This window comes from Nyctibius grandis, chromosome 5, assembly GCF_013368605.1.
Source record: "Nyctibius grandis isolate bNycGra1 chromosome 5, bNycGra1.pri, whole genome shotgun sequence".
NCBI lineage: Eukaryota > Metazoa > Chordata > Aves > Nyctibiiformes > Nyctibiidae > Nyctibius > Nyctibius grandis.
Window position 1 is genome coordinate 51,307,654 of NC_090662.1, and position 144,179 is coordinate 51,451,832.

The following is a 144,179-nucleotide window of genomic DNA, read 5'->3' on the forward strand; positions in this document are numbered from 1 at the left end:
TCTACAGACAACTTACATCGCTGGATCCAAGGGTGGTGATCTCTCTTTTCCTCTCTCTCATAGTCTCTATCCTCTATCTCTTTTCCTTTTTCCTTTTCTCTCTTTTCTCAATGCCTTTAGAAACCCAAGACACTTACAACCATGCAACTTTCCCTGTATTAATAAATTGTTCTTAATTTCATACCAGTTATTTGGTGTCGTTTCACCTTAATTTACTCCAAGGGATTTATGAACTAGTTGCGACCAGGTCATAACAACATGGCAGGCAAAAAAATTCATATGGCAACCCTACTCAAACGCCAATACAATTCCTTTCTTTGCCTTGAACTTGCTGCGATAGCAGGTCATACCTGATTGATTTGCTGTGGTACATTTCTTGACCTTAATATATATTACATAAGTACTGCAAGTAAGCACTGGAAGGACATTTTCCTGTTAGTTATTTACTCGAATGAACAAATTGTTGAGAAAATATTTTTACTCACTGTTACTAGGTGGCAAAAAAAGTCCATTTATATAACGAGGTTTGCTGTGATGGAAGGTACAGCTGATCCTCCGACAGCCTAAGGGTTTTCTTTCCCAGAAACAGGGGATGTTGCTGCTCTTTTGCTGCAGGAGAAAACAGCTTTCAGATATTGTAAATACAACAATAAAAATCGACTAAACGGATTAGTACGCGGTGCACTGCTGTGAACATATGACTAAGATTTTGTGGGACCACGTTCTGATATTTTAGAACATTGAAAGTTGTCTTTAAAGTTATCTTAAGGCCCAGATAACTATAAAGTGATCTTGAGTTAGGTGAATGGAGCTTTCGGGATGTAAAACTGTTCCTAGATAAGGACAGGAGTAAAGCAGCCTACTAACTGTACTGCAGACTTCTCATGAGGTGCTGGGAAGAAAAAACATCTCTTAGTCTCTTAACTGACCTGTGGCTGAGTTTCCTTTCCTGAACAATGGCATAATCAGGTCAACCTGAAATGAAACCTGCTGTACAAGTACAAATCTTACCCTAGTACTCTCTGACTATTGCAGGACATGGCTCTATGGGAAAACAAGGTGTAAGAAACAAAACCCAGAAACATTACCAAAAAAACCCTGAAAGACTATAAGTTTGGGAACTTGTAATCCTTGTACAGACTTGTCAGACTTAGACTGCAAAACAAGGAACACAATCTTTTGTTCCAATTCCCATTGGAAACATCAATTCGGCAGAAGAAAGTCACCTTTGTGACTTTCAAGTCACATGACTAAAAATGTGCTTGAAGGGACTTGCTCCTTTCTACCTTTATTTCCCTGTCTCTAAACCTGCAAAGCAGATGTGAACATCTCCCCCGTCTCCATAATGAGCACACAGTGCCACAGCCAAGAGGTTTTTCACAGTGACAGAATCTGCACCTGAAACCCTCATAAGGAAAATGACTTTATGGGTAAGTCACACTAATTCCCATACCCTAGTGGTTGCCTTAAACGTCAGTCTCCTTTTTTAAAACTTTCTGGGCTTAATTAATGGGGGAGATGATACAGGACTCCATGTGTAACAGTATTACGGCCACAAATATAAACTCTGGTTGATATCCTGGACATGAGCTACATCCCAGCTGAGAGCTGTAAATGCCAGGTTGCCCATTGTTTCTTAATGGGTTTCTGTGTAATTTTTTAAAGGAAAACAAAGGCACACTTGAAAATATTTGACTATTCGAAGGCAAGTTTCACCCAGTTGCAGACTTTAACAGCTGGGTCTGGGAACAGCATCTCCAAAATATGCCACTTTTGGACTGCAATAAAAACATCTGGGCCATCCCCTGAGACACGCCGGGGTCTGGAGCCAAAGCCCATCTCCCAGGCATTAACGCCTAAATCCCCGGTGCAGGAATGGATGCAATAACGAAGAGCCCTACGCCCACCCCTAGTGACCTTCATGCGCGATTTTTAACTTGTGTGTTCCTTCAGTATTTGAGGCCAGTTCTCGGGAGAACTTGTCCATAGTTGAGATGATCATTAGCTCTTCTCACCACTTCCAAAAATCAGCTCTTTGATCTCCAAATGTGGCCATGACCCAGACAGAGTGATATATCAACTTCTAACTTTACATAACAAGCCTCCCTTTCCACACGGGTGTATCAAGAAAATCAAGGATACAAACCACTCTAAAATCTACGGCATTTACCTGTGCATAGGGGGAATATGAATGGAAACAGCCATCATTCCCAGCTGTGGCCATTTTCACCTCTTCTTCTTCTCCTCTGCTCTCTCTCTACTGGCAGAACATACATGCAAACATTACAGCTATCAACGTGCAGGCAAATGGTAATCTTGTCCTGAAAGCAGTAGCTTTCCTTCAAAAACTGTACCTTCAGGACCTTAGCTCTGCTGCTTTTTCGAAGCAAGACTCCAATAGACACCAAAGCACACTGGAGCAAAGGAGCTGGTACCTTCTCCAGGCTCATTGTTTCCGACGAAGGCAGTTGCTGGCTGGTTTAGAATGTTACGTGTCCATGGTTACCAAGCGCCCGTCCAGCTTGTGATGCTGTGTGACCTGTCCAGCTTGAAAATCTTCCTTTACCTCCATTGCTTCAGCACAAATACGGAAAAAACGGGCCGTTTCAAAGAGTCTCCCATTCTGGTGTTTCTTTAACGTAAAATGGAACGAACCCATTTGCCGGGGCCTAAATAATACCCAACCTCTTGCCGTAGGAACTGTGGGCTTGGAAACAAATCTTTGATACCACAAAGACAAACCTTATTCTTTGACTATTTTTAACCAAAATCCTTGTGCCCAATGTTGTCCTTACTGTACCTCTTTCTTTGGATGGAGAAACTGCTTCCCATTAGTACACTGTGAGCTGTTAACTGCTTACATGGTTGGCGTTAATTGCTTTTCCTTGCTGCCATGATGTCCACTGCCACAGCTAAAGCAGAGAGAACAGCGTATACTTGTGTCCCTGACTAACACCTCTGTTCCCATTCAGGTCCCAAACTGCCTCTGAACAAAAAAATACATGTAAGGGGGAAATGAAGTTTCAGTCCTGGAAAATGGGAAGGCATCCTGTTATTCCTAAGATGTGGGGTCAAATTTACTGTAGAGGGGTTTTTGGAGCAGAATGGTCATGTAATGAGCCAGAAGTATGAGAGTATGGAGTGAAGGCCTAGCTGTGTGAGAAGATTCATGTAGCTAGTGTCAACAAGCCGACCTTGGAGAGATGAGGAAAAACAGCAGCTGAGCAAACAAGAATTGAGGGAGTAGCTGGTGGGAACTGAACACGGAGGAGAAGAAACAAGAACTGATGGAGCCAATTAAGGAAGGACCAGTGGCAGAGCAGTGACCAATCAACACATCAAAGAAGAGTATGTTTAGTAATATTAACGAATAGCAATGCACATGCTTACAGCCAGGGAAAGTACAAAATGTATAAAAGGGACAGCTTATGCTTAATAAACGTCTTCACTTTGATTCACATTGGATTTTGTGGAGGCGTGTTCCTTCTCCTCAGATGGTGACCCTGATGAGACGCTGATCGACGGCAAGTTCGGGGAATAGCCCAGAAGGAGGTACACCGGGTGGAGTACGGCCCAGCGGGTCTGAAGACCGGGGCGAGACGGAGGACGACTCGCAAGAAAAGAAAAGAACGTTGCAACGGGACACTTAGTGAGGTGAGCAGCCGGGGGAAAAAGGAGATGGGCCAAAATATTTCTAAAGAAGAAAGTGCGATAGTAAGGCTTCTCCTACATATCCTCTCTAAGAGAGGAGTGAAATATGATGAGCATTTGCTCCAGAGACTGTTAGTTTGGTGTCGAGAGCATGGGTTCCCTTCGGACCCCCAGAGCGCTTTTAAGGTGGACACTTGGGAAGATATTGGAAAGGGTTTATGGGACGCGATAAGCAGTGGGGAAAAGGAGGCAATAGAACTGGCAACTGCATGGAGGGCTGTTCTTACTGCTCTTCAAGAAATGAAAGCAGAGAGGGCTGTTGCAGCAGGGGCTTTTACGGCTCTGCGTCCAACAGAGGTTAACCCTGGGGCAAGAGGTCTTTGTGTTTTTGGTCAGCCGCCAATACCGGTTTTTTCAACCCCCTCCGCACCACCAGAAGAGCAGGAGAAAATTGAAATACCCCCTAAACCAACAGGGGAGCCCCCTAAACCGGAGGAAATGGAGGTTGATGAGCATCAGCCCTAGCCCACCCCCCCACCCTTCAAGCCTCCGCGAGCCGCCAATCTCGCAAATCGCGCCGAATACGAATATCCCCCTCTGCCCCCGTCGTCTCCCCCATCGCCTGCCGGCGGTCCAGGGAAATTTAAGGATCCGGTGGCTTGGGCGGAAAAATTGTTAGCAAAATTACAAGACCTGGAAAGACAGACGACCTTAACTGAGCGACAACATAAGGAGGAGCAGAGGAGAGAAGAAGAAAGGGAACGCCTACATGATGGGGCCAGGGGGCCGGGGCGGGTGCTGAGGCGGCTGGGACTAGCTGCATGAGAAACATGGATGGGAATGTTGGTATGCACTCTGTCATGGGGGACGGGGGAGGAGACGATCCGCGATTACGGTGGCGAGGAGTTATACCGAATGCGCTAGTGGAGGGGGAGATTCTGCCCACAGCCTTCCCAGTTATTTTGGGAAATCAGAGAGAACCACCGCGCTAGGTAGGATTACAGTGGGAGATTGTTAAGGAGGCACGGAAAGCAGTACAACAAAATGGGTTGCATGCACCTTATACCCAAGCATTTATAAATAGTATCTTTATGTCTACGCTTTTAACACCTTTTGATTTTAAGCAATTGATGGCGATGATTTTAACCCCGATGCAGGAACTCTTGTGGTGGACGAGGTGGCATGACGCAGCACAGGCTGCAGCGGTGGAAAACCTGGGGAGGGGAGATAATGATCCACTTTTAGGGATAACATTTGACCAGCTGGTGGGAGAAGGGCAGTTTAGCGATCCACAACGACAGGCACGACTTAGACCAGAAGCCGTGGCACTTACTGCCACCTTAGCCCAAGAGGCTTTTAAAACCCTCCCAGAAGATGGGAAAGTAATTCCTGCCTATACAAAAATAAGGCAAGGTCCATCTGAGCCTTATATGACATTTTTAGAAAGATTGCATGAAGCATTGGAAAGGGCATCGCTGACCGATGTAGCTCGAGAGACGTTGCTAATGTCTTTGGCAGTCGACAATGCTAATCCTACTTGTAAGCGCATTTTACAGACATTACCCAAAAATTCTAGCCTGGCAGAAATGATGGATGCGTGTGAGCGCGTAGGAACAATGGAAGAAACAGCAGGATACATGGTGTCAGCCTTTGCGGCTGCGGTGAAACCTCTAGTACAATCAGGGAGAGGCGATCAGGGACCAAAATGTTACAACTGTGGCAAACCGGGACACCTTAAGGCTCAATGCCGAGTAAAAAGTCACGGGTTTGCAGGGACCTGCAGTCGCTGCTGGAAATACGGTCACCGTGCAGATGAATGCCGATCTAGATTCACTAAGCAGGGAACTCGGCTGGGAAACAGGGGGGCGAGCGCGAGGAGACCCAGGGCGATGACACAAAACAGGTCTTCCACCCGGGCTGCCTGGATGGCGTCGCCACCGCCACAAGAGGGAGTGCTGGGGTGGACATTGCCACAGCAGTAGAGGTGACTCTGATAGACCCGCAAGTACAATGTATACCCACCGATATGAAAGGCCCACTGGGTCACGGGTTGAGTGCCTTACTTAGCGGGCGATCCTCTACTACCCGAAAAGGTCTTTTCGTTTTACCCGGTATAATCGATGCCGATTTTACAGGGGTCATATCTATTATGGTATGGACCCCCCTGCCACCAATTCATATACCCAAAGGAGAAAAAATTGGACAACTGGTCCCCTTTAAATCAGCTGTGCCCACAGCTGGGAATCAGATAAGAGGGGTTGGGGGTTTTGGATCAACAGGCCAGGCTGACATTTATCTGGCAATGGATATCAGTAAGGCAAAACCAACAGAACGGGTAACACTAAAAGAACCTGGTGGGAAAACTTGCGTGGTCATTATGCTGATTGATACTTGAGCAGATGTTACAATAATCAGTCAAGCAGCTTGGCCTCATTCGTGGCCATTGAAGATCCCCCCTACGCCCATTTTGGGGGTCGGGGGAATACAGACCACTAAAATCAGTACAAATGTGATTTGTTGCAAATTGCAGGATGGGAGTACCTGTACAGTAAGACCATATGTGATGCCTGTCCCCATTTGTTTACTGGGGAGAGATGCATTAAGTCAATTAGGGGCACGTTTGGTAACTAACAGTGAGGGTTTTTAGAGGCAGCCATTGATGAAGGGCGACCAATCCTAAAACTAACCTGGAAAACAGAAACCCCAGTTTGGGTTGATCAATGGCCACTGTCTGCAGAAAAAATCGCCCACCTTGAAAGCTTGGTACAGGAGCAACTGGAAAAAGGTCATATTGAGCCCACAACAAGCCCGTGGAACACCCCAATATTTACTATTCCAAAAAAAAGTGGCAAATGGTGTTTGTTACATGACCTTCGAAAAATCAATGAGGTCATGGATGATATGGGAACCCTACAACCAGGGCTCCCATCCCCCAATATGATCCCTAAAGATTGGGACATTTTAATCATTGACTTAAAAGATTGTTTCTTCACCATCCCTTTGCACCCTGATGATTATCAGAAATTTGCTTTTTCGGTGCCATCAGTGAACAAAGCTGCACCTGTGAAACGCTATCATTGGGTTGTGTTACCACAGGGAATGAAAAATTCACCGACAATGTGTCAAATGTATGTGGCCTGGGCACTTGCTCCTGTGCGAAGGAATTTTCCAAATTTGATTATATACCATTATATGGATGACATTCTAATAGCAGGGAAACAATTGGATAAAAAACAACTGATTAATACACTGCAGACTGAACTAGCAAAAGGTGGATTGCAAATAGCCCCAGAAAAGGTACAACCGGAGGAAAATTGGAAGTACCTTGGGTGGGAAATTACCAAAACAACTGTTAGACCCCAAAAACTAGAAATTCGTGTGAATATCAGTACTTTAAATGATGTACAAAAACTGTTGGGAGACCTCAATTGGGTGCGAACCCTGTGTGGTCTCACCAATGCTGAACTGGCACCTTTGATGCAATTGCTAAAGGGAGGAGGCGGTGCAGATGCCCCCCGCACATTGACACAGGAAGCTGAGCAGGCATTGAAACACCTGAGTACCAAAATAGCTATGGCATACACTCACCGTTGGGACCCAGATTACAGTATTGGAGTATTGGTTATCAATCACGATCGCCACCCCCTGGCATTAATTATGCAGTGGGTGACTGACAAGGATCCTCTACATGTGCTGGAATGGATCTTTTTGCCTATGCAACCAAAACGTACCATCACTACGAAAGTAGAGGCCATAGCACAACTTGTAATGAAAGGAAGGCAGAGGGTTGTAGAGATAGCAGGCGTCGAACCTGCTTTTTTGGTTATTCCACTGGTTGCAGAGTATCTACAATGGGCATTACAAAATTCCATACCATTACAAGTTGCGTTATTGGATTATAGGGGCGAGTTGAAGGTACATCTACCCCCTCACAAATACTTCTCTGTGCTGCAATTGGGTCAATGGGAAGAATTACCAAAAAGGTCAGAACGTCCGGTCAGTGGTGTCACCGTTTTTACAGATGCTGGAGGCAAAGCTCAAAAAGCAGCACTAACATGGTTAGACAATGGGAAGTGGCATGATGTAATTTTATCTAACATTCAAGGATCTACACAACAATTAGAATTGCGAGCTGTGGTGGAGGTCTTCCGGCGATGGAACACAGCACCTGTTAATGTGGTATATGACTCTTTATATGTCGTAGGGATTGTCCAGAGGATGGAGCGTGCTCTGCTCAAAGAGATAGCTAATGAACAACTATACCAACTTTTTCATGAATTGTGGCTTTTGCTGACAGAGCGACTGCATCCATATTTCATCACACATATCCATAGTCACACAGGACTCCTGGAAGGCTTAGCTGAAGGCAATGCTCGGGCGGACAAACTTGTCGCACCTGCCTGGGCTGCGCCTTCAATTGATCGCTTCGCTCAAGCACAACGATCCCATGCCTTTTTCCATCAATCTGCTAAGGTACTGCGGCATCAGTTTGGGCTACGCAGTGCAGATGCACGTGGCATAGTCCAGTCCTGTCCAGACTGTCAACATCTTGGGGGTGGTTTAGCACCTGGTGTCAACCCCCGCGGTACTGGACCGTTGGAGATATGGCAAATGGATGTAACACACATCCCCGAATTTGGACGGCTGAAATATGTCCACGTGAGTGTTGACTGTTTCTCCCTTGCTACCTGGGCTACAGCACAAACAGGCGAATCCAGCAAACACGTTCAATGACACAGGCATTCTGCTATTGCAGCCCTGGGCATTCCACAGACGATTAAAACAGACAATGGCCCAGGCTATGTGGCACGTGCCACACAGGACTTTTTCCAACTGTGGGGTATAACGCATGTAACAGGTGTCCCACATGCACCAACGGGACAAGCTATTGTGGAGCGCATGAATCAAACTCTGAAACACCTTTTACAAAAACAAAAAGGGGGAGAGCCAGGGCTATATCCTCCTGACAGGTTGTGTAAAGTGCTTTATGTACTAAACTTTTTACGCTTGCCACAGGACTACTCTGTACCTCCAGCAGTAAAACATTGTGCAGGGTTAAAGGGAGGTATGGAGGCTTTTCAGAAAGAACAGGAACAAGCCAAAGTGATGGTAAAAAATGGGGTGACTGGTGTGTGGGAAGGTCCAATGAAATTAATAACGTTGGGTCGAGGGTATGCATGTGTCGTTACAGATACAGGAGACAAATGGGTACCAGCTAAGTGGGTGAAGCCGTGGCTACAAAAACAACCCAAACTACAGGAGCCAACTCAGGATCTGCCTCGGAACACTGACCTCTCGAGAGATCCAGTGCCCTGACTGCGGGAAGTGTGAAAAAAGGTTTGCGTGGGAGGTATAGAAAAGGGAGCAAAAGGCGCAGTCATGATGAAGCAAGGGGTTGTTTTTTCTGTGTTAAGCCTGCTTTGGATCCTGGACCTGACAAAAGGTCATCAACCGATAGTCCTTCCACCGACACCGTGGAAGGGGAGTCACAACGTTTGGGTGACTCTGATGCGGAGCTTGAACCAGATGCAGTTTTGTGCCTCCTTAGTTCAGCCTGAACAACCCTTTCATACATTTCTAGTGGGGGTCCCCTTAAACAGATCTGAAAGTAAGGAGATAGTGGCAGGGTTGAATGTGCTGAAACAGAGCCTCTGTGAGAATGCAATGAAATGTGGCGAACATTGGGATTTATGGGACGATAGCTTGCCTGTCAGTCCCTTAGCGCCCCAAGAACTTGACATCCTAGGAACTTTAGAGGCAGAATCCTGTGTGTTTTTCAATTACACAGAGGGATCAAACATTTATCAGAACAACATAAAGAGATTACAAAATGTCACACCCAGTAATCCATTGTGGCAAAATGAATCTATCTGGTGTGCAAATGTAGGGCGCAGTCGAACAGAGCCAGAACCGGATTTGGCCATGCCTAGAAAATTACCAGAAGGTTTATTCCTAATTTGTGGGGATAGGGCTTGGCCAGGGCTGCCCAGTAAAAAACTGGGAGGTCCGTGTACCATAGGTAAATTAAGCTTATTAATGCCTACACGAAAGGTCATATTAAACCACACTAACCTACACAAGATTAAAAGAAGTGTCACTACCTTAGGGAAAGAATGTAAAGATGAGGTAGAACTATGGTCTAGGACCAAAGTAGTTCTTTCTTCTATTTTTGCACCGGGTGTTGCTGCTGCACAAGGACTAACACAATTGCGAAATTTAGCTTGCTGGGTTGCAAAAAGAGCTGATCAAACTTCTAGAATTTTAGGAACTTTAGCCAATGATGTAGATAGTATCCGACATGCTACCTTACAAAATAGAGCTGCTATAGATTTTTTATTATTAGTGCACGGTCACGGATGTCAGGAGTTTGATGGGATGTGTTGCATGGATCTGAACGATCATTCCAGGTCAATTCATAAGCAGATCAAAGAGCTCATGGATGCCACACAGAAAATACGGGAACAGCATGGGTTCCTGGATGACTGGTTGGGTAATTTGGGAATTGGAGGGTGGCTGGTCGGATTGATTAAAATGCTATTGATGGGATTGTTTGTGATTTGTATTATCATCCTTGTATTACCATGTTTATTCTCCTGCTTGTAAAGGGCCCTGCAGCGGACAATAAACACGGCCTTTCTGGCTCAAGAAAAGAAAGGGGGAATTGTAGAGGGGTTTTTGGAGCAGAATGGTCATGTAATGAGCCAGAAGTATGAGAGTATGGAGTGAAGGCCTAGCTGTGTGAGAAGATTCATGTAGCTAGTGTCAACAAGCTGACCTTGGAGAGATGAGGAAAAACAGCAGCTGAGCAAACAAGAATTGAGGGAGTAGCTGGTGGGAACTGAACACGGAGGAGAAGAAACAAGAACTGATGGAGCCAATTAAGGAAGGACCAGTGGCAGAGCAGTGACCAATCAACACATCAAAGAAGAGTATGTTTAGTAATATTAACGAATAGCAATGCACATGCTTACAGCCAGGGAAAGTACAAAATGTATAAAAGGGACAGCTTATGCTTAATAAACGTCTTCACTTTGATTCACATTGGATTTTGTGGAGGCGTGTTCCTTCTCCTCAATTTACAACACTGAGTGACATCAGTGACTTGGAGATGAACACTTCAGAGTGCTGTTAGATGAAAACCTGGGAACATAGGAGTAAAACATAAAAAGAAGCGGAGAAAGCAAAAGAAGCCGTGACCTCAACTGAGAAGGATGCTGTTGCTTAAAGAGTAATAAGGATACAGATGAAGCCAAAGAGAAGGGAGGTAGATACAAGGCAGAATTCAAGAAAGAGGACTAGTGGTTCATAGCACCACCAGAAGTGCATGTGAGTGGTGGTTGCTTGGGAAAAAAAATGAAAAAAGCAGCACCACTGGAGTGGCCGGACTGATCACCAGAGCACACCTGTACTGTACGCCATTGGTCTGCCCGTGGGAAGGGTGACAGACGTGTACATGAAAAGCAGGGGCCAGCGACTCCATGGGCACAAACGATACAAGGCTGGCTCAGCGCTGGTTACACCCAGGCTGGGGGAGAAGTACGAAGACATTGAAACGACTGCAAGTCTCCGAGTCTCTCTAGGAACCTGTCAGCCTGTTTGTAACTCGGGTACGGGCAGATGGCCCAAAGACTGACTGCCAAGGAAAACACCACATGCCTGAGCACTGGGACTTTGGCACTGGCAGAAAGTGATTTCTACAGGAATGGCTTCACCGGATTACAGGATGAAACTGCTCACTGGGATCAAGGTGGGGAGTACTGGCAAGAGCTGTGAGCAGAGAAACTATGTGAAAAGGCTCCCACCGTTCCGTAAGGCCCACAACTGACTGGGGCACACAGGGGAAGGAAAATTCAGCAAGGGAGATGAGGGCCATGAATAAACGAGCTGTCAGTGGGCAGGAGCAGCCAGAGGAAGAAAGTGTCCACCCTGCCAAGAGCTATCCCAACAGGGGCTCTATGTAGCTATGGAGCTGTGCCTAAAAGAGGCACAGAAGGTACGGTCAGGAAGAATTCATTCTGTATTGGGTTTGCGTGGCCAGGTTTTGGTAGTGGGGGGGCTACAGGGGTGGATTCTGTGAGAAGCTGCTAGAAGCTTCCGCCATGTCCGACAGAGCCAATGCCAGCCGGCTCCAAGGCAGACCCGTCGCTGGCCAAGGCTGAGACCATCAGCAATGGTGGTAGTGCCTCTGTGATAACGTATTTAAGAAGGAGAAGGGAGAAAAGCTGCTGGGTAACAGCAGCCGGAGAGAGGAGTGAGAATATGTGAGAGAAAGAACTCTGCAGACACCACGGTCAGTGAAGGAGGAAGGGAAGGAGGTGCTCCAGGTGCCGGAGCAGAGATTCCCCTGCAGCCCTTCGTGAAGACCATGGCGAGGCAGGCTGTTCCCCTGCAGCACTTGGAGGTCCACGGTGGAGCAGATATCCATCTGCAGCCCGCGGAGGACCCCACGTTGGAGCAGGTGGATGGCCAAAGGTGGCTGTGACCCCAGGGAGAGCCCGCGCTGGAGCAGGCTCCTGGCAGGACTTGTGGCGCCATGGAGGGAGGAGCCCATGCTGGAGCAGGTTTGCTGGCAGGACTTGTGTCCCCCCGACGCTGGAGCAGTCTCTTCCTGAAGGACTGCACCCCATGGAACCGACCCATGCTGGAGCAGTTTGTGAAGAACTGCAGCCCATGCGAAGGACTCCCGTTGGAGCAGTTCGTGGAGGACTGTGTCTCGTGGGAGGGACCCCACGCAGAGAGAACGAGCGATGAACTGACCGCTACCCCCATTCCCCATCCCCCTCTGCTGCTCGAGGGGAGGAGGCAGATGGAAATCAGGAGTGAACTTGGGTCCAGGAAGAAGGGAGGTGTGTGAGGAAGGTGTTTTAGCATTTTAGGTTTTATTTCTCATTGCACTGTTCGGATTGGGTTGGCAATGAATTTGTTTCCCCGCGTCGAGTCTGTTTTGCCCGTGATGGCAATGGGTGAGCGGTCTCTCCCCGGCCTCATCTCGACCCACGAGCCTTTGGTCGCATTTCCTCTGCCCTGCACAGCTGAGGACGGCAGTGACAGAGCGGCTTCGTGGGCACCTGGCGTCCAGCCGGGGTCACCCCAGCACAGGCTCAAAGGCCGCACACCGAGGCCGAGAGCCCGGACAACACCAGGCGGCACAGAGGTGCCCACACCTTGGGGACGGGGCATCCGCGGCCCAGGGGCGCCCTGGAAAGCAGAACAGACCGCCCGAGGACAGGCCGCCCGGCACCGCCACCGGGCACCGTCGCGGCGCGGCAGCGGGCCACCACGCGGCCGCGTCAGCCCGGCGCTGAGCGTAGGGGGGGCGGGGCGGGGCGGCGCTGCCCCGGCGGGAGCCACCGCTGGGGAAAGCGGAGCCACCTCAGGCCCGCGGCCGGGCCGGGCCGGTCGGCCCAAAGCGGCGGAACCACCGCCTCGCTGAGGGCTGCTGCCGACCGGGGACCGCGCCCCGCCCCGCCCCGCCCCGCCCTGCCGTCCCCGGCTCATGGGCGCGCCGAGGGGCTCCTGGCGGGTGGGAGGTGCCGGACTCCATTTCCCGTCGCGCACCGCGGACGCGGGGCGGTGCAGACGCGGCTCTGGCTCTGGCGGGGGCGGGGCCCGGGCCCGGGCCGGGGCCGGCGGCGGGAGCGGGGGTTGGGGCCATGAGGCGGTGGGGCGCGGTGCAGCGGAAGGTGCCGTGTCTCTTCGTGACCGAGGTGAAGGAGGAGCCGTCGGCCAAGCGGGAGCGCCAGGTGTCCGGGGCGGCGCGGGCCAGGCGGGCGGGAGGCAGGCGGGGCCGCAGTCTCCGTGGCGGGGCCGGCGCCGGGGCCGCGCGCAGGGGCAGTCGTTGGGCCGCCGGTAGCGGCGCCGCACAGCGGGGCGGAACGGGGGGCACAGGCAGCAGCGTCGACCGTGTGAGAGCCGCCCGGCCCGGCCCGGGTGCGGGGACGGGGAGGGCCGAGTGGCGAGAGGCTTCGCTGCAGCTGTGGGGCGAAATGCACGGTAGCGGCGTGCATAGGGCTCCCCTGCAATGCGGGGAGGAAAGGTCGCTCGGAGCCGTTTCAGCTCTGGGCTACTCTTCTCCTGCCAGGCGCATCCAGGAGCTCACCCTGATGTCGTGTTTGCTTTTTCGAAGTGTGGGGAACAGTGATGGCACGGACTGAGGCCACTCCAACGTGACCGCCCTGGGAGCTCGTGTAAAGCCATCCTGCCGTCCCCGCCCGTGAGCCCTGTGGCGAACAACTAAGCTTGTCTCTCTTTTTGGGTGGTGTTTTTTTTTCTCTATTTTTTGTGCGTGTGATTGAAGGAGTATCCAGCTTACGACAGGAGAAGCCATTTGAGGCTGTAAGATGTGGAATACTTACCAAGGGGAAAGTAATGGAGCCCAACCAAAGTTATTTCTTCCCGAAATGTAAAAGGCAGTGTCGTGAGAGATTGGGGTGGCATTCACCTGCCCAGCTGTAGACCTGCAGCTTGTGTGTCCCGATTTTTGTAGCAGCACCTGCTGCTGTGTGTCAGCTGCATAGTGAGCTTGAGTCCATCGGAGTGACTTTGTCCCGTTGGTGTTTCACTTCTGGATGGAAGAGCTGAAATGATTGCCAAAACGTCAGTAACTTAATTGTTCAACTCTGAGTACCAACACCATCTAGATAATGGTGATGTAAGGGTACCTCCCTACATTGTTGTTCCTTCATATAGAAAAAGCCGACAGGGGATTAAGATTGGAAGGGGTGTACACTGGGTTTTTTCGTTTTTCAGAGTGCAAGCACGGATAATCCAGGGGGTTATGACTGTTGTGGAAGAAGCGGGGTAGTGGTGGGGAAACCAACAGGAATGTTGTCTCACTACCCTGAAAATTTTTCTTTTTCATGTAATCTTCATAAAATCTTCATCTCTGCTGTATGTTGTGGTTAGAAATCTGATTACTAAAATATGAAACAGCCATGGCATGTAACAAAACCATGTAGAAGGTTCTCATGTTAGGAATTCCGAATTTTGTTTCGAGAGTTTTGCAAGACAAGGACTCACTTTGTGTTTTGCAAGCAGAAAGAGAGAGTGAGCAGCTTCCAAGTCAAAACTGACTGAGGAGAGAGGAGAGAGGGGTGGTGATTCTACAGGGAAATGCTTGAATCCAAACACAACTGATGACAGGTTTGCAGTGAAACTGTTACAGAAGCCCTAGCTATAGAAGGCCTCCTAGAAACTTGGGACTAGTTGTGGCTGGATATTTGTTTCTGACTTTCGGACCACTGCTTTCTTTGCTTTTTTTAATCAGAAAAGTGTTTAGTTGACAGCACTGGTACTAAGTATTTAACACCAGGATGCTTTTGCCACCTTGCGTTCCACTGGTCTGTGCATTGCACTAAGGTGGTGCTATTGCCTTTCAGCTCCAAACTGCAAGCTTGGAGCAGCTAGTGCTGCTGAATTTCTGTTGCCATCATCATACAGGAAGGAACATCTCAAAATGTAGCAGCGTTGGACTGGAACCCTTCTAGTTTATATGGACTATGTAAAGTGGAAGGCAAAGTCATCTCTAAATACTAATCAGGAATGGAGAAGAGGGAGAGAGTTTGCAAAGAGATTGCCTTGTTCTTTTGTCGTAGAGCATCTTCCAAACATTCCTGTCTTGAAGAAACAAGTGCGCATTTCGATAGTATTAGAAATCAGCAGTATAGTGTGTAATACTGGACTTCTAGAGGCCAGCTGTAAGGAGCAAGAATCCATAAGAGAACAAGGCAGTACCAGAGGCATGATGAGGGTTTAAAATACCTGTCTTCTTTTCAGCCATTTAAAGTTTTGGCAACTGAAACGATCACTGGAAAGGCGTTAGAGGCAGATATATACAATGCAATTCCTACTGAAAAGGTGGACGGAACCTGCTGTTATGTAACTACCCACAAAGGTAATAAGGAAAATCCATGCGCAGATTTCTCATGCTGACCAGAAGCCTTGTTTTACTTGGTGTTCATTTTTATTGTATGATCTGTTGGACTACAGCCGTTGTGAAAATTTCTTATTAGTAAATCTTCCTTGTATACTAGAATTTATATAATAACAGGGTGTCTAAGTTCGTTGGGGAGGATTAAAAGAAGTGTGGAGGTTGGGAGGCAATGAGAAGAGTGTGGTTCATTGTGTCACTGGGGTTCTTGACTTTATCTAAATTGTAAGGAAACTGTGTATTAAACTAGGCAAGATTCTCCAAGGAGATTTTTAGATTCATCTACAGTAATTAATTTATGAATGTAAATGGTAGTTTTGGATATAAAATTTCTCTAGTGGCAAATGAGAATTCATATCTTGCCTTTTATGTAGTTGATGTCAGTACTCTGCAGGGTATGGTTATCTCAGTAAACTGCTGGTTTTATCCCTCTGGAAACTTTAGGGCAACCCTATCTATGGGCCAGACTGGATCGAAAACCCAACAAACAAGCCGAAAAAAGGTTTAAACAATTCTTGTATTCATTGGAAGATTACAAAGGTTAGTGAAGATTTCTTTCTTTCTTTTTGGCAATGTAGGTTATCCAGTTGGAAAAACACCTCTAGCCTAACACAGGAAATGTCAGTGATCCTGCTCCAGTTTTTTTATGTCACTCTTAACTTAAGGCACCAGCTGTATGAGCTGAATGTTCACAAGTCCATGGGGCCTGATGGGATTCATCCCGGAGTACTGAAGGAGCTAGCAGATGTTATGGCAGGACCCCTCTCGATCATCTGCCAAAGGCGTTGGGAGTCTGGGGAGGTGCCCACTCTCTGGAAGCTAGCCATTGTTATTGCAACCTACAAAAAGGGTGTGAGGGAAGATCCAGGAAACTATAGACCTCTTAGTCTAACCTCAGTTTCTGGAAAAATTATGAAGATTATACTGCGTACTGTTGAATGGCATTTCAAGAATAATGCAATCATCGGGCACAGTCAACATGGGTTCACAAAGGGAGAGACCTGTTTAACTAATTTGATTTCCTTCTGTGGTAAGGTCACCTGCCTACTGGATGAAGGGAAGGCAGTGGATGTAGTTTTTCTGGATACTGTCCCTCACAGCATCCTTCTGGACAAGTTGTTCAGCTGTGGGATGAGTGGGTTCGTGGTGTGCTGGCTGAAGAACTGGCTCAAGGGCAGAGCTCAAACGGTTGTAGTGAATGGGGCTACATCTGGCTGGCGACCAGTCACCAGCAGGGTTCCTCAGGGTTCAATTCTAGGGTCAGTTCTGTTCAATACATTTATCAATGATCTGGACGCAGGAGTTGAATGTACCATTAGCAAGTTTGCTGATGATACCAAACTGGGAGGTGCTGTTGACTCTCTTGAGGGACAAGAGGCCTTGCAGAGGGATCTAGATAGATTGCAGCATTGGGCAATGATTAATGGGATGAAATTTAACAAGTCCGAATGCTGGATTCTGCACCTGGGATGGAGTAACACCGGGCACAAGTATAAATCGGGAGAGGAGTGGCTGGAGAGCAGCCCTGCAGAAGGGGATCTGGGGGTGCTGCTCAACAGCAGGCTCTGTATAAGCCAGCTGTGTGCCCTGGCAGCCCAGAGGGCAAACCGCATCCTGGGGTGCATCGAACACATCACGACCAGCTGGTCAAAAGAGGTGACTATTCCACTGTATTCAGCATTGGTGCAGCCTCACTTGAGTACTGTGTCCAGTTCTGGGCCCCACAATTTAAGAAGGGTGGAAGGAATGTCCTCTGAGGAGTGGCTAAGGACTGTGGGTTTGTCTAGTTTGGAGAAAAGGAGGCTGAGGGGCGACCTCATGGCTCTCTACAGCTTCCTGAGGAGGGGAAGTGGAGAGGGAGGTGCTGATCTCTCCTCCTGGGTATCCAGTGATAGGATGCATAGGAATGGTTCAGAGCTGTGCCAGGGGAGGTTTAGACTGGAAGTGAGGAAGCATTTCTTTACCAAGAGAGTGGTCAAACACTGGAACAGGTTTCCTAGAGAGGTGGTCGATGCCCCAAACCAGTCAGTGTTTAAGAGGCATTTGAACAATGCCCTTAATAACATGCTTTAACTTTTGGTCAGCCCTGAAGTGGTCAGGCAGTTGGACTAGGTGATCGTTGTAGGTCCCTTTCAACTGAAATAATCTATTCTATTCTACTTCTCTTGCTCTAGTTTAAATATTGTGTTGGCTCTTTAGGTAGCTATTTTTTAACCTTAGTTAGTTTTGAACTGTTAAACTACTTAAAGGCTACTATGCTTCTTTAAACCCTCTTAATTGTAGACTGCTTGAGTGTGCCAGATGTTGGTGCTTGTACAAAGTAACTGGGACTACTGTCTGTAAAACAAGGTTTAGATCAATGGTATTTTAATACTTGCATTGAAAGACGATCAAAACATAAAATTGGCTAAGAGTTTGCCAAAAACTGTCACATTTATACATCTAGAATTTGTTTGGAATGTTGAAGAGGATTTCAAGCCTGTTCCAGATACCTGGATTCCAGCAAAGGACATAGAATTCTCTAACGGCAATCCTTTGCCTGATGAAAACGGACATATGCCAGGTACCTATGATGCAGCACAGGTAAAATGGGGGGGAGTGGATCCATTCTTGAAGTGAATTAGAATTAGTTCCAGAATTAAAAGTAGTAGTTAACATGTTCAGAAAACAACTGAAGCGTCATTCATTCGCTATCCAGAAAGGCTTTGGTCTTCTGACACACTGAAAATAATTGCAGTTTTCTGTACAGGCTTACAGGGCTTCAGCTGAAGGCATAGGTGTCACATTTGCATTCCTCTGACATTTCTCTGAGATACGACATCGTTTTTCTTGTTTCTCTTTCTGGTTTTAGTTAACTGTCGTTTTTTTTAAATGCATGTACAGTTCTAGTACACATATGATAACTTCAGATATTTACTTTAGTAAAATGCAATGTTTTCTCATAGGTTGGGTGCCTGTGGAGAAAAATAGTAAGCAGTATTGCTGGCATTCATCTGTTGTAAATTATGAGGCTGAAATAGCGCTGGTATTGAAACACCACGCTGACCCAGGGCTTCTGGAAGTCAGTCCGGTGCCATTATCAGAAATTTTAGAACAAACATTGGAGCTCATTGGGACTAATATTAATGCAAATCCATATGGTAAGTTGGTATGGTCTGTTCTTAAATACTTTTTTTATTTAGTGATGGTTTTGAGTGAAAGCTATATATGTAATTTAAGCTATATTTTGGTTGTGGCTTCTGCGTTTAAAAGCCTTATAACAAAAAACCAATTAGGTATGAGCACAAGTGAGTTCTAACCTCTGAGCTTTGCCGTTAGGATAACTTGCAAGGATGGATAGGAAAAATAGTAGTACCTGATCTAAGCATTTTCTCAGAATGTAAAGGAACTGCAACAAAAAAATTCTAATAGCTGTGTTCTTAGATGAAGATTTATGTTGAAGAGTCAGTGAAGAGGCAATGCATTTGTTAACGGCCTGGCTTAAGTATTAATCCATATTCATAAGAAAATAGGCCAGATTTTCAGGAACTAAGACGTTTGTGCTATAGATCATGATCTGAAGCATGAAGAATGTAGCTAGTAGCTTTATTGGTGGCCACAAGGACAAAGCAGACAACTGTATAAATCTCTATGTCATGTTTATTTTATCTAAATAAAAAGTTACATGAGAAGGAGACAGCTACATTTGATACTTAAAAGTATATTTAACTGTTCTCTCCAAGGTGGGACAATGTTGTAGTATCTAATAGAAGTCCACCTTTATAGAGTGCTTTTAAGATAGCCGTAATAACAAAAGTGAGGAGAATCTTAAGTTATCACACGTAACTAGCAGGAAGATTTTTGTTTCTTTTAACATAGGATTAGGAAGCAAGAAGCAGCCTGTTCATCTTCTTGTACCACATGGAGCATTTGAAATAACGAACCCACCTGCTTTGAAGCAAAATGACATCCTGTCTTGGTTTGAAGGCTGCAGTGAGGGTAAAGTTGAAGGAATTGTGTGGCACTGCCATGATGGGTCTTTAATCAAGGTAAATATATAGAAGGACATGTGGAAAGCACTATAATAATTCATAATATGTGAAGCATTGTGAGGTATTCACTTTTTGTCTTGTCTTCCAAATTCTTTAGTGGTAAATGTTCTCGTAGCAAACCAGGTGACGGTAGAATTAGTCAAGACAGTGAATTACTACAATGACCACATATGAAACTTTTTCATTATCTACATTATGCTAATAACTTAAAGTAATTGAGAACATAAAATTTTCTTGCCTCTATACAGGAATCACTCAACATTTTAAAGATTAATTCTTTTACTTAAAAAATTCTCTTGTTGACTTGTAGAACAAGTATTGTTAATAAGAATGTGATTTTTGATTAATTAGCAAGTTTATATTATTTCTGAAGCTGTGGAGGACACCTTGGTTCTGGTTTGCCTTTTGTGCTTCGTTGTTACTCGTGTTATTCAGATAACTGATTAATGGTTATAAGTGCCCTAATGCAGAGGATCTTAGAATTGAAGCACACACACCCACATTCCCAGGTTGGGAACTGTTGGGCTACTGTATCAAAATCTCTAAACTGATCTTATTTCTTTCCATTTTAGCTCCATCGCCATCATCTCGGTTTATGCTGGCCACTTGCAGAGACATACCTGAATTCTCAGCCTGTTGTAATTTCTTTCAATAGAACTAAATATGACCATGACTTTGAACCAGAGAGTTTGTTTCACCATTTTTCAAACTTGGATGGTCAAAGATTTGACAGACTCAAAGATATCAAGTTTGATCTTTGAAATGATTTCTCTTCTAATTGTCTTATGTGCTGCATTCCTCTATACTTGTGTCTACCACAGAACTCTCTACAAATAATCTAGTTTAGGCAGCAGCCTAGGTACTGTACGATTTTAAGTTTTTCCTAAATGACTAATTTTGTATAACGAGAGATCTGACATCCAGAGCAGAGACTTAGCTTTCAGCATGTTTATTTTCAGTTCTATAAAATCCTTAACTTTGAATCCATTTCTGGAAACTGTTATAAATTAAGTGTAAGAAGTATCTTGTCTTAACACTGTCTGGTCCTAGTAGCTTAGCTAATGAATGCAATCAACTGTAAAGGTTCCATAGGTTGCACTTCTATAATTATTATGAAATTGTTATATGTAGGATTCAGGTTTAGGATCTAGTTGTTTCTTAACAGTAAAGGACATATTTCAGGTGGGACCAGGATTAGTCCTGAAATTTGATATTTTTTTTTTAAAGTTGTAACAATTTCTTTTGGGGCAAAACTTTTCACTGTATTATTTAACTGGTAAGCTGCAACATTATGCTATTACTTGAAAACCTCATTAAGCTATATCCTACAGGTACTTCCACTATTTTGGGACAAAAAGAGTAAATAATAGAAAGTATACTAGTTCTATTTTGGAGATCCTTAGTAATTAGAGAGAGACATGACGTGGCTTAATAACACCCATTTTCAGACTGCATCTCAATTAGGAATCGTCATCAAGGGCATATTAAGTAAGATGGCATATAAATAATAAAGCTGAGACTGCATGATCATTTGAATTGGCTTTATTTTATCTGTGTTATAAAAGTATACATCCAGCTATGTAAAATATACAAAATGAAAAATCATTTATCTACAAAAATACCATTAGTTTGGCTGAAGTACTATAACTTTATTTTCAATTCGTTGTTCTTGGATTTTCTAAAATTGAGGTAAAAATAACCAGGGATGTAAGAACAGCACACTGACCCTGAGTCCATAGTTGAAGAAGTATGATAGCACGAGACAGCAAGAACAAATTACATATTCTTATCGATCTGGAACTTAGCATACTTACCTGTGTATTACACAAATTACTATTCTGAATTAAAATACAATATTGCAAAGGAGCTGGAAGAGGTGAAACTCACTTTTATTTTGACCGGTGTATATAAATACTGACCATAATCTGTTGATTAATCCAATTCTGCATTCTTAGGTACGTGCCAAACTATTGTAACTTTAATAGACTTGTATCATTCCAAGATTCCACACAAATAAATCAGTATTACGTTGCTGCCCTGGAATTTATTTTCTGTGTCAATACTGAGGATACTAAACATAAGCCTAATCAACAGAAACATTGCCTGGACTATCCACCTGAATGCCAAACTCTTCAGAAAGCTGCTTTAATCTCTCTTCTAAGATAATATTTTTTTTTACTTCTTCATTGTAGTTATATTTCAGATCCTCAATTTCTTCAAAAAAAGAAGGGTTGAAGTTTTCTAGTTCTCTTCTCAGCTTTTTTGTTTCTTCCTGTTAAAAAGAATGAAGGAGTACCACCTTTATTCAGAACTGAGGAAACACATGTCAACAGCAGCTTTTTTTGCCTTAAGAAGCTGAATGATGAGAGAATAAGCATGTTCTCTAGGGACACAAAAATCTAACCGTGAACAGCACATTCACTAACAACAAAACAGGCTTCATAAACATAATGTTCAGAAATTGGCTTTGTCATTAAATATTAGTTTAGATATTAAACAGCTCTTTCTAGCTAACCATAATTTTGCTCCTTATCTTGCCTAGGATGATCCTTGCAACTCACCTTTAATTGCTGGTTTTCCAACTCTGAGGCTTTCAGCTGTGTCTGGAGGTCAGCTACTTCTGTCATTAACTTGTCATTTTTATCCTTCTCTTCAATTTCATTATGTCCTGCAAAAATAATGATAATTTGTTACAAAATTTAAGGTAATGAAAATCAGTGACATGAATAATCTTGTTACAGTAATTCTGTATCTCCTGAAGGCTGAAACAGTTAAATGAACCACCAAAAATTCAAGTCATCTGGGCTTTTCTTTAGTTCTTGTACAAATTAGGTGGTGGTGTCTAGTTCCTGTGATTGAATGCAATATTCTAATGGCCAGTGTATTAGCACACTTCTGAGAAATATGACATGTACAGTTTCTCTGCATTAAATGCAGGAAACTTTGAAATAATGTAGTATAGGGATCTTGTTAATGATATCCATAATTTCAAGAGGGTTAACTTTTATTTTTTCCCCCCAGTCATATGGCAATGTGCTGCTCTATAGTGCTCTGCTTTTCCCACAGGACTGATGCCTGCTAAGTCTTAAATCATTCACAGAGCTGGTATCTGGAAATAAACACTCGTTCTCTGGCAGCTTGTAACCCGAGGCAAAAGGGGTAGGCAAGAGGGTTTCAACGAATGACTGACATCTTACAAGCAGTCTTTTGAGGTTTATAAAGCAAATAGTGGCATGAATTACACATCTTCTTGGAAAGGGAAATGTTACAAAGATTACAGCCTCTTGTTCAAGATAATTAATTACAGAGATTTTTTACTAACACTTCCCTATAAAAAGCTTGTTTAAGTACTCAAAAATCCCAGACCTTAAGTCTGTTCCACTTTACACTACTCTGGCATTAATATAATTAATTAGATTTATTATAATTTTGTAGATTTATTATAATTTTGCACACACATACTAAGTAACAACAGTTTTAGGCCTAAAATACAGGAAGATCTTTATTTTAGGTATTGAAAATGATTACCAGCTGCAGGACCGTCACTTGTATATGTGTGTACGTGGTGCTTATAATCCTCCACCTGGTGAGCTAGTTCTGCTTTTTCTTTCTCTAATCGATTATTAGTTAATCTGGAAGATAAAAAGAATACTTTTTAAAAATTATTAAAATATTTTAGAATATAAAGTATGTAACTAAAAATTGCAGTGGCCATTTTCTGATCATTCTTCTTTCAGATGTATTGGCTGAGGTATTTATTTAGTTATTTAAAAGTACATTACCTTAAAAGCTGAAGCTCCCTGATGAGGCTTTGCTCCGTCCTTGTACCTTCAGGAAAGTGTTTGAGAAGCTCAATCTTAAAAGAAAAATTAAGAAAGTTTTACTTTTGAAAACAGTATCCATGGATAATGCAGTTCAGATGGAGTTCTCTTTGATACAGGATTAAAAAATGAATGAAAATACTACTAAGGATGTAACCAAGTACTAGGTTATCACAGAGAAAAAACCCAAGCGTTCATCTACTGACAGTTTCCACAAAGCTAATTATCTACAGCCTTTTTAAAGTTAATATAGATCATTGCTACATATTTCATGAAGGGTGAAGAAAAAAGTATTCAAAAGTTAAGATATACAAAGAAAGTTAGACACATAGCTATATTATCATAATTTATACATATGCTTAAGAAAGTGATATGCCTAAATCATTTAAGTGCTTTAAAAATACTACTGATGTATTTATTTGCATACCTAGTTGTCCAGGTTCCTTTTTAAACATAATATGAAAAGCCTGTGATTTTGCAATGAAACCCAAATGAGTGTATGTTGACTAGAAATGACCTGCACTTGTAAGTTGAAATAGGTCCCTGACTAGAGAGGGGGTTAGCCTCTAGAACTGCCTTTCAGTAGAAGATGCAGGAGCAAAAAAATTAAGTGTTTTAAATATGAGACTATACAGTTTTTGAATGCAGTGACAATTTATGAACTCTCAAAAGGCTACTGTTAATGATAGGCTTTTGTTCTATTACTACCTAAAATGGTAAGGATTTGTTTTTTTGCACAATCGATCTCTATTTCTTTGAAATGTAGTTTACCTTGACCACATCCCTTCATCAGTATTTGAGCCATGAAAGAAACTGGAAAGTGTGGTGCTCCAGAGTAATATCACATAATAAAACAATTTTATCTCTGTGTTAGTTTTGCTGCTGGTATACACTTCATGTTAATAATGCTGACTTTAGAAAAGGTAAGACAAGCAAAAATTAACCAAATAATTGTTTTATAGGACTCAATTCCAAGTTCTGTTTATTGAACACATTTACTTGCTTACATAAGATATGTTACTTCCTATATTGAAAGTTATGTATTTGATACCTTACACTGAGAATGGCCAGTACAAGATGTCTGGGGAAGAGAACCATGCACATATTTAAAAAATGAGAAGACGGAAGCTAATCTAGGTGGATAGTCCTAGGGCTACATCTCTGGAGTACTTAAAGGCCAAAATTTGATATAACTTTTCACAGTACCTGAGTTTAAAATTCATCAGCTCTTCCATGTGTGAAATAATATTTGTAAGACCTATTAGGGACTGCATGTAAGAGGCCATATTGGAAATAGGCACAAAGATCCCCTTCAGGATGGCAAAGTCAATCCCCTAAAAAAGACCTGGAAGGAAGAGGGAAGCCCCTGCAGCAAACTCACTCTGTGGAACAAGCTAGAAATATTTTTACACAATTTGAAGCATCTGTACTTACAGGCTTTCATGGGATCAATGATACTATAATAAAAAAAACATACAGAAGAACACAATAGAAAAAAATTAATTTTCCCCTAAGACTGCAAGTCAAGAATGTATATTGATAATATGTGGTAAATTGGCTAAAATATGTAAATGTGCAATTACAGCAACTAGGACTGAAAAAACCTGTAAAAGGATGGATTAGAGAAAAAAATTTACACTGCCAATATAGACATTAAAAAGAAATTAATTAATATTAAGCAGTCTATTCTCAGAGTCATCTGGCTAAATTTTACTCACTTGTTCTTTTAGATCTTGTAAGTTTTTATCAGCATTGTGTTCACGTTCTGTTGCTTCCTGAAGCAGCCGTTTAAGGTCAGTAATATTTTGGGTTTTTTTAGCAATATCCATTTCCATTTCCTTCATCTTAGTTTCGTGCATCCTGGTAGTATTTTTATTTAGAAAAAGATAAGATTAAAAGCTAATACTTTTGCAGAAATAGAGATTAAAATATCTTTAGGAGATTAAATGCCATAAAATACACCCTAAAATACGTTTGGGGCATTGGCCTTGAAATAATCACTGGTCTTATAAGTGAGCTGAAAGAAGCATAATGAAAAATACATTTTTAATCTTAGAATAAAGACTTTTCCAAATCTTACACCTTTGTGGATCTTACTTTGTGTCTACACTTTAAGGGCAAATGGAATCTTTTGATGGTATTGCACATAAACCCCAAACTACCTCCTGCTAAAAACATACACGTCTCTTATTGATGCAGTGTAGATGTTGGTCAGGTCTTACTTCAGTATCATACCTTTGACAGTATTTTTCTTTTGATTTAATAATTTATGGAAAATGAAGGGCAAAAATGGTCTACAAGAAATTATGTTTACCCTGGAGTAACAGCAGTCTGAGGAGGATTCCATTTTGCTTTGAGCCATGCATGGCTACAAAAAGGCTTTTGTACAATCATTGAAATGTTGGTTGGAAGGTACCTCTGGAGATCATGTAGTCCAGTCTCCCCATCTGAAGTGGGACAGCAGTACAATCTCCAACATCTTGCTACCTGACAAAGAGCCTTCCCAAGGATCACTTGGATGACACCTTTGCCCTATCAAACACTTTCTATTACCATGTACGTGCTTTGGAAGATGTGCTGGTGAGGTGGATGGCATGTTAAAGTGCCCAATGAGCTCCTCTAGGTTAGTAATGTCTTAAATGTTACTCACGTAGTTTAAAATCATGTTAAAGTAAGTGCAAATAAAAGTTTTTATTCACACCAGTTGGCAAGTACAATTAAGCACAACCATGTATTTTATATCTATCTATACACAACTACCTATCTATATCAACTAAACAGAACTAAGTAGAGATGTTTTTCAAAGAGGTGAAGAACTAAAAGAAAAACTATATTGAAAGTACTGAGCCGATAAGCTAGCTGTTACGGGCCTACCACCTTCACTGCATGTTCCTGTCCTCCTCCTCCTGTGTCTGGCAGCCAGTGTTGCCTGCCTTCCCTATGCTAAATATGGCTGTCATCTGATCTTGCATAGAGACATTTTACCTCACTACACAGCGAGAGGGAAGGTTAAAAAAAGGAATGGCTTTTTGAAGTCTCAGTGAAGTGATATGAGCTCAGCAATAGATCAGAGAAGCACTGGAACTGCCCCAAGGGCTCCTGTGGGAGTGCAAAACTGGGAAGTGAATAACATCTCAGACATTGGGAGATAGATTGTTCAACAGTGATTGACCCAAGATGGAATCAGACAAGTCTCTCTCCTGTCCAGCTGATTTTCTGCCGTAGTAAGGTTGCTGTCAGAGGTTGTTTTTGTAGATACCTTCCACCTCTGTTTTCAACCATTAAAGAGTACTTCTGCAACGCATCATCTTAGTTCATCCTGAGGTCATCCAGGACTAAGTATTTCTTCCCAACCATTTGCTCTCTTCCATCCTTATACAAGACACAGGCTGTTTATTTCTCTTAATAGCATACACATTGTTTCATTTTCTTGTCCTTTTCTCAGATACGGCACTACAAGAGATGATACCCAATTAAAAACTCCTGCCTGAAGAGGGGTAAAATTCTTCCTCGTCCACTTTGATGAATCACAGGCATTTTTCACGTGAATGTATCTTATATCAAACTTCATATTCTATATCAATCTGTTCATTATTAAACATGCTAGTGTGACATATAACTAGCATCTTTGTGCGTAGCTCATTATTGAAAATGGGTGTAATATAGTAATGCTTTTTGGACTGACAGTGGTTTTGAGGGTGACTGCCAAAATCGTTTCTGTAAGCAAACCACAAAACGCAAAACTAAACAGCTTGCTTCTAGCAAAGAAATGAATGCACTTAAAAGTTGTTCAGGCTGTAAAGATCTTCAGCCTGTATAAGTAGGTTGTCATAGAAAAAGCATCGAACTAATTGCAGAAGTACAGATAGATAAATTAAAAATGTATGCCTAAGTTGCAAAGCAGAAATTGGTGTCATAAAACTGTTCAGTTTGTTCCACATTGAATGATGCAAGTGATACCTCAATTTTAAAACAACTGACAGGTAACTTTCAGATAACTTACTGGTAAAGAGTTGTAGACATTTACTATTATTACCAAACCAAAAATTATTTTTGATGCCGATTTCAAATTCGGAGTTTTATCTAAAAATCTATAAATAGCAATCCCCACACTTCATTTTATATAATAGAAAAGATAATCCAGTGCTAGTCTCGGAGTTTTTCTCCCTTCTTCTACAGAAAACAGAATCAACTGGCTGACTGGAATCAGCTTTCAGGGCCTTCAGAACACACATGAAGGATCTTTAGCTATGCCTATGTGTCCCAAGGAATATAGAAATCCCAGTGGGTTTTCTAACAACCTCTGCACATTCACTTAGTTACATGTACATTCAAATGCAGCCAAGCTGGAAAATGCAGGTTGCTGGCTTCCAGTTTTTGTTTCAGATTGTCATCCATGTGGTAAGGTACTGAAATACTTTTTATGTTCAGCAAAAATGCTGACATTATTCCACAAAGCACAAATACAATACATTTAAGCAGCAACGAACACAAAATACTTCCCTTACCAGAACTATCCAGAAGCGTACAGCTGATCCGAAGAAGGGAGGTAAGTAACTGGCTACTGTACAGAAGCAGCTAACAAGGCCAGTGCTTAAGGACACTAGATCTCTGCTGGATTCATATCAGAGACCTTTATACTGATTCTACATACTAGCATAGAATCAGCAAATGAAATACATATAACATAAAACTATCTTCAAAAGAGGAAAGAAAAATTATGAAAATTAATTAATTTGTTTGCTAATATTTAAAGAGGAATTAACACTTGTGTTTATCTTGCTTCATTCTCAATTCCTACCTTGTTACAACAAACCTGCAGCTTTTGTTGTCAGCTCTGTCAAATTGGCTCTCAGCCAAATTTAGCCTCTTAATGGTTTCCTCCAGCTGTACAGTTAACTTCTCATTTAATATCTCCAAGTTATTCTTCGCTGTTCGTAGCTTCTCTCCACAGTCAGCTTCCTATTGTTCAATAAAAACAAAGGTTTATGGAATACTTAACCTCACAGGAAGCACAGGATTATCTAAAGTGATGGCGAGATAGGGTCCGTGCTGATTTAAGAGCAAAACAGTGCAGCAGAGATCACTGGCACTACAACTTCCAAATTCTGTCTTGGGCTGCCCCTTGTATGTCTCCTCTCCATATGTAATTAAAAATTCTGTCATAGCAATATAGGTGATTAGAAAGTGCCCATTCCATATCAACCATTTAAAAAAAAAAAAAGATACTTGTCACAACCAGTAACTAATTGGAATAAAGGGATGCATTACAATGATCATACCTTTTTCAGTTCTTTACGCAGCCTCTCATTTTCAGTAATAACTTTTTCCATTCCTTTGGTTTGAGATTCATAACGCACACTCAGCTGGCCCCCCAGATGAAGTTTCATTTTTTCCATTTCAGACTAAATATCACACAGTTTATTAAAACACATATATATTGCTTAGTAGAAAATTTCAGATTTCCATTTTTAAAGCACAGCATAGTTACAGCTACCTAGCACAGTGAACATAACATTTCATCACATATTTATATATATCGTTAAGGTACACAGTACCTTTACACAAATCATGTAGTATGTTATGCTAAAATGAAGTTTTGCTTTTGTATTCTACACGTTTCATGTTTGATATTTTTAAAACACTTTCGTGCCAATCAATGTCAACAACAGGCTTGCTGCTCCAGTTTCCTACTAACTTGCATATAAATGCTATCTAAATATAGTTATTGGAGATAAATCAGTACCTTTAGCCTTTCATTTTCCTGTTCAAGACCAAGTAATTTCTCATTAGAAACCACAGCTGGAGCTTTTTTCAGATATTCATTTTCTCTTTGGACTCTCTCTACAACCTTTTTCATCAAACCAATTGTTTTTTCCAGTTCTGGGACTGTCTTTCCACTTCTACCAGCCTACAGAGAGGGAAAAACAAAAAGTAAAAGTAAACAGTTCATCTTAACATTTTGAGATACTCCAAATCTTACTTTATCGCTTATTTTCCCATCGTAATTTATACTTATTAAAAAGATGTTATATTTTGATGTGACTTGAACCTTAAAGTTTCTTGCACACTTAGCTCCCCAAAAAGATATATTCACCCCCAAAGTCAACATATTTGCTCCTTCATTTTCTGTGTTACCCAAGAAAGCTGCAGTTAGTCTCAAAATCTGCTGTAGTTTATGAACTAAACTGAAACAACAGGAAAATAAATCAAAGTACTACTATTTTTTTTTAGCTTTTCTTGTAGAGCAATTTTCTGATCCAACAGACCATGCAATTGCTTGAATGCTAATACTGTCTGAGGGGAAAAAACAATAAAAAAGAATGGCTGGGAGCTTGAGGGAGGAAAAGGGGGGCCCTTTTTAGCAACCATACTTCTGCTGGATTAAAATGACAGAAGAACTACATCTTAAAGCATGAGTAAATCTTCTGCCTTTCCCAAGGCATATATTCCCCTTGCAGAGTGATAAATAAACAAATAAATAAATAAATATGGGGAAAAAAGCTTGTGATTTCTCCATTTTTCTTCTTTCACTATGTTCATTATGAGGTAGAAAAGATGTTAAAGGGTGTTCAAATGCATTTATTTTCTCATCATCTTTGTAGCGACTGTTTTCCTCAGCAATAATAATGTAAAGATGCTGCTGTTTCTAGTTCTGGGCCCATGAAGTACCTGCTTTTCTTTCTACAGCGGTAAGGAGCACAGTACAGTGGAAAATGGGGAAGATTTTACTCCCTAGAGCCCTACATAACCCTATATAGTGATCAAGTTTTGGAAGTAAAAATTATTTATTCTTTCTTCTTTAAAATAACTGGAGGGATTAAGATGTTCGTGTTGGTACACAGCAGAGTTAAAGAAAAACCTCTGTCAAATCTTGGTGCTTTAAAAGGGAGGAAGATTCAGAATTTGCTGTCACCTCAGAACCTTTGCATGAAAGAGTTTTATAAACTCAATTTCCTTATACAAAAACTACCACTGTGTAAGAGATGGGCACATACACAAGCCGTCCATGCAAGGTACAAGTAAAAGAATGGGAAATACACCATTTTTCCCATACCCAGAAGTAGGACCCATTCTCCTTGTATATTGAAAGAGCTACAAAGGCACTTAAGACCTTTTATTATATCAGCTTCCTTTAAAAGGTCACACAAATCATTTGACAAGTTAGTGGTAAGAAAGATACTGGGCAGTGCTGAAGCCTTTTTTTCCTGTAACTTCTGAAATATTGCTCTATTAAAATAGCTGACAGTAGCTAGGGTAAAATTGAACTGTGTCATCTTGCATAGTACAACAAACAAAAAACTTCACTAAAAATAACTTACTCTTTCTAACATCTACATCAAATCAAAATCCTATCTTTTAAATCATCAAGCTGTAACTGTATTATTCATTTACGTAAGTACATGAAGATAATTTTTTCATATAATTCGTAATTTAGCTTTAATAAAATATAACTTTTTTCATATTTCAGTTTAATTTAATTATAATGAAAAATGCTGTTACAATACTCACCCCTCTAATGCTGCCCAGCTTTCGTTCAACATCTGCTTTCTCTTTTTTGAGAAGCTCACACATTTCTTTTAAGTCACCTACTTGGTCCTAAAAAACCAAAGTAACAAGAAACTTATTTAGATTTCAAATTGAGGTGAACAGTAACAAAATTACAGTTGGTTTACTTTGAAAAATGTGAAGAAAAAGCAATTTCCCATTGCAATGACATTTTTCATCATTTCTACCAGCCATTCAGCCTTCTCATCTTCCATAAAAACATGAAAAACTTAAAAGTATGTACAGAAAATATATTAATTTCTTTTTAAGCAATTCCCTAACTTGTGTCAGTGTAAAAGGGACTAAAGGTAAAAAGATGTTACCTTCAGTCTTGGCAAATCTTTTTTGGCCTGCTCTAGCTGGAATCTTAGCTCAACATTTTCAGATGACAATCTTAAATTTTCCTTTAAAACCTCTTGTTCTCTTCGATATTGATCATCTGATCCTATCCCTGATGTCTTGAGAAAATGGAGGGGAAAAAAAATTATTAAGTGGTAATGACACTATTCATTCTATCAGCTGTAGCTGTTAAAGAGTAACAGAGAATTAGTATTTTTCACAGAAACAGAATAGATGACAGTTGTATCACCAGTTTTGAGCTAATCTGCTCTGACTTTAACTCCTTCTCTTACATTTTCTAAACCTGCTTAACCTTTAAGGGAAGTTTACAAATCAGTATAAACCAGTAAAAAATTCTGTCAAACCAAAATTAACTCAAACTACTGGGTAGAAATAAATCTCAAAAGTCTAAAAGACAAAAAAGCTACTGAGTGTAGTAAGCTGTGACACTGTACCTGGGCACAGCATCTAATTTTAAGGACATATTCTGATATGTTTATTAAATAGTACACATGGCATAAGGAATTTCACTGAAGTCAATTAGGTTACTGAGCAAGTCAGGAAGAGTCGTATATAACTCTAGTTCTTAGTCTGTTAGTTCCTCCAATCTTAAGTCTTTATCCATGGAGACTAGTAATTTCTATTACATAAAGAGTGCTTTGCATGCCTTATATTGCCAATTCCAGTCATAAGGATATGGCAAATTATTATGCCTGACTAGTAAAGAGTAAAACCTTTTGATGATACAATAATCGGCAGCTTTTACTTATGTAATTATGGAATTAACCATACGAGCCATTAATTCATTGCTAATAATGATAAGAATAAAGTATTTGCTTCAATAAAGAGTATTTTTTTCTTAAACACATAATAAGTCTCTTAAAGAATGAAGGTCATCAATTAGCTGCATGTATCATTGTGATTATTTGTAAACTTTCTGGATCAAAATTTTAGAATTGAGTGTAGCTTACTTGTGAGCTGACATGCATGCCTACCATGAAAGTATAAGGTTTGCTTTATGGACCATTTGGTGACTACTTCAATATCCCTGCAGACTATGCATAGGAAACGACTGCATTATCAAGATCAAACTGTTCTATTTCTACATCATTTATACAGAAGAAATGCTAAAGGACTGCTACAGTATCAAACCTCAGGCATTTCACAAAAATCTGGGGTTGTTTCAACCCTCTCTGTACCACTTTGGTAAGTTTCATGTTTATCCTCTGCAATGTGCTGATTCATTTCATTATTCACATTTATTTCTTCTGCTTCATAGTCATTAGCTTGATTAGAAGGTTCCCCTGAATCAGAGCGATTGCAGCTCATTCTGTCAGTATAAGGCTCTTCTACACTTTCTTCATCAACATTTGATTGCTTGAGTATTTCTTGCTTCCTCTCCTCTTTTTCAAATTCCTCATTAAGTTTTCCATTTTCAGGTTGGGTTATATTTTCTTCCTTTTCACTGCAGTTCTCTTCATCAGCTTCAGCTGTATTTTTGGAAATATCTGTGTCCTTGCATTTCTCACTATCTTCCGGATGCTGTTCAGGAGACACTTCTGTGTTTGCATCCGCAGTAGCTTCATGTCCTTCATTATGCATGATACATGTTTGCATGTCTGCTTCTTCACCTATTTCATTGCCATCAGTAATTCTATGATTAGTCTGATGTTTGATTTCATCCCTATTTGAAATAGACTTCTTTTGAAGGGAATTCAAATACTTTTGTTTACTGATACTGATAGGAATAGACTTGGTCAGTTCAGTTTGGTCACATGTACTCTGATTCAAGTTGAAGATAGAATGAAGCATGAAAGAAAAGCAGAAGACAGTAAAACAAAACAGAAAATAAAGAAACCTAGAATGTACTGTTAAATCTACTTCTTGAAAGATTAAGATAACCTAATAATGCAGTGTTTGCAATATATATGAACCTCATAAAAATCAAAACACAACACTTAATGCAACTGAAATGCAGCTCAGTATTTCCCCAGATTCTGTGTATCCCAAATTTTCAATCAATATGAAATATAAAAGTAGTCTCTCAGTTGTGGACTCACACATTTAAAAATACATATCCCTTATTTCTTCACATATGCTAGGATGCTGAATATTTCATCTTCTATCTGTAGAACACAGAAACTGTAAGTTTTGGTTTTTGGGTGTTTGTTTCGTTGTGTTTTCTAAAAACACTAAAAGCTGAGTATTTCATATCCTGTCCTAGAATACCATAATTTCAAATAAAATCAGCTAAATGACACAAATACCAAATGGATAACAAATATTTTTGTTAAATAGGTGAGATTCCTCTACGTAATACAGTTACATTATTAACTTACCAAGGGTCTAGAGTATGTCTCTCTTGAACATTGTCTCTGCAATGCATGAAGCTTTTCCTGGAGGTATTGATTTTTGAAATGTAATTCTTCTACAACAGAATCTCGTGGGAGTGCTTGCTGTGTTCTAAATCAAGAAATGAATCAAGCCAAAACAAACAAATGGCTATTAATGCAGAAAAACATCCATTAAGGTAAAAAAAAATGAACTTCTAGATTACTAGACTGGATTTGCTAATATTACCGGGCTAGTTATTCTAAATCAATGTTTTGATTTAGAGTAGCCATATAAACTATTTCAACTAATCCCTATGAATCAAACGTACTTACTTTGGCAAAAGGAATCTGCTCTTTGGAGATGTGTACAGCTTCTATTACTCAGGTACACTATCTACTGTGATAGTGGATACACTGATTAAGAATATACTCCCTAACTGCAACTTAGCAGTTCCAGTAACTTTCACCAACTCTAAATTGTAATTATAATTTTACACAATAGGAGCCAGATGTTTTTCATATTATTTAGCTTTTTAGAATAATGAACCAATGCTGTATATTCTCTGAACATGCACAATTGCTCCCAAGTAGCTTTAAGTTTGCTCGTCACAGACTCAAAGGATTTTTGAAATTCCCATCTGTTTTTTTTCTTATTGAATCAGTTGGTCTAATAGAGACTATCTATCTCTTTCCACAGATTTTTTTTTCTCATTTAGACTTTTTTAGTTTTTATAAACTCTTTTAAAATGCCTCTCACCTCATGTGAGCAACTTCATTTTCTAAATCTAGATTCCGTTTTCTTAGTTCTTCCAGTTCTTTTTCAGTCTCTGAGGCTCTTACTCCAACAACACGGTCAACAGTGACACCAGTAGTTTTCAGTTTCTTCTGTAGAGCAATTTTCTCTTTTTCAGTCCTGCAACATCCAGTAAATTTACATTAAAACTTTATTTGCTAACTTGCTTTCTTTAGGAGAAAATATTTGCTGTCTTAAAGAATCCACACTTGCAATTTATTTGCTCACTGAATGACACCCCCTTTGCTGTTTAATGAAGTTACCTCATAGACAGTACAGCTTTACCAAAGAAAAAACCCCAAAACCAAAAACTAAACCTGGAAATAACAATGAACATTAAGTCAGTATCATGCATGTCATAAACCACTTGCTGGTCTTGCCTGTGTTTTATGTGAAATTCATGCAAGACTTGCTAAGAATAAATGCCATTTTGAAGCAGTTTCAAACCATCATCTACCAACAGCGATTATCACCACCACAGTTTCCTTTCTCTTCTGCATCTTTTATCAGTAAAACCCTGCCATTTCTGCACTGAAGTAAACATAACATTTGCAGACGGTTTGCACGTGTGTTTTTCTTAAAGGGCTTCCATCTAATAATCCTAGAACCATCAGTACTGCAGTAGCACTACATATAACAGTAGCACAGTATCCAATCCTAGCAATCTGATTAAATAACAAAGGGGTGAGAAAGAGCCTGTCTTCATAAAGCTGTTATTGTTTCATGGGAATAACAGAATGCTATATACAAGAAACATAATAAGGGACTTAAATTAGTTTTATTCAGAGGCAGTTTCTTCTAATAAAGGTGGTTGGCTTCTACAAGGGAAAGGATACTAGAGGAGCAACCTGCTGCTTGAAAATTAACTAATCCTTTTAACCTTAATAGCAATGTCAAATTCTAGACTTCCATCTTATAAACATAACAAACTGTTGTAATTATTACGTAGCAAACATATTTAGATTTCCCTTATGTCATCATTTTGTAGCTGAATCTATTAAAACCAACTCACTTGGTATAAATTTCCTTCAGAGTATTCAGCTGTTTGGCTAAAGCGTCTGCTTCTTTTTCCTTTTCCCTTAGTTTGTTCCGCAATCCTTCCATTCTGATTTGCCATTTTTTGCCTTCTTCCCATCTAATTATTTCGTCCTTGGAGGTCTGTGAAGCACATAAACAAATTCTGTATTTCTTTTTGAATTTTTTTCTTAAAGCAAAATAAGCAAACACGTCAGAAAACCAAGAATGATATATTCATCATTCATCAATTTAAAACATGAAGCCATAGCAGGCATCTATTATTTACCATAAGGTAAATAGCAGGCCCAGATGGATACCTGAAGTATGCTGTAGTGACTGGTGTATAAAGCTGATGCAGTTTAATCCTATTACCAAATTCTTCCTTAGCTGTTAATATTCATTTTATAAAAAAAGGAGTGATGCATTTTATGAAATTAGAGGTGCTGGTGCAATGTATCCTTTTACTTTGAATTACATGTTAGTAAAGAAGACAGATGAAAGAAAAAGAAGTGTTGAGGAAGAACTTCTTTACAGTGAGCGTAACTGAACACTGGAACAGGCTGCTCAGAGAGGTTGTGGAGTCTCCTTCTCTGGAGACATTCAAAACCCGCCTGGACGCGTTCCTGTGTGATATGGTCTAGGTAATCCTGCTCCGGCAGGGGGATTGGACTAGATGATCTTTCGAGGTCCCTTCCAATCCCTAGCATTCTGTGATTCTATGCCAATTTACAGCAGATCTGTCTTCTGCAGCTCACCAGGAGTTTATATGCCCCTGCTGCACAGCTGTACAATTGGTCATTTTAGTTTGTTTTTTTCCTATGAGAAATGGAATCTCTACTTAAAGTTACATCAGTTAAAATCTGTACCTATGTGATCACAAATGGCTACTGAAAAATCACAGTCAATATTCCTGTAAGCACTTTTGGGGTTTTTTGATTGGACTTTCCCTTCTCCACTTAGCCTCTGTACTTTCTTTTCTGTCTTCATTCTAAACAGTTACTGCTACTAAGGGACAAACAGAAAGCAGAATTTTGGAAAAAGAAAAAAACAAGTTTGAGAAAAATATCTCTAGACACTAAGCAATAAGGTATTTAAGAAGTCTCAAATTAACTGGAAGCATAAGTGCAGTCCTGGAATAATATTTAATATCATAAATAGTATGAATGTCATTATACAAGCATGCTATAATAATATTCCAGTATACTTTATGATTACTATGACAAGCCACTAATTAGTTACTGAAGTAGTAAAATAACAAGCAAAAAACCAAACAAAACAACTGGTAAAATGAATTCATCTCCAATCGCTCAGAACCTCTTGTACGTGGAGATCACTATTGTGAAGAATAATCACTTACACAGACATCATCCCTTTTAGCATTCGCACTTTTGCTTCTAAGTACTTCATGTCTTTATCATTGCATTGATTTCGCAAATGCACATTTGACAACACTTATGTAATGAATTTCACTGCTACCTCTAAAATCTTAGTTTTCCAAGACTTTTAATAGATCTTTAATTCTACAAAAAGTGCAGGAAAACATTAATGTACCAGTACTAAGCAACAAGAGTAGTAACAAAGAGCATGGGAAACATGAAGAAGTTACAGTCATGGAACTGCTTTTCTTCTGATCAAGTTTGGTTGGTTTGTTGGGTTTTTTTTTAGAGGCAATAGGGAGAGCTGAACTGCCTAAATCTAGGCTGATGATGTCTTTCAAAGCCACGATCTAAAGATCACATACCTTGTCATCTCTTACACTTTTTTTTTCTGTTTCTTCACACTTCTTCTCAAGTTCACTTTCCAACTTTTTATTTTTTTTCTGAAGTGCATCTATCAGATTTTGTTCATCAGCTTTGCTCTGAAAAATAACAAACTTTTACAAACTTAAAGTTTAATGACCACTACCTAAGTCTTTTTCTCCACTAAAAAAATAAGGACTTTAATTCCAATTGGTACAATTAGTTTACAACCTAAATGATCTTTTTAAAATTATCTTTTAATTATTAAAGTATTGGAATGTAACTTTGCATTCTAAACTGAATAATCAGCAGCAAGTAGCTGAATTTAAAAAAAAATTAGACAATTCTACTGTAAGTCCTTTACTTTTCTTCTGAAAGGGGAAATAAGGACAGCCAGGAAGATCACAAAATTACATTTTTCAAAGAAGCTTTGAATGCAGTTAATTTGACTCCTCAGACTCTTTCAAACATATTTCAAAGGGCAAGTATTTTTCAGTCTCTTCCTTTTATTTGAGGCATGCTTCCAACAGCAAAAGCTAATAGCTCACATGTAACCCAGCTGATAAGCAAATATAAATTTTTAAATCAAGTGTAAGTCTCAATGCCTGCCAAAAGTACTTAATCTTTCCCCAAAACCAGCACATCTATGCAGAAACTTGACCAAGATTGAACATATTTTTAAAAATCACTTTTACCTGAATGCTACTGCTTAGCCTCCTAATCCGTTTCTTTAGTTCTTCATTTTCTTTTTCCATTTCATTTTTTTCTTCCAACATTTTAGCAAATGCTTTTTGTTTCCTCTGAAGTTCTTGGTTCAACTCATCCCTTTCATCAGACAAAGAACTTTCCCTGGTTTTACTTATTTTAAGGTTATCTGTAAGTTTTGTAATTTGATTATTTAATTCTTCTATCTGTGTCTAGAAGAAAACAAAAAAACAAACAAACAAAACACAAACCCTCCAAATCAGGATTATCAACAACACAACCGTGCAATACAATATTACCTAGTACTCACTGTAAGCCCCTTTGTTTGTCTGTCAACAATCTCCTGGACATTCATATATGCCTCTTTTTGTGATGCAGCAGAAATAATCTGCTGTTCAGCATTAGCAGTCATTTCTGCTCGGAGTTCCAGAAGGGCTTTACTTAAAGCCTGAAAACAATAAATTCAAGTTTTTTAAGTGAAGAAGCTGCTAATATGAACATTAGAAAACAAGAAACGGCAATTATATTTTACTATGTTATATTATGGAAATATATTCTACCTCCTGCTGTACTATACATAGAATTCTTAAGCATTAAGCAACATTAAACATTTATGTGACATAGGGATTAATTTTTGTTGACTAACTTTCTGTTGCTTCTCTTTTATGGCTAACTGGCTCTTCAGCTGTTCCACCAGGTTTTTCAGTGTTGCTGTAGGTGCTCTATTATTTGCTTCTTTTTGGACCTCTAGTTCAGCTTTTACATTTGCTAATTCCTTCTCCATCTGAGATAACATGTTCCTCAATTCATTTGCTTCATCTTTTAGTTGTTCCACATCAACTGTGTGCTTTTTGTGAAGCCTAATAAAAAATAACCATTAATAGGGTACACTGCAATAATTAAGTTAGCAAACTCCAAATAAATAACAAAGGGCACGATGTTATATTTTTTGTTATTGTTAAAGCAAATGACACATAGATTTGGAAACAGCAAAAAAAGACTGACTCAACAAGAAGGCCTCCACTTAATAAGAAAATTACTCAAGGTCAGCAAAATGAGTTAGAGCATTGTTCCTTCTAATTCCTGGCCCTAACAGGTGAAGAAAGCACCATACTTCTCTCCTTTTAAACAGGGGTTAAATTTTCGTGAGTTTAAACTTGTTCGGCAGCAAGCCTAAACGGATGTATCAGGGGAAAAAAAATCCAAAATACAAACCAGCAAGTATCACAGTAGCTTAAAGACAACTCTCATACCAAGGCTCCTTGAATACTTTCTTTTTCACTGAATGACACAAAGGTAACAACTGAAAGGCATTTTTCCAAGCCACAGTTTTTCAATATTAGCCCTGATGAAGGGCTACAGATTAAAAATAATTTACAATTACCAACCATAGTAACTCTTTCGAGTTAGTTTTTCCAGCCAAATCTTAAATTCAGCAAAAACATATTCAATTTGATAGACCAGTCCTGTAGCAGCAATACGTAACTGACTTGATCAAATCCAATTGTGACTTATGTTAACAGTCTAAAAACTTACTGGGCTCTGATACTCTCAAACTCTTTGATTTTCATTAAAGTAATTTGTTTTTGTTTCTCCAAATCAGATGATGTTTTCTTTAATTTTCCAACAAGTGAAGCAAGAGAATTATCCTGTTCTGCTACAGTTTGCTCCATTTCAGCTAAGCAGAGAAAATGTTTGTTGTTGGAAAGTGACAAAGAAGTCTTTTTCGCTAACTCCTGTAAAACAGAACAAATGCATGTAATAAACATTTTAAGCTTTAAATCAAAGGTAAGCATTAGTGATGCATTTTAAACTCAATCCTGAATATAACCAAGCATTAATATCTAACGTGTTTATTTACTGAGATGTGATTCTTAGTCCACAAAGAAAGCAGTCACACTGGTTTGAAAAGAGCTTTGTGCATCTAATGACCCACAGAATAACCAGTTAAATACAGGTTTCACCTTATCATAAAATGTCAAGAGAAAATTTGTATTGAAACAGGTTAGTTTAACATAACCACAGACTGAATGAAAAGAACAGAAAACAAAATATACCCCTCTCTCCTAGAAGTCTCCATAAATTACGATGACAAGAAAAATGCTCATATATACTGAGGTGGTAACTCTGTTTTTTTATGCTTGACTTCCAATCCAGCTCTTGCGAATTCTCTCAAGAATACTACAATAATTCTGTATCAACCACCCATTTATTTTGCCTGTCATCATTTATTACTTACTTTTGACTGCAAAACTGTTCTTTTGAGCAACAATTTTAAAAATTTGGGAACAACTTCACTAATCCCACAAATACACATAACTCACCAAAGCAGTCTGTTTGAATTTATTAAGGGAATTGTCAGTATGCAAATTTAACTTCTGGTGTAGAACTCTAAGGTCTTCCTCATGCTTCTTTGCTATTTCCTCTTGTTCCTGTTAGTTCAAAATAAAAATATAACTCTACTGATGCACACTGTTCCAGAAAGTCATGAAACTACAGTACCTTCTCATTGATTCAGCATTGCTCCCCAAATTTTCCTCTAATTCTGGGAGTTCTTGAAATTCTTTTCTTCTTGCTATAATCAATGATTTTTTTTCCTTTTTAATACTACTGGAAAAAAAAATCTACTATTGCAGTTTTAAGCTATGTAGCAAGTAGTATGGTGCAACAGGACAGAAGCTGGAGAGCAGAACAGTTGGTGTTGGTCCTAACCAACTATGACTATCAATATGGATAGTGATATCCATACTATGTACTTCTCGGGTCTATTTACTTTGGACTATAATGTGATCCTGTGGATTGAATGTCTGCTAGCCCACAGAGCATGGTAGGCTCATTTTTAGACTGCATCTTCTGGTTTCCAAACCAAAGAACTTGATTTCTCCCAGAAGAAACAGCTACACATGTTAACCAAAGCACACTAAGTGAAGATGACAGGAAGTATGCTTCGGAAATGTGCTCCTGATCCGAACACAGTAAAACTGATGCATGTTTAGTCCTGAAGTACCTCTCAGACACAAGGTTTATGCTTTAAAATACGCTTTAAGGGTATATAAAGAATAAAGTACACTAAATAATATAAAGTCTGCTTAGATACACTGTTTATGCTTTAAAATATGCTTTAATTTAAAATATACTTTAAGAAGTGTGTCTTCCATAAATGCATGTCTTTCCTGTACCTTCCAAAATCACTACAAGATGCAGTACAGAGATCATAGTTGCAAGTACCGGAAAATCCCATATAAATATATAATATACTGAGACCCCTTCTCACAGCAGAATTTTAATTTTCTTCCTGTCACACTAATTTAATTCCTAGACAGACATCATATACATAACCTCTTGACTGAGCAAGCCTCCTATTTTAAGAAGTTAAAAAATTCTACATGAACTTTCTACATAAAAAATTACTAATTGTCTCTGTTCTGTTACCTCTGAGGTCAGAAACTTTTAAAGATTTCACTAGCGATGAGATAAACAAAGAACCAACCAAAACAACTTAAAAATGGAAGAAATTTTGTGCAAAAAGTTTAACTACCTCTCTTGCTTTAGCAAGCAAACGTTGGTATTTTTTTAACACATCCTCCTTTTGATTTAATCTTGCTTGCATATTTGCGATGGTTTGATGAACAATTTTTAGGGCATGGTGGCACGGTGGATCATCTTCTTGTTTGCCTACTTCAGCCATTATTTTATTTATTTCTGATGTTGCAGGTAATCGAAGTTTTAGTTCATTTATAACTTTGTCTCTTGATAAAACATTTTGTTCAGCTTTCCACAGAGCAGTTTCCTTTTCTTTTAATTTCTACAACAAAAGGCAATTGTTGCATTTCCAGAATTCAAACACTGCAAAAGTTCTTACTTTTTAAAAAATGTACCAGAAAGATTTGTCTAAATGGACTTACAAACACAAAACATTTTGCACTCAGTTCTGGCTCTATGGGATTACTATTATATGAAAAAAGTCCCAGAACATCAGTACCGTGTCTTTATGTATTATTTGCTTGGCACCAGACACTTATGCAATTCATTTTGTGCCACCAAATTAAGAAGCTGGTGTTTTTCAAATTTCTTAAGAACCACAAAGTATATTCTGTAACAGGATTTTGCTATGCTACTTGTTAAATTTAATGTAACACTTCCTAAATTTAACTAGCTATAATCAACTGAATTTTGTACAGCAAGAGCATCTCATCCTACTAAATGAACATTCTAAAATATTCAAAAATTTTCCCCAATAATTTGTTCCAATGGAAAAAAAAAGTCATTTTTGTCATGGTGTGATTATATTATTTACATTCTATCTGTGTTAAATACTTCTAAGGGATTGGATGCATTTGAGTGACATTTATAAAAGGATATTTATGATATCAAATAAAAATAAGAAATACAAACTTTGTCCCTTTATATAATCTATACATTTAATTACCTCCTCCAGTGATTTGCAGGTTGCCCTAGTTTCCAAGATTGTTCGAATATGCTCCCGAATCTTTCTCAAAGCCAACTCAAGTTGTTGTGGGAGTGGCAAACTAGGGTCTGGAACTGATCCTGTAGCCTCTTCCAACTGTACAGAAAGATTCATATTCACATAATCTGACAGCTCTGAAAAACACGCTTATGAGTCTATTTTTAGTTAATTCACTGCACGTACCTTTAGAGCTGTACTAAGTATTTCATTTTGTTGATGATCACACAGGTCTAATTGGCGCTGTATCTCTACTTCCCTCTGGTCCCAAGCCATTTGCCTTTCTTCATGAAACTGTAACAAATGTTCAATAAAGGTATTTTATTTATTGAAGGCAATGGCAGTTTTATAACCAACTTAAATAGAAAAAAAAAAAGAGATACCAAAATGTAAAATACTCAAATGTGCTATTAAAAAGAATTATGGAACCAAGTTACCAACATCTAAGTTAAAAACTTACTAGGAAGAATTTTCCTTTTTAAAATCACTTAGTGAAATAAGGAATAGGCTGTTTTTCTAATAGCATGCAGAAATACATACCTTGTTCTGCTGTACAATTTCTTCTTCCAGATTATTGATTGTACGTTCATATTCAGAAATTATATTACGCAAATACTTCATCTCTTCCCTTTGCTTGACTGATTCTCGATTGAGTTTAAGTTCCTGCAGATGGAGTTCCTCCATCTTCATATGCCATTCAATTACCTAATAATGAATGATACAGTATTATATTTACCAAGCCCACAGGTCAACTAGATGCAGCTACACTCTTTGACTTTGAGGCACTATAGCACTTATCCAACCAACAGGAAGAAAGAGGTTCTGCCTTTTTAAGCTTCCTCACTTCTCTTGAGTGAGGAGGCATGACAAGAGTATGAAACTGCAAGAGGAATGATTGAAAAGTGCAGCAGACAATTGGAAAGGCAACAGGTTTCCCTGTATGTATTCAAAAATGCACATGTACTAAGAAGAACAGACATATTTATGTCAAAATGCTCTAGAAAAATATTTGAAACTTGGCTTAAAACTAAAACATGCCAAGAGCGCTACAACCATTGCTTACATGCAGACATCTTTAGTCATGACAGCTATAACCATATTATATAATACATAGTGATCTGGAAGAGAAGTGAGAAAGCCTTATTCAAATTTCAAGGCAACATTGCTTACAATAGCAAAATATGATTAAGTAGAATTACATGAGTATAATAACATTTCTGACCATGCTGCCTAAATTATTGCCCCTGGAGTTATTTAAAAAGACATGGATTTGTAGTGAAGCTTTCAATGCAAGCTCATGGAACAGAACTTCAGAATGCTACTCTGAGTTTAATTTAATTTCATTCATAATTTAATTCAATTCATAATTCAATTTAATATAACTGAATTCATAATTAGTCTCTACTTCCTATGCCACTTAATTGGGCACAAAAGCAAATTAGTATATCTGACTACGCTGACTTTTACAGGGCAAATAATTAACGATATATTACTTTTTAAAATAGGAAACCAAAAAATTATAGCTGTCATATTCTAAGAAAGTGTATTTTGAAATCATTAAGTTCTACATTAAAACGGACACTTAGGGAACAAGCTGAACTGAAATGTAATTTAAATGCAGATCAGATGAACAAAGCTATTCGAAGCTGTAAAATAGCAAACCTTTTGAGCTCCTCTTGTATCCTTCAATGCACTTACTAATTCTTCTAAACTTTTCAGTTTTAAATCCATCTCTAATGCTTTGTTTTCTGCATTTCGACGCTCCTGCTGGGCATGCTGAACTTCTTCCAGGATCTTCAGTTTGTCATTCTGTAGCTGAATCATTGTTTTAGAGAATTTTTCTTGCTGTGCTAAAGGCAGAGCACCACTAAACTGTCGCCGCAAAGACTGAACTGTTTGTTGTAGATGTTTGGCTCTATTTCTTCCTTCCAGTCGGGCAAAATATAAGGCTTGCTCTCTCTCATCAAGCTTCTGCTCTAAACGTAGATTATGGATCTCCATCTTCTGTAGTTTAAATTTAAGTGTCTCCAATTTGCTTTCAGCAACAGTTTCACTACCTTGAAGGGCTATGATATGTTGATGCAGTTTTGCAATAACTGCTTTTTCATCTGACTGTGCCTAAGAATAAAGTATATAGAACAAATTTATTTTTCTTTTTGAATATGTTAATGCTGTGTAAATGTACATATAAACAAACGATTTTTTTTGTATTTTCTGTATTGCATGTATTTTATTCCATAGATAAGAGCAAGAAGTAGCCTCTAAAACCAGCTTTTTGTTTTTCCACTATTGTTTCTACAGCCAAATTTTAGAAATATACCTTTTCAGATACTGATCTTTAAAATAGTATCTTTCCAAAACACCAGAAAATGGGGAAGAAATGTATACCTAAACTTAGATAATATGGTAACGTAAAAGCTGACGAAAGTGTTGTATTCAGGGATTCAAACCATTCTAGAACATGAAAACAAATCCCAAGAAATTGTTTCAGCTAATAACAAAGCAATATAAGTCGTCTACTGCAAATCTTCAAGATTTACAAGTCATTGCTTGGCTTGTAAAAATTATCAGACTTTCCTGATATTATATTTAAATATGGACCATGAGCTATTAATCATATAGGAATAAATATTACCTAAATAACATGGAAAAAAGCTCAGGATCTGTAATAGCTCTACAGCTAGAAATGAAAAAAAATGGAGAAGGGAATAATTAATGTAATATAGAACTCTTGAAAGGGTATGGCCAGTACAAGGACCAGCTTGCTAAGATCCTTCTGAAATCCTTTTGCAATTTCCTAATTCACTGTAAAATTACTTCATTTCTTCTCACTCCAAGGAAAAAAATCTGAATTGCACTGTTAATAAAGGTTGAATTTTACCTGATAGTCTAAAATTTGCATTCTAAGAGATTCCACTTCTTTATCTCTGTATTGCTGGCGTGCCTCCAGAGTGTCAACTTGCATTTTTGCTACATCAGACACTTCTCTTAACCTTGCAGGAAAAACAAAGAGTATTGTGTCACTTGAAACCACTGAATAACCTATTAAGTTTTTCTACAGAGAAGATGCTAAGAAAAGGTGCTTAGTATGTTTCCTCATATCAAAACATTTGAAGACTTTGTTCTTCTTGGCATACTCTTCTCTACTGCTCAGAGTCCTTGTTATGAAAATTCTTCTGTACTGCCTCTCAACTTTTTCACAGTACATTTTTCTGTAAGTTATACAGAAGTTTGCCAGCAGTAACCTACCCCAGGAAAACAATGCCATGGTTTTTACCTGAACTAAGCACCTCTGTCCTCTATTTCTCTCCCACTTCGGGCCATAAATACTCAAAAAGTTTCATTCTCAGTTCCTTTCTCTGCTTCCCCAAGTCAAATCACTCATTTTCAGTGTCAAAAATCACTGCAAATATCCCCACAGACTTTGCTGTTTTAGAAATATAACAGAATTACATTATTTACTCAAAGACAAATGTCCATATCAACATATCTAAAAAGGTCGGTTTTTCAATTTATGCATACAAAGTTAATCTCTTTTAAGTAAATGGCAAAAAAAAAACCCACTGCAGTTTAATCTTTGAGATATCTATGACTCTTTGAAATTAAGAATTGCTGTCCAATTTCTTTTATGATATTTGCATACATTTAAGGGAGGTTGTGGCACAGAAACAAAATAAACCTTAATTAATTAGTTTAAAAATACTAGTAATAAGTTCTTAGGTGTACACTTACCCATGTCTATCCAGGCCAGCACTTAATTCCTTGTTCAAATCAAAGTGAAGCAAATTACTTCCTTTTAGTCATGAATTAAATGCTTCATTTGCAATTTCAAATTTTGACATATATAAATGCCAAAAAATAAGGCATTCAAAGTTATCTGTTAGTAATACATAAGTAGTTTACTACATAAGCCTATATAGCCTAAATTTTTGCATGCTTCTGAACATACTGCCTTCAAAACTTCTTACTTCAACACTTACTTTGATACTTCAGTCTTGAGCTCCATCTCGCGCTTCTCTAGGTCCATGATTTGTCGTCTGTCTGCATCACTTACTGCCTTACTTATACTCTTTGACAGTTCATCTCTTAATTCCTGTTCCACTTTCTGTGCCTCAAGGTTGATTTTGGTGAGCTTAAAAAAAAACAAAACCAGAAACAAAGAAAATGGTATCCTAAGCACACAACTGCTCCAAAGCCTGCAAAGAAAAACCACTGCCAAAAGTATCTTTTCTTTTCTAGTCATTATAAAACACTGTTCAGCTGTGTTCAAAAAACAATTTCCTTTCCTCTCTGCTTAAATGTCTTTTTGTTTGCAGCATCGCATACGCATAGGAACAGATACACAGGTCAGCACAGAATAGGATTCTAAATTAAACACAATTTTTATTAGTGAATTTTCTTAAAACCTTTACTGCAATAACTTGCTCTTAAACTAAAATAGGAAAAAAAGAAAAAAAAAGAATAAGACTGTAAGCTCTTGAGGAAATGAACAGTCTTACTATATATTTATATACTATCTAGTATACTGGGACTGGTAACACAAATAAAGGTTATAAGTGCCAAGACTCACGATAGTGTACTTCTTTTGTTCTTTCTAAAAAGAATTTTCATAATTAAGTTATATTCTTTCAAGCAGCCTGATTTTTCAAGCTGATTAAATACTGAGTAACCAATGTTTCAATTCAAACCAAAGAGCGTTAAGAAAAGATGGATATCTGAAAAGCATTAGGCAACACAGAGAAGCCTCAGGAATTAATTTATTAAAGTTATGGCAGATTAATCTGATACCACTCCTTAATAAAATAACTGATTTCCTAAACAAACAAAACAAGTGTGGTCTATCTTATTATCCGCACTTCCCAGATTTGAGGCAGTACTATCCGGAAAACTAAGTTGTGTTGAATTCGATTTATGAGTTTAGAAGGAGATGTCTAGTAGACTTCTAGTTATCAATTCTTAAACTGCTATCACTTACAACTTTCATTAATTACCTCAGCAGAATCTTGCTATGTATCTATATATCTCTATATATATATCTCTAAAAAAAAAGCAGTGATGCCAGATTAAGACAACAGGAATATACGAAACAGAAAATATATGTCCTGGAGCTACAGAAATAAGGAAAAAAGGGATGCACAGAGGAACTAATAAGAAAAAATTGTGGCATCAGGAATCCATTAACTCAAAATGAAGAAAGACCAGCAGATCTAAGTGTATAGTGAGACAGATAATAATATACGCAAAAGAGAAAAACAGAAATGTGATCCTAGAGTGCATCACCTGAGGTATTTCTTAATGAAATAAGTGAAGTCATGCCATCAGAAAAGGCCTTAACAATACTGCTGCTGAAAAGCTTTATACACTTTAAGTTACTCCATGTCCCGAATTAACTCAAATCAAAACAAACACTACTAAAACAACAGAGAAATGGGGAGTCCAGATAACAGCCATCTAAAATAGCTAGGCTAAAGTCAAGCAAAGCACAAGGAAGGGAAAATGAATACGATCTATCAATGTTGCTGTCAACATAACTATTCTTTTTCTACCCTGTGTTTAAACTATAGGCCAATACTGGCACAAGAACAAATGTGTACAACTGCCTATAAATAAATTTAGACTGGAAATTATAATAAAGTCTCCTACTACTAAACAGTGAATTTATGGAACAAACTTGAAATATGAATAGGGGGAACAAAAAATCTAACAAGATTAAGACTGGTATGACAGGAACATTAAGGATCATCAGCTTCAATGGCACATGGCTTCTCTTCTATTCCTGAATTATAGATAATGTTTGGCACGTGACAGAGGATGTAGCCAGTCGGTAACAGACTCATGACACTGTCATTTGCAAAAGGGATGCAAAGGTCTAACATTTTTTGAATCATTAGTAATTAAGGGAAAATTATCAGAAAAGGGACCATGTGAATTCGACACAAGAAATAACAGGTCAAGAACAGACTTTTTACTAGCCGTCTGCTGAAAAACTAGCAAACTATCTGTCAAGATGCTCATCACGTGTTTTACAAAGATCAACTAATGTTTGACATAAACTACTGACAAATTAATTAATTATATTTTTCACAAATGCCCTGTGCATGCAAAATTGCAGCTCTTAAAGGCAGCTATATTTTGCATCATAAACTTATTTGCCAGTCATGATACAAAATAGATTAATCCTTTTTGAAAAGCTCAAAAATATGCTTTTAAGATGTGTCAAATTATGTTGTTAAATCTCAACAGTTTTACCTCAGCAAATTTTGCTTCCAATTCAAAATTACGTTCTTCTATTTGCTTCACAGTATTCCTTAAATGTTCATACATTCGTTGCGAATGTTCTGCTCTCTGTCTTTCATTTAGTTCCTTCATTTCCAACATTGTGATTTTCTTAGAAATGGACAAAATCTCACTATTGGTTATTGCTTTTGTGGCCTTGTCCATGGCATTGTCATCCCCTACATTAAAAAATATTTAAATTAGAGAATACACAAGCTGATCCAACTATGAAAATTATTTGCACCATGAAACAGAACATGAGTTTTGCTACATCTCTGTCAGATAAACTTTATCAAAACTCTTGTATTACTTTTTTAAACTGGAGGCATGGTTATCTTGTCTTATTCCATGTTTGAAAAGTATCTAATTTGAATAAAATATTATTATCAATTATAAATGAGTAGATCTGCAACCATGGTTAATGAGATTGATAACTGTTTTCAATGTAGCCTTTGACTTTATTCTTAATTCAGCTGGTAAATCTTCATGAAATTTAATTTAAAATCTGTAAAAGAAATAGATGTGGATGAGTTGTTCTTGAATAATGGGAATGTAAACTGTACACAAAGAAGCCCCAGCTACCAAGAAAAAATACTTTGTTACAGGGCATGAAACCAGGAAAAACAAATAATTTTCCTGACAACCTTTGACTGACAATCAAGTTAGAACATATTGCAACTTATTAAAAAAAAAACAAACAAACAAAAAACCAAAAACAAAACAAAAAAAAACAACAGGTGCTCTTGCTTTACAAGTTCCAGCTTTTAAACCCTTGACCCAGTAACCCAAGAGAAGTCAACGTGGAACAGTTTCCAGAGGAAAATACCAAACTTGGTTTTGGTCAAATAGATAAGCAAAATGAAACAAAACGAAAAAAAAATTCACCAAAAAAAATTAAGACCATTAATGAAAGATACAAAATAGCTTTGACTTTTTTGTTTTTTTTTGTTTTAAGATACATCAATTTTAAAACGTTTTAAAATATTACTTTTACACGGGACATACCATGTGGTTTTTAATGTTGCAATATAACTTTCATACTTGCCCAGTTTAGTCATCTGTTCCCAAGCCTGTTCTACAGTGTGAAGTTTCTCTTTTGTGATCTCCAGTTCCTTATTCAATAAATTTATCTGTGCTTTCAAGGATTCATTCTCACGCTGTATAACAAAAAAGTTGCAACATAACAGCAAACTATTTAACTGTAGCAGACTTGATGTTTAGTATTATAAAATCTTTGAAAGTAACAGATTTTACCTATGCACAACCCATAGTCTACATATATGGCAACAGAAGAGTGTAAGTTTCCTCCTAAGTGTAAAAATGTTAGTCTTTGCTATGTTGCATCTTACTGTCAACTAGTATTACCATGAATATTTATTATCAGTGATTGTGATTCCTAGAGTATCTAGAATTAGATGATAAACACCTCATTAACAGAGAGAAAGAAAGAAGTATTTCTGGAGGATATTTCATCCACACAGGATACTTCATCTTGCACATAAATACATATTTGAGACAGATCATATACTTCTTTTAGTTCTTTTAGGCATCTAATATGATGGCAAACATTAGTTTTGTAAATATTCCTTCACTCCTCCAAACAGAAACACAAATTTCCACATTAACCAGGAAAACAAATTGAATACTTCATATTAATTTTCAATTTCTAGTTTTCTAACCACATTTTAAGTTTGCTATTGATAAATGATTCTCTAGCTCTATGAAATTGCTGAAATAGGCAATGTAAGTTTTCATACATACAAAATTTGATAAAATAGAGAAGGAATCATTCATTCTTTAGCTAACACAAATGCAGCTACCTGTTACCAAGCAGACAAATTTAACAGTTCAGTAAGTTTACCCACCACGTGTATTTAACCCTTGTCAACGACAGAAACACAACAGACAAGAACGTCACATGAGCTTTAATTACTAGTTAACTACATTCTTGGATTATTATTTCTGACAAGAATGAAAAGTAGGAGATAGTAACGTATCTTTGAAGTCAGTTTCACAGTTCTTGAAAAGAAGTTCCCTTCTACTTGAGAATAAAAGTTCAAAGGAATAGTTACATATTTGCAGTCTCTACGACATTGTGCAAACACACTGTGAATAATCTTTGGTTATTTACTTTCTTTATGGAAATTAAATTTCAAAGGTTTACTGCCTTTTGGAACTGAACATTTCATTCTTGTAAATCAGGAATTAATAAGAACACTTACTTTGAGAGAAAGCTTTGAAAGTGTTTACACTCATTCAACTTTCCTTATGTCCTCCAAAACTGAAGATGATAGCAAATATTCCTTCTGCCAGCCTTGTTTTGGTAATCAAAACACTAAAAATACTTTGTGAGGGAGCATACCCAGAGCTTAACTTAAAAAGCAAACAACCAAACAAAAACCAAATAATCCAAACCACCAAAACAATCAAAATGCTTTTATGTATGCCCACTGACATAAAATCTGGGACTTTGTGTATGTTTCTTAATCCACTCAAAAATACCAGGTAAGCATATTAAAATTTGATAGCAACAGTAAGACTGGCTCCAACATCTCATACCCACTATGGAACTGTTATAACCAGCAGTTCTAGCACTGAGACCTCTGTTCTATCTTTCTATTACATGAAAACAAAAACCAAGGCAGAACGAATGTACAATGAGGTTTTTTCCCTTAACACAAACATTACCTCCATGTGTTCCATGTTTGTTGTCCGTTGGACGAGCAAGTTATCTTTTTGTAACATATCTCTGTATTTAGCAGTTAATGCATTATACTGCTTATTAGCCAGTTCTAGCTCAGACAATGGCACACTACCATCCAACACTTTTTGCAGGGCTGCAATCTTAAAGCTAGCCATTTCCTATGAAAATAATCAACACACTGGGTTACTAAGGTCTGCTAGATCTTTAAATAGAAAAATTAAAATTACTCCACAGAAAAAGAATACCACTTAATATAATGCTTTAGAACATGATATTGGTTTATTTTACTAAATTATTGCCCATCTTTATAAATTGCTTGCAATAAACATTGACAAAATTTCTCTGGGTAATTTCGTCAATAATTGTCTCTCTGTCATAAGGCACTGTCAAAAACATTTTTTACAAAGATAAGTAAGTTAATACAGGCCCTAGCACCCTGTAAGGCCAAAAAGTAAGATTTGGTTTCATATGACACTTTTAATTAAAAGAACCTGTTGAAGCAACTTCAGAAAGGGAAAACTGACAGGTTTCGTACTACAATACTTATCTAAATACAAAGAATGTTTTGACAAAATTTATATCAGCATTTAACAAGCATTTGGGTAATGCATTCAAGAAACTAGTACTGCTTCCATTTAAAAAAGTGTATTTATTGCCAAATTGTGAAAACAAAAATGTGTACTATAAACTATACCTTGAATCGTTGCAAGTTTCCAATCTTCCCTGTAACTGCAGTCTCCATGTGTGTTATTTCACCCTTTAGTTTCTCATTTTCTTTTCTAAGATGCCGTTCCGTTTCAAGTAAAGTGGTATACTGCCTTGTTAGTGATCTTTCATTAACTCGTAAAACAGTTATTTTTCTATTATTTTCTGCAAGTACTTTTTTTGTTTCATCAGGATCCAGCTGAAGTGCACTGAGTAAATTCTGTAAAATAATTTTTTTAACAAGACCCTTGTACAGAAATATGATAAAACTCGACCACATGACAAGCTTTCTTGTACATTTTTTAATCTAGGTGTAAAAATTCCATTAATCTGAAATTATTTTTGCTAATAAAACATATACACACACACAACACATGCATAAGCACACAATATTCTATTATAAGGAAAAAAATTAAATCTTCAAAATCATTAGTTTTTGAGGAATAGAAGCTAAATATATCTGACTGACTAATTGGAATTTTAGTTAATGCTGACATTTTCAAAATTTAGAACAAAAATAATTCTCTGCATTCAGTGTCATCAGTCTTCCCCGCATTTACTATAATCAAAACAAATGTACTGTATTGGAACAATTTTCTAAACCAAACAGAATTCCTGGGCTTCCTAACAAACACTAATAATGTCCTACTTTGAGGATCAAACCAGTATTTATGAAGTAACCACAGGACCCCTCCTATGGAAACATGCCTGTGTTTGTGTGTATGTGTGCACACACATGTGTTTGCATGCATGTATAGATCTGAGGCAGGGGGTGGGGTGGAGAGGGGGGAGAGGGAACTAAAGCAACTCAAGTCCCAGAAGGCATGTGAGCTTTAGCTTTGCTGTCACACACATCAGCTTGCCAAGGAGACAGGGAGTAGAAATTGGAGCCGTAAAATCCCAGATTCCTATGAGCCTAATGAAGAAGAGTGAGCAGGTAGCAAGAAAAACCTCCAGAGTCCTGGAAGCCTGAAGCCATGAAAAAAATCTAGTTCCATGATAACTGGCTAAGATTTGGCTTTTCTGTTCAAGAAGCCTGTTTTTCTTAAGGTTTTAAGAGCAAGCAACACATTTTCATTGATCATTCACAGTAAATTAATTTCAGTGAAATGTTTAATCTGAAAAATGTTCACTTAATTCTAATCAAAATTACTTACTAACAAAAAATAATACTAAATAATAGTATGTATTTCTTACCTTTGGATAGTATGTGTTTCTGGAAACTAAAGCTATCGGGAAACAGTAATTTCTTAAAGGATCTCAGCAATACTTTGACAGCACCACTAACATCATAAAACTCCATTATTTTTTAAAGACATTTAAAAAAAAAAACCCAGAAATGTATTAATCCTGCTACAATCTACTCCTGCGACTCTGGAAATTCAGAGTAAGATATTGAACAAATTAAGTAAGATGGCGTGTGCTCCCCTGCTCCCCCTCACTTTTTTAAACATACGGTAGAAACATCTCAAAACAATTTCAATTTCACTGTTCTGTAAATATAGTTAGACTTAATTGCCTCAGGATACAATTATTTTGCAAATCAATTACAGTTACGAATATGATTATAAGCAGGACCACATACCACTATAGTCAGCCCTCAGCTGAAGAAAAAGGTTAGAACTCAGCTGTCTAAACTTAGGCATCCACAGTCATTTTCAACACCTTGTGACATCCTTGCCCTGTGTCTGCTTCTCTAAAAGGACATGTGTGTCCCATATGTCTTCTGTCATATTTGGCAGCTTTTGGTATATGCCTAAAGACACCTGAAGCCATCTAAAATTGCTCTATGTCTGTGATTAGGCACTTGCACCAATTCCAGGAACTTTTAAATATCACCCTCTTAAAAAGTTATTTTTCATTTTTCTTAATAGAATATTGAATTCAGTCTTGGTGGAAGTAAATCAAAATAGAAAGATTCATTCTGTTTCCTGTTTTTTGAAATACTGATACATACACATTAATGGGTATATATAATTAAGATGTAACTCAAAGTAATAACCTTAATTCTTAGTATAAATTAATGTGTTTTCCATGGGGGTGCCTGCACTGCTCCTCCTCCCAATCAAACAGCCTGGATAACAACTGCTGTTAAGAGAGCAGTGTGAGTATAAATAGTGTGTATGAACACAATACCTGAGACTGTCTGAGAGGGTATTTGCTCAAAACTGATAATGTTAAAGAGGAAGATGACCATCAACCAGATTGAAGAGTAACCATAAAATTAGAGACTTGAAATAAAAAAGTAGTCAGCCTGAAAATTAGTTTAAAAGAAGCATGAAAACTTCTAACAGCAGGGGCAGAGACGGTTACAAAGCAGCACTCATAACCTAGTTCTGCTTCAGAAGTCTCCCCACTGCCCCTGCATCCTCTGTGCAGATGTAAGCACTTCCTCCACACTGGACACCATGAGCCTCGGCACTCCAGCTAATGGAATGGCCGTACAAGCGCAACAAGTAGGGACCCACACCTCAGGTGTGTGTATGTGACCTCCTGGGGTGATTTCTCACCAGTGTATGGATTAGCTGACTGCAGGGAGGCACACGGGTACTCATAACACCAGAGCACCCCCACAGGCACGCAAGAGGTGTGTGTACACGGTGAACTTGCACTCTCAGGAAAAGGTGTGTGTGCTGGTAACCTGACGGGGCCAGGAAGTGAATATAACTGTGTGAATGAGGACGTGTGGGATGAGAAATATTTGGGATTAATTCCTGAATAGCGCTTACAGATTTTTAGGTCTATAGTAACATTTTGTATGTGTCTTAATATTGTGATTTACCTTTTGTATTGTTGATATTGATTCTGAATGTATAGTTCACTGATTGCCAGTTATTTACATTCCACTAACAAATCAATAAACCACTTCCTTTCTGATTTAACTGAGCAGTTTTTCCCTGCAACATTTTCCTCATCTAACAAATTACAGTATTGTATTAAAACTTCTGTTCTATGTATTAAAACTTCTGTTCTATGTATTAAAACCTTTTCCAAAAAGAAAGCAACAAAATTACTTACAGAATATGCCCTTATTTTTGTAGCATCTCGTTCTTTTTGCTCTTCTAGCTTTTTCTTTTCCTCTTTCATATCTTCTGATTCTTTCTGCCAGCTCTCCTTTTGACTAAAACAGTAATTAAATATTTTCATTTAGAATGATGAAAGACTTGACTTTTAAAAGTGTAACTACTAAAACAGCAACCCTGAAATATTGCAAACCAAGATACTTATTTTAGCAGTAATGTAATTTGAAAAAGACATTATAAATTGTAGATGGATTACTGAAGAACTATCCCTTCTGTTTAGGTTGCAGCTGGTTTAATGATGAAAATAATTCTTAAGTTAAAGTGTCTTATCTCTTCTTCACGTGTGTACTATAGTGCAGAGACAGAGATGTCTTACTCCCCAAAAATATACATACATGGTATTTAATCTACTTTAAATCCCACACTTGTATTTCAAATTAATTAGTTTCTTGCCCATGTCTTCATATAAATAGGCAAAGTTTAAAACTGTGCAAATAAAAACATTTCCACTTTAAGTACCTCTCTAGAAACTCCAGGTCTCCCTTTTATAGGAAGAGAGACAAAAATCATACTACTGGCAATTATCACGCTGAGCCTGGAAATGGGTCTTTTTTTTTTGAAGCAGACTAGGCCCAGCAGATTTCAGCAGGTATTATTTCAGTTGTGCCCAATAATTTTGCTGATGAGATTTACAGCTAGATAAAATGCTTTGGCAAATAATCAATGACTCCTTAACTGTCTCCTTTGCATGAAGCACTTGCACATTCATTAGGTAAGAAGGACAACTTGCAGGGGGAGCAAAGCTTCTGCAGTTCCTGAGAGACAGAATACCTAAGCTGATTTTGAAGTATTTTTAGTTAATCATACAGAATGGTACAGTATCGTAAGGAAAAGATTGCTCGCTCATCCTCTGAGAATTTCCCACAGCCTAGTAGCTGGCTTTTTCTTTAAAAGATGTTGGTTCAAACTGCCCTCAGGAAGTGGACAGAATTAAACTTAGGTTTCTCACATCCAAATTCTGCATTAGAGGTCAGATTTCTAAACAAAAGGATAGGCAATAGCTGTAATATTAACTCATTTTTTTCAATGGTTTTGCAAATCTTTCCTTCTATTACATCCATTTTATTTCAGATGCATAAAGGACATAATTTCTTACCCTAGTTTTTCTACTTCAGTGAAAACCAAACAAAAACATAAAAGGATTCAGCTTCGCTTTGGCCCAAACTACTCTCCTCTATCCACTTTTATTTATTTATTTGGAAACAAAAAGGCTATGAATCATTTAGACATGTCTAATAAAGAAGTTCCTATAGACTGTATAGGACAGTTTAGGCTAGTTTAAACAAATAATCAAGGATATTTCAGAAGTAGTATTTTCTCTTCAAAGAGGATCTCTTAGTTTCTTCCATAATGGAAAAAAATGGAGGAAAAGGAAAGACACTGCTTTGAGTCTTTATGGGATGCCAAGTCAAAGAATCTCCTCCCCTAACTTCAATCTGTAATAGGTTTGGAGAAGGAGCCTTGAATCATCATCTAATCCCTGTCATTGGAGATACCTAATCCAGTAGTAAATGAGGCGGTATATTATAGTTTTTAATATTTTCAAAAAGCTATAGCTTTAATGCCTCAGAGACAATGTTATCTGGGACATCTTAACTGATTCAAAGAACAAACAGATGGTCCTAAAAGATAAAACACCCTTATTCCAAAAGCTGTCCAGTGAGTGTTCATTCCAATCCAAAGATAAGAGAGGACACAACAGTCTGTTAATTGAAGAACCCATATCACCAGATTCACTCCTATGCTCCTAACAGATTAAAATCTTTTTCTGACCATAAGAAGGATTTTATAGAAATTAGATTCAATGAAGCACATAAAGGAACTAAGAGTCTGAAACAAAACCAACTATGAAGTCCTGATGATCTGAAATTTTGAAACAGAGACCTCTGACTGTGTTTGGATAACAGTTTTCCTTTTTTTCCCCCCTCAGAAAAACTGTTAGGACCCATACTTGAAAGCAAAAGAAAATGAGACTGAAGAGTCCATAATACCAAGTTCTAATAAAATACAAGATATCAGATGCAGAAAGCACAATGCAATCCTCGTTATATAGTATGAAATATGAAAAAGGCCCAGCAGAAAATGCTTTTGTAAGAGTTTTCTGAATCTTTATAGGACTAAAGAAAATATATAGAGTTCATATTCAAGACATTTTATTTATGACATTAACCAAAGAACTACTTCAACACAGCAGCAAATCTTGTATTCAAAATTATTAAACATAGTTGAACCTTCGTAATTCAGGAGAGAACAATACCTTTGATATTCTTTATACAGCAAGCCTTGTTGATGACGAATTACTGCAAATTTTCGCTTATAGTCCTCTACTGCATCTTCTAATTGTTTAAGTAACTGTTCTTTATTTTCCAGTTCCTAATGATTATTTTCCAAATAAAAATATTAACGTGATTAATATATGTTTTAAATATGAAAGGATTAATCAAAATGCTGGTTCTCCTTTCTGTTTTTCATGATAGATGCTTCTGTAATGAACTGTGTGAACTGCAGATATGAAATGTGTCTTTTCTTTAGAAGAAACAGATGAAAAAAATTCCAATAATCTTTGGCCGTATTAATAGGTGTGAAATAGTGCATAATTGCACTATGGATTACAGCCCTCAAAGTTCAAAACACCATGACATGTTGCTAGCCCACAAAGAATGCTAATTAAACGTCTGGAATGCGATATGTTCTTCTCATGTTCCCAAATACTCTTCTACTTTATAATCATATAGAGTTGAAAAATATTCTCTAATCAACAAAAGTAAAGCGATCAAAGACAGAACAAAATAATTTAATAATAATAAAAAGGTAAGTTCTTTTTACTCCAATTCTCAAAGAATCAATTTTTCTTTACTGTGTGTTTGTCTGCTATGCTTCCCATGGGAATCACTGGCTTCAGTTTCAATGTATTTATGCCTCTTTAAAAATGCTGACATATTTTTGACAAATAATGGAATGAAAATTCATATGGTAAATAAATAGAGACCTTTGCTGTACAGAGAAAAACTGTTCAGAGTAGGATTTGCACATGCAGATCCAGGTGTGGAATCCAGACAGCAGTAAGAGAGAATTTCTCATAGAAAGAGTGTAACTGCAGAAGTAGAAGGAAGAGTGGGCAAATATTTAGATCAAAATTCAGATTTAAAACAAAAAAATCTGAACTGCTGTCAAAAATTTAATTATTAGTGTTCACGTTTACAACACAACAAAATACTTACAGCTTTAAAAAAACAGAATAGCCCAAAGAATTTACTGGATGTCAGAACTTCAAAATAATTTTGGAGAGTTCTCCCATGTCCATACACGGCATAGTACTAGATTTTGGAGAAATTACCTATATGTTACAAATATTCTTGATATCAAGAAGTAAATGAGTTACCTGTATAAGATGTATTAAATATTCATTCAGAGAATTAATCATATTAACACTTGAAGGAACCATTCCTTCTGGAAGATTCACTGTTCGGAAGACAATATTGGCACCTTCTGACTGACGTAATATGCAAATTTCATTTTTCAGTTGTGCAATCTAAAGCAAAGAACAAAAACATAAAGAAGTAGCTCTTGTTGTTCAATTAAAAAAAATCACTGATGGAAAATATATGGTTTTCCTGTGCTACATCAGTTGTTATTAACAACCTACTTCACGTCCACTTATATTCTAAAGCATTCAACCACTCTTTAAAGTAACCTTTTAAAATTGCTGTGATACCACAAATCATTAAATGCGTAATATCTTAAACCAAATTTATCAAATGACTCCAACAATCAGGGCAGGTTCACATATCTGAGGATTCACCACAGTTTTAATTCTAGATTGTTCAAAACACAATGCATTTCTATTCCTTTTAAAAAGATGAAGTTTTGGATAGAATTATTGCAGTGGTTATTTGATGGTTTATTCTGAAGAAATCTTTGCCTTTTCATTTAACTTCTTAAAAGCTCTCTGGTTCTCTAACACTACATAGAACACTATTCTAGAATATTAGTTACTGGCAAATCTTTTAGAACCGCTAAAGCTGTTCTAAAAGGCAAATTTAAATTTGGCTTCTTGTAAGATAACAGTCCATTCCTCATTCCTGCCCTGGAAGAAGCACTCCACAGAATCAACTGTAGAACTTAAGATACAAGATTTTAAAGAACGATTCATCACTTTAGAACAGTTCATCTCTGTTATTTATTTATAAATAACAAATACAAGACTACTGGCTTTTTGAAGTAAGAAGTCTGTGAGCTTTTTTGGGCACAGCTCTCCCTGAAAGACAGGCATGCTTGGTGTTCAACATGCTAAGATATTCCAAGGATAAAGTAACATTAAGAAGAGTAAGATTTGAACTTAAAATGGACAAATTGATAGATCCAATACATAAACTGAATTAAGATTTGTATAATTACACTGTTCACATAAGCTAAATTCAGTATCATACGTTGTGTGGTTTTGTTCTAAATTATCAGAGCAGCCACTTTGCAAGTACAAAATAAACTGTATAAAATAAATTGTGTACCTTTTCATTTGCATTTGCCAGCTGATTAGAGAAATTTGTTGCCTCCTCCTGAGTCTGTTTCAGTTCCTGTCTTAATTCTTCATTTCGGCCCGTAAGCTGGTCAACCTGAGCTTTCAAGTGCACACTAGCATCAAAGATTCCTTCTGAATTCTTTGACTCCATTGCCTAATTCATTAAACATTTAATTAAGGAAACAGAGAAAAAGTGCAGAAAAGTTGTTTTTTCATAATTAAATGGAGCCCTCAATTTTAGAGTACAAGAAATTAGCAAAGGGCATGAAATTTTAACATTTTAAAATCTACTTATCGTTTTCCTGATGGTATATTTGCCATAGACTGTGATTTAAATGGTTAAATTTTCCTGTAAAAACACTATTTTTTTTTGTAAGATGTTTGAATAAAGAATTTTTCTTAAGCATCTCCTGCAGTAAACAATAAACTTGACAAAGCCAGTTTTATACTATCCAGCTGAAGATTTTTTAAATTTTTTTTTTCATTTTTATTGTCAATCTCTTGTTGCTGTATATTTTTAATTTGCATTTTTAAAGAGGTATCACACAATGTATTCCTACTTGTAACTAAGGAAGTATATGTATAAGGAAGCTACTATTTAATTATACAGTAACCCAATAATTGAGGATGAAAAAAAAAAGCCTATAAATCCTATAAAGCTAAATAATACTTTAGAAAGCAAGCTTACGCTAACTAAACGATCCAGACTAGGGATTATTACGGCTGTTTCCCCTCCCTTCACACTAGGATCCTTCTGCGTTTCCTTGACAGCTTGCAATATTTCTTTCATTCCTTGTTCAAGATGTTTATTCTCTTCTGATAATTCTTTTACTGTAACAGAAATTGTAAATGTGTCTAAAAGCACTGAAAAATGAGTTAAAGTTTCGTAGGACATTTCATCATAATACTTATTGATTTGATATATAAATGGAATGTTCATATTATATAGAGACATAGCCAATTAGGAAGTTAAAAGCAGAGCTTCTAGGAACATCCGGAGAGTGTATTTTGCTGGAGAAAAAACAACAAAACAATAATGAAATGCTTCACGGGAACACATTTGACTTTATTGAACCTTCCAGTCTTCAGTGTTTCCTGCCAGTTTTTTCACTTCTTTAGTAGCTTGCCTGACTGGCTTTCACAAATCCAGAAATGTGGCTATCTTGAAAGTATTTGGGTGTAACAATGAAGTATATAGGAATTGTCTGAATTCCTGCTGCAGACTGGGAAAAAAGAACATTTAAATTATTTGGCTGTAATAAGGACTCTCAAGACATACAGTTTTCCTGCCACCATTAGTCTCTCAGTGGAAATCCAGAGTTTCCAGAGCAAGAAGTCTGGAAACCTCAAAAAAAAAATAACAAACCTGTCATGACATTCTCTGAATATCAACAATAACTAGATAACTGTCCTGAAGACCCAGGAGTGGACTGCAAAATTTGGAGCAACTTGAGCAGTTTGACCAAGTCTATTTTGAAAAGTCAAACAAAATTTTTAGAATTCACAGTCTCTGGGAAAAAAATCAAGATTCTTGTCTAGAGAAATTAGCATTATTTTTATTTCAGAGTTTGCAAGCAGTGCACTTCAGCTAACATACATACATATATAAGCAGCAAGTGGGTTTAATTCGCCAACACTTCCCTGGAGCCAGAAAAGCACTACAGTTGCAAAAGTAAATTGTATGTTTGTTATAATTGGGATCACTCACAGACTTAAAGCCCTTATTAGGTCTGATTCAGGAACAAAAAACATGACAGAGCCTAGTTTAATGTATATAGTATGAATAAACGGTGTTTCATGTACTAGCACTAATTTAAGTTTAAAATTAACAGCACTATGTATTTATACGCATGCACACAAAGATATACACTAATATAAACACAAAAATTTTTAAAAAAGTCATCAATGAGAGTTCAAAGAAATTCCAATTCAATAAATGCCATTTACATTCATTGTTTTCTAATCATTGTGTTCACACCCGGCTCAATTAACAACCATAATTTCCACATTTCATAAGTGTATCAGAATGATTGTATAATAACCTTTTATGTACACAGCAAAAGTGTGTGAAAGATATCAAAGTAAACTACATTTAAAACAGAAACAGACAGATTTTTGTAGTTACAATTACAAAACCAGAACAACTAAATAAGCAAACTATCTGCAGGTACCCAAAAATATTACTTAGTTTTAGAACAGGTTGCAACTTACATTTAGATTGAAATTTGGCTATTACAGTCCTGTTCTTCTCCAAATCTCTCTCTCTCACACTTAATTCATTTGCAAGATGCTCATTCTAAAGAAAAGAACAAAGAAGACTCAAAAATAGTAATGTAGGAATTTCAGTATTAGAATTTTCATTAAGACTCTGGTTAAATGAGAATAAATGCTTGAAAATATTGCTAATCCATATATATTCAACAATGAAATTACATAGTATGTAAACCAAAATGAGGTGTTACATAGAAATGAAACAATGAAAGAAACAGCCTCATCTTCATAGCAACAAAATTATTGGAAAAAAGTTATTTAAACCATGAATAAGCCTTATATAAATATTTATCCTGTTTTGTTTTTTTAAACCTTGTGCTACCCGAACTGCCAGGCTTCTGCATCTTTCAAGATTTAATTCTATATAGCTATTTAGCATACTCTTGATCAACAAATCTCTAGATATCTGCTAATTCTAAAAAAAAACCCCAACAGTAAGTTATTAGCATAGGATTCTATCTCCATTTATATACAAAAAATTTATATTTCCAAGACTTACCTTCCAAAATAAAAAAAACCACATCTTTTCTACTGAAAATGCAATTAGTAGTCATTATTCATTCCATAGATTGGCTGACACAGTATTTTAAGAGAAATCACAAGAGCAAAGCACACTCCTGTAGCATGGAAAAACTGTTTGAAAAAACTGAAAAAAGCATGATGTATACAGACTTAGACTTCCCATTGATCAATCACAGTTCCACAGGCTCAACAGAAATGCCATCAGTTCCAAAACATTTCAGTTAAAGATAGGAAAGACCTATTTGCTTATCTTATACATTATAACCATGATGTTTCTTCATCACATTCTTAGACGGTTTCTCCCAGACAAAAAGTACACAGATTCTAATTTTAGCAATCTAATGTTCCAGTCCTAGCCTTTTTTTCAAATTTGGAGTACGCTTTCATGAAAATTTCCCAGTCCACATATGAATCTCCCACCTGAAATGCAATGGCAACAGAGATGGATTCACCGAAAGAATTACACAAGATATATTCCATATAACACTGTCTAGGGAAACAGGTATTCTTGGGTCATACAGCAACTGGAACAACAGTCTGGTACAGTCCAAAAGTCTGTGAGACTCTGAGGGATGAAGGATTGGTTTGATCCATGCCCCAAATGTATCTCTAGCAACCAAAGCAACGTCCGCCACTATACAGAAGATGAACACAGCATTTCAAGGTACCAATTTAGGAAACTATCAGTGAATAATTTTTTATATGATTTATCATGTGAATAAAAGAAACCACAGCAAGCACCCTGAAATCAACCCATTCTTTCACTGATTACAAAAAGTTTTCAAAAACCCTTTTGAGAACCTAAAATATTTTATCATTAGAGATCATTTTAATAAATAATGGAATTTTTCACTGGAAATCTTTTTTTCTGAAAACAGAAATATATTATATTTGTCAGTTGGCAGGGAAACGGATAAAAGAACCAACCCAGGAACTTCTTGGATGTTTCGCAGAAAGAAAGGCCTTTCTCAATCCAGAAGTCTAACTTTACACCATCTGTTCTCTCTGGAGGTAGGAGATGTCCTCTAGTCAAATAGCATCTGCGTCTTTTAACAGAAATCTCATCTTCTATCTTTCATACCAAAGGACTCATTCAGTCCCTACTTCATTCAACTAACACTTGTAAATTACCATTTGTATTTCTCTGTATTTAAAATAATTTTTAAAAATAATCCTCAAACTATGTTCTTTAAAATATAGTTGTAACAATTGATTTGTATGAGATGCAAGGCTGTATGCTCTACTAAGAAAAGTGATGAGTACTTTGTTTACGCAGGTTTGTGTAAGGTCTTAGAATAAAAACTGTTCTCTCTTCGTACCCATCTATGCGTGTGTGCACGGGTGTTGTGCAAACTTTTTTCCACCGACAGAATGAAAACATATGCCTACATTTTTCAATCCTATGTCAACAAATAAACTGCAAATTGATGACTTGGCACTTTTTTTTATTAGAAGAAAAAATGCCCAATTCTATTAGAACTATCTGATAGCTTTCATTAATAAAGATGAAAGTAGACTAACACATCTTTATTATTTGAATTTATCTTCTAAATAACTGCAATAGATATAAACACACACAAAGTTGTCTCACCTGTGATCTAAGAAAGGCTAACTCTCTCCTCAATCGCTCTATGAGATTTTCAACAGGATCTACCTGACCTGAGTGTTCTGTTTGTCCATTTTCAAGTCCACTTTCCAAAGTTTTTACTTGCAACAATTCTGTTAGGCATTTCTTTCCTTCTCTTTCTTCTTGAAAGGCAGTTAGATCAGAAAACTTTACTTGCAAATAGTCTTGCTTATCCTTCAATGTTATTATTCGTGTCTTGTGCGTTACTGGCTTTCCAAGAGCAGATGCACAAGAAATCAGAGAGTTTCTGCTGTGAGATAGTCCTGGACAAAAATTTTCCTGACCTGTTTGGTCTGAATCAGAAGGCACAGACACTTGAATCTGAAAAGACGGTTTGTTTCTGTAATTTCGGTTATTTACCTCTGAGGTCTGACACACTCGCTGATAAGCAGAAAATGAACCTGTGTAGTCTGATTTTAAGTCTTTTGACATCTCTCTATTGTCTGTATAATCTGTTATCCCTGATGTCTGTGTAAATTGTAGCTCTGGTGATACGAAAAGCTCTTTTATGCTAAGAGTTTCAGAATTACAGTTGTCATTAATCAGCTGCCACTCTGTCACATGTTTTGGACCGAAATGAACCAAAGAACTGTTTCTATTTTTTCCCAAGTGATTTAAATTCTCAAGTATGCCAGAAGTTCTTCTAGGTAGATTTCCCACAGCCTTACTGTTTTCAGCTATATCTTTCTCTGGCATCAAAAGTCTAACTGGTGCTTCTCTATCTGCAAGTGTGTTTCTCCTTTCCACATTACAGGAGCTGCTAGCCTATATTCACAAAAAATATATAAAATATTCATTACCCTTCTAAAAAAAATACAAATTATTAATTTTTGTGTTCTTTAAAAGCAGTTAATAAAAGCACCTAGGGAAATATTTGAACAGATATTTACAAAATAACATTATTCTTATTTGAAAGAGAAATACATGTTTATGAACTTGCTTTATGAACCTACCTTTGCTTTTACTTCAGCAATATCATGTCTGTTCAAGAAATCCAACTTCCTCTTACTGATGTCCTTCTCTTCAGTAAAGCTATCAGTTATAGGCACATCAGCAGCATCCAATCCTAATTGCAATTAAATGTACACATAATAAATGATTATGATTTTTCAACTGGTCTCCAAGGAATGGAATGTATTCTATTTAGTATAGCTGAGTTCCAGTTTTCTACCTGCAAAATAAGGAGCTGTAAACCTTTCCATTTGAGCACATTATGCTTCCCTGGGTGGCACACAATTGAAATTTTAAGATTTTTGAAACACATATATTATGTAGATTTACTGGAAATCATGGCAAGATCATCCTGTATCTGAGAACTGCAAGTCAATGACACAACTCTCAGTGATGCACTACTAGCCATCACAAGTCAAAAAGCTACTGGGCTGTAAGACTATGAAAATACAAACCCACTCACCTCTTCCTACAGATTCAATTAAATGTATTTAGCCTTGTAATTTAAACCAATGCGTAAATATAACATAGCTATATATGAATAAGCATAGACAGCATGTTTTTGAAAAGATAGTTTATAACAAAAAAAATCCTACCTATTGTTGCAACTCTTCTTCCTTTCTCCTGAGCCAACTTACGAACCTGTTTTTTCAGTTCAATTCTTTCTTCTTCTAGTCTTTCAATCTGCATATTATTATTCACAGATCAGTATTTCATTTTGTTCAAATACATTTTTATTATGTAGCTCTTACACAAAAATAGGATTTATCACTTGCCTCTTGCAAAAGAATCTGGTTTTCAGCTCTATATTGCTGCTGCTTCAATGTCTTGCTGTTTCTGAATTCATTTAAATCAATCATTGTCTTTGGCTCAAGACCTAGAACACAGTATATGCTGTATAACTATTCATTAAGGAGGAACATTAATGTTAGTAATCATTAGAACGCAGTTCATTTAAATAAGAATATATAACTACTCAAGTAGAATTTTTAAAAGTTGATAGTTGAATATACGTATTTTTATATATGTACAGACATCTTATGCTTCATGTAGTAACGCCAGAAGAATGTATCATTTTACTTGTTACTCAAAAACCAAAATGCAACAAAATGCCACCTAAAATTAACTATGTTTAGATTCTTCTATGTAAAAATAAGCCTGTCCAAAGTTTTCTCTGTTTTTCATTCCAGCATTATAACTTCAGTATGTTATGGTTTCCAAATACCATATTATGATATTAATTAAGCAGTGTACAGTCAAAGAGGAACCAAGACCAAAAAAGCACTACAAAACCTATTCTCCTACAAGTTTAGTCATGTATATTCAAGTTTAGTCATGTATATTCAAGTTTAGTCATACACATTCATGCAGTTTGTCCTAACTAACTAAAACTACTTGCAAATATTAGCAGTATACACAAAATTATTTCCAAGTAGTTATTTGGTATAGTAAAAGATTTCCGTGACATAATGTTATTTCAACTCTTACACAACAAATAACTGAAAATGTAATGGATATAGCATACCTAAGCGCTCCCTAAGTTCTTCATTTTCATCAAGACAATCATTTATTTTAAGTCCAAGTTTATTGACTTCCTTAATTAATGCTTCTAACTCATGGTCTCGTATTTTGATTTGCTTTTTTAAATCTTTTATTTCAGCAACAGCCTCTTCCAAACCATATATTCCCTGTAAAAACCCAAATGGGAAGTAAAAACAAAACAACCAACAGAAGATGTAAGAAAATAAATTATGAATCTGTCTTTTATCATTACCCAGATAAGAAAAAATGTTTTTCAACCTGTATCACTCTTCCGCACTATGCTTAGTGAAAAAAGTAACTGAATAAAGAGCAGATCCTACAAATCTGTCTTTTGACTACAGAGGAGTTTCTGCATATTTCAAAATTGAGACCTCTTACTACATGATCCTTCAAAGAATCATATCTTGACTGTTCAATTACCATTCAATGGACTTCAGAAGCCCATATGAATATGTTAAAACTGACAACTTGTAAAAATTGTTAACTATGGCTAACAAATCACATGCAGTCAGTGACCACTAAATGAGGGAAGGGAAAAAGGGAAAAGGGAAAGGAAAAAAAGGAAGGAAAGAAAACCCAGCATCAGAAGTCATTAATTTAATTTGTAATTAGAACACAGTCAATAAAAAATGGAAGGACAAAATGAACACCTAAAGATATGATGAAATACCCTGTCCACTCTGACAAATTCTTTACCAGTTCATAGTCTCTCATTCGTTTCAGAGCCTCAACAAGCTCTTTGTCCTTTTCTCTAGCATCTGCTTCTGCTAACTCTGCTGATTTCTCAGCCTCCTTAGTTCTCTCTTCTAGCATTTTTAACTTTTCTTGCATATCCCCAATCCGACTCTGCTGATCAAGAGATGAGTGACCTGGAATGAAAAAACTTGATCTGTTTACAATTCAACTAGGAATTCTTACTATCAACCATCAAGCAAGAAAGAAACACTTCAGATGATGTTATAAAGGAGATCATAATTTTCTGCTCTTTTTAATTAATTACAAAAGACTACACATGAGAGCTTTTTTTTTCCCCTCAATTGTTCATTCAAACAATATTTATAAGAAGTGCACATAAAGGACACCAGAATTTATTTTGAATGACATGCTACTACTCATTTGCAATTCTTGATAAAGCTGAGACTGTATTTGTTATGCTCTAACCTTTACACACCAGGTACAGTTTTATTAGGCATTGTATTACCCATAAAATCCACTGAAGTCCTGTGAATAAATTTAAACTCTTCTGAAATGTTTAATAAATGGAAATGAACAAAAAATAATAGAGACTAATATTACTCAAATACTGCAAATACTTTTCCTGTATTTCTAGAGAATAAAGAATGCATAGTAAATTTGTGGTTTCTTATTTTCCTTTTCATAGACCTTAAAATAAAACAGTCATGTTACCTTTATCTTTTTGGAGATCATTTTTTAATTCCTCAATAACAAATGCATTTTGTTCCATTTCTTTGGTATACTGTTCAACTTGCTCAGTAAGCAATCTTATCTGAGCATCTCGCTCTTGCACTCCCTACACACACCAAAAAAAAAGAAACTCCATTAAAGAATTCTTCTTTACTGACAGGCAAACTACCAATACAGAACACCGCACAGTAAATGAAGAAATTAAAAGTAGCTAATACAAAACACTTTACAGAACAAGCAAATATACTATACTTACAACACAGAGTTCAGATATTATCTAGAAGTTGAGTATATAAAGGCAAAGCAGGAAAAATAAAAGAAAGAGTAAAAATAAAACATTTAAACAAAAAAAAAGTAGTATTTCAGTATATGAATTTTAAATGGAACAGTTCTCTAAGAGTTAAGCCAAAGTATAATGAAAAGTTTCAGACGATACAGGTTTCTTACAGCTTCCTCATAAACAATTGCCAGTGGGAACCAAGAGATACAAGTTCAAGACTGGGAGGACTAACAGTCTATCATATATGACACTTGTGTTGCAGACTGTCTTTCAGCAAGTCATCCAACTTTGAAAAATTCATATCACACCTTGTTTTGCATGGATATACATCCATAAGTACACACAGACTGTGAAAGTGACTTCTATTTATGTTATACTATTTCTGTGCTTATACATGAACTTCGGAAGTATCACAGAGAGCTTACTGTCATTTTTTCCGTGATGAATGAAAAATGAGGAAAAAGATAAAAAAAAAGAGACTTGGAAAAAAGTTACAGAAAGTAATTATAATGTAAAAATCTCAAGAGGTGGTGACCTTACTTTATACCAATGTTAATGAGAACAAAAGCTCAGGCTTTCTTAGAGGACAAATATAACGCATTTCAAATCTAAGGTAAAGATCTTAGCAAAGTTGTAAGGAGCTAAACATAACCCTTCAGAATGTAAACATACACTGCACCATAACAAGCTGAGTCCATTTTGAGTTAAAACACAGTGCAGTAATTTAATTTTTAAGTGTCTGCTTTAAAAATATGCTTATTTCCACAAAACTGTTCAAAATGTCATGCCAATTACGGTCATCCAAAAAAAGCAACCTCTACAGCCATCCAGTCAGCTAAAAAAAGACTCTACAACTGCTTATCAAAGTTATTTTCAGCTGCCTTCCTTTTCTGATCATCAGGAGCTGATGTGTGCTGAAGGTTTTTTTTTTCTCCTGAGAAGCTATCATCTGTTCCTAGTTTTGGAAGACTGCATAAACATATCTCACCATACTGCTCAATCTACAAGCGCCCAACATGTAACACAAATGTCATGACACATTTACTCAAAAAACTTGAAGCAAGGAAGGAAATCATCCTGGTATCATACAGTAGGCTTTCCATGATGTATATTTCAGGGTTCTTAATGGGCTGCGTTATTTATTTATTCTTTTTATGTTTTTCAAGAAAGTGAGGAAATTCAAAATCATAAAGAACTATGTAATTTTCCATGAATATGAGAGATACTTAAATTCACCTAGCTCTATCATGGGGTGAACCACAGACTTAGTAGTATGGCATCAGGTGAGATAAAGGAATACAGAAAATTAACCACTAGGTAAGACTCTTCCACGACTAACAAATTTAGAGGACAGAAACTAAGCTATAATTTAAAAACATTAAATTATGGATGCTTAGATGTTAAAGTAATTACTCTACTAATAGTTACAAGAATAAATATGAAAGTAACAGAACCAACTACCAAGAGCTCAGTTCATATAAACAGCAAGAGAAGTTTCCTTTGTCCAGTGCCTATTAAGCTAACTTTGCAGTGGAATGAATCAACCTGTCTCATAATTCTGAAACATAAGTAACACATATTCTGGTATTTGCAAACTATGAAAGACTAAATAATTATTTGGAAACTAGCATACTTAGTGAATGGTAATTTCTATGTGTGTAATTATTTCTCACATAGACTGTACCTGCTGAAGGGTCAGTATACTGTTTCTGTCTACATCAAGTTGGGCCATTTTCATTTTCTCTTTCAAGTTAAACAACATTTGCTGATACTCTAAGAGTTCATCATCTTTTGAAGCTAAGATTTTCTGAAAAGAAGATAAAACACCATCAGAACACTTGAAATAATTCCTGAAAATAATAAAAAAGTACTAAAAAGTACCTTCCATTCTTCAACTTTAGCATTTACAGCTGCCATGAGTGGATCGTCTTCCTCATTCTTTGCTTTCAGCTGGTCTGAAAGATCCTGAACCTAGAAATGCCATTTGGATGAACACCGTATCACAAAAATGTTTTGCTTAACCAATGTTTATGTACAAACACACTACATGAAGCACATACAATTTAACAGATGATTAGCATTAGAGCAGCAAGGGAAGGTCATGACTCTCAAGAACAGACTATGACTAACATTTTGTACAAAAAAAAATTGCGATCTGCAGTCAAGTTTTAAAATTTGCAGCAAATTTAAAGATCACACTACTTTTAGAGAGCGTTATTTCAGTAGAGCGAGTGTTCTTAACTGGATATGTTGAATGATTTTTAACTTAAGGTAAAATACAAAGATACAGTATAAACCTAAAAAAAAAATTACATAATATAAAAGTCAGTTCTTACTTGAAATTTGTACTGTTCTTTCTCTTTTCTTAACTGATCCATAACAATATCAGATTGTTGCACAATTCGTTTCATTTTGTTATATTCATCAGTCATCTTCTCCATTTCTTGCACTGATTCTTCAAGATTCTTCCTCATTTCTTGGTTTTGAATGTCTAACTTCTCATTAGTTTCAGTCAAATTCTGCAAAATTAAAGAAACAGCTGCTTTTAAAAAGCACATCTTAATACCTGAATAACCAGTAATTGATAGCTACCTTAAATGTAAGGCTTGAAAGTATAGATTAACACAGAAGAGAGTATTTCACCTCTAGATCATCAATTTCAACAAATCCTAACAGCAAATAAAAGACACATTTCCCATTGACACTAACTTCATTACCTCTGCCAGATTCACAGTTACAGACTATATGCATCACAGAACCCAAGTGCATTATGAATTCACTTACTCCACATGACTTGATCTGTAAATTGACATAAATTTGCAAAAAACACTATTGTCAGTAACAGTCTAATAAATACTCAATAGCATGCATAGATTTTACCTGAATTTCCTCCAAATACTGGAAAAGCTCAAAGTTCTTTTTGGACAACTGTGACCTGTAATCAGAATCTTCTCCTCTTCGTAATAGAATTGTTTCTTTTTGAGAATCTATTTGCCTCTGATAGTCAACTACATCCTGACGCAACTGTTCATTCTGCACAGAAAGTAATCCAAACATAAATCTGTTTTGAAGAGTTGAAGACAAAGTTGTTGCTTTTCTAGCAAGCTAACACAAAGAGCTAGCACAGTCAAAACCCACCCAAATTCCTACAGTCTGCTTTCAAAAAACTTAGAAGCCTCACCTCTTTCTTTATGCGTTTCTTCTTCAGATTAAAAAGGAGAGAACAAGACCAAGAGAACAAAGCATGAAAAATATTAGAAATTACCTTTGCATTAGGAAGACTAAATAGGAATCCACATAAAGACAAAATAAAATAGAGTTTTCTATATACCTGTGCATGCATGTACATACATACACACACATACATAAAAGGGGATTTTGAGGAATGATTCTCAAGGTTTCCCCCCAGGACACTAATTTAACTTTTGCTGTCTGTTTTATTCTCTCAGAGGCCAAGATTACATGTATTAAATGCTATAAAACATGCATTTTTTTTCTAAAAAGAACTAGAAAAAATGTTTCAAGAGAATGATTTTAAAAAATTTGAGTAATAAAGAATGTTAACTCTATCTTTGCATTTATTGCTATAGTAACTTTTGAATTTTTATAATTTTATTTTGACCAGTGAGACAATCTTAGCAAAACCAGCAAGCATAAACTGAATCCTGTCTAATATGCACCAAATCTATTTGTCATTAATATTTAAGAAAAATACTAAAAATTCAAAACAAAAGTCCAGACAAAATTAATGCACAGTAGGACCATGTAAATTCAAATGTAGACACCTCCTGACCTCAATTAACTAAGTTTCACTGGAGCAGATGTACCATATGTTTGCTAAATGTGATTAAAATTCCATGTTCTCTTTGTACTAGTAACCATGAAATGTTCTAAACCAGAATTAAACATCATGCCATACCAAAGATTACAAATACAGGAAGCTAATAATGTATATATAAATAAAGTTAAAAATACAGTAAATCAGCAATAATTCTTTACTAACCTCTCTCCTTAATTTGACATTTTCATTTTCAGCATCTTCATTTCGAAGAGCAAGCTAGAACAAGACAGAAAACCTTTATATGTATCACTAACACCACAAACTATGAAAACAAAGAACTCAAGAAACAAAACAGAAAACAACGAACTCAAGAAACAAAACAGAAAACAAATGCACAGCACTCCTATTTAATCTGTGGGTTTTTTTTAATTTCAAAGGCTCTTTTCAGAACATTGACTTTTCAAAAGATGTTGCAGAACAGCTTTTAGAGATGTCAAGCTAAAGTCCTTCTTACCTGTTCATTCAATTTCTTCTCTTTTTCCAATTCTTTTTCTATATCTGTTAAGTGTCTCTCTTTTTGTTCTACTTGTTTTTCCAGTTGGCGGATCTCACCACGCAAAAAACGAGTATCACGACCACCAGCAGATCTTTGTGCCATCTTAAGAGCATTAAAATAACATTATAAATATAGTACAGCTTTTCAAAATAGAAAGAACTTTAAAAAAAAAGCAGATGCTAACACTAACGTTCCTAATGTTCAGGAAAAGCAACAGGAAGGGCTCACTAGCTTCTTTCAACAAAATCCAGAAATCTCTAAAAATTGATGAAATTTATTCAAGTATAAAAAAATTCATTGTACATACAGCTCTTCGCAAACCTGAGGCTGGTCAATATTCAAAAGCCAATAAAAAGTATTAGCTAAAATGTAGAGCTATTACATCTCCTTACTAGAATAAAATACTAGTCTAAGAAACCTCATTTATAAAACTCCATCAAACAGCACTCTATAAACTAACAAAATTTTAAAACGTACCTCTAATTCATTTTGAAGTTTCATCACCTTTGTTTTAAATTGATTTTCTGTTAAAATAGAACAGATATAGTGAATTACCCAACAAGGTAAAAAGTATATAAAACAACAATGGTTAACCTCACTCTTTAAATATTTGGCTTCACTGAAGCAATTGACTTAGGAGCAGTTGGTATTTTATTCAGTTCCCTAAACTTAAAAAAAAAAAACAAACTAAAAAATACATTTAACAAATCATTTAGGAAGAGCATAAAAAGCCTTGCTTACCACATTTGGCTTGCTCTTCCCCAGCTTTTTCAACTTCTTCTAGTGCCAGCTCTACCTCTTGAGCTTTCATCTGGGGAAAAAAACATAGTAAACAAAGAAGAAATATTTACTACTAGCACAAATTAAGAGATTGTTCCATAGACCTCTTTTAAAATAACAAAAACATTTACCAAAGAACATTGATTTTCTCTCTTTAAACAAATGAAACCACTCCCATTTTTACCCATGCTGACAATTAAGAAGTTCAGATTGTTGAAATATTTTCTTTAGTAATTTATTCTACAGGGCTAACTAAACATTCAAAAGCATACTGCTGAGAACTAAAAACAGTAAAAAAGCCTCTCTAAAACCAATGTGCTAACCTACACTGCTATTATTTGTTGCTTTCAGTACATTTATGAGTAAATACAAGAAAGTATGATAGACTTATAGGATCAGTTTTAGGATGGCAGTGTTTCAACATTCATGGTGATGTTTTTATTTACTCTAAACCATCAACCTACCACAAAAACTTACCAATAACTTACAACATCTAACCAACTTTTGAGATATTTGTTTGCATTTTCCACCTGTAAAACTAAGGTTCCTTAACTGTATAACTATGTTAGTCCTATTCACTTTACTTCCCACTGATACATGCCATAATCCCAACAGCTGCAAGCAGATACTCTGGTGCAAGCACACATTTAGCATATAAATGCTCTTAGGAGTAACCAGTGTGTTCAATGCAGGAAAAGAAAAAAAAAGAAAAATGACAGTAATGATGCTTTCATGTAAACAAATGCGTCTGCAGAATTGTAGAAAATGAGGATTAATACAAACCTTCATGAGCGATTGAGTAATTTTAAAAAGGTGTATCAGTTGTTCTCGAGTTTCACTTTTTAAGTCTTTCCCATCAACCTAAGGAAAGAGAGAATAGGTTTTTTTCACAAATATCAATGAAATACACAAACTAAATCATTTATGTATGTAAAGGACCAGAGACAGTTAAAGGAAGAATGCTTAACAAAACCCTTATGCTCTGTTTTCCCCTTGAGTACCTTGGACATGGTCTCCAGCAATCTGTCCGCTAGCTCCTCTTGATGAGGCAGAGCATCTGGATCCACTTTCATAAGCTTCTTCCAATCTAAAATGGGTGCCATATTGAATTTATAATTTTTCCTGGAAGAAAAATTAAAATAACAATTATCAGACATTATCAGTGACAATCAATTTTATGTCAAATGATTTAAAGGAGGCTGGCCACTGACCCACACAAGATGATTCTAATAACTGTATCAATTTTGTAACACTCATTAACATTGTGTTCACATTTTGGTCTACTGCAAGCACAAAGACTATATAAAACCATTTTTTCTTTAAGTTAAAAATTAGATCATGCATACTCAAGGAATTTGTGACACTAACAGCGAAGATCAGGACACATGTGAAACCTCTGTTTTAACTTTTATCAAGGCCAGGTTGGATGGGACTTTAAGCAACCTGGTCTAGTGGGAAGGTGTCCCTGCCCATGGCAGGGGAGTTGGACCTAGATGATCTCTAAGGTCCCTTCCAACCCAAACCGTTCTATGATTCTAACTTTAATACCCTTCTTTTCCTCCCCATCTCTCAGTGTGGTCCTTTTAAGTTAATGAACAAACACAACTGGATGGCCTTTGAACCAGTCAGCCCTTGTAGGATAAACATCTCCTTATAGTCACAAAATCATTATTTCTAATATTTAAAACACAACCAACACTTTCTTTAGTTTGATACTAGAAGCATCCATTTCTTGACATTCATTTCTAAGATATTAAACTCTTGTATTAAATATCCTTTCCTTTTGATTAGAATACTTGAATTGATAAAGGTCAGTAAACAATCTGGAAACTGACAAAAATCTAATTAGAAAGTGGTGCAAAGTTTTGTTCTACTGCTTAGCTACTGGTTGCTGTGGGCCATGGTGACTTCTCATATACCTGAAAGTCAATGCAGTATCTGAAAAAGGCAGACAAGATTGGAAGTCTTGGATTAGTCTATTCTCTGGAGCTGTCTCTAGCCTTTACTATCAATATTTCAAAAATTAGATGCTGACAAGTTTAAAACAGAACATTTTTTCATCTACTTATTGCCCTAAATTATGAATATGGCATAAATGGTTAAGAAAAATTTAGAAAGAAATAAAACTGCACGTTATTTTGAGATCTGTTCTATCGTGCACCCTATTCATCATTTAGCTGTTTAAAGACTCAACAACTGAAACTTCCTTCCTTAATGAAAGGCTGAACTGGTATTACTTTCCCAAAAAATATGCCTAAGCAGTCTGAAAGAAGAGCTGTAAGACTTTGAAATCCAAGTGTATGCTTAAGGAAGGATAAAAATCAACCTTTCCTCATTTTGAATATGTAAACTACTTGAGAGCTCCCCTATATTTACCATTTCTTCAGTGTTTGCTAGATGTTTTAGAAAACATGCATTCCATATAATCCATGACTTTGTAAGGATGACATCATAGACACATTTTTGCTTTTCTGCTTTGTCGTAGACAGCAAAGGAAAATACTATAAAATCACATGCAGGCACATACTGATCTTGGCACTCTTACTTCTTCAGTTAATTGAATACTGCTTGATTTCATTAACATATTTGTTTAAGGGTTGATTTTTTTTAAACACATTAGTTTTTTCTTAAACAATGAGATGTAGGAATTATGGATATGAAATGCTCAACAATCAAAACTATTCTGAAAGTAAATTCACAACCTTACTACTGTCAGTCTTTTCCTACCTTACATCTTTCTAATCTCCTTTTCTCTTAACTTATAAAATAACATCTTAAGAAATTATCAGTCTGAAAATTGCATCCAAAAGGAGAGATACCTGTACATAAACAAAATAATCCAACTTGTTGGGAGACCAGCTATAGTAGTGTGGGGGGCACAACCTAAGCATACAGTATGTTCCACAGTATGTACCTGCTTAAGGACAATAAGAGAGAACTTATTTAATTGAAGAGTTTTTTCATCATAAAATTTAGCTGATCCCTTCCCCTCAACTAGAACCTGTGCTTTTAGTTGACAGATGACCTGTGTGGTGGGACACTGAGATCATGGCTCTACAAAAAGCATGAAATAGATGTGCATGTGGCATTAATGATCATGAGATTTTCTTGACTTACTCGAGGAATCAAACATACATTAACGGCCAGATGTTACAAAATTCAGCAAGGGCAGATGGCAAAAGGGGTCTGGTGGTCATGTTTAAGTACTATCAGAACAATAATGTTCTGTGCTGCCTACAGGAAACCACGTAAAGAGGCAGCTAAGCTCCCATGCAGATACCTTATCATCACAGTGAAATTAAGCACCAGTAGGAATAGCTATTCTTTTTCCATAAAGGTGTGTACAGTGTGTAGCACAGAGTCAGGTATACTTGAGCAAGACTGAATACCAAGAAGCAGCACAGTCATGCAGTAGATGTGCTCTGCTAACTCGGTATTAGCTTACCAGCACTAACCCAGCTCAAGCTACTTCTGACTTTCAAATCGCATTACCCAGGCTAGCTCTCATCTACTAGCTCTACAGAGCACCAGATCTCGACCACAAACCCACAGCCAAAATAGGATCTTGTGCAGGGTTCCTGTTGTCTTCCAATTTGTATATCCCAGCCCCGGGCCTGACAGTGACAGACCGCGATCCCTCCAGGATGCTGCTGAGAGACAGTTTTGCCTCCATTTCATCTGACTCCGCTGAATTAACAAATCGCCCTGTTTTGCGTCCAGCTTCACCGCGGGGCACAGCTAAGGCATCAGCGGAGAGCGGACATAGCGGGCTGGAGCCTTCTCCGAGCACCGCACCGCGACGATGCCTCCGCCCGGACGCTTCTCCCTGGGACCCGCGGCCCGCCCGCAGGAGCAGCCCCGCCCCGCCGCCACCGCCCCCGGCCCGGCTGCCCCCTGTCCGCGGCGCGCCCGGGGGAGCGCGGGCCGCCCCGGGCAGCGGCAGCGCAGCGATCCTGGTCTCCTTCCTCAGTGGACCCCCCCGCCCCTTGGCCTCACCGCTCCCAGAGGACGGCGGCGGAAGCCGCTGCTACGCGACGCCATCAAACTCTCCCACTGGCTCCGCTCCCGGGGACCCGGATATTCATAGGCGCGGGGAAAGTCAACGCTCCCGCGGCACGGCAGGCGCCACGGTGCCAGCCGGGCACTCCTAATCCCGAGGTACTGCGCGGCCACACCGGGCGCAGACGGGCGGGGCAGGGCGCGATCCCGCTCGGGCGAACCGCTTCATCGGAGCAACGGCGCTGGGCCGCGACCCCACGCCGCTAACGCGGCCTGCGTCTCTCGGCGTGCCCCGCGGCTCCGGCGGGACCACAGCTCCCGGCATGCCTCAGGCCCTCCCGTTTCCCGAGAGCCTTTGCAGTTCGGCGGGCGGTGGCGGGGTGCTGTGCGCCTGCGCGGTGTCTGGCGGCGGCGGAGGGAGTTGTGGGCGGTGGAGCCGATAGTGGTGAGGCTGCTTCCTCCGCGGCCTCAGGTAGGGCGGGCAGCGGCGGGCTGGGATTTGGGAGCGGGAGGGTTAGCTCCGGCGTAGCTGCTGCCCGCGGTAGTTTTCCGCGGCGGTGGGTGGTCCTCTCTGCCCTGGCCGTGCATGGCCGGGCCTCGTCCGTGAGCGCCAGGCTGCGGTGCGGCCTCGGTCCCTGGCCGCGCCCCGGCTCGGCGCGCTCCCTTCCTCAGGCTTCCCGGTGGCGGCCGCTTGCCCGGCCCACTCCGCCCCCCACCCTGGCCTTACGTTTCTTGTCTCGCCCCAGGGCTGCGGGCAATAATGCTCTTCCCCGCACGACCGGCTGACTGAAGGGCTGTAGCACTGCCCGGATATAGCTGTGCTTTATGTGTAGGTGTGTAATAGCCGGGGCCCAGAAGATAACTTGCAAAGCAGCGCAGGGAAAGATGACGCCTGTAAGCTACTCGGATCCATTGAGTACTGGTGGCCAGAGAGGAGGTCTGAGCGTTGGTAGTGATCTGGTGGCCCCAAAAGTTTGCGATCCTGTGTTTTAGCTAAATGGGTGTGAACACATCTTCTCAAATAAAAAAAGGAAAAACAGCAACCATTTGAGACATGTGTATATCTTTGTATTCATTCAGCAGCTGTGGAGAGCTGAAGATGATTTGTTTTTTCTTAGTGGAAATAGAAGGGTGATCATAATGTCATCTTTGGAGTTTTGCCTTTTTCTGGATTCTTCGTTATTTTCTTTTTCTTTGCTATCTCTTGATTAGTGTTGATATTTAATGAAGACTGACAAGACACAAGATGCTTGGCACTCTTTGTAGTTATGTAACTTGTTCCGGTTATGGCATAACTGTTAATTCTTGATTGAAGGTAAAGGCTTTTATACCTCAGCCAGAGACTGGTTAGTTACAGTTCTATATTGGATAAGAAAAGCAAACTGTGTAGTTAGGGAAGGGAAAGAGACCGAATTATATTTAATGAATGGGAAATGTTACTAAAAATAATGTTCATTATGGTTAAGTGTAAAAAAATGATTTCTTAGCAGGAGGGACTTTTATAAGTGGAGGAGGTGATTCACGGAGAATAATGCTGCCTTGCTACAAGATGTACTTTCAGGAAGTGGATCTCCCTGTGATATAGAAAATAAAATAATCCATTGATGTTAAGATGCTTCTAAATAGGAACTATTTCTTTTTCATCCTCTTCATCAGGTTTACAAGCTGTTAAGGCCAGTATAGTTATTTAATGTGCTTCAGCATTTTTTCAGTATTGTTTTGTTACAGAATCAACAGAAAATACACCATTATATATAGTGGTAGTGAAAACACATCTAGGTTATACTTGTGTAGTGCAGCTAGTAAAGAAAATTGATGCAGAACTAAAAGGGATTTTGAGGTGGGCTTGAAAACTTCCAAAAGTGAAAAAAGAGTGAAAAGAATGGAAGTATTAACCCCACACAAAATGAGAAAACATTTAAAATACGTAACGGCTTAGAGCAAGTGAATTAGTTTTTCTTTTGTACTGCATCACAGCTAATCGTGTGACAAACTTCATGTAAGTGGATCTTCTTTTAGTGGGAGTACATGCTTGTAGTTCTGGAGCCAAATAACATTTTAGCTCCATAGAACACAGCTTGACCTATCCTAATAGAAGAGTTAGGCATCCATGTTAAACCACAGTTTTGATAACAGTATGCCATTTCAAAGACCTAATACAAAAACTGCAATATGAAAGACCTAATGGAATGTTATTAGAAATCCCACAAGAAGTCATATACAGACCAAGCATACTAAATAAGGACACGCATAACAGAGTCTAAAGGCTGTCTTTTCAGCTTATGCCACCCATGTAGCTTTTGTTCGTTTATTCTTTGGAGCTAAAAAAACATGTGGTTTCTGCTGTTGTATTTCTAGAACACTGAGAATGTTGATCAGCATTATTGTAGGGACATTATTTTTGCATCAGTGTCCTATGATGAAACAAATCATGTTTTATGTAGTTATTCTAAATATAAAAGGTATTATTTTGTTACAGTTTGAATGTAGCAAAAAAAAACCCCACAACAACAAAAAACCCTACAGAATTGACTTTGAAGTGTGAGATCCTGTTAATCATTTTAAGCTATAAAATACTTTAAAATACAAACCATACCTATGTGGTTTGTATTTCAACTGACTGTAGCACTAGTTGCATTGAACAAACTGAAGCTAAACCACCAGCTAAACCAGTATCTTTGTCTCACCCATTTTTAAATTGTTTTATGTTTTGATCCTTGTTTGTACCAAAGTACCCTCAAATGTCCTGAGTGTTAGTTCAGCTGCTTGGTTGCCAACAAGCTCTTCAGTCTTCCCTCTGGGAAGTCTTTCTTCTGGCCTGCAACACATGTTCTGACTCCATGTCAGAGCTGCCATTCCTCATCTAGTTGATCCTGCAGAACTGTATGAAGAGAAGACTGGGGACCATTGCCTTGCTGGGGAATGGAGAGTACTTCAGATTAGTCCTGTTCCTCTTGATCCTGTAGTATTTGCAGAGGAAGGTTGCCACAATAAAACTTTTCTTGTTCTATTTTTTCCTGCTTTAAGATTGGGCTGACAGCGGCGGCAGCAGCGACAGCGGTGGCAGTGACTTGAGGTTAGTGTGGGGGCGAGGGCGACATCGGGCTAAACTGGGCGGTTTTCGTACGCTGGGCCCCCCCCCCCCGAGCCCCCCGCGAGCATCAGCCCCCGAGCTGCTTCCCCCCCCACCCCGGACCCGGAGGTTCCCGGCAACCAATCAGGAGAGGAGGGGGCGTAGCCGGAGGCACCGCGGGCGATTTAAGTGATTTAAACGCACCACCCCCTGTGAATGGGTGATGAAAAGCCTCCTGGAGGGCAGGGACTAGTCCCTACCCAGAGGGGAGAGGGAGACTCAGCTGTGACTGGGTGTGTCCCAGGGCGGGAGAGGCCGCAGCAGTTTGCAGCTCGTTGGGGAGGGCGCTGACTCCCTCCCAGTGCACAAGGCGAGGAAGGTGCCAAGGAGCTGTGAACCAGGGGTGGCACCAACAGGTATTTCCCAACTCAGTGAAAGAACAATGGTCTCCACCCGGCGGAAGAAGACCAAAATAGATGTGGGAACCCAGACAGAGCTCCCACGGAAGGAGGCGATGGTGCAGGTCACAGGCTGCAGGGAATGCTACAGCGTCTCTGTGGGGACAGGGGGCTGTGTGCACTGTGAGCAGGTAGATGATCTGCTCGGCCAAGCGGCACAGCTGCAAAGCCAGGTTGAAAGGCTTCAAGCCGAAGTAGAAAGGCTTAGGAGCATTCGGGAGGCTGAAATGGAGATAGACTGGTGGAGCCAGGCTCTGCCCTCCCTGCAACAAAAATGGGAGCACCTGCCGGAGAGCTCCCAGGATCGAGGGACCCCTGTACTCTTCCCCTCTCAGGTGGAAAACAGTAACCTAAATGAAAGGAGTGAGTGGAGGCAAGTCTATGGCCGTGGCAAAAGGCGAGTGCCCTCCTTGCCTACCTTGCCTCCACAGGTGCCTCTGAGCAATAGATATGAAGCCCCAGTGGAATACAGCCGGTCCAATGGGGATGTGGTGGAGAGGCAACCTATATCAGAGGTCCCACCACAGTCAGAAAAACCTGACAGGCGTATAGCTACCTCCGCCACAAGGAAGAAGAGAAGAGTTTTAGTGGTTGGAGACTCCTTTCTAAAGGGAACTGAGGGCCCAATATGCAGAGCTGACCCCCATCACAGGGAGGTCTGCAGCCTACCTGGAGCCCGAATCAGGGATATCACCAGGTGAAGGCCACAGACTACTACCCCCTGCTGATCTTCCAGACAGGTGGGGAAGAAGCTGCATCCCGTAGTCTGAGGGGGATGAAGAAAGCCTACAAGGCCCTAGGACGGTTGGTGAAAGAGTCTGGGGCACAAGTTGTTTTCTCCTCCCTCCTTCCATTTTCAGGTGATGACGTGGGATGCAATAGTAGGATTCTCTCTCTAAATGCCTGGCTACGAGACTGGTGCTACAGGCAGGGCTTTGGGTTCTTTGATAATGGCTGGTTTTATAAGACACCAGGCGTGACGGTAATACATGGGAAAGGTTTATGTCATAAGGGCAAAAGGGTTCTGGGACAGGAATTAGCAGGGCTCATTCAGAGAGCTTTAAATTAGATTCGAAGGGGGATGGGGTAGTAGCTGGGCTTGCACCACTGGGGCAATGCTCTAGTGTTGAGGTAGACCAGGAGGCCTCCCATCCCCCTGGGGTGAAAACGGTGTGCTCAGCTCGCTCCCTGAAATGCCTGTACACCAATGCACACAGCATGGGGAATAAACAGGAGGAGTTAGAAATCCGTGTTCGGTCGGGGGGCTATGATCTAGTGGCAATTACTGAGACTTGGTGGGACACCTCGCATGATTGGAATGTGGTCATGGATGGCTATGTCCTGTTCAGGAAAGACAGGCCACTAGGGAGAGGTGGTGGAGTTGCTCTTTATGTGAGTGAGCAGCTAGAATGTATTGAGTTCTGTCCAGGGGCGCATCAGGAGCGAGCTGAGAGTTTGTGGGTGTGAATTAAGGGGCAGGCTGGCAGGGGTGATACTGTTGTGGGTGTCTATTAGAGGCCACCAGATCAGGATGAGGAGGGTGATGAGGCCTTCTACAGGCAGCTGAGAGCAGTCTCTCAATTACAGGGCCTGGTTGTCATGGGGGATTTCAACTACCCTGATATTTGCTGGGAGGCCTACTCAGCCAGCCATCCTCAGTCCAGGAGGTTCCTCCAGTGCATTGATGATAACTTTCTGATGCAAATGGTGGATGAGCCAACTAGGAGAGGAGCGCTGCTGGATCTGATCCTCACTAACAAGGAGGGTCTGGTTGAAGAGGTGAAGGTTGAGGGCAGCCTTGGTTGTAGTGACCATGAGATGGTAGAGTTCAGGATCTCATGTGGCAGGAACAGAATAGCTAGCAGAATCACAACCCTGGACTTCAGTAGGGCCAACTTTGGCCTTTTCAAGCAATTGCTAGGGGAAATCCCATGGGACAGGGTACTAGAAGGTAAGGGGGCCCAAGATAGTTGGTTAGCATTCAAGGACTGCTTCTTCCGAGCTCAAGATCAGAGCATCCCAACAAGTAGGAAGTCAAGGACGGGTACCAGGAGACCTGCATGGTTAAACAGGGAACTGCTGGGCAAACTCAAGTGGAAGAAGAGGGTGTACAGATCATGGAAGGAGGGGCTGGCCACTTGGGAGGAATATAAGTCTGTTGTCAGAGGATGTAGGGAGGCAACTAGGAAAGCTAAGGCCTCCTTGGAATTAAACCTTGCAAGAGAGGTCAAGGACAACAGAAAGGGCTTCTTCAAATACATTGCAGGTAAAGCCAACACTAGAGGCAATGTAGGCCCACTGATGAATGAGGTGGGGGTCCTGGAGACAGAGGATAAAAAGAAGGCGGAGTTACTGAATGCCTTCTTTGCCTCTGTCTATACTGCTGGAGGCTGTCCTGAGGAGCCCCGGACCCCTGAGGCCCCAGAAGAAGTCAGGATAGAGGAGGAATCTGTCTTGGTTGATGAGGGCTGGGTCAGGGACCAATTAAGTAACCTGGACGTCCATAAATCCATGGGCCCTGATGGGATGCACCCGCGGGTGCTGAGGGAGCTGGCGGAAGTCATTGCTAGGCGACTCTCCATCATCTTTACTAAGTCGTGGGCAACGGGAGAGGTGCCTGAGGACTGGAGGAAAGCGAATGTCACTCCAGTCTTCAAAAAGGGCAAGAAGGAGGACCTGGGTAACTATGGACCGGTCAGCCTCACCTCCATCCCCGGAAAGGTGATGGAACAACTTGTTCTTGATGCTGTCTCTAGGCACATGAAGGATAGGGGGATCATTAGGGGCAGTCAACATGGCTTCACCAAGGGGAAGTCATGCTTAACCAACTTGATAGCCTTTTATGAGGATGTTACCCGGTGGATAGATGATGGTAAAGCTGTGGATGTAGTCTATCTCGATTTCAGTAAAGCGTTTGACACGGTCTCCCACAGCATCCTCGCAGCTAAACTGGGGAAGTGTGGTCTGGATGATCGGGTAGTGAGGTGGATTGTGAACTGGCTGAAGGAAAGAAGCCAGAGAGTGGTGGTCAATGGGACAGAGTCCAGTTGGAGGCCTGTGTCTAGCGGAGTCCCTCAAGGGTCGGTACTGGGACCAGTACTGTTCAATATATTCATTAATGACTTGGATGAGGGAATAGAGTGCACTGTCAGCAAGTTCGCTGATGACACAAAACTGGGAGGAGTGGCTGACGCACCGGAAGGCTGTGCTGCCATTCAGAGAGACCTGGACAGGATGGAGAGTTGGGCGGGGAGAAATTTAATGAAATATAACAAGGGCAAGTGTAGAGTCCTGCATCTGGGCAAGAACAACCCCATGTATGAGTACAAGTTGGGGGCAGAGCTGTTGGAGAGCAGCGTAGGGGAAAGGGACCTGGGGGTCGTAGTGGACAACAGGATGACCATGAGCCAGCAGTGTGCCCTTGTGGCCAAGAAGGCCAATGGCATCCTGGGGTGTATTAGAAGGGGTGTGGTTAGCAGGTCAAGAGAGGTTCTCCTCCCCCTCTACTCTGCCCTGCTGAGGCCGCATCTGGAGTATTGTGTCCAGTTCTGGGCCCCTCAGTTCAAGAAGGACAGGGAACTGCTAGAGAGAGTCCAGTGCAGAGCCACGAAGATGATTAAGGGAGTGGAACATCTCCCTTATGAGGAGAGGCTGAGGGAGCTGGGTCTCTTTAGCTTAGAGAAGAGGAGACTGAGGGGTGACCTCATTAATGTTTATAAATATGTAAAGGGCAAGTGTCATGAGGATGGAGCCAGGCTCTTCTCAGTGACATCCCTTGACAGGACAAGGGGCAATGGGTGCAAGCTGGAACACAGGAGGTTCCACATAAATATGAGGAAAAACTTCTTTACGGTGAGGGTAACCGAACACTGGAACAGGCTGCCCAGAGAGGTTGTGGAGTCTCCTTCTCTGGAGACATTCAAAACCCGCCTGGACGCGTTCCTGTGTGATATGGTCTAGGCAATCCTGCTCCGGCAGGGGGATTGGACTAGATGATCTTTCGAGGTCCCTTCCAATCCCTAACATTCTGTGATTCTGTGATCTCAGCAAGAGGAAGGGGGAATCCAAGCATGTTTTGCATTCTTCCTCTGCCCGTCTTCCCAAATACTGTTTGCCTTCTCCTATATGAGATTTAGGGCCAATCATTTAAATCTCAGCTGTGCATCTAAGTTGTTTCATATTGGAGTTGAATCTTGGAGTGACATTTTTAAGAGAAGCTAAATTTAAAGACTGTGTTGGAAAGGGACAACAGAAACAAAATGATGATCTATTTCTATCATTAAACACTCATATCAAGTCAGCAGAAAGAATATTCAGTTTAACCAAAAATAAAAATACAGAAAGTAGGCAAGACAAATTAGGACATTAGCAGAGCCTCAGAAGCTGAGTTAAAATGCCTTTTTTAAGTTACTATACTATTGGGTTTTTGGTAAGCCATTATATATACCTCTGCTGATATTCCATCAGTTCAGTCACCAGCTCTTAGACGAATTTGTTGCTCACCTGTTTAAAAATAAAAATAAATCTAGGAGTGGTTTTAACAGTTCTTTGTTTTCTTCCACCTTTGATGATTTGACGGTTTTCTGTGTGAACTGTAAATATGTTTTAAACAGTTCAGAACCTTCAGTGATTATCAAAGTACATGTCTCTAGAGTAAATGAGATGCACGACTACTTTTTGGCAGCTACTTTGTGTATGTCTCTCTCTTCACTGGCTTTAGAACTCCAAACAGTCTCCCCCAGGAGTGTGAGAAGCCCACATTTTATGATTAGGTATGTGGGTAAATGCTCGTTAGTTTGTTTGCAAAGCTTTTCAAGAAACTGCCTGATCTGTATGCAAATTGCCTGTTTTTTTGTTTCCAGCAGCCTAATTAATATAACACAAAATTAAGTTCCTTGAGATTTAGATATTAATTATGCTTCACATTGCACATGCAAAGCGCTGTTTACCAAAGTCACTATGTGGAGTTACAGACTGTTGCCTCTACTGATGCTTACATCGTCATCTCCAGAGAGCAGCTGCAGTTTGATTATGGTTGAAAATGCTAATGTCTTGGTATGACTGAAAAGTGTCAGCTGTATTTAATATCTATGACTGTTAATAAAGTGTGAATGAAAATAGTTTCCAAATATGAGATTTAAAAAAAAAAGTCAATCTTTGGATTGTAGTAACTAGTGTTCTGTTATGGACAGACAATAAGGCGAATTTTTAAAAAAAGTTTTCTGACAACTTGAACTGACTTTCAAAATACTGACTGTATCAAAAGTTGCAAATGTCAATAATATGTCAATTATGCTGAGTATTTTCAGGAGCAGTAAGAGCTTTCATACAAAAGCTGGAGCAGGTTGAAACTTTGCAATTTTGACATCTGAGATGAATTTTAATGATCACATTTGTTCCTGTCAGTTTCTGTGGAAATCCTGAGCACGATGAGGTGGATTGTACAAGCTTTTTCCCATACAGAAGTGCCATGGTTTTCAAATTCTCTGTTACTGCCACTACCCATGCCTTTTTCTCTAGAGAAGAAAAAAGTGACTTGCATAGAACATTTTCTTTGAAGTAGGATTCATCGGAACAGAAATTATCATTAATGCCCTTCAGGGTATAAAAGAGGCAAGTGCCATTACTCAGCAGAAGAAGAATTTTAGATGTATGTTTAAGTTTCTGAAGTTAGGTAGTAACACAAATATATTTGCTTCTGCAAGAGTCTGTTGTTGATGTAAGCTGGCAGATAGCATGGTTATTAGGTGATAGTTGTTTATGGAGTGCTAAATAGCTTTTGCATATTTAGGCATTGCAGCTGTATTCCTTCCTAAATACATACTTCCTAATTTTTCCTAAATTCATATGGGCAGAAAAGGGCTTCCACACTCCCAAATCTCCCAACTGAGGATACTCTTAGAGCATCTCTACACATTTTTTTATTTGTGTTGAATTTTTTGTTCAAACTACTATTATTTTGCAGTATGTGGTGCTAAACCGTCTGTAGTGTCATGGATTTGGTAGTGATTGTAGAGAAATACTTTGTTTTCCTACTTTTTCTAAAAGAGTTTTGAGTTTGATTTTTTTTTTTTTTTTTTGTTATGTGTTACTCTGGTCTGTAATTCTTGAAGGAGAAGACTGGATGAACTGATAGAGGGCTCTCGAAAAGTTGGAAGAAGAAAAGTACAGGCCTTACAAGCCAAACCTGCCTGAGAGCTCTGATTCTTATGTGTCCTTTCCACTACATGTCTCTGTACATGCATGAAAACAGTACAGTGCAAAATGCAGATTTCTGTGCCAAACAGCCTGAGAAAATTAGACTAACAATCAGGTGTTTTGCATAGTTTGGGCATTCTGTTTTCCACTATCAGCCCTCATGGTCATGCAGTTTCTGTCTTGTAACACTTATCTTGCTTCTTATTTTCAGCTGTATATTCTTCATGACATGTTCAGATATTGTTGTAAATTAGAACATGCAACAGAGATCTTGGTAATAAAGTATGTGTCTGTCCTGATTTCATCCAGTCAAATGGGGGCTTTGAGGCTGTTCCATAGACCACAAACTGACAGTCATACAGTCCAAGGAGTGGTTAAGGTATCTGATGGGCAGCCTTACAAGCTGTGAAAGTAGCGGGTAGGTGAGGTGAAAAAATAACTTGAGGGACAGTCAATCTGTTTACATGTGTTGGAGCAGTCAGTGATGTGGTTCTCCATCACAGCAAGCCTGTATTAACAAACAAGTTCTTAGCCAGTGTGTTTTACAGGTATTTATCAATACACCCATGACTGGGAGTGGTGAAGTACCAGCACTTGCAAGATCACACTTGAGTTGATAGCAAATTTTAACATGTCTGTTGGGCAAGAAGGGGAATGTATCCACTCACTATGACTCACTTGAGGAGCCCGGCCATACCAAGGCTTCAGCAGCCTTTTGCACATCTGTGATATATGAGGTTCTCAGTCTTGCATACTCCTTATATGGCTTCTTACTTTCCAACATCAAACTGATAACAGATTAGTTGGTGTGAAAAGAGTGTTTGCTGCCAAATAGCAATTGCCGTTTTCCACTGAGATTAATGTCAGACATACTTTTGCCAGGCTTACCAAGTGCAAATGAGCTTTTATAAGCCTCCCTCTGTTTTAGTCTTGCATTCACAACACATTGGTCATCATTCCAGGTTTAAAGCTTGGAGTTTGGCGGTGGACCCAGCTGTAGTAGGAAGTAGTAGTTCTAATGGTGAGCCTTCCTCAAAATCTGCCTTGTTATGCTAACATAAAGGACTGCAAAAACATCTTTTCCATATTTAGGCTTTAATTCAGCAAGACCATTAAACTACCCTGTAATCAGACCAAATGGAAAAGTAATTTTCCTAACTTTGTGTATCTTTACAGTATATTTCGGGAAAATAAGACGTTAGAATGACAGAATGCAAGTCAGAAGTAGTAAAGTATCTGTGCTACAGTTTTGTGTGATCTACAGATTGTATGTGGCCTTGCATTTCCCGCTTTTCGCTTTGTGCTTGCCCTGGAAACAGGCTTCTGGAAAATGGAGGTCTTCCAGATTTCTATTATGCCTGTCTGTTGCCCAGATGTACTAGTGCTTTTGCACACAATAAAAATTTGAGAGAGAGATGGTGTGATGCATTTGAGGTTACCAAGCTTGGCACAGTTCAAGCAGTGTGTTGTGTGACTTGCTGCTAAAACCAGAACAGTGTGTTTTGTTGCATATGTTCATTCCTTACATAAATTTAGTAAGCTGTTCAGAATTGCCTGGAGTGTGTGTGGCTCAAATACTTGTCTTGAAAGACATTATTATAGCCATGTATTTGCAATCATATCTGTGATTGAAATGTGCATGTAAAGGAGAGGGTGAATTGCAAATTAAAAAATTGTGATGTAGGTGAATTTTTTCTGGAGTTCTCAAACAGGTTTCTCTGATGGTGGGCTAGCCACTTAAGCCTGACAGTGGATGTAGCTAAAATCTTAATTTCTTTATGCCTAAGGGTTCCCTTTCATTGAAATGAAAACAGTATTTTCCCTACAGTTGGCATGTTGGTAAATGGTGCGCTGTCAGGGAACAGCATGGTCAGTAGTGGTGTAAAATTGAAGTTCTGCATGGAAGAAATACTAGAAATTCAGAGAAAAAAGAAAGGCTTGTGAAAGCATCAGAATTGCCTAGGATTAAGGGATAAGTAAAGTAGCTGTCTTGAGATCTGTTCTGTGTAGGGAAAAAAAAAACCCTACAAAAAGTAGTTGAGGAGCTAGCAGTTAAGGTTGGTTAAGCTTTTCCTTTTGATAGGAGGCTATAATTAGGAATGTATCCTTTTTTTCCCTATTTGGGTAGCAGTAGCTGTTTCTGAAACAGGATTGTTGAAGAATTACCTCAGAGTTACTCTTTGATTCGCAAAGCAGTATCTTCAAGGGCTTGCTGCTTCAACCAATACAGTAAACTTATATTATTAATAAAGAAGTCTCAAATCACCAAAAACCTACTTACCTTGCAATGCTTTTTCTTAAAGGGCGAATTTAAATAAACCTTACGATTGATTCTGTGTGGCAAATTGTCTTGTCTCATTAATTTTTGGAACGCAGTATTTGAAAAGTATAGGCTTGTATGTTGGAAGATCATTACATGTTCGTTGTAGGTCCTCTTCAGATGTCACTGCTTTTCAGTAGAACTAGTGAACTTCAAGAAGTAAAAGTGCACTGTTCAGAAGCTGTTGCCAACAAGGAATTTCAAACTGTGTTTCTGTCAGGGTGAGCAACAGCAGCTTCTCCATGTTCTTTGAGGGAGGAACTAAAAAACTTTGAAGTTTGAAGGTTGAAGTTCAAAAGCAGGCTTTCTTTTCATGTATTCCTGCAATATGCTTTGTTGTTTTTTTTAATACGATTTCTCTGGCTGCCAAGAAGACCATAAATATGTTCAGACTTAATCTTGGCTTAGTGTTTTGAAATACTCTGATTCAGCCTGGCAAAAAGATGTAGCAGCATCCTTTAACATCCTTTAACATTCCTTTTTTTTTGTTACAGAGGTAGTGGCAGCTTTGAAAAAAGGTTCTTTCTTCATTGAATTAACACCAATAGCCAGTGCTCCAAGTACTACAAAAGAAAAACAAAACCTTCCTGCCATTATGTGAGTAACACTGAACGAATTGGTTTGATTCCTTTTAAATGATCTTTGTTCTGGTTTTTAGTTTAACTGCACCTGCATCTTGCTGCACAGGTATTCTTTCATGTACCACTGCTCCTTTACCACTAATTGTAATAGATGATTATCGTGCTTAGAGGCCCAGGCTGCAAACCACAACTGAGATTACCTAACTGGATGAGATATCTCTATGGCCTGTCTTTAGAGGATAGTACACTTAAACCTGAACACAACTTAAAAAACCCCAAGAAACCAAAACAAAAAAAATCACCAAGCATTTCAGAGCTTAGGACAATGAAACAGACTGTAGCTTCCAAATAACTAATTAATCAGCTTTAATGTGTGAACCCTGGTAGACATAAGGCTGGTGTTTTTACATATTTATGGATCCACATTATCTGGCTAATGTTAGCTGTTCTGTGTCCTTACAGATGTTACTTCTTTCTAGTTTTGTGGTAATTGCTATATGTTTTTTGTTCAGTCGTCTCTTCTTTTTCTCAAAACTAAGTCAGTGTTCAACTGTCTGTAGATTATTCAGTATCTTTGGTCCCAACAATTAGCAGTAATCCATGCTGTGTCAGTCAGCGGTCAAAAAGAATGCCTTTGACCTGTAATTACCTTCTTATTCTTCCAAGGGAGAACAGTGTTTTTGAACAACCCAATGCATAGTAATTTCACCTTTTGATCAGGTCACTCCTATATTATTTTTAAAATAACCATAAAATTGCTATTTAATAATTTCTAGAGCTTAGGAAGTTTATGCAAGATGGGAGGAAATAATATAATTCATTTGTAGTGTCTTTTTTGCATGCTGTCTTTCTTCTGACAGGACTCTCATAAGCATTCAGTGACGTCAGAGCAATTGGCAGAGTTGAGAAAAAAAGTTACCTTTTCATGAACTTCTCCAAAGAATGCAAGTGAGCAAATGTGAGCTTCAATGGTAAGTTTAACTTTTTGTTATTACTAATGTCTTTCTTTACCTGTTCTTGAACATATTTATGAAGATCTAAGTTTCCTGTTTGTTCTTCAGAATGTTTGAAATTTGTTTTTTTAATTACTTTTGAAACATGTGGAGAAACACCTTTAAACCTAGAAAACATGAATAATTAGCACACTGTCTGCACTTCTGATAACTTAGTATTCTGTCAGTGTCAGTATTTTAATTTACTCTGGGTTCTAGAGAACTTAATTTTCACAGTTCTCCAGTTTGCAGCATTCACTTGAACTCTGCATAGCTGTATGCTAAAAACTACATCACAAGTTATCTTCAGTCTTAATTCTTTTTTTTAGTAAAACATGAAATGTAGTAGTGTATGCAGCTTGTGTGAGGGCTTTTTAGGGGTGAGACTTTTTAATAAGAGTATTTCTTTTAAGCACTAAATTGTGTAAGATGGGTGAGACTTGAGGAAAGCTTTCCATCTTAGTGATTTTTAGATATGTAGTGTTATTAACTTCTAAAATATTGGATGTCTTAATTAGACTTTATTTATCAAGTTTTGTTTTTAATCAGTTTACTCAATTTCTGTCCATATATTTCAGCTTTTGTCCGTGAAAACTCTTAGAGAAGATGGCTGATGTAAGCCTGAAGGAAGCAGCACTAATAGTTGGTGTGGTGGCAGCCTGCTACTGGAACAGTCTCTTTTGTGGCTTTGTTTTTGATGATGTTTCAGCAATTTTGGACAATAAAGATTTGCATCCTTCTACTCCGTTAAAAAATCTGTTTCAGAATGACTTCTGGGGCACTCCAATGTCTGAGGTAAACTGTGAAACACTTCGACACATTTAAGAAATGGAAAAAAACCTTGCAGAGAATGTTTACGCTTCTTTTCCCTAAGGTGATTTTAACAGAATAGTTTCTTTCTGATAGAATTTGGTAGCGTTAGTGTTTTGTACTATAAGATCAGGAACAGATGTCACTTACATTCTTTCCCTTTGTTCAGTAAAAGAATTTGTAAGAAAATGAAGTCATATATCACACTTCAAAATGCTGTGTATTGAAAATATATAGATATGGTTAGCTGAGTGCACCAAATTTTTATTTTTTAAAATACTGATCTAAAACATGAAATGGCAGTCATCAAAATACTTGAATAATACATGAACAATATGTGAAGGTAGGAAAAATAGTCAGAATTAACTTATCCGTTTAACATTTTAAATTGAGTTCTCAATTTACTAGAGTGGGGTGGTGGTTTTTTTTAGTATTACTGATTTTTAGGTCTTTATTTTGAAGGTAGATGTCTGAGAATAGAGGGGAAAATCATGTATGCATAGATTATTAGAAAGATATATTGGAGTAAAAGTCCCTTTATAAGTTGGTGGTGACTGATTCATTTATTTTCTTTTAGGAGAGGAGTCATAAATCTTATCGTCCCCTTACAGTTCTTACGTTTCGCTTAAACTACTTGTTCAGCGAATTAAATGCAGTTTCTTACCACTTCCTAAATCTAGTCTTTCATGTGGTGGTTTGTGTAGTCTTCCTCAAGGTCTGTAAGCTTTTTCTGGACAACAGGAGCAGCGTGGTTGCATCGTTGCTCTTTGCAGTGCACCCAATACATACTGAAGCGGTAGGTATAGCTGTGATGTGCTTAACTTGTTCAAGCTGTATTTAACCGTAAATTTAATGGGTTTTGTATCTGTTTATATATTGTAACTCCAAAAAGTGTGTGATTTTACTTGTACTTCCTCTGCCCTTTACACTGAGTGGTGGAGTATTTTGCAAATACTATGAATACCTCTTAATTCATTTCCAGAATCGCTAGGCGCTCCCCTCTAGCTAATCACCAAGTCTGTTCTGTCCACTTTCTTTTATGTCAATATATCCGTCTCAGCAGGACTTTTTCTAGCATTGTTGTTGCTATGCTACATCCAGCTTAGGGCCATTCTGTTTGAACCTTCCATTTTTGAATGTGTCCCATATAAGAATGAGGAAATACATTTCTTGCCTCTCAAGTTTACCTTTTCCTTGATTTTAAAGGAGTTTTTCGCTGATATGAAAAGCATTATTTATACAAGTTGTCTGATTATATACTTTTTAATACTCAACCAGGCTTGCAATGTTGTGGAGTAAATGAAGTCTTGTGATCGCCATTCATTAGATTTGTTTCCATCAGAAACACTGATAAAGCAGATCTGTGGAATTCTCTGCTGTTGTTTCTGCACCACTTAGATTGGCTTTCCTAGATTCCAGTTCATAAGAATTGCAAAGCCCATTGTCAGTCTCTTTTTTTCTTATACTATTACCTGATTTTCAGAAATTTGAAAATGTTTAAACCTTTTGATTCTTTGGAGGTGTTATCCCATTTTTATTTTGTGGTTTTTTTTTTTTAAATGTGTTTTTTTGGATAGGAGGGGGATGTCCTTTGATATTAAGAAAATGAAAAGGGTTTATTCTTATATTATATTGTATATTTTTTGGCCCTGATTTGTTTGGGTAAAGAGTGTGCATCTCTTTCTTGTTCTCTAAAGACACAAATCCCTGTTAGTAGCAATTCCCTGCATCTGTGTATTTGGAGCAAATCTTTATGGGAATTAAGTTCATGGGGTTTTTAATTGGCTGCTATTTGAGCTACTAATATGTCCTTGCTTGCAGTTGTTAGTGGCATGTTTAAAAATGCAAAAGTTAAACACCTAAAAATTTTTTGCTCACTTTTGTGCTTGAAAGCACAAATTCCTATAAAATGTTGGGTAAAATATGGGTTAAAAAATCATTTGTTAATTTAATTTAGTTTTCTGTTTCTCTGAAAAAGCATGCTTTAAATTTCAAAGTTTGGCTTTGCCTCTTTGTACTAAAAGTGATAGTATCTTTACAGGAGCATTAGCAAGTTGCTACTGACTTACGTTAGTGTTTCATGGCTTAGATCATTCTATGTAATTTTATCACTTTCATTCCAAATATGATGGTTCTTTATCATGCTTAAACTGACAGATTCTGTATGAGGTAACAGTAACACAGTTGCTTTTAGTACTATGCAACAGAGTTCGCAAAAAGTATTGTACACTTCCTACAAAACATTGTGTAATGCAAGCTTCTTGTGTATGTTACAAAGTTATGAAATGCAGTTATGACGCAATTTGGTTATAAGTTTGTAATCCCTGATATTAGCCACATGAGGGCACTTTAAGACTCTGTGATTGTTAGAACTTCACACTGTACTTAAAACACTTAGAGACTCTGAGATATAAGTGCAATTGTAATTGAATTCCCCTGCTGTTGTACTTAGGTACTCAGTAAAGAATCGGTTAAGGGGTTTTCTTCCTCCTCCCCCGATCTTACTCAATTTAAGCTTTCTGCTTTTGAGAAATGGTGCATTTTATGCTTTCAAGTGTTTGCTTTGAGAATTCTGCCTAACATGCAAATGTGAAAGGATTCTTAGAGTTGGCAGTTGAGACTTGTACACAGGTAGAAAAGGCAAAACAACTGGAAGTTACCGTACATGGAAAAGAGGAGGTAATAATGAGCTGTATTTTAGAACTGGGGACTTGGGTGCTGACTAACTTATTCAGACTCAGTGAAAACTCCAAAACAGGTCTTACTCAGTTTACCACCATTTGATGGTACCTTTTGTATCTTTTATAATTGAAGTGTATCTGATTTTAATTTCTTCAAGTTAGTCTCCTGCTTATTACTCCCCTGCACAAGAGTTTGAAACAGCAGATGCAATACATAAACATTTCAAACCTTTACTTATCTTAGGATAAATGGATTTTTCCTGGAAAAGTTAGCAGAGCAGGATAAATAGAAAATAATTTTCTGCCTGATTTCAGAGAGGAGCTGGGCTCTCGCAGTGGTAATATATCATTTTCTGAGGAAGACTTTTTGAGGAAATGGGTTGAATAACTGCATCATAGTTTTATTTGTCCTTGTCTTTAGAATTCCAGTTCAGTATTTCTAGCTACTTTGCTACTGTTCTGGCCAGAGGCATGTTGACCACCTTTATAACTACAGGGTGTCAACTAACCTTGTGAATGCTGGAATTTTCTCTCGTAAGTCACCTTTGTATCCAGAAATAGAAGCTCTCTTTTGCTGGCAGAGGACTGTGGAGGCACACCAGCACACTTGCTTTACTAACGATGTCTTTCAACTGATCTACAGCCAAAGTTATTTTTAATTTCTCTCTTAATGCTGGACAATTTTGAGATCCAGACCAGGAATCCTTGAAACACCTTAAGACATTTTGGAAACAAACACTTGTATACTGCCCAAAATGTTAACACAAACTCTGATGTCCTATCAGTTGTGAAATACGCTTTGTCTGTGCATGATTCAGTGAGTTCTTTGGTAAACGTATGATACTCCCGACGGAAGCACCAGAGCATGGTTTCAAATTCAGATTTGAATACCTTTCTTTACACTGTGACCTTGGATATTAAGTTACTTTCTCTTTTTATGCTGTGCTGGATCAATCATGCTTTACCAGGAATGCACCTAGCAGTAATCATGTACCTAGCAATAAAAACTTCTAACTGGGTCTGAATGGCTGAAAGTCAGTTTTTAGCATCATCATAATTAGATGGTGAGCTGTGAGGTTTTCTTAGCTAAATATGGTCGTCTCCCTCAGGATAGAATGCCATTTTTCAGCCGGCTTACTTGCAAGAATTTGGATATAATCAGAGGCATTACAGAAGACAAACGAGGAAGAAAGGCAGTCCTAAATAGTACTGTGATCAGCACAGTGGCTACTGCAGTAACAGTTAACATAGTGACCTGTTTTCCATTTCTGGTTGTTGGTTGCACCTTAGCGTTTTTTGAAAACAGCTCCTGAAATGGGAATTAATCCGTATTTCATTGGTGATTCCGAAACAACCTTCTACCCTATGGATTTTAGCACTTCTCCAAATTTTCATAAAATCCATTCCTCTTTGTCTTATTACCAAAGAGGGCACTACCTGCAATTTTAATATTGGCAACCAGGTTATCATTCAGAAAATTGCCAGGCCTGTAGTAAAGCCTGAGTCATTCTTTAACTTTATTGCACAGAGCTTGCCATCAGGTTGTTTGTAACTCTTGACTGCTCAACTAAGAGTTGCCATAGCACCAGTCAAGGGAGTGGTTCTTTCAGATTCAGATCTGTTCAGTCACAAAAAAATAACAATCATAGTTTCAATATGCCACTGTCTGCAGGATGTATATGTACAACAGTCCTTGTCAGGCTTCGCTTAAAGCTCCTGTTGATGAAAGCTAGTTACTTCCAAGTATTATGAAGAAAGCAGTTGTTACGCCCAAATTCTGCCTCAAATGCAGTTTGTGGCTGGTGTTACTAAAGATAAAAGAAAGTACAGCATTCCCCAGTTGTCTAGTTAAGGGTGATACTTAGGGGCACATCAGCCACAGGTGGCCACCAGCCAGCTGAATCATCATGTTCTTGAATTCAGTACTGATTGAAATGAAAGCAGCCTTACTCTTCTTAGCCTTTTTTGCTTGGTTTGCAGATCTTGTTTATGCATGTAAACAAGACTGATAGCAGTCATGCACTATTCTAGTACTAGAATAGTCAATAAAAGAATAATCTTGGCTTTTCTTCTTTTTCTTTTCAGGTAACTGGAGTTGTGGGCAGAGCAGAGCTTTTATCATCTATCTTTTTTCTAGCTGCTTTTTTGTCATATACGAAATCTAAAGGGCCAGATAATACCATAGGTAAATGATTGACAAATATATATACAACTTAATTTCTGTATCACTGATAATAGAGCTCTTAAAAGGGTAATATAGGTGTATTGGTTATTCAGCAAGTGTGTACAAAAGACCCTTCAGCTCCAAGATACCCATGTAATAGTACTTTGCATTATAAATTGCCTTTTTATTTTTTTCTTCAAGACTTAAGCACTTTTTCAATTGTTTTGTAACACCTAAGAGTAGGGGACTCTTGCGCTGACTTGTGTTAAGTAAGTGGAAGTATGCCGAGATGCCTCAGATGGTCACAAGTAAGCTGCAAAGTTTCAGTGGAGATGTAGGAGGCTTGCCTCTTTTCCAAAGTCAAATTGACCTTGTGAAAATTTATGACTCCCTATAAAATATTCAATTTGAAAAAGTGTTCTGGTGAATTAGGAAAGATTGGGCTTTTTTGGTTTCCTGTCATAGATTAGTCTTTTGCCTTTCATTTAGTTCTTTCAATTTAAGGGAGGCAGTTTTAAAACTAATACATGTATATTATTTTCTTCAGGGTAAAACTGGTAATCTTCTCTTTAATAACAAATGGCATACTGAATAAGTTTATAGAGCATAGGATGTTCAAACATGAAGAGACAAAGTCTTCCCTTTTTAGGTTAATTTACTTTATTAAAAGTTTCGTTTTGTTGTAAGATGGAACATTTTCAATAATGTCTTCTTTATTTGCAGTGTGGACTCCAATTGCAGTGACTGTGTTTCTAGTAGCTGTTGCAACACTGTGTAAAGAGCAAGGAATAACTGTGGTGGGGATATGCTGTGTATATGAAGTATTTATTGCTCAAGGGGTAAGCTGTTGAAAAATAAATTGGATTCCTTCTCAGGAATTCTATAATGAGACATTAAGTGCTTTGAAGTGTCATATTTCAGCACTGATTTTTTCCAGTTAAGGCTAACTATAGTTCTGTTACATTTTTCAGATTTTTTTTGACTCAACTAATGTTTAACATACATGGTTCATGGTAAGGGAATGCAGTGACTTTTAAGTTGTCCTTTGTGCCATACAGAGATGTTACCAAATATCCTCAATAAAGAATTGACATCTCTTAATGGAAATCTAAGGTTTTAGTTGACTGAGGTGTGCAAAGACCAGCATCTAACAGTCTTGTGTAAAGTCTGAGGTGCATAAAGATGGAGGATTATTTGGTTTTAGTTCCTGTAGTAAAAATAGAGAACATATATATACAAATGCATTTCGTGACATTCTAATGAGTAACCAGACATTTTGGAGTAGTCTCATTTGAATCATTAATATTCTTATGGAATTTGTTGTTCTAAGAATACCTTTAAATTTAGTTTCTAATCATAGATTTCATTTTAAGCATTGGTAAGTCTTTAAATTAATAGTAACTTTTCTTTTGTTTAGAGAAACAAGATTCTCCTGCAATGAAATAATTCTTGGCTTTTTAATAGTCAAACCATAGGCAATTTAAAAATGTATGGTTGCATATTGTAAGAAAATTTTCTAATTTACTATTCCTTAATTGCTTGAAGGAATATTTTGCAAAAACTGCACTAGTAAAAGCCGAAAGATTGTCTGTCTTGGGTATATATATTCAAGGCCAAAATACCAAAATCACATTTTTTTGTGCTTATAGAACTATGTGTGTTTGTAACTATTGCCTTTGCAAGTCTAGTGAATAAGCATATAATTTTCAAACTGGATTTCTAAGGAAATCACCAATATGTGACCATACTTCTAAGTCCACTCTTTCTTTTAGTAACTTTTGATCTGATCGTCAATTTAATGAAAATTTAATAAGTTTGTGTAAGTCAACTGAGTAGAAAAGATAAAATCCAAACTGAGGCTTCGGAGGGCACAGGTGTAGCATGAACTAAGAGTTTGACCAGTTTGCAAAAACCTATTAATATCTGTAGTTCAGCCAACCCGTATATGTGAAGCCATAAATCATCCCCAGCACAAGACTTGAAGACATAGGGAAGGAGGTACACAGGGAAAAAAATAGGGTATGTAATGGGGAACTGTGTAAGATCATAATGTTCATGAGGCAGGGAGAGATGGGTTTCTGCAGTAGAGGCATAGAATACAAATCCAGGGCTAATCAGGAAGTGAACAGTATTTCTACCATTCCTAAGAAATTTTGTTTATAGGACAAGTTTTCAGAGGGGCTGATAATTCTAAAAATAGTGATTTCTCTTCTTCAAAATTTATTTCATGGTCATATTTGATTTATTGAAGTCTCTGAAGATGGTACAATTTTTTAATCTGTCAGTGCAACACACAGAACTACATGCATACAAGTGCAACTATGATAGTGTTAGCAAGAGTACTTGAACAGAGTTATTTCTATTAGAATGGTGGACTTCTTTTTGGGGATTGTCATGAAAGCTCTAAGAAGCTGAGTTAAGTAACTATCGGGAGCAGGCATTTAGAGAAAACCAATAAAAAAAAAAAAAGATTAGGTAGCTCATATTTATCTAAGGGATTATGAGTACACTGTCTGATTATAAACACTTTTTTCCTTTGCAGTACACATTGCCGGTGTTGTTAGACACAGCTGTACAGATTCTTCGAGGGAAGGGCAGTATTCCTTTCTCTATGCTTCAAACACTGTTGAAGCTCATAGTCCTAATGTTCAGTACACTGCTGCTTGTCGTTGTCAGAGTCCAGGTTATCCAGTCTCAACTTCCAGTGTTTACAAGGTAATAGTAAAGTGTCTCTTATTTACAGACACTGATAAATAAGATGTGGCTTAATGAGGTCTGAATGAAATGGCCAAAAATACATCAACTTAAGTGTTTATTAACTTACTTTAATATTGGTCAATGACCGTACAATGTTACATTTTTTTTGTGAAATTGATAACTATTATATTTCAGTACCTGTTGACAAGAATGTCCAAAATATTGAGATATCTGAGCAGGCATTAATTTTTAAAAACTTACAGTTGTTAGTTAAATTTTTTATTACTAAAGTATTTTTTATTGGCTATGTGTTTGAACCTTGGCTGAGTACTCCAAACCTGTTAATAAGTTTTTCTACATACTGAATGTTTTTTTGGTTTTAGATATGTACTATGCAGAAAGCATGGGTGACTTCATATATAGTGCTTGAAGATAAATGTATATGAATAATGTTAGAACTGAAAAACTGTAATTTATCTTAAAAGTGCGTGAGCAATGTAGAAATAAAAGAATCTAATATTTTCCCTGAAAAATGAGGCAAAGTATTAAAAACATAAACAAGGACCATTGAACTCAACTTTAGATGTAAATCATTCTATTTCTTCAAACATATGTTGATTATATCCCAAACCAGTTTCTTGAACTTGGAGGAGGCTCAGTCCCGCGCTAAGGTGAATGGTTCCCAAGTTACACACCTGACAAATGCAGGAAGATTAGGATATTGTACGTGTCTATAATTGGGAGTTCTAGCTATGAAGCTAAAGTTTGCTAGTTTCTGAGCACAGAATGGATCAAGACCATATCTTTTTTCATTAAAAGCTCCTTTTTCTCCTTTCTTTTCCTTTAGGTTTGATAACCCAGCTGCTGTTAGTCCATCCCCAGCCAGACAGCTGACTTTCAGCTACCTCCTCCCTGTAAATGCTTGGCTTCTTCTCAACCCCTCAGAATTATGCTGTGACTGGACAATGGGAACTATTCCTCTTGTGGAGTCTTTGTTAGATGTTAGAAATGTTGCCACCCTTACCTTCTTTTGCTTTCTGGGATCTTTGATTGTCTTCAGTCTCCGATATCCTGGGGATTCCTCCAAGACTGTATTGATGGTATGAATGATGCATTGGTTTTGTCCTTTTTTTTTTTTTTTTTAAGAATGTAAGTGGCTCAGGTTGTTTGGTCACATGTCTAAACTTCTCTGACCCAGAGACATAACATGCATCTTCTTTTGGGCTAAAAAAGAAAAGAGGAAAATTGTTGTAGCAACAAAACTGTTAAATTGCAATTAAGTATGTGACTCTGTCAGGGATTAGATAGAGAAGAATAGACAAGAGATGAGAATAAATATGCCCGTTGTTACGTATTTGAAAACTGTATTGTGGCCTTTCTCAGGTATTCAGAACTCAGTTAGCAAATGGGAGTTTTCAGTAGAACTTAAGTATGTTTTAAGGATCGAAATGCGTTTTCACCCTGCAAAATGTCTACCTTATTTAAATATTAGTAGTCATGCTGCATATTTAGCAAGTGGCTTGATTTTTTTCTCATAGTTATGAAAGTTATGGCATTTAGGAATATAAGTTTTCCTCTTCTGTTGTTCTTTTAACAAAGGCACTCTTCTGTAATCTTTTCCATATTCTAAGGAAAAACTAATTTTGTGAAGTTGTAAGATCAGTTCCTCTTTTTCAGTATTACATGACATTAAAACTGAAGTGGATTAACAGGAAAGAGTATTTTGAAGGAAATGGAAAGGAGCAAATGACCTAGTATTTTTTTCATCCAAACCTAGTCATCTTTTTGATTGCTTCCATTGTAAATTTTCGCAAGATTAATGATTACCTGGTACCATGCTTTTTATAACAAACTTGTATGCAGAAATCTTAGTATACTTCAGAAATAATGTACTTTTTGATATGTAACTCCAGCCAACAAAAGTTTCAGGTGGGTGGGAATATTTATGCAGAACTTAAGACTAAGGATTTATTTGCTAATCAGCTGACAACCTTTGATTCACTTCAAAGAAACCTAACATTATAGTTCTGACTACTATGGTTTTTCTTGTCACTGGAGCGAGACAATTTGTTTCAGTAGAAGATCTGTGAAAATGATCTTTTGTATTCCTGATGAAGCCTGTTGTCCTGAAGACTGTGTATGAAGAAAAGAGACTTGAATAGCTTATTGATATAATAAATGTGCAAGGTGACATACCCAGAAAAAAATGTTATAGTTTTACAGCACTTACAAGATGTAAAGGAGTAGTTTAATCTTCCTTCTTACATAAGCTGAAACAATTTTTCTCCACTGCACTGATAGCAATGGAAATGTGTGTGGGGAGTGGTTCACTTTTTTTCATAGGACAGCTCTTGAGCTTTAAGGCTCTTTGTTCCCCTACATTTCTGTTTATTCCCTACCCAGTAAAGTTCAGAAGAGGAAAGGGTTAATGGAGTTGTCAGCATACATTGTTGTAAATCAGTTTTTGTTTGAGGGTGGGTTTTTTTATATTTGTTTTTATTATTCCAAGTGTGTTTTATAGGAGGGGTCTTCTGAGTTCAGTTCAGCCTGTGAACCTCAATGTCACTTAACCCAGTATAATCCTTGTTTAATGAAAGTTCATTTACTTTAATATATACCTATGTTGTGTATATAACCTTCAGTATGATGCTGATTTTTTTCAGACATAATATCTAAAAGCCTGGGAGCTAATTTCTTAGGAGATAAGAATGCAATATTTTATATTAAAAATTAATTGTTATGTATTATAACATGCAGCAGCACTGTAGGCCAAAGCCTATTTCTGCCTTCCAGTAAGGCATTAATGTCCTGATGCAGACTGGATAGTCTGCACAGGAAGAGAGGGGGAGAGAACAATCTCTTTCTTACGGCTTCTCAATCTGGCTTACTAGAGAAATCATAGTACCGTCTTTGAAGTGAAGGAAGTGAATCTCTGTTTAGTGATACCAGTTTACACAGATTATGGCAATGTTCCAGGTAACTGTGTTGCATTACTAGTCTTAAAAATCTTTTTTCTGCACTTGGTTCTCAGTTCTGCCAATAAAAGCCTGAATTTGTGCTGGTCAAAATAAAATAATACCCTGGCAGGTGTGAATTGTATGTGCTGTCCATATGGATGCCACACGGTATTAGTATAATAGTGACTTCGTCACAGTTGGTACCATGATTGACTGCACTGTTTGATGTTTCACACTCTGATGTGTGTCACACTAAAGGAGTAATGAAGGGCTTTGTAAAGAGCTTCTGTCATTACAGATCTCTAGCATGTTTTGGCTCTTGCACTAGGGCAATGAAACCCTGAGGTGTCATGCTGAAGCCTGATGTAAGGGAAAAGTCTCAAGTTACTTTTGTTTATGAGATCAGAAAAGGTACAACTTTAGACCTGCTGCAGAAATAAAGATGTTTATTTGGACTTTGCAAAGAAAATGCAGAAGAGAGGGATCCAAAATGCAAAAGAGAAGGGAGGTCGCAAGTATGTCTGAACATGTCTGTCTTTATTTGCTGATGTGGATATGGATTTGGTACTGTACTGCTTGAGGGACAAGGCAGAAGAAGGAATTCCTTCTCCCACTTCCTCAAATGCCAGTGGACATTCCACATTTCTCCTCAAGTAGAGTCTGGCAGGATGAACTCATTGCTGGGAGATGCAAAGGTTAAAGGACTCCTTTTCAGTCAGTTTTCATCTGTTTGATACCAGTCATCTCCAGGAAAAATAACTCCGGTAAGTGGGTATATTGTGTTTCTTTTTGTCTTATTTTAATTTTTGCTATAGGTTCTAAAATTGCGTTTTCAAAATAACAGAACTAGAAGAGGACAAAACAGATAAATTGCCTTTTTTTTAAACTAACAAAAAATGGGATTGTATATTATAAACTGGAACACATGCTTTGCTAGGTTAATGTCATTATGCTGCTTGAAGTAATCAATTATTCTTGCATTAATAAAGGATGTGCCATGGAAACAATGTATGAGCAGTTAAATCTCTTATATTTTCTGTTTACTTTATCCCTGTGAACCGTCAGATAACTTGACTTTCAGACTAAGTGACCTTTATAAATAGGTTACACTATAAATATTGAAAATGTTGAGTACTAAGAATAGTACCGATCTAGAATTACTTTGCTGGCTTTTCATTAGGTTTCAGAATCAAGCTGTGATCATTGCCCTTGTTTGTTCATGGAATTTCTTGGATATAGACATTCCTTTGTTGGCTGGCAAAATTTAATAAAAGCTTTTTAGTATCTTTTGATATTTGCTAAGTGTCCCAAACAAGGGTGCTTTACCTCTCTTCTGATAAGACAGCACTCCATGCTACTCAGCCACACACTTTGGTGGCTTGTTACTGTGCAAGTGTCAGGAACAGACAGGTATCCGTAGGCTTCTTGGAGTAAGTTTTTAACGCTTTTAAGCGTCATGCCAAGGCATCAATACTTTTAAATTTAACAATATTTATTTCTCTACTCCCTGTGCTTACACCTCACTCAGGCTTTGAAATGTTTCCTTGTGAACTTTTTACTGGTTACTTAGCAGCTCAGATATTCTTCATAGCTTATGGTCATATTTTAGAGTTTTGTCATATGCTTTTTTCTTTCTGCATACTTTAATGGTTTCTGTCTTTTTTTTTTTTTTTCCCAGTTGCCTTGACCATGAACAGAGCCTCTGCATCTGCTGAAAGACTATGATAAAAAGAAAGAAGAAATGAACAGAAGAGAATGCGTTTTTATCTGCACTAGGGCTTTGAGTCTATTGCCCAAGAAATTGTATTTGAAGGAGAGGCAAAAGGATGAAAAGAGAAATTCAGCAAAACATTGTGTAATGTTTGTCATCATAGGAATTGCACAGAGCAGAACGCGCAAAAGCCTTTTTATTAGATGCCTAGATCATAAGCACTCAGTGGAGACCAAGCACTTGCTATATCAGCTGCAGAATCCTTTCCTCTCAAACCCATTGGAAAGAACTGGCTTTCACTATACATAAGTTGACCTCATGGGGCTGTGGGACCGATGTCCTTACTATATTAAAAACAAACCAAAACAAACTGCTTTTTGTGAGCAATAATGTAAGAGAATAATTTTTTTAAATCTTAGGAGGCGACTTCTTCAAATCAGTTTATCAGAAGATTTAATAAAATAAGTTAATTCATTTAAGCCTATGTACAAGCCTTACATACATTTTAAAGCTAAATACAGTTTACTCACATTGCAGTAAAAACATTTGCAAAACAGTACATTTTTTCTAAAGCACACTTCAAATGTGCTTTTGTACATTGCTTTTTTACTTACAAATACGTTTGGCTGCTCAAAACAAAATGAAATACAGAATGATACCCACACTTCCCTTAATCCACCCCCAAAAGTGTGAAGGCATTTGCTATAACTAAATTAAAAACTGGTACAGAGGACTGGCTTGGGGATAGCATGATGAATCCTGCATTTCAAAGTGGATTACAAAAATCTATGATAGAGTCATGTGTTGAGGCTTTTACTTTTACAAATTGATTAGGTGCTCTGTAAGGCGCACGTACTATAAAAATGTAAAGGAGAAAGAGAGAGGAATGTGAAGTGGCATTAAATTAAATTTCATCCCCAAGTAATCAACATATTCTCTATATTGTGCTTGTGACTTCTTTAAGGCTCAATTATGTATTTATTTTTGTGTAGCTTAATGAGTTGCTGTGGATCAGCTGAGCTGTGTTAATCAATTGTGTATTCTTGGCCCCTTGAAACATGAGCTAAAACCTTAAAGTTTTAAATCAGTGTTGCATTTTTATACGTGAAATCCTAGATTGACTTTCAGACTGGATGTGTTAGCTATTTTATCATGGAGAAGGCAGTTAAAGTTATGCTTAAATCTAGAGAGAAGGTGACAACCAGTTGTATTGAAAATTTCTAGAAAATTCCTCCTACTTTCTTTGTTCAAGGAGACATTCCATTTCTCTAGTGTTTTTTGGGTTTTGTGACTTGAAGGCCAGATATTTTCAAATAATAGGTCTTTTCTGGTACCAGACATTGTAAAGCTGCTATTTAACAATCAGTCACCCAGGACTTAAAGCAAATGGTCATGTCCGCTTCCTTTGCAGCAGATGGATTTCTCTTTTCTTTTAATAAACACACCTTTTGTTAAGATGTCTGTCACCAACCTAAGAGCTGTAATTATGCAGTTTTTAAGTGCCTTGTCATTTTAGATATTTCAGGATGCCTTTAGTGCACTATCTGAACACTGATATTTATTCAGTGGTTGAATATGATTTTTATGTTATTTCTTCATATTTTTTACAGAAACTAAAAATTGACTTTATTGTATTGTAAAAATAACTGCTTTATGCGTCATATAAGCTGGTATAAATTTTTAATTGTTATAAGGTTCAAGGTTCTTAGACTGTCATATTTTTGTATGTGGAACTCTTATTAAAACATTGTTTTGAATTTGATCCTTTGATCCTGGTGTTTTGTCATACAGCTGCTCTTTTGTGTGGTATAGAAAAACAAATACACTTGTAGGCCCTTAAGTAGGGAATAGTGTCATTTACACATTAAAACTTTTCATGTTCATTGTGGTCTCAGCGTAAAACAGATCTTAATGTTTAAAATTAAAAAAAAACCAAAGGTCTACTACGAAAGGTCTACTATGTATGTCTTTTTCTGGGATTTTTTTGTAACTCTCTCATAATTTGTTTCTTGGGTACAGTTTATCACTGCCTAATCTTGATTACTAATTCATTTGCATTTCTTTTCTAGGCACTCTGCTTAATAGTGCTACCATTCATTCCTGCATCAAACCTCTTTTTTCCTGTTGGATTCGTAGTAGCAGAACGAGTGTTGTATGTTCCTAGCATGGGATTCTGCATTTTAGTAGCACATGGATGGAAGAAATTATCAAATAAAAGGTAAGGTAGTGTTGGTGGCTGGTTTAACTCATCTCTCTTAATTTCATATTAGATAATCATATTTATAATGGCAAGCTTTCCCAGTAGAGATTTTACCAGTATGAATTTATTATGTTATAGCTGTTACTCTGTTTCAAGTTCTTAAGGAACACAGAGTAATGACCAAGTAACTGTTTGGCAGTCATGTGAACAAATGACAACAAGAAAGTTCTTAGGAGACCAGTGGATTATTCTGAGGGTATTACAATGTTTATTTAAAATGTATGTACATATATATGCACACACACACATACATGTATACGCATATATATTTTATATATTTCTTATTTTATATATATGTATAGAGGCATATAAAAAGGCCTCAAACTGCACCAAACATTTTTAGAATGCAGTATAACTTACATTAGACACTGCTACAAAATGAAGTTTCCCTATAAGCCTAGTAGTATAACCCATCTCTTTTCTGTAAAGAAACAAAAATATTTTCTGTTTAAATCCTAGACATTTTTAAGGATTAGACAAATGTCTTGGCCAGATTTGATTTGTACTTTATTCAAAGGTGATTGCTGACTGAAGTTTATATAATGTGTGTATATTGGTCCACAGCATATTAAAATATCTTTTACTGATTAAATTTTCAGACCTGCCGTGCTAGAGTAGACATCAGAGCCATTCAGTATTTGTTAAACTAAAGAATTTTTTGGTTAACAATTTCTTCTTAGGAAATTCTTCTCTAAAAGCATGTTTTGCACGCACCTTTGTTTTCTCTGCTATTTTCTACATTGATCTGCACATACCTCCCTCTGATGTGGATGCTTTACCCTTGTTACCCCAATGGCATCCTAATGCTAGTTCAGAGAACTGGAAAGGCAGCAGTTCCCAGTCTTATGGTGTCTGCTATCATTAGAGGTGAGGCCTTGCAGTATAACTTACTAACTGGTGCTGCCAAAGCTGGCAGCGCTGGATAATGAGAAATTAGTGATACTTTGTGGGAGTGAGGAGAAAGTATTACCACAAATCCCACTACGAGGCAGTAAAAATAGAAGCGATGTGAAAGCCAGAGAGGAATAAGGAGAGGATGGCTGGGGAGAAAAATCAGGCAGCAGTGTAGTTCACTACAAAAATATTGGGAATCAGCACTCTAAAAAGGCTACTTGCTTCACAAATATGTAGAAAGAAAAAACCTTCCTGTAGATCCTGGGGATATGGTTTACTGCATATGCCAGTTCTCACCAGTCACTTTGCTAATATTTTAGAACTTCTCTCTTAATTCTGCTGTTCTACTTTTTATGTTTTAATATTGTTTAAAACGAAGCATGGTCATCTAAGTCTGCACAGCATTTTGTCTATCTTAAAAACAGAGGGGGGGGGAAAAAGCCTTTCAGTTTTTAGCAAACTCCTGTGAAGTACATAGCGGTGTGAACAACTGTTGCATAAGTCAAGTATAAGAAGTAGCTGGCAACAGTGAACAGCCGTATGTCTGCTCAAGAATGAGATTTTTAAAAACAAAATTATATTCATAATTGTAGGAAGGCTGCTGGGTGTTTATTATGTTTTTTCATAATTAAACTGGAATTCGGAGACTAAATGACCAGCATGTTAAAGCAAATGTTTTATATCTGTTGCAGTTGAAGTCAGTCATGTTTGAACTCCAGAAAAATAAAACTGCATGAAATCTAGATTATTCCCGACAAGGTTGTCACAGAGAGTGACTTCTGCCCCAGTTTGCAACATTGAAAATAAAATTGCTACAAAGACACTAAACCTTTCTCGTATTTAGATATTACAGTAACACTAGGATTTTATTTGCTTATGGAAGATTGGGTAGTCTCCACAGCAGACCTCTCTATTAAGATGTGTTCTACAGTGTAGGAAAGACTGATGATGTGTGCAGTAAAGAATGTGTGTGAAATTTTATGACATGAAACAAAAGGATAGATGATATTGTAGTTGCTTTTTCATTTTTTAACATTTTGTGCAGTGTTTTGAAGAACCTCACTGTTTGACATCATGATCATGTTCATTGCCTTAAATTACAGATAAGCTCTAACAGAAGTATAATTTTCCTGTATTTTTGTTTACATTATATTATGTGGATTGTATTTGTTCTGATTAAGTGAATTGCATAATGGTAACAAAAATTAGGTAAATAACAAAATTAACTTGAAATTGGACATTATTTCCTTTCAAATTTTGGAGTGTGCTATTCAGTGATGAGGCAAATAAATTGGAGTATACCATACACAAATATGTTCCTCAGTTTATTTGCCTCCTAGCATGAGAGATACTTGTTCTAATATAAATTAGAATTGTTTGTGTGCTTATAACAAATCTTTGTTTTATTTAATAGCGTGCTAAGAAAAATTTCTTGGGTTTGTTTGGCTGCGGTACTGTTCACTCATGCCTTAAAAACACTGCACAGAAACTGGGATTGGGAGTCAGAGTACACATTGTTTATGTCAGCTTTAAAGGTACTGTATTCTATTTGAAAGGGGTAATGGAAAGTTTGTGTTGCTTTTCTTCTCAAAAAGCTGCAGTAAAGCATGATAAAAATGGAGAGAAATGGTGCTTGTTTTGCTACTTTTATTTCTACGTTGACAGTATTAACATCTAATTAGTTGCTGTTGGGAATGCTTTAAAAGCAGAGTAATGTACGTATGGGAATTCATGTGCAAGAAATAGATGACAATTTTTTCTTTTGTTAAAGCAGTTGAATGTATTCTGTTATCTGGACGAAAGCACAATATGTTTCAGTACAAAAATCTACAAAAAGTTTGATGCATAGAATAGTTTCTTCAATGTGCATGTGGCATGATAGGATAGTTTGTACAACATCCCATAACAATTATAATGAGTTTTTTTCTAGGGGCAAATAACTAAAATAAATCGTTGTTGAGCAACAAGTTCAGTGTAATCATTTGGTATGCAGTGTTTTGTTATTCTTTTCTTGATTAAATCTGTCATTTGCTGTGCATTTTTACATCTTTTAAGACAGTTAAAATCGGTTGTTACATAATTTCAGCTTACTACCTTATGCATTGGTATCTTTTTTCTGTTTTTAGGTAAATAAGAACAATGCAAAACTATGGAACAATGTGGGGCACGCGTTAGAAAATGAGAAGAATTTTGAAAGAGCTCTGCAGTTCTTTATACAAGCCACACAAGTGCAACCAGGTAAAAGCTTTGACTAGTTGCCATTGAATGATATCTCAGCACTCCTACTATTTCGGTATGCTTGGCTTACTTAAAATCTCCTCAGTGATCTGTTTTTCTCCAACTGAACATCAAACAATGTCATACACTTAAGTTATTTGATCCATAATTTTTGGAAATAAAGTCCTCCAGAAAAGTTTCTATCTATAAAAAGATGCGAAGACTTTCCATTTAAAACTATTATTTGGATGACATTCTTTCTGAATTAACTTAAACTGTAATTTTTATGAAACATTATTGTTTAATTTTCTTATTTAAAGCTAAGGAGGTGTATAAAAAAAAAATCTAGATATCATGAAAGTGCACATTTACTCTATTTTACATACTGTTGCAAAAGAAGTTCTAGGTAGTACTGAACAACCTTTCCTTTTTCCTTTTAGAAGCCTAATAAATAACCTTCAATTTATGTGTTTCTACTATAGCAAGAGATTAAAGATAGATACGTGGTAGTATGACCTTAAATTTTTTACCATTTCCCAAGTAACTTTATTAATCCATCTTTGGTTCATGGTTAAAATACTAGCTTAATAACTAAGATGAAAAATAATATAGAATTGCTTTTGTTTGTTATTGTTGGTCTTTATGCAGTACCCCTGTACTTAACACTACTCTGAAGGCATAGGTATTTATTTTCATGATACTCAGTGCATGGAAGTATTTGAAATTTCATTCTTTTCTTTATTAAGATGATATTGGTGCCCACATGAATGTAGGAAGAACTTACAAAAACTTAAACAAAACTAAAGAAGCTGAAGAATCCTATATGATTGCTAAATCATTGATGCCACAGGTAATTAGTGACTTTATTTTCTCTACTGCCATAGGAGGGAACTCTTTCAGACCTATGTTCATGATACGGTTTTCATGTTTTTCCTGAAGCTCTGTATTGCTGTATACTGGAATGTATACTGGAATGTGGTCATGGATGGCTATGTCCTGTTCAGGAAAGACAGGCCACTAAGGAGAGGTGGTGGAGTTGCTCTTTATGTGAGTGAGCAGCTAGAATGTATTGAGTTCTGTCCAGGGGCGGATCAGGAGCGAGTTGAGAGTTTGTGGGTGCGAATTAAGGGGCAGGCTGGCAGGGGTGATACTGTTGTGGGTGTCTATTAGAGGCCACCAGATCAGGATGAGGAGGGTGATGAGGCCTTCTACAGGCAGCTGAGAGCAGTCTCGCAATTACAGGCCCTGGTTGTCATGGGGGATTTCAACTACCCTGATATTTGCTGGGAGGCCTACTCAGCCAGCCATCCTCAGTCCAGGAGGTTCCTCCAGTGCATTGATGATAACTTTCTGATGCAAATGGTGGATGAGCCAACTAGGAGAGGAGCGCTGCTGGATCTTATCCTCACTAACAAGGAGGGTCTGGTTGAAGAGGTGAGGGTTGAGGACAGCCTTGGTTGTAGTGACCATGAGATGGTAGAGTTCAGGATCTCATGTGGCAGGAACAGAATAGCTAGCAGAATCACAACCCTGGACTTCAGGAGGGCCAACTTTGGCCTTTTCAAGCAATTGCTAGGGGAAATCCCATGGGACAGGGTACTAGAAGGTAAGGGGGCCCAAGATAGTTGGTTAGCATTCAAGGACTGCTTCTTCCGAGCTCAAGATGAGAGCATCCCAACAGGTAGGAAGTCAAGGAAGGGTACCAGGAGACCTGCATGGTTGAACAGGGAACTGCTGGGCAAACTCAAGTGGAAGAAGAGGGTGTACAGATCGTGGAAGGAGGGGCTGGCCACTTTGGAGGAATAAAAGTCTGTTGTCAGAGGATGTAGGGAGGCAACTAGGAAAGCTAAGGCTTCCTTGGAATTAAACCTTGCAAGAGAGGTCAAGGACAACAGAAAGGGCTTCAAATACATTGCAGGTAAAACCAACACTAGAGGCAATGTAGGCCCACTGATGAATGAGGTGGGGGTCCTGGAGACAGAGGATAAAAAGAAGGCGGAGTTACTGGATGCCTTCTTTGCCTCTGTCTATACTGTTGGAGGCTGTCCTGAGGAGCCCCGGACCCCTGAGGCCCCAGAAGAAGTCAGGATAGAGGAGGAATCTGTCTTGGTAGTTGAGGGCTGGGTCAGGGACCAATTAAGCAACCTGGACGTCCATAAATCCATGGGCCCTGATGGGATGCACCCGCGGGTGCTGAGGGAGCTGGCGGAAGTCATTGCTAGGCCATTCTCCATCATCTTTGCTAAGTCGTGGGCAACGGGAGAGGTGCCTGAGGACTGGAGGAAAGCGAATGTCACTCCAGTCTTCAAAAAGGGCAAGAAGGAGGACCCGGGTAACTATAGACCGGTCAGCCTCACCTCCATCCCTGGAAAGGTGATGGAACAACTTGTTCTTGATGCTGTCTCTAGGCACATGAAGGATAGGGGGATCATTAGGGGCACTCAGCATGGCTTCACCAAGGGGAAGTCATGCTTAACCAACTTGATAGCCTTTTATGAGGATGTTACCCGGTGGATAGATGATGGTAAAGCTGTGGATGTGGTCTATCTAGATTTCAGTAAAGCGTTTGACACGGTCTCCCACAGCATCCTCGCAGCTAAACTGGGGAAGTGTGGTCTGGATGATCGGGTAGTGAGGTGGATTGTGAACTGGCTGAAGGAAAGAGGCCAGAGAGTGGTGGTCAATGGGACAGAGTCCAGTTGGAGGCCTGTGTCTAGCGGAGTCCCGCAAGGGTTTGTACTGGGACCAGTTCTATTCAATATATTCATTAATGACTTGGATGAGGGAATAGAGTGCACTGTCAGCAAGTTCGCTGATGACACCAAACTGGGAGGAGTGGCTGATGTGCCAGAAGGCTGCGCAGCCATTCAGAGAGACCTGGACAGGCTGGAGAGTTGGGCGGGGAGTAATTTAATGAAATATAATAAGGGCAAGTGTAGAGTCCTGCATCTGGGCGAGAACAACCCCATGTACCAGTACAAGTTGGGGGCAGAGCTGTTGGAGAGCAGCGTAGGGGAAAGGGACCTGGGGGTCGTAGTGGACAACAGGATGACCATGAGCCAGCAGTGTGCCCTTGTGGCCAAGAAGGCCAATGGCATCCTGGGGTGTATTTTAAGGGATGTGGTCAGCAGGTCGAGAGAGGTTCTCCTCCCCCTCTACTCTGCCCTGGTGAGGCCGCATCTGGAGTATTGTGTCCAGTTCTGGGCCCCTCAGTTCAAGAAGGGCAGGAAACTGCTAGAGAGAGTCCAGCGCAGAGCCACAAAGATGATTAAGGGAGTGGAACATCTCCCTTATGAGGAGAGGCTGAGGGAGCTGGGTCTCTTTAGCTTAGAGAAGAGGAGACTGAGGGGTGACCTCATTAATGTTTATAAATATGTAAAGGGCAAGTGTCATGAGGATGGAGCCAGGCTCTTCTCAGTGACATCCCTTGACAGGACAAGGGGCAATGGGTGCAAGCTGGAACACAGGAGGTTCCACTTAAATATGAGGAAAAATTTCTTTACGGTGAGGGTGACCGAACACTGGAACAGGCTGCCCAGAGAGGTTGTGGAGTCTCCTTCTCTGGAGACATCCAAAACCCGCCTGGACGCGTTCCTGTGTGATATGGTCTAGGCAATCCTGCCCCGTCAGGGGGATTGGACTAGATGATCTTTCGAGGTCCCTTCCAATCCCTAACATTCTGTGATTCTGTGATACTTTCAAGTCGTTAGTGGTTTTTTTTTTTTTTAAAACCTATCTATTAAAACAGTAGGTTGTATACAATCATGGCTGTTAAAAAAATGCTAGCTTGACTTCCTTGTTTAAACTATTTAAAGTTACTTTTTATACTCCTGTGGAGTTTTTTTTCCTGACATTGAGGACATAACAGAAAGCAGCAGTTAAAAAAGTACACTTACGGTTTCTAGTTACAGTGGGTTTATTTTCGCTTACAGCGAATACATTGATGATGACTGAGTTTCTGAGCCCTCAAGGTTTAAATGCAGCATGGGGGGTGGGAGAAGGTAGCCAGACCAGCAACAAAAAAATCTTTGCCTGAATATACTTTTAAAAACATGTGCTTTGTTACCCTTTGTTAAGTTATATTTATACCTAGCAAATATTAGAGAAGAATATTTTGGAGAACGTATGAAGGTAACAAAAGCTGTGGGTAAAATGAGACTGACAACAAAAATCAGCAGTCCCTTGAATAGAAGTATGGCATTAAAAAGCTTGTATTGTGAAACAGTATGAAGCTTCTAGATGGCTAAATTATAAACAGTGTAGCAGTTTCAATGTCATAGCATTTTCATCTTTCACAACCACTTTTCATCTGCTATATCAGTGGCTGGTAAAATCTTATTTATGCTTATCTTGGGCTGGAGGGTTAAAAAAAGGAATGAAAATGTCTGATAGAATGTCAGTTTAGGCTTTAGGCATTATTCTTTGTCTGAATGGGGGAAGTTTTGCAAGGTTTGGTTGGTGTCTAATGGCCATCTGCATGAACCTAATTAGGTAGTAGCAGAGCTTAATTAAGTGATAAATATGATATAAAAGTCATCTATCTCTTAAGGAAGAAAAAATATTCTGTTTATATTTTGGTATGATTTTCTGGGAAAGAAGAATTGCTATTTGTAATCATTAAGAGCCTGCACACTAATGTCAAGTGATACCCTAAAACAGATGTGGCAGAGTGAAGAGAAGATCTATACTTACTGTCTTCTGTATTTTTACTCATCTGTGTTTGGTACATACATTCTTTTTGACAGATTATTCCAGGTAAAAAGTATGCAGCAAGAGTTGCTCCTAACCATCTGAATGTTTATATTAATCTTGCAAACTTAATTCGAGCAAATGAATCTCGGCTTGAAGAAGCGGATCAATTATATCGACAAGCGATTAGTATGAGGCCAGATTTCAAGCAGGCTTACATCAGCAGGTATCTTTTCTAATTTTAGAGATACATATTCTTGAATAAACATTTATTTGCAGTACTATGAACAGTATTTAGTTCATACAGTTGAATTAACTGCTGAAATTGATTCATTTCCAAATGCAAAGATGAAGATTTGGGGCAATAATCAGTTATTCATTACAAGCCCTTTTCTTTTAAATTCCTGCTTCAAGTGGTGTGTTTACACATAGGCTGTGTATTCAAACCCTGTATAGCAAGACGCTTCCATTAGATTTCTATATGAATCTCAAACTCAAATTTCTAATCTCCGAGTTTAGTTTTGAGCTAAAAACCTTTTGGTTAGTCTGAATCATGGAGCTTTCTTTATCCTTTTTCATTAAAGGTGGTCCAGAAAGTGCTAATTGTTTAACTAAAAAGCACATAAATGGCAGCTAAGTAGATGAGAGTAATGTGGCTGTGAGTCTTGAGGCTTCTGTTCACTATTTTGTTAGTTGTGATTCCCATTGGAACTTGGGGAGGTGCAAAGATGCATAAACTATAGCTGTTGCACCGTAATTACAGAGCCAATATCAGGAACCCTTGATCACTACTTTTTTGGGTTTTGTCCTGCATATGCATTTGCTCTATACAGACTTTTGAGAGCTGAAAGCTTTGGGAATGGTATGTAAAGGTCCTGTATTGTTTTGTGTTTAAAACAAACAAACAAACAAAAAAGACAACAAAAAAACCCACTATTAGCTCTCATCTACTGCCTATAGGAAGGCAAACTTTTAAAAAAACTTGTCAATTATTTTCATATTAGTATGAATAAAAGTTGAAGGTTAAATCTGATTCTTCAACAGGGGAGAATTACTTTTAAAAATGAACAAACCTCTGAAAGCTAAGGAAGCTTATCTTAGAGCTCTAGAACTAGACAGAACCAATGCAGACCTGTGGTACAACTTGGCAATTGTTTACATTGAATTGAAAGATCCAACAGAAGCCCTGAAGAATTTCAACCGAGCACTAGAACTCAACCCAACGCATAAACTGGCATTATTCAACTCAGCGCTGCTAATGCAGGAATCTGGTATGTTAGTTGTCCCTTATATAAATATTGTGTATTTGCATGTATAGGATCCATACTATTTAATTTTTTTGAAGTTAACTGTTTTATGTTTGGAAAGCAGCAGTTTTATTTTTGGAAATTTTTTGTCTTATTTTTGGAAAGCAGAAGTTCATAGCATCAGCAAAGAAGAAACCATTTATTGTAATAGTGAGCCTTGTAATTTATTGGTAGTGTATAGAATTTCTGCAAAGTGTACATATACCTTAGCTATTTTACAATATAGGATCTTATACATATAAAGAGTAGTGTTACACAAACATCTTAAAAATTGTGCCTATATAATCTTAAAAAAAATCATATATAGTAAAATATGTGTAGTATCTATCTTTTGTATTTATATTGATTGGTTTCATCCTTCACTGACTAAAAAATATAGCTGACTTCTGTGGGCTTTAAATCTAGCCCTAGGAAATGTGAATTTTTTCATAGGTTCCTCTGTAATACTGCTAATAATTAGTATGAATTAAGACGGATTTTCATGAGTTCATTTTTTTCATATGTATATTTTCTAGCTGTATGGGTAAGTGTAAGCCTTTTGTGAATTCAGGCTGTTGCAAAGAGTATTTGACAAATGACTAGTAAGGTTTGTTTCCTTTTTGTTGGGATGGTAAACTACCCCTAAGAAAGAGAGAATACGGAGTTGAGTGGAGCAGATGCAAATGGATTATCCTCCATCTCTTCTCACATTGTCAGTTAGGTAGTTATTTCTTGTCTGTAGAAACACAAGGGGCTTCAAACAAGCAGAAGCAGTAGCTATCTGGTATTAAATTATTCATACTGGAAGGTGCAGCACTGTTTCAGGAGCTGAAAGAAGGTGGTTAAAATCAGCTCCCTGCTCCCCCATCCTTCAATAAGTTTATGCCTGGAATTCCTTACTAAAATATGTTCACTGGAGTATTCAGAAAAATAGCACAGACTACAAGCTAGTCTAGCTAATTCTGGTATTATCAGATAAGATTATTTTACTATATCTTCTTCAAACTTTGGTGCAAATTAAAATATAGGAGTTACAGATTTTATTGTTTTGGTGTTACAAGATATTTTAGCCTGGCTACATCTGAAATCACCCTGTGTGATCTCTGTCTTCAGACTCTTTCAATCTGTCTTTAACAAAATGAGATTTTCCACTCCAGATTTGCCTCTGTAAGAGCTGGTTTGTCAGAACTGATGTCTTCTCTGCATTCCGTTTGCTCAGCCGTACATGAAAATAACTTCTCTTAAACTTGTAGAGACACCTTTGTGTCTACATAAATATAATTAAACAGATAATAGAAAAATGATGCTGACTTTGGCCACAAGTTCAAGTATAAGTAGTTTCATTCTGTGAAGATGATAGATGTCGTTTACTTTTGCTGTTGCACAGCAATGAGAAAAAGTAGCATTTTAAACCCTTTCCCTTTTACAGTTGTGTTAAAGATGGTACATTTTAATTTGTATAAAAATTAGCATTTTACAGGCCTGCTCTAAAAATCCTTCAGAGTAAATCTAGAATTAAATGTGTTTCCTGTCATTTAGGTGATGCTAGGCTTAGACCTGAAGCTAAACAAAGACTGTTACATTATGTGAAAGAAGAACCACAGGATGCAAATGGGTACTTCAATTTGGGTATGCTGGCAATGGATGACAAAAAAGATACGGAAGCAGAGGCATGGATGAAGAAAGCCATAAGGTTACAGCCAAACTTCCGAAGTGCTTTGTTCAATTTGGCACTGCTTTATTCTCAGACAGCAAAAGAATTGATGGCTTTGCCTGTCCTGGAAGACCTACTGAGATACTACCCTGATCATACCAAAGGTCTGATTTTGAAAGGAGATATCCTTATGAACCAAAAAAAGGATATTGTTGGAGCAAAAATGTGTTTTGAAAGAATTTTGGAACTGGATCCCAACAATGTACAAGGAAAACATAATCTTTGTGTGGTTTACTTCGAAGAACGAGACTTAATAAAAGCGGAAAAATGTTTGGTTGAAACACTAGCACTGGCACCTCATGAAGAGTATATTCAGCGTCATCTAAACATAGTTAGAAGTAAAATTGCATCACTCAGTGCTACAGAACAGTCATCACTTCCAGCAGATGGGACTGCAACTGCAGCTGCAGAAGAAAAAAAAAATTCATTTCAAAATATGAAAGAAGTAAAAAATGAGCAGAAAACCACCCAAACAACAGTTGATAACAATAAAGGGCACTCCAAAAATAAGAAACAAACACAGAAAAACAATATGGACAAAGAGACTCCCAAAAAATCTGCAAAAGAGATCAAAGACATAGAGAAAAAGAGAGTTGCTGCTTTGAAAAGACTAGAAGAGATTGAACGTATATTAAATGGTGAATAGTCTTTATCATGTCACAATAGAATAAGAGGAGAATACTATTTTTAATTATTGTTTAATATGTGAACCAACTAGAAAGTGGTCTCAGTGCTTTGAAAATAAGAATTATATTGACTGCATATCACTTAGCAAGCAGCAAAAAGCATTACAGTGCTTTATGTGAGAAAACTGCAACTACAACGCAAATATGATGTGGGGGATGGGTGGGAATCAAAGGATGAAGGGTTGAGAATAATCTTAAATGCAGAAACCTAATAGTGAGAAAATGGCACTCATGAACATCATTGGTAGTCAGGGATATTCAGTAATGCTACTTTCAAAGAATCAGTGTAAGAACTGAATGGAGAATTAATGGGATAAGCCAGACACTGCTGCTTTCCCTCATATAAATCTGTTTGTATTAACATTATCTGCATTTCAGTTTACACCTCATCAGTTCAAATCTTTCTAGACCTCTGGTATATATGAAAAAGAGTTTTTCTTTGCATTATTTGTTTCCAGAATTTAAGAAAAAGTGATGAAAATGCCATTGGTTGTAGTATAGGAGGATGCAACAGCACACTAGAATTTTCAGTTGCATTCTAAATATGGAATGATATAATAACCTTTTAATTGTTCTTTACTTACAATGCTAATGTTTGTACTGTTTTACCTGATAGAAATCTTATGGTGCTCTTAAAATCTTTAGACTATGCTTTTACTTTTAAAGGAAATGTGTGGTTTTTTTCTTCAACTGTCAATCATCTCGTTGTTTTTAAAAATTATATAAAAAAGGGTGGTTTTCTCACTTTTTCCGCAGTTCATTGAATGCTGATAAATGCACTTTTGGTACAGTAACCAGTATGCTATGCAGTAGTCCTTGTTGACTTTGTATCAATGTCTGTGGATTGACTCCTTGGCGTAGTAAACTCTTCCTTGTTAATGGCAAATTAGCTTTACTATTTCTGTCACTGGAATGGTATTTCTATTCTCATGACTTTTTACAACACTAATATAAGCAATGATTGCTGAAGGCAGTGTGATAATAATTAAGCCACTGAATTTAGCAATGTTTAACACAAGGAAATGTAGATAGTATCCTTCCAAATACTAAGTTCTGTTGTTTTGATACTTTGTCATGGGTGTGTGGTTTTTATTAAATATTTATTTTGACTACTAAAATATTCTCATTTACACTTTTCCACTAATGTATCATTTTGATTTCTTACATGAAATGAAAATCTTTGCAATTTCAGTGTTGCTTTTATCCTTGTGCAATGCATATATTTTTGTTTAAATATACTACCAATTACCTAAACCCAATGTTTTCCTTAATTATGAGAAAGAAAAGAAGTGTAAGAGCTAGGTTCAGTAATAGTTTAATTAATTAATCATTAAATCTAACTCTTCATGTTTTGTCTTATTTCATGATATAGAAGTATTCCTTAGCAACTCTTCTGTTTAAACTTAATCCTTTCCATAACTCCTCAACTTTCTGCCTGGGGCAGTAATCCAGCTGTAAGATGTAATATTTATCTCTGTCGGAGGGATCTTAAAGGGTTGAAGGCCTTACACGGACATGATACACATGATATTATGTATCATTTGTAATGTTACCACAACAATTTCTTGCATGGTAATGACAGGCTTGGGGGCGGGGAGTGAGTTTTTAAAAACATGAGTTAAAAGCTGCAGACAGGAACAGGTACGTGGCGTGCAGCCGTTCTTCATACAAAAGTTTTAAGTGCTGCTTGTAGAGCAGTGTAATGGAGTGCTCCCAGGAATCTGTTGACCACACCTTGAAAATCACTGTTTTATCTTGTCTGTGAATAACTTAGTTTCTTGTAGCTAAAATAGCTGGTATGTTGACCTTTATAGAAACGCTAACTTCCATATTAAGTCTTCCCTCCAAACCTTTGTTTTACAAAAGAATTAGTCATTGTTCTGAGTGATACAAAGGAACATTCATTTGAAAATGGGAGAAACTAAGTAGTAAGAAAAGGTACTTTCTCTATAATGCAGCAGGCCAGGATTATACTGTCTTTTATATCAGAAGTTCCCAGAATCCCATTGCCACACCGCTTTCATTCAGTCTGTAAATTGAAGAGAGGAGGAAAGGCACATTCTGGATTTCTGCAGCTGATTCTCTGTCACGCTGCTCTTGTTTTGACCGTCCAAGTAGCTACTCCTTAGGGACTAGCAAGAATTGTTAGATTTATTGATGCTAAGAGGTGCCATCAGGTTTAACTAACTAAAATCATCAAATTAATGTAAACTGAAGGATGCTGGAGGTAGGTCTTTCAGTCTGTTAGCAGGTACTATGCCCCCTTTGTCTGTTTTAAAGAGATTTTAGTAAAAACAAGTATTTTGACTAATGTCAGTGTGCGGAGTTGTATTTAGCCTGTTAGGTTGTGTCAACCATTTTAAAATTAAACTCTCATGAGAAAAATTACTCAGTAAATTAAAGTGGCATAACTTCTGAAAAATAATCAAAATAGCATTTTGCTCATAGGAAAACTATCAAAGAGAGAATACTTTTGACTTTTTGCTTGCAGATAGAACAGAATAATCGACAGGTGTTTTTCCCCTTTCAACTCAGCCTATCTTTTCTTCTCTCCCTGCTATTCTCGTGTGCAAGAACACCATAAATGTCATCCCTTTTCAGAGCTCCCAGTTTCACTAATCCTCAAGAACTGGGAATTCACAAGGACAGGACAAGCATACTAAAATAATTTGTAGCCCTCTTCTCCTTCAATGCAATTGTTGTGGTTGCTGAAGAAACCTGAAGAGATGACTTATATCATCTTTGCATACATACACAAATTGTTTAAAATTACATGTACAGCTGCAATAAGCATATTAAGTGTTACACGCATTTGTGCGTATAATTTCAGTGCAGGCTCATGCATTTGTCACATTAATTCTTGGATCTTTTGCAGGTTAGTACATGCTTAAAGAGTTAGAGATGAATATATGTAAATGTAAGAATCAACTGGATATGCATGCATATGGTTGAGACAACTGGATGCTTATGGGTAGCGCAGTTGCAGAAAGACATGTGCAACTATAGGTTAATCTTTGAGTAGAATTTTTTTTGTTTGTTTTGAACATGAAATGTCCTAGGACTTAATTTTCTAAGTATTGCAAGTATTCTTTATTTTCTCAGTATTATTCTTTGCATTACAGTTAAAAACATGATTGTTTGGATCTGAGTTCTTTTTTTTTAGTCTGTTGGTTTTTATCAGCTCTGTCAGGGAAATAGTCCAGTATTGTGAAGAATAGGAAACACTTTCCTATAAATGGCCACGTACAAAGTGTCAGAGATTGGAGTCACAAAGGATTAAGTGGGACAGAAATTCTTTTCAATGTGCAGTGCAGTTTGAATCCTGATTAGGCAATACTGGAAGAGATAAAGTCAAGCTAAGAGTAAACATACGACAAGGTTGCTGTGAATGGAGTGTTTCATATAAAGGAAAGCAAGAAAACACACAGCACTTGTGCTGCCAGAGCCTTTAACTGAAGGAAAAAGGGAGCTTTAGATTTCCACTCAATTGTGGAGACTTACTGAACTGCACGTTGTTTTGGAACATAACAGCAATTTCTGTATATTTAAAAGGAAAACTACATGCCAAAATCTTATGTAAGTGGGTCTTGGTTTCAACGTGTGAAATAATGCCTGTGTAGCCGTAAAACTGATGGGGACTTCTCATCCAGCTCCTCATTCGCCACTGGCTCTCTGGCATGAAGCAGACAGGCTCAGAAGATCCTTCTGCTCAGAAGGGGACACAGGTTTGTTCCGTGCCCATGGGATGCAAAAGATGCGCATGTCCTTTGTTTTCCAGGAGGTATGACAGAATTGTTACTGAATTCCCCCTAAATGGATTTAAACTGCCAACAACGGTATGCTTTATTACTCAGCCTTCATTCACCACAGCTAGCTGAACCATAAGGCTGTGGGACAGGCAACCTCATGTTTAACGGGACTTCAGAGCAAAACACTGACCTGTGAGAAATGTCAATTTTCTGCTAGAGAAGTAAGCACTCTCCTTTTGCCCAAAGCAAAAGCTGCTGAAACATTTTGGCAATGTGTGTGTAGGTTGTCCAGCGCAGCATCTCAGCAGCTTTCCCTTCCTTACAGCTGCTGGGCTTTCCAGCGCTAAGGGGCACTGAGAGCAGCTCTTCAGGCACAGTGGTTCAGCCATCTGCTGCTTCATTGTCAGATGAGTTTATTGCAAGATGAGGCTGTGCCTTGTAGCAGCAAATTGCTCACATACCCGCTTCCAGGGTATGGAACTTTGGGCTGAACTTCGAGACATTTGTTCCTTCCTGAAGTTTCCTTTGGAAAGACCCAATGAAGATCAAAACAATTCTGGGAAGGTAGCAGCCCGCCCCAGGCTCTTGCAAGCTTTGCATCCCACAAAAGCACCAGGAAGAGTCCCAGTTTGGGCAAGTATACATGGCTGGGCTTTTCCTTGCAGAGGCTTTATAATCCACCTCTGCCTGGCGAAATGTCTGGGACTGCAGCAGAACCTGCTATGCCTGTAAAGTCCTGCTCCAGCTGCTGCCATGTAACCAAAATTATGCTGCTCTAAATTTCAGCCTAGGAGTCCTGCTTTGCTTAAACAGAAAGCTTGGGAATGGAAAGGCTGGAAGACACCTCTCCTTCCACCCGTCCTTCACCTCACTTCCTCTCCTTACAAAACCGTAACACTTTGTATAGTGTTTCAAGGGATCGAGGAGAATCTGTCCCCCAAACCTCCAACATAGCTTACGAAAAGGTAAGACATTCCTGCCTGGCATCAAAATAACATAGCTTACTATGTGACATATGTTACTTTGCTACATATTTTAAAAAAAATCCTAGATAGATATCGTGATTTTTATAGCATTCAGTGCGTGGTAATGCAGGTAGTATTTGAAAATTTAAAAGCTGCTTTGTGCAGTCTAATATTTAGTGCCTGTCTACAAACCAGCGGTCCTGCATGTGGGATATATGTCTCTTTTGCCAACAGCCAGAAGAAATTGTATACACTCATCAACAAACAGAAAGCAATGATGACGAAAACAAAACACAAAAAACCGCAAACCAAAACAAGAAACATCACAGAATTTTCTGTATAATTATCCTAGGATGGGAACAACAGAAGCCATGTAACTTTCTTGGACTAGGAAAACTGTTCCAGAAAAACACATTTAACCTTCGCTGGCACAGTGTCATATTTTGAAAGATTGCTAGAAAGAGAATTGGACTTTATAGATATCATGTACTCTGAACTAAGGAATTCTGTTTAAAACAAAATATTAATATAATGTTAATAGACTCCAGGATAACACAAACAACTTAGTTGCTACATCTTTACCAGTATAAGAAATAATACTATAAAAAAAAAGTGAGTAAAAAGTCCCAGTTCAGCTGGTGTCTTCACCGGTGCTTACACAAAGGTAAATATCTTCTATTAAATGTCCTAAAGAGGCACTAGCTTTCTTTACAGCAAGGTTAGAGATTACGTGCTTGTTTGGGTGAGCTCAGCCTTCTTCAGATGTGGACAGAAACAGAGAAAGAAAATAAATGCTTGGGTTTATGGGGCTTTGCGGGCCAGACTAAACCTTGGCATTGTGGAAAAATGCATATATACTTGCCAAAATTGTAGTTACTGGTAGGTCAGTGTAGCAGACAAATTGGTGTATTTGATAGAGTTTTGGGGAGTGATATGACTTACAAGCTTTATATGAGGTTATGAATTCTCTGTGTCTTTTCTACACTGTAACTGTTACGAATGTGAAGCCTGAAGGATTCCAGGTAGAATAGAAATGAGCATTAAAATAAAGCAAGTTGTTCAGATTTCCTACACCTCTTCAGCATATATGTTTCTCCTTACATGTAATTAACAGGGTATTGTCTTTTTAAATACACGTAGCAAGGTATTTTTAATTATATGTGTATTCATCCACGCACAATGAGAGTAGGTGGAGGAGGAAAATACAACAATTACAGGATGTCTTACCAAAAGTAGAAGTCATAAATCCTTATTTTTAAAATACCATCTTGAACATGCACTCACCTTTATTTCATTTGCAATTGTTAACCCAGTCCTATGCTTTTGTTGTACGTGCTCGTCATCAGCACGATGCTGTATTAGAGCGCGATGCTGCATCGCTAACTCCCCAAGAGCTCAAACGAGACTGTGACAACTGGTGCTTCTGGAATGGGGCATTAGTTGTTATCTCGCCTCAGCCTCAAGCTGGATATTCAAGGCTTGCTTGCTTGAGTGCGCTACTGTTTCACCTACAGGAGTGTCAGACATTATGGATGACTATCTCAGTCTGCAAGATAGAATAATTTCTCTGTAAATGTGTGCCTTCTCATTAGCAAAGATAGCGTGATGATATTGGGCATACCTGAAAGATCTAGAGGGTACAAGAGAGGGAAGCCAATTTATAAGAAATGTTAAGTGTTACTGAAATCCAGTAAGATAAAAGGTATGTAATAACTGCTCTGCTCTGAAGTTATGCAAAAATCTGATAAGTCTTAGTGAGTTAAAAAAAAACAAAGACAACAATTGATCAAAGAAGTTCAAAAGGAGCTTCCAAACACCCTTTCTGCTCTCTTGAACAAGTTTTAAACAGGTCTGGAATGCTGGGTTTTCTTCAGTTCTATGCATAAACATTTATCACTTTTCCAGTATAAGTAGCTACAAACAAACAAATAGAGACAATGAAAGGTAAGTGAAAGCTTAAAACTCATGAAATTCAAATACCGTGCAGAAACATAGAAGAAGCTGAATGGGTAGTATTTCTTTAGATGTATTTATATGAGTGGGTTTGCATGAAGTTAAAGTATGAGCTGTAATGATGAGTATTATTTGGATGAGTCATACTATATTTCTGCCACTTATTTGTGTGAACATAGTCAAGGTTTTAGTGCAAATATTTAGGTTTAAATTTACCTTTCCACAGATATTTCTTCAGCTGTTTTTACAGATATTGCAAAAGAACTAATTTGCTAGAATGTTCATGAAAAGCAAGAAGCATAATTAAGTTTTGGGAGTAATTTCCTTCTGATCAATGCACATGAAAAAGTATATATTTGAACAAAAATATATGCATTACACAAGGATAAAAGCAACACTGAAATTACAAAGATTAAGAAATTAAAATGATGCATAAGGATTTTCCAATTATTTGCGCTGGTTGATCTTGTGGCAAAAATAACAAAAGGAGCCCTCTTTCTATTGATTTCCTTTACCTTTTGATTATCTTACTGTCTGTAAGACCTTTTCTGCTAAAGAACAGCTTTATTTTTTTTAATTATGAATACAAAATTGGCAAATGATCCTTCAGCTTGCAAACACAAAACACATTATGACTGTAGAAAAAAAAAAAAAAACATAAACCAGAAAGCAACTGAAATGCAAGAAGACATCTAGGGATTTTTGTATTAAAAAATAATAACAAAATAACAAACACTCTTATTTTAGGCTGTCTAGTGTCTGGGTGTCCTAAGAGCATTCTGGCTGATGAGGAAATACAGCAAAATTTTTAACTCATCAATTACTGACAGAGTTTAAAAACCATTTCATATGGTTGTGTTTACTAGTGTACTGTTCCTTCTTCAGCTCTAGATGAAATGGTGTAAAGAGATTGAGGGTGACACAGAATTTCAGTAGCACAGTCTCTGTATTTCTGGAATACTTTTGGGTTCTCTTTCCTTTGTTCTCTTGTGTTCTTTTGTTTCTGTGGCAGTGGTGCTTTCTCACCCTGCCAGCGTTCCAGGAAAGAAGGCTGTAAAGAGGGGAAAAAAAAAAAAGCAGAGGAGCTAACTGAAGGTTTTTAAGTCTTTATATATGTATTACTAATAAGCATCTTCAGTATTCTGCTTTTTACTTCTGATTTAAATACATATTTATAACATATATATGTATATAAATCACATATGTAAGTCTTTGTTAAAGAACTGGAACACAATTATTTCAACATTCTCTAGGAAGAGTGCTCATTTCACTTTATTATTGGAAACTATTATTATTGCTATTTGGAACAGCAATGCAGAAAAATACCTACAGGGAGTGATGACCAAGTTACTGCTTCAGGTTGCTATCTAGTATAGAGCAGTTGCATAAATCACACAAATGATCAGCTAAGTGCAGATACTTACATAAATAAATCTATAGAGTTGTATAATAGGTAGAGCATAACACTCCGTAACTGAATTTTGCTGTTATATCTTGTGATTGGGTTTATTTACTGCTCAGGATCTGTCAGGGTTTGGAGAAGGTAGTAGTTTCTGCTTCCAGGGGCAGCAACTGTTCAGTCTTTCATCTGCTGTCCATTATCACTTCAGAGGTGAAGGCTGTTATCTTTGTACTTGACCTCTTGCTAAGAATCTTGTTAAAAGGAGGAGCAAAGGGGGTAGAGTCAACAAGCTAAACTAGAACAAGACTTGAAGCAGATCATGATTATTTTAAAACCAGCTGATCTACAGATAAGGATGAAATTAGCTAGCTTTGTTCTATATTTCTGTCCTGCATTTAGATATTTGCAGATAGTCTTCCTTGTAGTCCTAGTAGCAACTTTGGTACAGTTTAGGCCAGTAACAATATAAATCTTAAGCAGCAATCCAACCCATGTTCTTCATGTGGCAGGATATATTGCAAAGCTGTGAATAACACCACTGGAAGATGTGGCCTCTGACCTGAGAAGCTTATCATCATGGAAGTATGTGATGATCTAAACTAGGTAATAAATAAAAATGGCATTTCCATTATATATTGGGGACTAGCAATAAAGCATCCAGGGTCTTACAAAGCTGCTTAATTCTACTGAAATACAATGATCTTCATGATATTGTTTGTTAACATCCCTGCAGGCCTGTAGTTTTCTTCTTAAGAATTTATTGCTCTTCTGCAACTGCATAGAGGAAAAATAGTAATGTGCTTTTAAATGTTACTGTCAAATGCCATACTCAGAAATTTTTAATTTTAATTCACGGTGATTATGCATACATCCTGAAGAGGCTGTACGTAGAATTGCACCAAACAGTGAAAGTGCTGTGAAGGCCACATTTGGAATATTGTAGGTACAATATGACTGGAAAGGGTTAAGAGGGGAAAAAAAAAAATCATCATCCAAGATTGCTGAACTCAAAGATACAATCAATGTGTCAAGATGTGTTTACTCCACAGATTACTGGGTGCTTGAGCACACACTAGAGCAGTGTCATTTCCAGCTTGCTTTTCACTTCTCTTTTTCTAAGCATTCACATTCAGTGAGTGAAAGTGGGTTACATAGACTATAGTCTAATTTGGTGTGGCTGCTCTTAGAAGGAATTCTGCTGTGTACCCAGGGTGGTCAGGGGCTGTAGCATATGATGTGTGAAGAGAGGTTGAAGATGATATTGTTTTGCCTGAGGAAGACGAGACTTACAGGGGCTTCTTACTGCTATCTTCAGCTCTCTGTAAGTATTTGCACAGACGCTGGAACCAGATTCTCCTCGGTGATGCACGGTAAAAGGTAATGGACACAAGTTGCAGCAGGGGAAGTTCTAATTTAATGCAAGAAAATAATTCTTCTCAGCATTCCCATTTGTAGATGATCACGCTATTCAGAGGTGTGTCACCCCTTTGGCATAGTGCTTCCTTGAAGCTCTTCAGCAGCCACGTCCCTGTGAGAACAGGACTGCACTGGCCAACCACTTCAGCAGAGCTGGAGCAAGTCATTTTGCCATGCCAGGTACCGTCTGGGCTAACTCCAGGCACACACAGTAGAATTCAAAAAGGTACGGAGAAGGATAACAGCAACTAAATTGATGCAAAGGCATTGCAAAGGTCATCCATTACTTATGCAAGGGTTTTGCAGAGTAGGAGAGATCCAGGGAAGAATCATGCGATTTACAGTAAAGGTCAACAGGAAATGACTTAGCTTGATTTCTCTTAATACCAGGCTGGGAGACTTAAGTGAATGAAGACTTTGTTGGTAAAAAGAATGTCTTCAGAGAATACAGAACTAAATTTTATTGTTCATTGCAAGATGTTGCAGTTGCTGAGGTATAAAAGATCCCAAGAACCAAACAGATACATTGATGAAGACCTATGAAATACCATTGAACACAAGGAAATTGCAGTGCAACTTCTGGTTTAGGAAGAACTTTGTGTGCAAACTCCCAAACCTGGTAGGAGATACCGTGTTTTTTTTCTCTTGGTACACTTGTCCTGTTCCTAAATTTGTCCCTAAACTCTTCCCCTAAGCATTTGGCAGTAGACACAGTCAGAGACTCCATGGCAAGCTAAATGGACTTTTGGTCTGACCTATGCCATAAGAAATATTATTCTTAACTTCAAAATCATTAGAGAAAAAAGTAGAAAAGTTTTGATTGGAGTAACATGGAATAAACAATTATCTATTTTAACCCCAGTTTAGGATATATAAATATAGCTGAAGATCTTGTCTGTAATGTTTTTAGACACATAAATGTTATGGGATCTTCAACTTTGCAGCTACAGACTAGGGAACAAATGCGAAGAATTTGGTAAGGCCTGGATATTTGTGTGCATGCCGGCCAGCAAACAGTTAGATAGGCTATGAACCTGCAAAAGGTGACTAATTAAAATGAGTTTTGATAAGTAGTGGGGTATTTGAGAAGATCTGTCAGTAAGAAAACAGCTTTGTGGGAAAAAAGGTACAAACAATATAGTCAGTCAGTCGGCAGTGGCGACTGAGTTCGGGGCGAGGGCGAGATCGGGCTGTACCGGGCGGTTTTCATACTCTGGGCACCCCGCTCCCAGCAGCAGCACCGAGCCCCGCCTGGACCCGGAAGTTCCCGGCAACGAATCAGGAGAGGAGGGGGCGTAGCACCACCCCCTGTCGATCGGGTCATAAGGAGCCTCTAGGAGGGCAGGGTCCCTGCCCAGAGGGGAGAGGGAGACTCAGCTGTGACTGGGTGTGTCCCAGGGCGGGAGAGGCCGCAGCAGTTTGCAGCTCGTTGGGGAGGGCGCTGACTCTCTCCCAGTGCACAAGGCGAGGAAGGCGCCAAGGAGCTGTGAACCAGGGGTGTCACCAATAGGTATTTCCCAACTCAGTGAAAGAACAATGGTCTCCACCCAGCGGAAGAAGACCAAAATGGATGTGGGAACCCAGACAGAGCTCCCACGGAAGGAGGCAATTGTGCAGGTCGCAGGCTGCAGGGAAATGCTACAGCGTCTCTGTGGTGACAGGGGGCTGTGTGCGCTGTGAGCAGGTAGATGATCTGCTCGGCCAAGCGGCACAGCTGCAAAGCCAGGTTGAAAGGCTTCAAGCCGAAGTAGAAAGGCTTAGGAGCATTCAGGAGGCTGAAATGGAGATAGACTGGTGGAGCCAGTCTCTGCCTTCCCTGCAACAAAAATGGGAGCACCTGCCGGAGAGCTCCCAGGATCGAGGGACCCCTGTACTTTTCCCCTCTCAGGTGGAAAACGATAACCTAAATGAAAGGAGTGAGTGGAGGCAAGTCTATGGCCGTGGCAAAAGGCGAGTGCCCTCCTTGCCTACCTCGCCTCCACAGGTGCCTCTGAGAAATAGATATGAAGCCCCAGTGGAATACAGCCGGTCCAATGGGGATGTGGTGGAGAGGCAACCTATATCAGAGGTCCCACCACAGTCAGAAAAACCTGACAAGCATATAGCTACCTCCTCCACAAGGAGGAAGAGAAGAGTTTTAGTGGTTGGAGACTCCTTCCTAAAGGGATCTGAGGGCCCAATATGCAGAGCTGACCCCCATCACAGGGAGGTCTGCAGCCTGCCTGGAGCCCGAATCAGGGATATCACCAGGCAACTCCCCAACCTGGTGAAGGCCACAGACTACTACCCCCTGCTGATCCTCCAGACAGGTGGGGAAGAAGCTGCATCCCGTAGTCTGAGGGGGATGAAGAAAGACTATAAGGCCCTAGGACGGTTGGTGAAAGAGTCTGGGGCACAAGTTGTTTTCTCCTCCCTCCTTCCATTTTTAGGTGAGGACGTGGGATGGAATAGTAGGATTCTCTCTCTAAATGCCTGGCTACGAGACTGGTGCTACAGGCAGGGCTTTGGGTTCTTTGATAATGGCTGGTTTTATAAGACACCAGGCGTGACGGTAATACATGGGAAAGGTTTATGTCATAAGGGCAAAAGGGTTCTGGGACAGGAATTAGCAGGGCTCATTCGGAGAGCTTTAAACTAGATTCGAAGGGGGATGGGGTAGTAGCTGGGCTTGCACCACTGGGGCAACGCTCTAGTGTTGAGGTAGACCAGGAGGCCTCCCATCCCCCTAGGGTGAAATCGGTGTGCTCAGCTCGCTCCCTGAAATGCCTGTACACCAATGCACGCAGCATGGGGAATAAACAAGAGGAGTTAGAAATCCGTGTTGGGTCGGGGGGCTATGATCTAGTGGCAATTACAGAGACTTGGTGGGACACCTCGCATGACTGGAATGTGGTCATGGATGGCTATGTCCTGTTCAGGAAAGACAGGCCGCTAAGGAGAGGTGGTGGAGTTGCTCTTTATGTGAGTGAGCAGCTAGAATGTATTGAGTTCTGTCCAGAGGCGGATCAGGAGCGAGTTGAGAGTTTGTGGGTGCGAATTAAGGGGCAGGCTGGCAGGGGTGATACTGTTGTGGGTGTCTATTAGAGGCCACCAGATCAGGATGAGGAGGGTGATGAGGCCTTCTACAGGCAGCTGAGAGCAGTCTCTCAATTACAGGGCCTGGTTGTCATGGGGGATTTCAACTACCCTGATATTTGCTGGGAGGCCTACTCAGCCAGCCATCCTCAGTCCAGGAGGTTCCTCCAGTGCATTGATGATAACTTTCTGATGCAAATGGTGGATGAGCCAACTAGGAAAGGAGCATTGCTGGATCTTGTTCTCGCTAACAAGGAGGGTCTGGTTGAAGCGGTGAAGGTTGAGGGCAGCCTTGGTTGTAGTGACCATGAGATGGTAGAGTTCAAGATCTCATGTGGCAGGAACAGAATAGCTAGCAAAATCCCAACCCTGGACTTCAGGAGGGCCAACTTTGGCCTTTTCAAGCAATTGCTAGGGGAAATCCCATGGGACAGGGTACTAGAAGGTAAGGGGGCCCAAGATAGTTGGTTAGCATTCAAGGACTGCTTCTTCCGAGCTCAAGATCAGAGCATCCCAACAGGTAGGAAGTCAAGGAAGGGTACCAGGAGACCTGCATGGTTAAACAGGGAACTGCTGGGCAAACTCAAGTGGAAGAAGAGAGTGTACAGATCATGGAAGGAGGGGCTGGCCACCTGGGAGGAATATAAGTCTGTTGTCAGAGGATGTAGGGAGGCAACTAGGAAAGCTAAGGCCTCCTTGGAATTAAACCTTGCAAGAGAGGTCAAGGACAACAGAAAGGGCTTCTTCAAATACATTGCAGGTAAAGCCAACACTAGAGGCAATGTAGGCCCACTGATGAATGAGGTGGGGGTCCTGGAGACAGAGGATAAAAAGAAGGCGGAGTTACTGAATGCCTTCTTTGCCTCTGTCTATACTGCTGGAGGCTGTCCTGAGGAGCCCCGGACCCCTGAGGCCCCAGAAGAAGTCAGGATAGAGGAGGAATCTGTCTTGGTAGTTGAGGGCTGGGTCAGGGACCAATTAAGCAACCTGGACGTCCATAAATCCATGGGCCCTGATGGGATGCACCCGTGGGTGCTGAGGGAGCTGGCGGAAGTCATTGCTAGGCCACTCTCCATCATCTTTGCTAAGTCGTGGGCAATGGGCGAGGTGCCTGAGGACTGGAGGAAAGCGAATGTCACTCTAGTCTTCAAAAAGGGCAAGAAGGAGGACCCGGGTAACTATAGACCGGTCAGCCTCACCTCCGTCCCCGGAAAGGTGATGGAACAACTTGTCCTTGGTGCTGTCTCTAGGCACATCAAGGATAGGGGGATCATTAGGGGCACTCAACATGGCTTCACCAAGGGGAAGTCATGCTTAACCAACTTGATAACCTTTTATGAGGACGTAACCCAGTGGATAGATGATGGTAAAGCTGTGGATGTAGTCTATCTCGATTTCAGTAAAGCGTTTGACACGGTCTCCCACAGCATCCTCGCAGCTAAACTGAGGAAGTGTGGTCTGGATGATCGGGTAGTGAGGTGGATTGTGAACTGGCTGAAGGAAAGAAGCCAGAGAGTGGTGGTCAATGGGACAGAGTCCAGTTGGAGGCCTGTGTCTAGCGGAGTCCCTCAAGGGTCGGTACTGGGACCAGTACTATTCAAAATATTCATTAATGACTTGGATGAGGGAATAGAGTGCACTGTCAGCAAGTTCGCTGATGACACCAAACTGGGAGGAGTGGCTGACGTGCCAGAAGGCTGCGCAGCCATTCAGAGAGACCTGGACAGGCTGGAGAGTTGGGCGGGGAGAAATTTAATGAAATATAACAAGGGCAAGTGTAGAGTCCTGCATCTGGGCAAGAATAACCCCATGTACCAGTAGAAGTTGGGGGCAGAGCTGTTGGAGACCAGCGTAGGGGAAAGGGATCTGGGGGTCGTAGTGGACAACAGGATGTCCATGAGCCAGCAGTGTGCCCTTGTGGCCAAGAAGGCCAATGGCATCCTGGGGTGTATTTTAAGGGATGTGGTTAGCAGGTCAAGAGAGGTTCTCCTCCCCCTCTACTCTGCCCTGCTGAGGCCGCATCTGGAATATTGTGTCCAGTTCTGGGCCCCTCAGTTCAAGAAGGACAGGGAACTGCTAGAGAGAGTCCAGCGCAGAGCCACGAAGATGATTAAGGGAGTGGAACATCTCCCTTATGAGGAGAGGCTGAGGGAGCTGGGTCTCTTTAGCTTAGAGAAGAGGAGACTGAGGGGTGACCTCATTAATGTTTATAAATATGTAAAGAGCAAGTGTCATGAGGATGGAGCCAGGCTCTTCTCAGTGACATCCCTTGACAGGACAAGGGGCAATGGGTGCAAGCTGGAACACAGGAGGTTCCGCATAAATATGAGGAAAAACTTCTTTACGGTGAGGGTGACCGAACACTGGAACAGGCTGCCCAGAGAGGTTGTGGAGTCTTCTTCTCTGGAGACATTCAAAACCCGCCTGGACGCGTTCCTGTGTGATATGGTCTAGGTAATCCTGCTCCGGCAGGGGGATTGGACTAGATGATCTTTCGAGGTCCCTTCCAATCCCTAACATTCTGTGATTCTGTGATACATTTTAAATTGAATGGAAAAAATAAGTAGGCCTGTTATTCAAGTCTGTTTTTTTAAAGGGCAGATTTTTATACCCAGATGTACTAAGGCAATTAAAATGATAAATTAAATATAGAGAAAGGTGGAAGTAATATACCATAAAATTTTCTCTGTAGATTGAGGTACTATTTTGTAGTTAATGTAACAAATGAAGAAAACACTTGATACCATCTTTCTGAAATTAGCTCTGGAGAAACTAGTAGTTAAACTACGAATGACAAGAATTAATGGAGTTATTAGAGGGTTGATAAAAGCAATCCAAAATGGAAAGAGTAACGTGCAGCCCTGCAATATCTAATAGCACAGTAGTTACTAGCGATGTTCCTAAAAGAACTTGGCACGGAGCTTCTTTAGTATTGTCATTAACGGCCCTGGTAGAAATATGATAAAAAAGCTGATTGTATCTGTTGACAATATAAATCTGTAAGCATTGTCAATACAGGGTGTAGGGCATTGTATAAAAATCACTTGTTAGGACTGGATGAGTAGAAACAGGATGAAATTCTATAATAGATAATATAAGGAGATGCACCCTGGTACTGGTATCAAACTGCTTTTGAAAGCTAGAAGTTTGCAAAGAACTAAGGTGGAAATGCGCTTGGCTGTCCTACATAACAGCAGGATAATAAATTACTGAAGTTGTTGAGCCAGAAAATGAGCTGGCTGTTGAAAAGGTAACTCCAGTAGAAATAGAGATGTTTCTACTACAAGAGACTAGTGATGCTCATCTGGAATACTCAGTTTTTGTTGCCTATGTTCAAGATTAATAAATTCAAACTCAAACAAATGCACAAAATCTGTGCTGGGTGAATAAGGAAAGCTGGGGGCTTATTTTCTGCAAAGAGCTCGAGTTCGTTATCTGAGGCTAAACAGTTCACAAGGGCATGTGATTATCAGGATATTCAGTAGGAGGACAAAAACTGGAAGAAAAATTACCATTTAGGCTAAAAGCCAATGTTTGTACAAGAACAAGAAGGGAGAAAACAATTATAAATAAACTTGGGCTTGAAATGAGGCAAAAGGCCCAGACTACTGGAACAATATATTTTGGGACTACCTTTCAAGGAGAACAGTGTGGGGTGGGGAAACAAAAAAGTTATTTTAAGCTAAGGCCATGAACATTTTTGAAAGTGAATGCATAAAATGCTACCTGTAACAATAAAGAACTAAACTTTGTGATCCAGGAGGTTCCTTCTAATTCTGTATTTCCTTAAAGCACTCTGAGCTAAGAAATGACAGGAATTTCCATCCCATCTTCTGTTTATTTTACAGTGTATGTTTAAATTAGAGGTACTCTTGTGAAAGTAACAAAGCCTATTGCAAGCTGACATATTTTGCATGTGAAATCTTTCTGCAGAGAACAATGCAAAATTAGATCATATTAAAATTGGCTGTTTTCAGCAGTTATAATCTTACTGAAATCCTAATGCAACAGTGAAAATATGTTCTCTAAATTAGCACATTTATTTCCTTCCTCAATTATTTTACCATCTTACTCCTTTGAATTAAGAAACTCCAACTATAGGTTAAATAAAAGAACTTCTAAAGAGCCAACTCAATGACCTTAAGACAAATCCCTTGACGTACAAAGTACCACATAGTTGCATGTGCTGAGTTACTGATGCAGTTCATGGGGGGTACATGAAGTAACTGAAAGTTTGCAGTAGAATTCAACTTTTATGAAGATGCAAACATTGCCTTTTTATATGCATTGGAGATGGTAGTGAAAGCCTTACAAAACACTGGAATGGATCAATATTGTTGGTAATATGAAGTTAGAGAAGAATATGCAGATCTCTCCCTTTATTTTCTTGTTCCCATGCTCTCTAGCTTCTAGGCCAAGATGACACAGTTTACTACAACCATATCTATAATAAAATGTATTTATTATACATTATTATAATAGTCAAAATGAAAAACTGGTTATAAATCAAAAAGAAATGGAAAATGCATTATTTTGTACTGTATTACATTCTTGGTTTTTAATATGATATATAGTTCTGACTTTGTATGTATATGAAAAGTAAATCATAGGCACAGGATTGTCTCCTAGAAACATTTTAACCAGTTAAGGTAACAAAGAAATACAGAACAAAAGTAGAACCTACTTTATTCTGTTACTCAGGAAATATGGAAAAAGTGATTGCTGCAATAATTTGTTAAATTTAAAGAAAAAGAAAAATTATTTCAGATACATCTTTACATGTTAAAAACAAAGAGCAGTGAAAGCAACTCTAAGATCACAATGAAGCAATGACAATATCAAAGAACATAGAGAATGTACTCTTAAAAATAAAATGAGGTCCTGGAGTTTCCATGTTTTCTTTTTTAGAATTATTGAACATATTTTTGGAAAATGTGGTCTGATACTCATCCAAACTTTTTGTGTGTCTCCCTTTTCTTTCTGAGAGCATGAGCATCTAAGGAGTGTGCTTGCACTATGTTAAAATGAATAATAATTGTGTAATTCAGAAAAGATCCAAATGTAAACTTAATTATAATAATTTATAGTTCTATTTCCCATTGGTTAACAGGTTTTTCCAGCAGAAGTCATATATTTGAAATGCCAGATGAAGGTCTGTCTTGAGATTTTCTACACCCAAAAGGCACAAACACACTTTTATATTTATACCGAATCAATATTACATAATCTCTGTTAAAATTTTGGTGGTGGCAATTTGTATTTTGAAGTGTTTCCTGTTTGTATTGCAGTAAAGGTTTGACACTGCAATGCTAAAGACTTTGCTCACAAACATGCCTCTATTTAGGAATCAGGGGAATTCCTCTGACACTGGACTCATTCACATTACATCTGAGAAGTTGCATCGTCTTTCATGCTGCTTTATATCATCTTTATTGAAAATGACGGTTTTGTTGTCTTTACTTAATTCTCTCCTGTATTCACAGAGAAGAGCTTGTTTCTGTGGAGCGTTCTTTTTTTTTTTTCTGTCTGGATGGATTTGTTTTGTAGAGAAAAAAAAATTTTAAACAATCTAACAGAGGACTATAAGGGTTTTGCTTTTTAAATATCTTTGCTGTTGTAGGTCAGAACTCTAAGTGCTTAATTATTCCGTTTTGAACTCAGACCACAGTTATGTCTCATATGAGGAAAGGATGTTGATTAGATTTATCCCAAGTGTGGAATAGATGAGGCTAGATGTGGAAAAAATATTTTCGTCTTCCTCTTGTCACTAGTATTCCAGAGTAGGTTTTTTGTTTGTTTTTTTTTTTTTTTCTGTGATATGAATCTGGTGAACAAAGCTGTTTTATTTTAATTTTCTTTTAGGGAAAAATGTCTGCTCAAATTCACCAAGGGGAAGTCATGCTCAACCAACTTGATAGCCTTTTATGAGGGTGTAACCCGGTGGATAGATGATGGTAAAGCTGTGGATGTGGTCTATCTTGATTTCAGTAAAGCGTTTGACACGGTCTCCCACAGCATCCTCGCAGCTAAACTGAGGAAGTGTGGTCTGGATGATCAGGTAGTGAGGTGGATTGTGAACTGGCTGAAGGAAAGAAGCCAGAGAGTGGTGGTCAATGGGACAGAGTCCAGTTGGAGGCCTGTGTCTAGCGGAGTCCCTCAAGGGTCAGTACTGGGACCAGTACTATTCAATATATTCATTAATGACTTGGATGAGGGAATAGAGTGCGCTGTCAGCAAGTTCGCTGATGACACAAAACTGGGAGGAGTGGCTGACGTGCCAGAAGGCTGCGCAGCCATTCAGAGAGACCTGGACAGGCTGGAGAGTTGGGCGGGGAGAAATTTAATGAAATATAACAAGGGCAAGTGTAGAGTCCTGCATCTGGGCAAGAACAACCCCATGTATGAGTACAAGTTGGGGGCAGAGCTGTTGGAGACCAGCGTAGGGGAAAGGGACCTGGGGGTCTTAGTGGACAGCAGGATGTCCATGAGCCAGCAGTGTGCCCTTGTGGCCAAGAAGGCCAGTGGCATCCTGGGGTGTATTAGAAGGGGTGTGGTCAGCAGGTCGAGAGAGGTTCTCCTCCCCCTCTACTCTGCCCTGGTGAGGCCGCATCTGGAATATTGTGTCCAGTTCTGGGCCCCTCAGTTCAAGAAGGACAGGGAACTGCTAGAGAGAGTCCAGTGCAGAGCCACGAAGATGATTAAGGGAGTGGAACATCTCCCTTATGAGGAGAGGCTGAGGGAGCTGGGTCTCTTTAGCTTAGAGAAGAGGAGACTGAGGGGTGACCTCATTAATGTTTATAAATATGTAAAGAGCAAGTGTCATGAGGATGGAGCCAGGCTCTTCTCAGTGACATCCCTTGACAGGACAAGGGGCAATGGGTGCAAGCTGGAGCACAGGAGGTTCCGCATAAATATGAGGAAAAACTTCTTTACGGTGAGGGTGACCGAACACTGGAACAGGCTGCCCAGAGAGGTTGTGGAGTCTCCTTCTCTGGAGACATTCAAAACCCGCCTGGATGCGTTCCTGTGTGATATGGTCTAGGCAATCCTGCCCCGGCAGGGGGATTGGACTAGATGATCTTTCGAGGTCCCTTCCAATCCCTAACATTCTGTGATTCTGTGATTCTGTGAAATACATGCTTATAAGTTACCTCTTAATGTAGAAGACACGCACACTGAAGCAATTAATCCAGGAAAAGATTTATTGATTTATGAAAAAGATCTTACATTCTTCTATAATTATAGAAAAAAAATATGAAATCGTTTGGATACAAGCAATGGAAAACATTTTATTAAGATCTTAGCAGCAATGTAACTTAAAGGTAATACAAAGTACAATGACAATGATGATATGACCAATAAGTAACAGGGAAAAACAACTCTCATAAATCTATTAAGTCATTTTTTGCTCCCAAAATATCATTGGAGTGAAATTAAAAAGTAACATGATGAAAAAACCCATGGAGGGGTAAGGAGGAGGGGAAATTTTCCATATATATACATATCTATTTTATATGTATACACAATATTTATGTGCATGCACATGTTGTTATACATTAATATATAATATTGTCTAGTAGATATTATATATATTTTATATAATTTGTATATATATATATATAAAAAAAAAAAGTTTTCTGGCTGTTTTACCATGTTGTTATTCATACATTTTAATGAATTTCTTAGGAGAGTCTGTGCCTCTGTGTGTTATTTTTTTCATAGCACTGTTAAATTATCTTTTTCTCCTTTTTCTGCATTCTTTTCTTCTAAGGCAAAAAGCACATTGGACTGGATCCTGTAGGAGGAATTTTTTTGGATTTTCAGAAAGATTTCTAGTGGCCACATGGATAAGCTAGTGTATGACTAAAGTAGGAAATTAAGTGTGAGGAAAGTTATGGATCTTTTTGCAATGTACTAGCTGCACCCCAATAATGGCTTGTGCCCATGTTTTCATTCCACAGTACATGAAAGGAACCTAGCTGAAGGTAGCAGTTTCCAATCAAATAATGCGTTCCCGATTCATAACCTGCCTTTTTCTCACAGTGAGAGAATGAGAGCCATGTAACCTCTCCTAAGTTTTGTTACAGTATTTCTGAACCTGACATGTTACTCAAATTTTTCGTACTCTGGGCCCCCCCTGAGCCCCCCGCGAGCATCAGCCCCGAGCTGCTTCCTCCTGACCCCGGACCCCGAGGTTCCCGGCAATGAATCAGGAGAGGAGGGGGCGTAGCCGGAGGCACCGTGGAGGCACCGCGGGCGATTTAAGCGATTTAAACGCTCCACCCCCTGTTATCGGGTGATAAAAAGTCTCCTGGAGGGCAGGGACTAGTCCCTGCCAAGAGGGGAGAGGGAGACTCAGCTGTGACTGGGTGTGTCCCAGGGTAGGAGAGGCTCCTCCAGGGCAGGAGAGGCTGCAGTCGTTTGCAGCTCGTTGGGGAGGGCACTGACTCCCTCCCAGTGCACAAGGCGAGGAAGGTGCCAAGGAGCTGTGAACCAGGGGTGTCACCAACAGGTATTTCCCAGCTCAGTGGAAGAACAATGGTATCTACCCGGTGGAAGAAGACCAAAATAGATGTGGGAACCCAGACAGAGCTCCCACGGAAGGAGGCGATGGTGCAGGTTGCGGGCTGCAGGGAATGCTACAGCGTCTCTGTGGTGTCAGGGGGCTGTGTGCGCTGTGAGCAAGTAGATGATCTGCTCGGCCAAGCGGCACAGCTGCAAAGCCAGGTTGAAAGGCTTCAAGCCGAAGCAGAAAGGCTTAGGAGCATTCGGGAGGCTGAAATGGAGATAGACTGGTGGAGCCAGGCTCTGCCCTCCCTGCAACAAAAATGGGAGCACCTGCCGGAGAGCTCCCAGGATCGAGGGACCCCTGTACTCTGCCCCTCTCAGGTGGAAAACGATAACCTAGAGGAGAGGAGTGAGTGGAGGCAAGTCTATGGCTGTGGCAAAAGGCAAGTGTCCTCCTTGCCTACCTTGCCTCCACAGGTGCCTCTGAGCAATAGATATGAAGCCCTAATGGAATACAGCCGGTCCAATGGGGATGTGGTGGAGAGGCAACCTATATCAGAGGTCCCACCACAGTCAGAAAAACCTGACAGGCGTATAGCTACCTCCTCCACAAGGAAGAAGAGAAGAGTTTTAGTGGTTGGAGACTCCTTCCTAAAGGGATCTGAGGGCCCAATATGCAGAGCTGACCCCCATCACAGGGAGGTCTGCAGCCTGCCTGGAGCCCGAATCAGGGATATCACCAGGCAACTCCCCAACCTGGTGAAGGCCACAGACTACTACCTCCTGCTGATCTTCCAGACAGGTGGGGAAGAAGCTGCATCCCGTAGTCTGAGGGGGATGAAGAAAGCCTACAAGGCCCTAGGACGGTTGGTGAAAGAGTCTGGGGCACAAGTTGTTTTCTCCTCCCTCCTTCCATTTTCAGGTGATGACGTGGGATGGAACAGTAGGATTCTCTCTCTAAATGCCTGGCTACGAGACTGGTGCTACAGGCAGGGCTTTGGGTTCTTTGATAATGGCTGGTTTTATAAGACACCAGGCGTGACAGTAATACATGGGAAAGGTTTATGTCGTAGGGGCAAAAGGGTTCTGGGACAGGAATTAGCAGGGCTCATTCGGAGAGCTTTAAACTAGATTCGAAGGGGGATGGGGTAGTAGCTGGGCTTGCACCACTGGGGCAACGCTCTAGTGTTGAGGTAGACCAGGAGGCCTCCCATCCCCCTGGGGTGAAATCGGTGTGCCCAGCTCGCTCCCTGAAATGCCTGTACACCAATGCACACAGCATGGGGAATAAACAGGAGGAGTTAGAAATCCGTGTTGGGTCGGGGGGCTATGATCTAGTGGCAATTACAGAGACTTGGTGGGACGCCTCGCATGACTGGAATGTGGTCATGGATGCCTATGTCCTGTTCAGGAAAGACAGGCCACTAAGGAGAGGTGGTGGAGTTGCTCTTTATGTGAGTGAGCAGCTAGAATGTATTGAGTTCTGTCCAGAGGCGGATCAGGAGCGAGTTGAGAGTTTGTGGGTGCGAATTAAGGGGCAGGCTGGCAGGGGTGATACTGTTGTGGGTGTCTATTAGAGGCCACCAGATCAGGATGAGGACGGTGATGAGGCCTTCTACAGGCAGCTGAGAGCAGTCTCTCAATTACAGGGCCTGGTTGTTGTGGGGGATTTCAACTACCCTGATATTTGCTGGGAGGCCTACGCAGCCAGCCATCCTCAGTCCAGGAGGTTCCTCCAGTGCGTTGATGATAACTTTCTGATGCAAATGGTGGATGAGCCAACTAGGAGAGGAGCGCTGCTGGATCTTATCCTCACTAACAAGGAGGGTCTGGTTGAAGAGGTGAAGGTTGAGGGCAGCCTTGGTTGTAGTGACCATGAGATGGTAGAGTTCAAGATCTCATGTGGCAGGAACAGAATAGCTAGCAGAATCACAACCCTGAACTTCAGGAGGGCCAACTTTGGCCTTTTCAAGCAATTGCTAGGGGAAATCCCATGGGACAGGGTACTAGAAGGTAAGGGGGCCCAAGATAGTTGGTTAGCATTCAGGGACTGCTTCTTCCGTGCTCAAGATCAGAGCATCCCAACAGGTAGGAAGTCAAGGAAGGGTACCAGGAGACCTGCATGGTTGAACAGGGAACTGCTGGGCAAACTCAAGTGGAAGAAGAGAGTGTACAGATCATGGAAGGAGGGGCTGGCCACCTGGGAGGAATATAAGTCTGTTGTCAGAGGATGTAGGGAGGCAACTAGGAAAGCTAAGGCCTCCTTGGAATTAAACCTTGCAAGAGAGGTCAAGGACAACAGAAAGGGCTTCTTCAAATACATTGCAGGTAAAGCCAACACTAGAGGCAATGTAGGCCCACTGATGAATGAGGTGGGGGTCCTGGAGACAGAGGATAAAAAGAAGGCGGAGTTACTGAATGCCTTCTTTGCCTCTGTCTATACAGCTGGAGGCTGTCCTGAGGAGCTCCGGACCCCTGAGGCCTCAGAAGAAGTCAGGATAGAGGAGGAATCTGTCTTGGTTGATGAGGGCTGGGTCAGGGACCAATTAAGCAACCTGGACGTCCATAAATCCATGGGCCCTGATGGGATGCACCCGCGGGTGCTGAGGGAGCTGGCGGAAGTCATTGCTAGGCCACTCTCCATCATCTTTGCTAAGTCATGGGAAATGGGAGAGGTGCCTGAGGACTGGAGGAAAGCGAATGTCACTCTAGTCTTCAAAAAGGGCAAGAAGGAGGACCCGGGTAACTATAGACCGGTCAGCCTCACCTCCATCCCCGGAAAGGTGATGGAGCAATTAGTTCTTGGTGCTGTCTCTAGGCACATCAAGGATAGGGGGATCATTAGGGGCACTCAGCATGGCTTCACCAAGGGGAAGTCATGCTCAACCAACTTGATAGCCTTTTATGAGGATGTTACCCGGTGGATAGATGATGGTAAAGCTGTGGATGTGGTCTATCTCGATTTCAGTAAAGCGTTTGACATGGTCTCCCACAGCATCCTCGCAGCTAAACTGAGGAAGTGTGGTCTGGATGATCAGGTAGTGAGGTGGATTGTGAACTGGCTGAAGGAAAGAAGCCAGAGAGTAGTGGTCAATGGGACAGAGTCCAGTTGGAGGTCTGTGTCTAGCGGAGTCCCGCAAGGGTCGGTTCTGGGACCAGTTCTATTCAATATATTCATTAATGACTTGGATGAGGGAATAGAGTGCGCTGTCAGCAAGTTCGCTGATGACACAAAACTGGGAGGAGTGGCTGACGCGCCGGAAGGCTGCGCAGCCATTCAGAGAGACCTGGACAGGCTGGAGAGTTGGGCGGGGAGAAATTTAATGAAATATAACAAGGGCAAGTGTAGAGTCCTGCATCTGGGCAAGAACAACCCCATGTACCAGTACAAGTTGGGGGCAGAGCTGTTGGAGAGCAGCGGAGGGGAAAGGGATCTGGGGGTCGTAGTGGACAGCAGGATGACCATGAGCCAGCAGTGTGCCCTTGTGGCCAAGAAGGCCAATGGCATCCTGGGGTGTATTAGAAGGGGTATGGTCAGCAGGTCGAGAGAGGTTCTCCTCCCCCTCTACTCTGCCCTGGTGAGGCCGAATCTGGAGTATTGTGTCCAGTTCTGGGCCCCTCAGTTCAAGAAGGACAGGGAACTGCTAGAGAGAGTCCAGCGCAGAGCCACAAAGATGATTAAGGGAGTGGAACATCTCCCTTATGAGGAGAGGCTGAGGGAGCTAGGTCTCTTTAGCTTGGAGAAGAGGAGACTGAGGGGTGACCTCATTAATGTTTATAAATATGTAAAGGGCGAGTGTCAAGACAATGGAGCCAGGCTCTTCTCAGTGACATCCCTTGACAGGACAAGGGGCAATGGGTGCAAGCTGGAGCACAGGAGGTTCCGCATAAATTTGAGGAAAAACTTCTTTACGGTGAGGGTGACTGAACACTGGAACAGGCTGCCCAGAGAGGTTGTGGAGTCTCCTTCTCTGGAGACATTCAAAACCCGCCTGGACGCGTTCCTGTGTGTTATGGTCTAGGCAATCCTGCCCCGGCAGGGGGATTGGACTAGATGATCTTTCGAGGTCCCTTCCAATCCCTAACATTCTGTGATTCTGTGATTCTGTGTAATTAGTAATAAAATAAATTACAAAAAGTATTATTGTAATATTTGAGTAGAGTAAGTATTGTGCAAGAGATGACTGATTAAGTGGATTTTTGTACAGCTAATGTGGGTTTTTCGCTGTATTCCCTATTCAAATAACATTTCCAAAAAAAGATTCCTTAAGCCATAATCACAGCTATTCTCATAGATACCTCCTTTTTTACTATGTAAACAAATTGAAAACATTAGAAATGGAGATTGGGTTTCTGCTTACACTTTGGTTGCTCTTTTCTTCCTCTTGAGTAATTACAGTTGGAAACAATACTACCCAAATGGAAACACTCCTTTAATAATAGGAATTTTCACATATATTTTCAGGTAATTTGTGTAAGCATATCACACAGAAAGATAAGTGAAATCAGATGAGGAAGCAAATTGTGTGGGATCTGATGCAAGAGGACTTGAAATGAGAGGAGGTCGTGGGGTTAAATCTACTCTTTCATAACTCCCTCATGCATATAAACTGTTCTGCTGTTAAATCACAGTATTTGTTTGGATTTTTAAATCTCTAATGAGTTATACACAAGAAAACACATTTCCCAGAGAAGCTCATGTGGATTTATAGCAATCTGACTATGTAAATACTTGTAAGTTAGAGTCAGAAATTAATTCATTTAACTTTGAAATAAAATCCTGCTCAAAGATTAAATTTGACATGAGATTTTAAAAATATTTGTATTTTTAATATATATGGAAGATAAGGTGATGGAGAGAATATAATTTTGACAAGCCTAATCAAAAATCTGTAGACCTAACCTTCAGCAAGTGGGATCTTTGATGACAGCAATATATAAAAAGGAGAATATTTGTAAAACCTTTAATACTATTATACATAGTTTTCTGTGTATGTAGAGGTACATCTCAGAAATTAATCCTTCTAGTATACTGAGAATCTGAGGAATACTTTCCAAAGAGACCTGAAAGATGACTCCTGTGAATGTGTTGCTTCATAATTTTTTACAGTTAACCTGTTAATAATTGATGCTGCTAATAGTACATACTTTGGAACAGTATGCAAAAAGTTAAACTCTTCAGAGTATCTTTATAATCCCTATGTTTATTTGACCTTACTGGAGATTCAACTTTTATTCTGCATTTGTAGAGGTTAGCACTTCTGATTGTGTACCAGACCATTTTTATAGCTGGTCTATAAGATCTCAGGTTATTAGAATAAACACTAGACT

At 38.8% G+C, this 144,179-nt stretch overlaps 3 protein-coding genes across 18 annotated transcripts; 2 read left to right on the forward strand and 1 right to left on the reverse strand.

Moving 5' to 3' along the window:
* The first annotated feature begins 13,267 nt into the window (after positions 1-13,267).
* RLIG1 (RNA 5'-phosphate and 3'-OH ligase 1) lies at positions 13,268-21,654 on the forward strand. 2 transcript variants are annotated; one of them, XM_068400774.1, is made up of 7 exons: positions 13,268-13,394; positions 15,427-15,544; positions 16,025-16,120; positions 18,027-18,143; positions 18,526-18,720; positions 19,439-19,608; positions 20,184-21,654. In XM_068400774.1, the coding sequence occupies exons 1-7, from the start codon at positions 13,305-13,307 to the stop codon at positions 20,370-20,372; spliced, it is 975 nt and encodes a 324-aa protein (XP_068256875.1). In that variant the 5' UTR covers positions 13,268-13,304; the 3' UTR covers positions 20,373-21,654. The 2 variants fall into 2 exon arrangements, with proteins under 2 accessions (XP_068256875.1, XP_068256876.1); XM_068400775.1 differs by having other exon boundaries at positions 13,280-13,358.
* CEP290 (centrosomal protein 290) lies at positions 21,480-77,679 on the reverse strand. Of its 10 annotated transcripts, none has more exons than XM_068400759.1 (54): positions 77,390-77,679; positions 74,395-74,515; positions 74,177-74,254; positions 73,355-73,424; positions 73,091-73,137; positions 72,572-72,715; positions 72,280-72,333; positions 71,157-71,309; positions 70,613-70,795; positions 70,158-70,247; positions 69,961-70,083; positions 67,979-68,102; positions 67,268-67,440; positions 66,555-66,717; positions 65,806-65,906; positions 65,626-65,713; positions 65,032-65,144; positions 61,870-61,954; positions 60,347-60,489; positions 59,648-59,812; positions 58,522-58,671; positions 57,397-57,512; positions 55,075-55,177; positions 52,046-52,276; positions 51,336-51,509; positions 49,693-49,804; positions 48,621-48,826; positions 46,352-46,503; positions 45,253-45,364; positions 44,070-44,489; positions 42,912-43,076; positions 42,558-42,665; positions 42,336-42,470; positions 41,445-41,711; positions 40,231-40,338; positions 39,443-39,642; positions 38,553-38,766; positions 38,217-38,354; positions 37,897-38,118; positions 37,204-37,320; positions 35,458-35,603; positions 34,410-34,565; positions 33,659-33,782; positions 32,472-33,101; positions 31,304-31,438; positions 30,945-31,031; positions 29,179-29,343; positions 28,715-28,837; positions 28,234-28,394; positions 25,151-25,292; positions 23,394-23,467; positions 23,140-23,243; positions 22,173-22,279; positions 21,480-21,883 (listed from the first exon to the last, which is right to left on the reverse strand). In XM_068400759.1, exons 2-54 carry the CDS (start codon positions 74,494-74,496, stop codon positions 21,695-21,697), a joined length of 7,992 nt encoding a protein of 2,663 aa, XP_068256860.1. In that variant the 5' UTR covers positions 74,497-74,515; positions 77,390-77,679; the 3' UTR covers positions 21,480-21,694. The 10 variants fall into 10 exon arrangements, with proteins under 10 accessions (XP_068256860.1, XP_068256861.1, XP_068256859.1 ...); XM_068400760.1 differs by having other exon boundaries at positions 32,577-33,101; positions 44,034-44,489; XM_068400758.1 differs by having other exon boundaries at positions 28,249-28,394; positions 44,034-44,489.
* On the forward strand, positions 77,301-119,033 carry TMTC3 (transmembrane O-mannosyltransferase targeting cadherins 3). 6 transcript variants are annotated; one of them, XM_068400771.1, is made up of 17 exons: positions 77,301-77,551; positions 80,420-80,468; positions 89,936-90,038; positions 90,883-90,993; positions 91,593-91,809; positions 92,402-92,620; positions 96,591-96,690; positions 97,393-97,508; positions 99,212-99,384; positions 100,214-100,466; positions 106,104-106,252; positions 108,603-108,723; positions 109,315-109,426; positions 110,152-110,255; positions 114,151-114,320; positions 115,139-115,365; positions 116,920-119,033. In XM_068400771.1, the coding sequence occupies exons 5-17, from the start codon at positions 91,621-91,623 to the stop codon at positions 117,738-117,740; spliced, it is 2,754 nt and encodes a 917-aa protein (XP_068256872.1). In that variant the 5' UTR covers positions 77,301-77,551; positions 80,420-80,468; positions 89,936-90,038; positions 90,883-90,993; positions 91,593-91,620; the 3' UTR covers positions 117,741-119,033. The 6 variants fall into 6 exon arrangements, with proteins under 6 accessions (XP_068256872.1, XP_068256873.1, XP_068256868.1 ...); XM_068400768.1 differs by lacking the exon at positions 77,301-77,551 and adding an exon at positions 77,772-77,864; XM_068400772.1 differs by lacking the exon at positions 80,420-80,468 and having other exon boundaries at positions 90,850-90,993.
* The last annotated feature ends 25,146 nt before the right edge of the window (positions 119,034-144,179 follow it).

Coding starts and splice junctions, on each gene's coding strand:
- RLIG1 (XM_068400774.1), top strand. CDS start 13,305: ATGAGGCGGTGGGGCGCGGTGCAGCGGAAGGTGCCGTGTCTCTTCGTG. Junction 16,121..18,026: donor TTCATTGGAAGATTACAAAG/GTTAGTGAAGAT, acceptor TTATACATCTAG/AATTTGTTTGGAATGTTGAA. Junction 19,609..20,183: donor ATGATGGGTCTTTAATCAAG/GTAAATATATAG, acceptor TTTCCATTTTAG/CTCCATCGCCATCATCTCGG.
- CEP290 (XM_068400757.1), bottom strand. CDS start 74,496: ATGGCACCCATTTTAGATTGGAAGAAGCTTATGAAAGTGGATCCAGAT. Junction 25,293..28,233: donor TGCAGGTTTGTTGTAACAAG/GTAGGAATTGAG, acceptor AAATACTACCAG/GATGCACGAAACTAAGATGA. Junction 23,244..23,393: donor AGGGAGCTTCAGCTTTTAAG/GTAATGTACTTT, acceptor TTTATCTTCCAG/ATTAACTAATAATCGATTAG.
- TMTC3 (XM_068400771.1), top strand. CDS start 91,621: ATGGCTGATGTAAGCCTGAAGGAAGCAGCACTAATAGTTGGTGTGGTG. Junction 96,691..97,392: donor AGGGCCAGATAATACCATAG/GTAAATGATTGA, acceptor CTTTATTTGCAG/TGTGGACTCCAATTGCAGTG. Junction 110,256..114,150: donor CTAAATCATTGATGCCACAG/GTAATTAGTGAC, acceptor TCTTTTTGACAG/ATTATTCCAGGTAAAAAGTA.